General features: G+C 28.9%; 3 protein-coding genes and 4 long non-coding RNA genes across 16 annotated transcripts in view; 5 read left to right on the forward strand and 2 right to left on the reverse strand.

Annotated features, from left to right (window-relative positions):
* The window catches only part of LOC107452510 (uncharacterized), a 136,251-nt gene extending 118,562 nt beyond the window's left edge, over positions 1 to 17,689 (forward strand). For both annotated transcript variants that reach the window (XM_071187592.2, XM_071187593.2), the window contains 5 exons: positions 2,242 to 2,434; positions 6,881 to 6,974; positions 9,269 to 9,433; positions 12,485 to 12,731; positions 17,436 to 17,689. In XM_071187592.2, coding sequence (XP_071043693.2) covers positions 2,242 to 2,434; positions 6,881 to 6,974; positions 9,269 to 9,433; positions 12,485 to 12,731; positions 17,436 to 17,579 — 843 coding nt within the window. In that variant the 3' untranslated portion in view covers positions 17,580 to 17,689. The remainder of the gene's footprint in view (positions 1 to 2,241; positions 2,435 to 6,880; positions 6,975 to 9,268; positions 9,434 to 12,484; positions 12,732 to 17,435) is intronic.
* A 6,437-nt stretch (positions 17,690 to 24,126) lies between these two features.
* Positions 24,127 to 28,857, reverse strand: wfs1 (wolframin ER transmembrane glycoprotein wfs1). The gene has a single exon (XM_016068998.5). The coding sequence runs from the start codon at positions 28,783 to 28,785 to the stop codon at positions 26,263 to 26,265; it is 2,523 nt and encodes an 840-aa protein (XP_015924484.1). The 5' UTR covers positions 28,786 to 28,857; the 3' UTR covers positions 24,127 to 26,262.
* An 88-nt stretch (positions 28,858 to 28,945) lies between these two features.
* LOC147801150 (uncharacterized) lies at positions 28,946 to 35,202 on the forward strand. 6 transcript variants are annotated; one of them, XR_015430575.1, is made up of 4 exons: positions 28,946 to 29,100; positions 29,913 to 31,741; positions 34,422 to 34,447; positions 34,913 to 35,202. It is a non-coding gene; the product is annotated as an uncharacterized LOC147801150 (long non-coding RNA). The 6 variants fall into 6 exon arrangements; XR_015430572.1 differs by having other exon boundaries at positions 29,913 to 34,447; XR_015430571.1 differs by having other exon boundaries at positions 34,422 to 35,202.
* Positions 35,203 to 41,040: 5,838 nt separating this feature from the next.
* On the forward strand, positions 41,041 to 69,412 carry LOC147801151 (uncharacterized). 4 transcript variants are annotated; one of them, XR_015430326.1, is made up of 3 exons: positions 41,041 to 41,164; positions 43,071 to 43,212; positions 69,192 to 69,412. It is a non-coding gene; the product is annotated as an uncharacterized LOC147801151 (long non-coding RNA). The 4 variants fall into 4 exon arrangements; XR_015430323.1 differs by lacking the exon at positions 41,041 to 41,164 and adding an exon at positions 41,171 to 41,418; XR_015430324.1 differs by lacking the exon at positions 41,041 to 41,164 and adding an exon at positions 41,171 to 41,388.
* Positions 69,413 to 89,884: 20,472 nt separating this feature from the next.
* On the forward strand, positions 89,885 to 109,298 carry LOC122268450 (uncharacterized). Its single transcript, XM_087154758.1, has 7 exons — positions 89,885 to 91,951; positions 92,191 to 92,304; positions 92,698 to 92,811; positions 92,989 to 93,093; positions 93,447 to 93,563; positions 93,880 to 94,462; positions 105,854 to 109,298. The coding sequence occupies exons 2-7, from the start codon at positions 92,264 to 92,266 to the stop codon at positions 107,657 to 107,659; spliced, it is 2,766 nt and encodes a 921-aa protein (XP_087010884.1). The 5' UTR covers positions 89,885 to 91,951; positions 92,191 to 92,263; the 3' UTR covers positions 107,660 to 109,298.
* Positions 109,299 to 115,898: 6,600 nt separating this feature from the next.
* LOC147801152 (uncharacterized) lies at positions 115,899 to 118,863 on the reverse strand. Its single transcript, XR_015430327.1, has 2 exons — positions 118,446 to 118,863; positions 115,899 to 116,147 (listed from the first exon to the last, which is right to left on the reverse strand). It is a non-coding gene; the product is annotated as an uncharacterized LOC147801152 (long non-coding RNA).
* Positions 118,864 to 125,257: 6,394 nt separating this feature from the next.
* On the forward strand, positions 125,258 to 128,690 carry LOC147801153 (uncharacterized). The gene is made up of 2 exons (XR_015430395.1): positions 125,258 to 125,796; positions 128,269 to 128,690. It is a non-coding gene; the product is annotated as an uncharacterized LOC147801153 (long non-coding RNA).
* Positions 128,691 to 135,280: the final 6,590 nt, after the last annotated feature.

A 135,280-nucleotide genomic window follows, 5' to 3' on the forward strand; every position in this document is an offset into this window, starting at 1 on the left:
ACAGCCAGTGATGCTTGACTTTGGTGTTCTACTGGGAGCCGTGTCTTTATGATCAGTCCACTGCAGGACTTATTTAGTTTTAGAAAAATGAAAAATATAAATACCTAATAACTTTCTAACTGCCCCAAAACGACAGAATGTCATATATTTTCATTAAAAATTGTTCAACTGGTAAGTCATTAAATGTCACAAAACTACTATTTTAATAAAAAGAAATTAAAATATTATTCAGCAATTTTAAGATGAGAATATTAGTTTTTAATGAACTTTCATCATGTAGTAAAAATATGTATTTAACATTAAAATTGCAAAAGGCTTGTTTAAACAGAAAAAGAATAGAGTACATAACCAGAAACAGAATTATATTTGCAGGAGAGAGTCTAAAGTGTCCTGGAAATGCAGCATATTTAAAATAATTAAATGCTTAGTAAGTAAATAAAAAAATTTTAATGTTGTTGACATATGCTATTTATTGTTGTTGTTGACGTATGCCATTTAGGCAAAGAGGGTGGGATTGTTCTTGTTTTCCAGTGGCGCCATCTATGGCCGAGAATTAGACTTTCGCCGCACCTATATGTCACACCAGTTTAAAGGGCAGATCCATTCATTCATCCACAAATCGTAATTTTGACCTGAATCAGAGAACGATCAATCTCCAATTCAGTACCCCCAGAGCATACCTGCCAACTTTTACGCATTTGGCGTAAAATTTTATTTTCATATTTAAAGTGGTAGTAAATATATACTATTTTTTCTTTTATAAACTTATATTTTAAATGATTTTGATCACCACTATTCTTAAAAAAATTAAGTAAATATATATATAAAAATGTGTTACCATCAAGGTTGAAGACTAAGGCTTCTTCAAATACGACGTATTTTTCTGCTTAAAATTTAAATTTTAATTCCATTGTAATACCACTGGGGAAAATCATAATGAAAGAAATTAAAAGTTGGCAGGTATGCCAGAGGTATTGATTTGTTATGGGAACATGGAGGACTTTGAGACTCGACAGATTTAGCGTGCATTAGTCACCATTTACTACATGGGGAGTCTTCGGCCGCAGGGATCAAACCCACGACCTCTTGGACAGGGGCCCAGTGCCCTACCCACCAGGCTATCCCGACCAATTATTAACATTAATATATCAGTTTTATTTAAAAAATATTTATTATGTATTAACATTAATAAAAATAAATGTCTTTTAACTAAAACTGATTGATAAATTTTATAAACGACATTAAAAAATTATCTTTAAATTAACATGAAATTGCTCCTAAACAAAGAAAATCCTGAGATGAAATGGGTTACTTTTAAAAAATTTATTTACACAAATTACTTATATGACTTTGCTTGTAAGCAGACCTTCTGAGGAGAGAAATTTTCAATGGTTTTTGTTTCTTTAATTGGCTTTTGCTAAACTCTCTTTTTAAACTAGAGAGTTTTTTTTAATGTTTAATTGTTGTCAAGTTAAAACAAAATTATAATAATCCTTAAATAAAAAGAATAAATTATCCAATGATTTTCAAGTAAAAATTTTGTATATTTTAATAGCAGACATTTTTTGAACTTTTTCACTTGTGGAACATCATAACATGCAGGGTATTTTAATTTTATAATGACCTCTCTTTATATGTATTTTTGAAATCCTTGTTCAAAATGAAGTGAAAAATTGGTTCCTTGGAGGATGCATGTTAATAAGACACTAAGATGTTATCATAATCTGACAAATTCTTATTCATGAAAGATGAAAGTCGGATTAAAACATCAAAACCTGCTTGATTGTCATATAAATGGCATGAAAGATAAAGTTGGTTCAAACAATTCCCATTTATATTTTCTCAGTTTTCTTCAGCAAACAAACAGTTTTTAATTTCTTTAATCTCACCTTTCTAGTTACATAAATTCACTAATATTTTTTCTTGCTTAAACATTAATTTTTCAACCCTCTAAGTATCAATTCTTTTATCTCATTTCTGACAAGAATTTTCAAAATATATATTGAAGTCAATGATAATGAAACACTCTGCATAGGTTTTGGTAAATTTAAGTTGTTCTGTGAGGTATATATTTATCAAAACTTAAATGTCTTTTTTCTAAAAGAAAATGTCATGTTTTAAAAAATTCTATATGAAAGGTGGTAAAATTAAAGTAAATAAGAATAATTGAAAGGACAATAAATAGAAGCAATGATAATGACAATTCATTTGCTATACATTTAATTCATATTTTTCTTCCAGGTACAGCTTAGTATGCCTCGGAACTTAAATTTTCAAACCAAACTGAAAATTGCTCACATATTGCTGGATGATTTTCAAGTTGAAGGTCTTAATGTAACTCATCAAGCTATACTCTCGCTTCATGCCTACAATTCAAAATCTGGAATAGTTGTTGATATTGGTGACAGACTGGATGTGATTCCAATAATAGAAGGTCTGTATTTCAAACTATAATTAGATTTTGCAACGTCTCTCTTAATACACAAAATTAACCTTATTACAGACTGGCTGATGTGTGGCATTATAAATATGTGTATAGAGAACAACTGGTATCAAATTAAAATGCAAGTTGCATTTAGTTTAAAATTAAATATGTATCTTTTTGTGAATCAAACATAAAATTAATTTTTTTTTCTTTTTTGCATCATATGAATATTTTTTTTTTGTGCTTCAGGTAAATATTTATAATCTGTATTATTTCCCTATAAAATGTAATTTAACTATACACCACTTTCAAAGAATAGTTAGACTGGCATTCACTTGAAATTTTACTTTTTTAAAAATTTAACTCATAATGCAAGCAAATCTATAATTAAATGTGCCTGCAATGAAAGAACTATACTTCCTAAGAACTTTTGGTTGGAGATTTTTCTCCAATATTCAAAGTGGTAGCAAAATATAAATTTAGCATTTTATTTTCAGTTTAATAAATTTTGATTTTAAATGATTTTAACTACCATAATTTATAAATAATACAGAATATGCATAATACCCACTAACCAAATAAACACCTATCTAAAATCTGGTAAATTTTAAAAGTTATATATTTCTTCGCTATTCATTATTCACTGACTCATATTTCACTAACACTTTAAATTTTGTGAGAAACTAGAAGTTCTAAGTTGCCATGTATGAAGAACAGACTTAAATAAGTAAGTTTTTTAACATAATTTTTAATGTGAGTAAAAATTTCATCATTAGCTCTTAAGTTATTCATGAGTTCCATTTTTATCTTTTTTTCACACAATACTATAAGTAACGTTTTGATTAAAAAAATGTTAAATTCAGTTTCCATGACAAAACATCTTCATATTTCTTTTTAATGGTTCCTTGGTAAAATTATTTTGTTTCTTACTGTGCATTTTTTAATCATGATACAAAAAGAAATGAGTGAATAACTGATTGAACATAAACTTTAGAGACAGAGCAGAGACTTAAACTTTAGAGACTTAGCAGCTACAAACAAAATGAAAGGAAAAGGTAAGGAAATTAGAACATATTCGTGCTAAAAAAACATTTGCAAAATTAAAGGGAAGAAAAATGGGGAAACAAACAAAAGGGAGAATAGATCATTAGGGTTTCAGGGTAGTGTAATTAATATTTATGCTGAGAAGATATTGGTGACTGATTAAATGTAGAGCCAAACTGCACATGTAACTTGATGTAAGGAAATAATTGCTATGAAATAAATTTGATGAAAAAATAAAAGTTGAGATAAATTAAAAGGCAAAGATAATAACAAACAGTTGTAAAAGGAAAAAAGAAACTCATGATAATCATGAAATAAAATCCTCTTATTTTATAAAAAGAAAACAGTGATTAGAATCTTAAATGCTCAAAAGTTTTAGTTAATGAACTGTATTCTATTTATCCAGTTTAGAGGGCCTAAGATCATTGAGTTAGTTGTCAATACAAATAATGATTATCTCTACTATTGAAGTATTATTTTTGTATTACGTATAACATTTTTTATAGAAAATTTTAAATTTCCTTGTCTTAGTATTTAATTATTTAGAAATTAATTTATAAAATAGGCAAAAATGTTCTTATTCAGTAGAATTTCCTTTAAAGAAAAATTTTTAGGCTTTTTAAAAATATCATTCAGCTAATAGATTTATTGAATTCAATTAGGTACTGTAGTTAAAATTGTTTAAAGTATGAATGAATTTATTATCTTGGATCACATAACATATACATATATACAGTGGTGGCCAAAAGTGTGGACACTTTTTGAAAGTTTCATGTTTTTCAACTTTTTGTGCTTGTAGAATATAATAATTTTCACTTAAATACAAACGTTTATATATCAAATTGAAGGTAATTTAATGTAGAATTTAATAATAAATACAGTATTACAATATCTGTATTACAAAAAAGGTTATGCAACAAATAGTCAGATCTATCTTAGATTTGCATTTTTTTAAAGTGATACTTACACAATCTATACTTAGTAGGATAACCTTTATTTTTTAAGACAGCTTCACAGCGTCTTTTCATCGAGTGAACGAGTATTTGGATTTCATCTTTCGTAATCACATGGTGCGAAGAATCAATTATAGCTTCAATAAGTTGTCTTTTATTGGATAGACGTTTTTTTTCGTACAAGAATTTTCAAACGTCACCACAAATTTTCAATTGGATTGAGATCAGGGCTGTTTCCGGGTCATGGTAATATATCTATGCCTTTATTTTGAAAGCATGCTTTGCATACTTTTGCTCTGTGGCATGGAGCTGAATCCTGCTGAAAAATAAATAGTGCATTGTTGGAGAAGAGATCCCTGTTTGAAGGTATCAATTTTGGTTTCCGGGCAGTTTCGATGTATTTTTTGGCATTCAGGATGCCATCAATCACTTGAATTCGGCTCACACCATCTGCAGACATACATGCCCAAATCATGACATTTGTTGGATTTTTTGTAGTTGCTTCAATGCAATCAGGATGAAGCGCATCACCTACTCTACGTCTCACGTATTTTCTACCATCACTTCCAGAGAGCAATATTTTACTCTCATCACTCCAGATTACTTGCTTCCATTGATTTTCTGAACATTTAATGTGTTCTTTTGCCGACTTAACTCGTTTTTCGCTTTGCTTTTGACTTAAATATGGTTTTTTTCCCTGGAATTCTAGCTTGTAGTCCAAATCCTGATAACCTTCTTCTTATTGTTCTTGAACTTACCGCAATACCAGCTGCATTCATTTCACATCTAATGGCATCTGATGACATTTTTCTGTCTAGAAGGCATAGTCATTTAATTTTTCTATCGGTAGTAGCACTTGTAAATTTTTTTCGGCCTGATTTGGCAGCCTGAATGCCAAAAAATACATCGAAACTGTCCTGAAACCAAAATTGATACCTTCCATCAGGGATCTCTTCCCCAACAACGCCCCATTTATTTTTCAGCAGGATTCAGCTCCATGCCACACAGCAAAAGAATGCAAAGCATGCTTCAAAATAAAGTCATAGATATATTACCATGGCCAGGAAACAGCCCTGATCTCAATCCAATTGAAAATTTGTGTAGACGTTTGAAAATTCTAGTACGAAAAAAATGTCCATCCAATAAAAGACAACTAAGTGAAGCTATAATTGATTCTTGGCACCATGTGATTACGAAAGATGAACTCCAAACATTCGTTCACTCGATAAAAAGACGATGTGAAGCTGTCTTAAAAAATAAGGGTTATCCTACTAAGTATTGATTGTGTAAGTATCACTTTAAAAAAATGCAAATCTTAGATAGATCTTACTCTTAGTTGCATAACTTTTTCTGTAAAACAGATATTGTAATACTGTATTTATTATTAAATTCTACATTAAATTACCTTCAATTTGATATATAAACGTTTGCATTTAAGTGAAAATTAATATATTCTACAAGCACACGAGGTTGAAAAACATGAAACTTTCAAAAAGTGTCCACACTTTTGGCCACCACTGTATATATATATATATATATATATATATATATATATATATATATATATATATATATATATATATATATATATATATATATATATATATATATATATATACAGTCAGACCTCGATATAAGGTCATCCGCATATAAGGTCACTTTTCCAAAGTCCCGGCTCTCTGAATAAGAATTTTTTGTTACAGATTATCGGATATATGGTCAAGTTTTAAAAATCGTTATCGCTTATAAGGTCATTTTTATCTGAAGAGAAGGAAGCTCTTTTCTAACAAAAGCTTATTTAACTTCCTTACAAGGCAATTACCCCTCTCGAGTTCTAGGAAAATGTTGCAGCCAGCGAACAAGCTGCAATTTCTGAAATAGTTTCACAAGTTGTAGACAGTGAGGACAAGACAGTGATCCTGAGACTGTAGCTGTAACCCAAGTGGAAGCCTTCAATGCAATAAATGTCATATGAAATTTTTTTACAAACCATGAGGGAGCTAAGGAACATTTTGAGAAATTACAAAATCTAGAAAACATTGTTCAAAAATGGAACCAAAAACGAGACAGACCTGCATAAATGATTATTTTAAATAAGGTAAGATGTAATGTATGTATGTACACTTTGAGGAAATTTGTAAACAGCTTTATTTTAAATTGAAAATTTTTTTAAAGATCTAACTTTCGTTAGTTCTTTACTAATTCTGTTAAAATTTATTGACTTAAATATTTAATTTATGGCCGATAGTTTTCGTCTGTATTACCATTTTTAAAAATTCATAATGTGTACTATTTACGTGCTTGGTTACAAACTGCTAATGAATCGGTTAAAAGGTCACCACGCTTATAAGGTCACTTTTGCGACGTCCCTTAGGGTGACCTTATATCGAGGTCTGACTGTATATATATATATATATATACAAACTTGCATTAAATGATTTTTTTTGATAATTTATAGGCTATATTGTTGAAAGTGGAGTTACAAGACTTCCTTATGGAGGCCAAAGGATGTTACATCATCTAAAACATGCTTTAACTGAAATGAACATTAGGTATTTTAGTAAAATCAAGTTACCTAAAGTTAAACTTTCTTATTTGATTATTGAATAATTTTCAGCCCATATTTATAAAAACTATAAGAATAGGCTTATAAACACTATTGTAAAATTCCATTCTATTGTATGTGTTTTATATGTTATCTCCCTTTTATTATTTGTTTTGGAGAGTATATATTATTTGTTATTGAATACTGTTAATGTTATTGAGTTATTATACTGTTATTGTTATTGAGTAGTTACTGTTATTGAATTGTTATTGTTATTGAGAGTATTTACTATTTGTTTGGAGAGAATTTCCAGAATACTAACCTTATGTCCTTAAAAAGTCTCTTTTTAGTAAAATCCCTATTCTCATTGTCTCACTGAGAAAACAGTACAATAGAGTCTCTTTAATACGAGATCGATGGGATCGATCCTACCTCGAACTTTCGAAGTCATAAATTATCAAAAATATAAAGTTTAGTAAACATTTAAATATATCAAAACAAAGCAATTTTTAAATTTCATCATTTCATTGAAAAATATATTATGTTTAAAGAAAATTTACTTACATTACAGGATCAGGGTACATTTACAGCATCAGATTAATTGTACTTTAAAATAATTATCTAATGTTTTTTGTTTAAACACATTGCTACTTTTTTGAGGGGCAATATCGCACCATCATTGAAGTAGCATATCATTGGCTGGAGTTGCCTCCATGCATTGCATTGCAGATTCTAGAGAAGAGAAACTCTCACTGTGACTTATTCGCTGAATCAAATCTGCCAGGAAGTGAAAGGAAAAAATAGTAAAATATTCATCAAGATAGTTGCGTAGTTGCAATAATAGTGAGCACAGTACTCAATATAAAAATCTAACTATCTAATAAATAGTACTAAATATCTAAAAATAACACAAAATCAGGGCCTAATTTGATCTAATTTAGGAAAATGATTTATTTACTATGTTTATTAAATCTACTGCAAAACAATTAAAATCACACATACATAAATAGTTAAATTTTTAATAACCTTTTAAAAATTTTTATGTTCTATATATGTGAGAAATGTTATACAAGAAAGAATGTGTCACCTTTCTATTTATATGCATATAAAACATAAATTAACTTTGCATACAGAAAATAATATCTTTTAGAGAAAAACACGTTTCCTGTTTTCATTTCTAAAGAATGAATAAACAATAATAGAAATGTTAAATCTTTGATTGAAAAAAGAGCAAACTATAGCAAGTAATCTTGACTTAAGTAAATACAACGAATAATTAATAAGCTTATCACAAACAAAACAACACAGCAATTAGGTATTAAATACCATATATAATAAAATGTACAAACAATAAACTCATCTTGTATGATTGGAGGGGACAGATTTTTCTACATGGGTACTCGATTTTATTTAAAGAATTGTAAAGAAAGGGTATTAGAATATAATAAGGTAAAAAATTTTACCTTCTTAATTGCTAAGACATTTAAATTGTTCACCAATAATGAGCACATCTATAACAATCACATTATGCATGCATTGGTTTAAATCTTTTTCTGATATCTGATGAATATTAGAAAGATATAGATGTTTGATATTATTTTGTGTTATTGGAATGGGTATTCTGCTAATAGTTTTGAAATGTGTTCTGACATAAATGTTTCATATCATTTTGTGATATTAGAATGAAATTTTGCTAATATTTCTGAAATCTGTCCAGTAATTTTAACTAAGATTTTATTTATTTTATAATGTAATGATGAAAATAATTAAACATTAATATATGTTGTTGTTGTAGTTCATTTACGTCGCACTAGAGATGCACAATGGGCTATTGGCGACAGTCTGGGAAACATCCCTGAGGATGATCGGAAGACATGCCATCACAATTTTGATCCTCTGCAGAGGGGATGGCACCCCCGCTTCGGTAGCCCAACGACCTGCACGCGAAGTCGAGCACTTTACGGTAGCACAGTTTAACGAGGACCAATACCGCACACCCTCGGTCCCTACGCAGACTGATCCAAGTGGTCACTCACCCATACACTGACCGCAGCCAGTGATGCTTGACTTCGGCGATCTGCTGGGAACCGTGTCTTAACGATCAGTCCACTGCGGGTCAAACATTAATATATAAAACTATATTTTTGTAACTATCTAGAAGGAAATAAGTCACGCTTTATTTCTTGAATATTTTAAATATCTATCTGATATCATTAAGATATTTTACGAATGTTTTGTATTACTTGTGTTACCTAACTTTGTAAACATTGTAATTTTAATAAATTTTGACTTTTATTTCAGTTTGGTAAGTGATGCGGAAACATATTTAGCCCGTTACACACTAGAACATTTGTGTTATGTAGCAGAAGACTATACTGAAGAATTACAGAAGTATTATTCTCAAAAAGAGGATTTCTGTATGTCTGTTCCTACTGCACAGTTTTTCCAGGAACAATGTCCATTTCAGTAAGTTCCCAGTTTTTCATCACTTTAAATACATTTTAAGAATAGTTTCAATGCAATGGCTAGAACTAATAATCATCATTTTCTAGTTATTTCTCTTTTTATTTGCAATCCTAAAGCTTCAATATGTCACCTTGCAATAATTCAAGCCTTTAAATAAGCAGGCAAAACTTAGGCTTCGGACAGAGTATGATTTTTTTTACAACAGTTAACTCTGAATATAACGACCTTTGTCATTTAAATGAAAACGAAAATCGTTATATCGTGAGAGCACAAAAATATCATAAATAATCACTCATAACTAAAAAAATACCAGATGAATTTAAACAAAACAATGATGTACTTTAGTAAGAATTGGGAAACTGACAGAATAATAAAGCAACTTGCTTTATGTTAATACATATGTTAAATTACTATTTAAAATGATATGTTATAAGCAAAAAATTTCTTAAATTATTCTACTGATTCTGAGCAACCTTTTTTGATAAATTATGTGTCTAGATAATTGTACTGTCAAAACAAAATCTATTCCAGCACATGAAATATCAATACATCAAAATACTAAAACATAAACAACACAATGGAACTAATATTTCATAAAAAGAGTGAATGAAGTTTTCAAGCAAGAAACATATGATGGACAAATTCATAGTATCCCTTAAAAGGAGATTTACACTGATAGTGAATGCAACCTTTTAACCTAATGAATGCATAGGGGACTGTGTATGTCGATTTCCACTTGACGGCTTGACAATGCCCCATATACTTTTGATTATAAATGTTTTTTTTTTAATGGTGGGCACTTGGGGGTTGTCCTATTGGCCACAGAACTGCTACTCTCTTCTCGTTACCCAGTGGGCACTTGTGGCGAAGCCATGGCGGTGGAGCAACGTCGCCCACGTCACACAACCACAAACCCATTTATTGGGAGGGTCACATTCCCACAATCAGACACAAAGGAGAAAGGACATAGAACACAGAGAGAAAGAAACTCCCATGCCCTGAGCAGGATTTGAACCCGCGCCAGCGGCTCCGTAGTCAGCCACGTTAACCACTCGGCCACCAGGTCGGCTGATTATAAATGTAAATTAATGCATATTTCATTAACTTTTTTTCAATTAATTACAACCTCCTAGAATAAGAATATAAGGAGATGTGTCACTTTTCCCTCTTTTAAAGAGGATTCTAGATGTTTCACATTTAATATGTAGTAACATCAAAAGAAATAAAGAATAAAATAATTCCTTTGTTACTTTTGCTTAATCAAATGACTCATTGTCTACAAAAGTATTTTTTTAAAGGGTAATAATGTTTAATACTTATTATCAAAGTCGTTTTCATGGGAATAAAAAAATAAACTAAATTTCAATTACTACATTGGTATGAATAGTTCAGTGTGGATGTATGAATAGTTCAGTGTGGATGTAAAAAAAATTAAAGCAGTTCTTAAATATTAAGCTTTTATCTTGATTCTATGCTGATACATATTGTTAAAATGGCATTGCATCTATGGAATAGCAAAGGGAACTTCATATATCAGTCCTTTTAATAAAAGAGTCACTGTAATGGGGGTTATCCTAAGGAGTATAAGCGTACTTCGCTATGAGTGGCATATGAAGTCTTATTGATATCATATTGGCATTTAATAATCAAAATTGTTGTGTTCTACAGTGTCATACTTGAGACAATTAAAAATTTCCTTTTTCAAATTAAGAGAAGATCATCTTTGATGAAATATCCTCAAAACTTTCATAATCCCTTACAGAAAAATTGAAATTAAAAGTCAATAAAAACAAATAAAAAAAATTTCAGATATATCTTACTTTTTTAATCTGAATAGCAGGTACTGAATCAAACTATGACCACTAGAAATGGAAAAAAATGACAGCAACTCAGAAAGTATGGTTTAGTTTTTAAAGTATTTTGACAAAATAGGGTGTTTTTTCTCTTTTCCGACCTATTATATTTTTAAGGTTTCTTTCTAAAATGAAAAACAAATAAAATCTAAATACATAATAATGCTTTAAAATTTTTTCCCCTCATTTTGAAGCGTTAAATGATTAATTTAATATTTTAGAAGCTAGACATTGTTTACTACTTAATAAACTCTACAAACAAATTTGATCCACAAGTATGAAAAAGCTGTCCACATATCTCCTTCAATATGAAAAAAAAGGCAATCCTCTCAATATAACCCAATCATAGGAAATTAGACTGACTAAGTTTTACTTTGATATTGGAACAATAAATAAAGTTTGTTTCTGTATCACAAGAGTCTATGAAAATCAGCTGTGTGCATAAAAAATCAAAAGTTTATGCTTTAACTTTTTTAAAAATGAATAATATTATTAAACTGAAACTTTTATCAGATATCAACAGTTCAGTGATACAGTAAGTTACATATTTTTATTCTTGCCACGAATGAAAATTCACCAATTTAAGGCTTGCTTAAGTTATGGTAGTGAAATAAATGGGGGAATTTGCTTTTTTTCTGATTCAAAAGTAACACCTTGATTATTTGATTACAGCTTTGTTTGGGAGAAAAATATCTCTTACTATATGAGTTAACTTTGATAATGAGTAAAACAAAAGCACTGAAAAACTATGCTGCTCATTTTAAATTCAATTATGAAAGATAAAATAGTTTACAACTAGTGTTTTATTCCTTTTTTGAAATTGCCACAATTATTTTATTTTAAAAATTACATTTGAAATTTTGTAATAGTGCATAATATTTTTTACTTTTAATGGTTACATAGTTTAGGATATTGTTCACTGAGTAAATTATAAAATTACAGCAAAATATGTTCTCGAAGAAATATTTATTTTTTATTACGAGCATTTTTTTTTTCAATAACATCATCACCTTTATATAAAAAGAAAGACTTATTATTTAATACTGCTATATTTATCGTTATTTTTATAATTATATTTTGTATGTGACTGACTCTGTGATCATTAGTTATAAAATTAGTTCAAACTTTAACATCTTGCAATTAATTTTCTAATAAAAGAAGCAACAATAAAAATAATATGACAAGAATTTTTTTCCAGAGAAATGTTTCTTGATATAGGAAGATTTCATGTACCAGAAGGCTTGTTTACACCAGAAATTTGGGGTCTTGACAATTTTGGTCTGCATAAACTTGTATATCATGCCATCCATGAGTGTGGAGTTGACTTACGGAAAGAAATGACCAAGAATATATACATAAGTGGTGGACTTACTTTATTACCAGGGTTTGTGGAGCGATTAGAAAGAGAAATCGATAAAATAACACCAAAAACCATCACTCCAAAAGTAAGACATAATATAAAAATCTATTTTAACATTTTTAGCATATTACTTTGAAAATAAGGTTTAATTTACAGCTTTTGGGATTCAATACATAGAGGAGGTAGGAGACTTTTATGTAAACATGAAAAAATATTTGGTGTATTAATTAAAAGTATACAGTTAATTTTCATTATGATTCTGATTAATTACTTCTCACAATAATAATAAAATATAAATGCATGTTAAAATTAGAATTATTTTACAAGCTTCAAAATTTCCTTTCACTTCTACAAAAAAAATGAACATTTGAAACTTGTATGAAATTCAAAAGTAGAAACATTAAAACATTTCTGTGTTAAGTTTCGATGAATGGGATTATCTATATCATACAAAAGATCAGGAATAGTTTTGGAAGTATCACTGGGGTGAAAAACAGGGCTTTCAGAAATTTGTATGTGTTACATGCTATAAAACTTTGTATTGGTCTATTCAACTCTTTCAAAATTTTAAATTTCAGAAATATTTTTAATACATTATTTTACACACAATGAGCTCTTAAAAATGCAAAAACAGATTTTTTTTTAAAAAAAGTAAAAGTGTCCCCTCTTAATAATTCTGAGATAAGAATATATTTAAATTTAACATGTAAATAGTTTCATTCCTTGAAAGTATTATGATATTATGAGTAAAGTATTATGATAGAAAGTATTATAATGCAAGTAAGGGTCTATAGAGTGTTGGAAAGATAATCGCTTCATTTATAATTGAGAAAAGGTAGATATAGGTGTATAATTATCTCCGATACCAAGTGAAAATTTATAACAAGCCGAAAGTTATTATTTCTTTTTGGAGTTTATAATATATCTATAATGTACAAAAAACTCATTTATAATGAAGGGCCTCAATTTTTAACCATTCTCCTGACTATACTATTGGAACCATATTTTCCAGATTATGGCTACTACCCCATAAGTTGATTCATAGACTAAAAACCAAATACATTGACAAAGGTATGTTCATACTAAGAAAGTATATCTTCATATCTGATTAATGAAACTTAATTGATAGATCTCATTAGCATACTTGAGGTCCATCTTGTGACCATACAGATTTTTATTATATCAATATCTGATGGTTAGAGCAAAAGTTATTTAGGGCGATACCATTTTTTCCACTTGGCTTGTTGTAAATAAAATGTTAGAATTTGTCTCAATAACATTGGCTATGGCTAAAAAAATATTAATAACCATTTCAGAATTAAATTTTATTAAAACTCTTCTGATTAAACTATAGTTTCCATCTTTAGAGAGCGTTAGATTCATATGGGTTGTGAAATATTGTACCGCAAATAGCTCCTTTAATATGTATTTCTAGAACACTTATCAAAAATGAAAATAAGAAATAATACACATTGGGGGTGACAAAATAATATTTAAAAAGAGGACAAAACAGAAACTCTACTGAAATCTAACAGATCACAGTACAGGAAGGCAAACTTAATGACAGTTTTAATTGCAGGTGAAATCAAATAGGAGTTAAAAGATTATTATTAAAAATATGTTTCAGTTTTAATCTTCAATTAAATCTGTTTCTCTACAGTAATTTGTCAGATTTCGTTTGGGTTTTTGTTTCCCCCCCCCCCTCAAATATTAATTTGGGACCCACAATGTGCATCTTTTTCTATTTTCCTTTTCAATAAAGATTTTAAAAAATACATATAAAGGACGGTTTTTAGGGAACACTCAAATTTAAAGATAACAAGAGTGTGTTCATTTGATCATTAAAATTTAGTTAATAAAATAAACTAACCACCTACATCCACCAGCTATTCCACCTACACAAAATCATGGCTTTGCAGCTCCCCATTGTCCCCAGCTTTCACAAATTTAGCTTTTCATGCCTCTATTTATACTGCATAAACACTTTGGTGGAATTCTTTATCTTAAACTCTTTTGAAATGGTTTTATGCCATCTATGAATTGCTGTACAATTACAATTTTTAAAAATTTATTCTAATCAAAAATTGGGCCATGTGGTTATTCTTTATTGAGTCAGAATCTTCAATTCCCGTTAAATTTTGCACCTAAAGTGCCACTTTCATGGGTGCTACTGGCAGGCAGGAGGAACAGTAGGTATACCCCTAATTAGAAATCTCTGTAAGTCTCCCTCAACATTTCAGAGAAATAAAGAAATTTTTCATTAATCATCAGCAATTTAAGAGGGGTTTTCTTTTTTTTAAAAAAAATCAGGCGAATCAGGCAATGTTGGATACTTGACATTTTTGATTTTGTTGAAATTTTCTGGGAATGTTTTTATGTAAAAATATTATAGTCATGCTTCTTTACTTTTGCAAAAAAGTTTCAAAGGTCAAGATCCTCTAGAATTTTGTAAAAGACACATACCGTATATTCCAGCGTATAACGCGCACTTTTAATACAAAAAATAACATTGGAATTTACGGGTGTGCGGTATACGCCGAATCTAAAAAATTATATATTAAAAGAATTTAAATATCGAAAAATACTTTTATTTTAAAGAAATAACATACATTTACCTATATACTTTATCGATTTTCGTTATTACATAAATAGTTCATTATATTCGTCTTCCGTTACTTCTTCAGGCACGTCATCACAATCTGTTTCGTCTTCATCATCTGTGTTACCCTCATCCATAAATAAACAGTCATCTTCTGATCCGTCCAGATTATTTGAAATGCTGCATTTTTTGAATGATTTTCTAACCATCTCAGGCTTAATTTCATCCCATACTTTTAATGTCCATTCGCACACTGTTTCCAAACTTGCATGACGCATATGTCCTCCTTTCGTAAAGGTTTTCTCGCCCTCCAATATCCAAGTGCTCCACTGTTTTTTTTAAATTGGCTTTAAATGGTTTGTTTAAGCAGACGTCCAATGGCTGAACTAATGGTGTCAATCCGCCCGGAATAACTTCCATATCGATGTTACATTCTTTCAACAATTTTTTTGTATTATCTGTAAGGTGAGACCTAAACATGTCCCACACTAAAAGGCTTTCTGGTTTTCTATTGATACTAGACGAGATATTGCACATGTACAATCCTAATTTTCGTGCGCGATATACGAGAGTATATCTTAAAATTTAAAAAAAGTTATTAGAAATTACGGGTGCGCGTTATCCGCCGGAATATACGGTATATGCATACATGCAACAATACTTATAACCATGATAATGATTATAATAAATTAATAAACCATGATACTGACCTTTATTTTGTATTCTACTACTTCCCCACTAACTATCAAAACATAAATACTTTCAGTGGATCTTTGCATCAAAGGTCATTTCAAAATATGGCTATTTTCTTAGACTTGTTAATTACAGAGTTAACTCAGGGGATGTTAACTTCAGATATTATGTTTAGCCTAAATTACATTTTTAAAACAATCTACAGCTTTCCCATAACTATTTCTGTGTTCAATTACTCAGGCATGGGCCTTAAAGTTAGTGATTTGATCAATAAATGCTGAATCAGTAAACATAGATCTATGAATTGATTCTGTTTCTGCTAGACATAAGACTCCTTGTCTAGTTTTGGCAAAGGCTGTTAATGATCCTGAAAGTTTTAAAAAAATCTTACTACCTTAAGGTCAAGCTACCACACAACAAATATAAATTGATTATAGAAATATACATCTTTTTGTGGTTTACTGTTGGCACAAGTAGATTTTTTTGATAGGTGAAGTCTAAGAAAATAGCCTTATTTCAAAGATTACTGATTGACCTTGACCTTCCATGCAAAGTTTTTATGTCTCATTAGTAAGTATGGAAGTTGTAGAACATAAAATAATGGTCAGTGCTGTGGTTCATTCATTTCACAAAATAATATTGCTGTATGGAAATGTTTTTCCATACAGCAATATGTTTGGGTGGGTGATAGGTTTTTCTTAAAATTCCAGAGGATCTTCAACTTTGATCCCCAGAAACCTTAAACAAAATATTTTTTGCAAAAATTAACAAAAAAAAAACATATGTCATAGTTTAACATAAAGAAGATTTCAACTAAATGAAAAATGCCAAGTATCCAACCCTGCCAAACTCTTAAAATAACTGGCTCTTAAATTTATTAAATTGAAGAAAGAGATAAAAGTAATTAATCTTTTTGCAGATTTAAGAAGTTCTTTTTTTGTCATGTGAGAACTATAGTGACTGTGTATTTTGATTTCGTCCCCCTAACAAATTGGACGCTGGTGATGTGACGCTCATGGCCACCATTACACTACACATATTTTATTGTGTATATAAATGATTTAGCTTACGTTATATGTGTCCAACAATAAATGGTAATTGCTGCTAAGCAAATGGAAATCTGATTATTATTTCAAAAGTTATTGCTAATAAATTTACTTTATTCTCTTTTTGAACTAATTTAATAAAATATTTGTATGCTAATTAAATACATTCTCCTTGATATTGATTGTGTCAAAGCAATTCACTAGTTAAAAAAAAAAAAGAAAGGCTAAAACAATGATGACTCGATTCTTTGGAATCAAGTTTTAGAGTGATGAACGTAAGGCAATCTTCAACAGGCCTTGGCTGTCCCTCAGATGGGCTGTTTTGCCAAACATGAAAATGGTGCACAAATTAATGTTAAACCTTGCTTTTCATGCTTAATTTAATTTACTCAACATATGAGTTTGTGTGCTAATAGCCTTGTTTTTTTTTCTTGTTTTGTTTTGACAACAGGTTCATGCCTCACCATACAGATACCATATGTCATATATAGGTGCTTGCCAAATAGCATTAGAACAGAAATTTGAAAATCTTTGCCTCACAAAGAAGATATGGAAAAAAGAAGGAAATTCCTGCGTTAAAATGTGGCATACTTAATGTGAGAAAACTAACTGCACACATACCAGTATATTCAAAGTTATTGTGAGAATGAATTTATGAGCTTGTCTTTGATAAAAATAATAAACAAAATATTTTGATATGCCTTATATAGTTTTATCAATACAATTTTGAGTTTTCATCTGAGAACTAAAACTACTTAGAGTATATTTGGAAATCTTTTTCACACTAAAAAGAAAGAAAAAAACTTTTTTATCAATCTGATGTTGTTAAGTTTTCAGCCACAGATCGAATATGTAATTAAAGCGCTCCTTTTTTTTAAATGCATTGTAATAGTTTTATGAGCATAGAAAAGAAACACAGCCAAAACTAATTTTTTTTCATCTGTTTCACAATACAGAACAATGGAATCATCTAAATAATTAATTACAAACTAATAAATACATTAGCTTACTTATTAGGAAAGTAATTTGCATAAAGCTAATGAAGATGTGCATAGGGAAAATTTAATCTGATCTAAAAGACTAAATCAAAGAATAAAAGCATTTTTTTTAAAAATAAGTAAATATTTTTCTTGTGATTGAAGTTAACAAAACTCAATTGAATGTGACATTCAGTCAAAGGGTGAACTAAATTAAAGCTAAACAACAACAAAAAAGCAGAAATAATACCACAAGAAAACATACTATAGTTTCAGATCTGTAACAAAGAACTTCTATCCATATCCGAACAGAATGAAAGAGGAAAAGCCCAGAGATGTATAAAAAAGTGCAAAATAAGTTATGAAGGGTAAAAATGGGTTGATCAACATGAGTGGGAACGATCTTGAACAAGATAATCAAACAAGTAGATGAACAGATCAAAAACAGGTAGGATCAAGTACTCTAAAACATTAAAAAATGAAGAGGCAAAGCTCTTTCATCACTGCTTGAATATTAGGTCTTTTTTAAAGTTTATGTTTGAATTATGGTTAAATAACAATTATAAAATAAGAAAATAAATGTTAAAACACAAATAAAAACACCATAGTAGAAAATTTTAAATGCAAATAACAATAAAGTTGCCAGCAATTATGTAAATTAATCCTAAGCACTATAACATACTCTTATATGTATATAGTCGAGTATCATTAACATTAACTCAAAGGAGTGCAGAAGATTTGTTCCTGTTAAAAAAATGTAGTTCATCTTAAAAGTTAAAAAAAAAATTTCATAAAAATCGTTTATTACATAAACATTTTATATTTACTATGTGTAAAAATTAGTAATATGTATACATTAATAATTTATACGCATGGTAAATATATATATGTCAAAGTTATTTTTCTCTTATTAAATTATTTATAATTTTCTAAACCTCATAATAAATACAATTAATTACTTTAAAAGATTGTTAACTTATAACGAAACAAAAAATATATTACTGTATATAAAGTTCAAAAAGTGTTTTCCTTCTTTTTTACAAAAAGATGCTATCTACTTGACCACAGTCTTCATTAATTAAATTCAAAGAAAGAAGATTTTTAGTCTCTGAATCACAAGCGAATCCACAAATTTTATTTTGCACCATTAAACAAGATTTATTAAGAATGACACCACCATTGTGGGGGATTATAACCAATAAAAGTATGTTTTCTTTTTTCTTTCCTAATACACATATTTTGGTGCACAGATGATTATTGTAAGGTATTATCATTTGTTAATAATTTTGTCTTGTGCTACAAAATGAAATTTGTGGTAAACCTCATATCATTTAGACTATATTTAAAAAGTACAAAAACTATTAAAAAATTGCTAGAAACTTTTTAAATTTTAAAGATATTCAAATGGCACTTTTTCATTAGTTATCAAATACGATTCCCTACAAAATCATGAAACAAATTTTCCACACAAGTACAGAATAACAGAACTACATTAAAAGTTCTTATCTTTATCAATTTTTAGTGACTTTTTTTTAAATAATAATTTTGTAATTAAATTAAAAATTGCTCTGAAAATTTTGTTTAATTTCATCGAATATTTTTAAAGCTATAGATTTTAAAAAAACATGGCAAAAAGATTAGCTTTTATAAAAATGCCCATATCACTATAAATATTTAAGCTAGGTTAATGAAATTTCATGCAAATATTGCAGGTATCTCAAACCTCTGAAAGTTTTAAATTTTATTAATAAGCATGAAAAATCATATGACATAAATTCCTCTAAATTTACGAAGCATTTCTTGAGAATGTCAAAAACAGAAACTTTCTCTTTCATTATTGAAGGGTAGTGTATATACATATGTTCAAAAAATTTGATAACTCACTAAAGACGTTTGAAAAGAGTTTGTTTACTATTAATAATAATTGAAGTAAAATTTTTTTTTTTAAATTGCCAAGTGATTTGCTTATTTTAAACAAGAAGTAATGTTTATTTCACTTGCTTTAATGTTTACCGATCATGCTTACGCAAAAAATGTAACAGAGTTTGAAAATATCTGAGGCCTACTTTGTGGATATAATTGGGAATTTTCGAATTATTGCATTCAAATTTTTTAAGATATAATCACAAATACTATGTGATAAATGATAAACAATGACTACAGGTTGGCAAGCTTGAAAATGAATCAATACAGAGAGACTAAATAGTAAATAGATTTTTTAAATTGCGTCCTATTTTGATCAAAAACTTTAAAATCGAACCTTTTCACACGTAAAAGAAAGAAAAAATTAGAAAAATCCATTTAAATATCTAGAATATCTTAAATATCGTGAACTAGTGTATCAATAATAACTAAGCAAACTAACTTGGTTTTACGTGAATTGCAATTAAAACTATGATTTTCCCTGAAAAGTGACTTTAGAGTGGTAGAAAACTTTAAATATTATGCTATCAAGATGATTAAAATTATAAAAAATGTTAAATTAGTAGTTTTTCTTAAAAGTTGTCAAGAATAACAAGCACTGTCAAAACTGTGTTTTTTTGGGATTTTTTTTTTTTTTCTTCTTCTTTGTGAGCACTTTCAACATTTTTATACCCCTTAACATATTCTATTATCTTATTTAACAGAAGAAATTAAAGTTAAGAAAAATAGTTACTTAGAATGAACCTGAATTTAATAATTTTTATTATTTTTTGAAAAAATATTCATTACGATAGTGTTTAATTTGAAGTTGACTATGAAGTTATGAAACAAACTTTTATTTTATATATATTTCACGGTAAATAAAATTATATAAATAATTAATAAATTATATATTATAACAGTAAAGTTTTAAATAATTTATCAATTAACAGTAATCTCTTAGTGGGTTATTCTTTTGATAAGTAAAAAAAAAATTAACAAAAATGAAAAAATATCTGAATTCAACATAATTCTTTAAAAAATAACAAGTTGAAAAAACGTTTGTTGTACATTATTGTATCACAATACAACAAGGGTAATTACTGAAATTCCGAACAATTTTAGAACTGCTTAGTTCCTAATAAATTTGTTAAATAGTATGAAAAGAAAGAAGTTCCTTTTCCTAAACTTAAATAACTATCTATATTTTAATCAATTTTTTAAAAAATATATTTAATGTTATTCGAATAAATATTTAATTTCAAATTCTGAATGAATGGCCCAAATTGTATTAGTTGTTTAACTTACATAATTACTGATGAGGTGCACTTTTTCCAATGCCTTTTTTTTCACAGGCTTTTAATTTCAGCATTTAATTTTTTGTGCTTTTTTCTCCAATCTATCATTGTTTTGTTTCACCTTGTAGAATATATACTATAAATTTCAAAATCATTAGGAAATGAGTTCCTTTTATAATATCACCCAAAAGATTCCTTTAGGATGATATAATTAAAAATCTACTGGATTTAGAATTCTTTCCTTTTTTATAAAGCTAAATATAGGATTGAGGAATTGGTCGACACAATATGGAAAGGTTTATAAAATGCTGTCCTTATGATAAACATTTTGTTCAGTTGAAACATGTTTGAATCTTTTAACATGAAAAAATAATTTTCCTCGGACAAAGGGATTCTAAGCAGGAAGTGACGCAGACCTGCTAACTGAAGGTAGTAGCAAAAGAGAAAAGTTTATTGCTTTTCTGATTCTTGTTTCACCCCTATCATTTCTAAAAAAAGGCCAAAACCACACAATTCTCAAAGCCATCTATTTTATGAATCATGCTCTAAAAGTGACCAACTCTTATTCTTAAGATTAAACTTTTTCGAACTATATTACCATGTTTAGTACGTAAGTTTTATTATAATATGTAACAAAAAATTTTATGAAATGCAAAGCCTCGGGTAACGAAGTTTGCCTTATCAAGAATCTACTATATATATATATATATATATATATATATATACAGTGGTGGCCAAAAGTGTGGACACTTTTTGAAAGTTTCATGTTTTTCAACTTTTTGTGCTTGTAGAATATAATAATTTTCACTTAAATACAAACGTTTATATATCAAATTGAAGGTAATTTAATGTAGAATTTAATAATAAATACAGTATTACAATATCTGTATTACAAAAAAGGTTATGCAACAAATAGTCAGATCTTAGATTTGCATTTTTTTAAAGTGATACTTACACAATCTATACTTAGTAGGATAACCTTTATTTTTTAAGACAGCTTCACAGCGTCTTTTCATCGAGTGAACGAGTATTTGGATTTCATCTTTCGTAATCACATGGTGCGAAGAATCAATTATAGCTTCAATAAGTTGTCTTTTATTGGATAGACGTTTTTTTTTCGTACAAGAATTTTCAAACGTCGCCACAAATTTTCAATTGGATTGAGATCAGGGCTGTTTCCGGGCCATGGTAATATATCTATGCCTTTATTTTGAAAGCATGCTTTGCATACTTTTGCTCTGTGGCATGGAGCTGAATCCTGCTGAAAAATAAATAGTGCATTGTTGGAGAAGAGATCCCTGTTTGAAGGTATCAATTTTGGTTTCCGGGCAGTTTCGATGTATTTTTTGGCATTCAGGATGCCATCAATCACTTGAATTCGGCTCACACCATCTGCAGACATACATGCCCAAATCATGACATTTGTTGGATTTTTTGTAGTTGCTTCAATGCAATCAGGATGAAGCGCATCACCTACTCTACGTCTCACGTATTTTCTACCATCACTTCCAGAGAGCAATATTTTACTCTCATCACTCCAGATTACTTGCTTCCATTGATTTTCTGAACATTTAATGTGTTCTTTTGCCGACTTAACTCGTTTTTCGCTTTGCTTTTGACTTAAATATGGTTTTTTCCCTGGAATTCTAGCTTGTAGTCCAAATCCTGATAACCTTCTTCTTATTGTTCTTGAACTTACCGCAATACCAGCTGCATTCATTTCACATCTAATGGCATCTGATGACATTTTTCTGTCTAGAAGGCATAGTCATTTAATTTTTCTATCGGTAGTAGCACTTGTGAATTTTTTTCGGCCTGATTTGGCAGCCTGAATGCCAAAAAATACATCGAAACTGTCCTGAAACCAAAATTGATACCTTCCATCAGGGATCTCTTCCCCAACAACGCACCATTTATTTTTCAGCAGGATTCAGCTCCATGCCACACAGCAAAAGAATGCAAAGCATGCTTCAAAATAAAGTCATAGATATATTACCATGGCCAGGAAACAGCCCTGATCTCAATCCAATTGAAAATTTGTGTAGACGTTTGAAAATTCTAGTACGAAAAAAATGTCCATCCAATAAAAGACAACTAAGTGAAGCTATAATTGATTCTTGGCACCATGTGATTACGAAAGATGAACTCCAAACATTCGTTCACTCGATAAAAAGACGATGTGAAGCTGTCTTAAAAAATAAGGGTTATCCTACTAAGTATTGATTGTGTAAGTATCACTTTAAAAAAATGCAAATCTTAGATAGATCTTACTCTTAGTTGCATAACTTTTTCTGTAAAACAGATATTGTAATACTGTATTTATTATTAAATTCTACATTAAATTACCTTCAATTTGATATATAAACGTTTGCATTTAAGTGAAAATTAATATATTCTACAAGCACACGAGGTTGAAAAACATGAAACTTTCAAAAAGTGTCCACACTTTTGGCCACCACTGTATATATATATATATAAACACATATATTCATCGTTCTAGCAGCCTTATTAATCCCCAATTTTTTTGAAAATTTGTCTATCCTCCCATTTTGAGAGTTCAGGAGTCAATTATATAGATAAAAAATAATTTTATTTATAGAAGGTACATTTTCTCTCTGATCTTGTAATTCAATTTATATTTTATTAGCCTATTTAAAAACAGCTTCTTGAACCAATGAAATTAGCACTTAGTACATGAAAATCTGATCATTGGAACAAACATTATTCCAGGAGATATTTTTTTTCTTTTCATCAGAGCTCTCTAGGCTCAATATAAAATGTGTTTATGCATATATTTTTGCGTAACATTTAAATTTATTAAGTAAACATGAAAATAAAAATAAATACATGACCTGTAAAGTTTCAGATCTTAAAGATACACTATACTGTATAACTTTTTGAATCTAAGGCAAGCAGTTGAAATATACACCAAGAAGAGCTAGACAATAAAAGAAAACAATTAAAATTACACTTTATGAAAAATTTATTTGAGTAAAAATTCTTTGTATTAAAAATTAACAATGACTTACAATCTGAAATACAAAAGTGAAAATTTTTTCTTAACGGATATAATAAAATATTCTGTATTGCACATTAAGATAGAAATAACTATTTTTTAAAATAACAAAAGAATTATTTATAAAATTAAATAAAAATATCAACATGTAGATATTTAAACATTTTCTGAAAATAGAAGTATGTTTACTGAGTTTAAAATAATAATATAGAGAATAAGTTCAAAAGTCTGACCAATTACAATATATACAAGTATAAATAATAAAAACCAGTATTGCACATTAGGATAGAAATAATTATATTTTAAAATAAAAGAATTTTTTATAAAATTAAATAAAAATATCAACATGATAATATTTAAACATTTTCTGAAAATAGAAGTATGTTTACTGAGTTTAAAATAATAATATAGAGAATTCTCGAATTTTAAGTTCAAAAGTCTGACCAATACAATATACAAGCATAAATGATTAAAAAAAATTAATTTGTATATAAAAACCAGTATTGAAAATGACACAATATTTTAACATTTTCAAACAATTTTTGTAAATATTATATTATCTATACACAAAATCAATATACGTATATTTCAATAAATTATCAATGAGAGAAAAAGCTCAATATGAACAAAAGAATAAATATCTAAACATCAATCATGAAATTTTTCCAAGGTAGATTGTTAATGAATATCATTAAAACAATTTTATTAACTAAATTACACTACAAAAAAATAATTCAATGAACAAAAACTTGATTTTAACAAAATTAATTTGAAACCTAACAGCAAACACAATATTCTGTATTACAAAATAGAAAAAGATCATTAGAATACCTTTTTACTTTTTATAAAAATATTTCTTTTGAATAAAATGTTTTTATTTTAATTTCATTTCAAGGTGTGCTTGTCTTTTTCTATAATATTTAGACTTTCAGTAATTGAAATATAATTAAAATATATTAAAACTATATTTATCTAAATTACAATAAATCTAATCAATTAAAATGTAATTATCAAGGTCTTTGGGACTGTTGTTATAAGCCTGTTGTTATATTGATCATTACCTTAGTTCAAGGAAATTTAAAAATCAAATAACCGTTTATGATTATTTTTCGTTATTTTTTGAAGAAGAACACTAGCAGAGATAAAAAGTTTTTTTTTAAAAAAATTATGAATTTGATGCCATTTGATTTTCTCAACTCTGATCAATTTAATAGATTCAAAACACATTACTCTAAAACAAATAAGAAAAGATAAAAATGGATAATACATTTTTAACACTAAGTTTTTGAATGCCAAAGCAAATGTTTTTATTTTATTAACAGAATAACAAGATAAACATTTTACTGAATAAAAAATATACAAAAATCTGGGGCTGAAATTAAAAACAAAAAGTAATAAAATGAGTTGTTTTTTTTAAAATAACCTTTGTTATAATAAAAGCAAATTATTTTTTTTAATTAAATATTAACAAAAATAATTCACTTTGAAACAAATATATACGTATTTTTCACTTTAAACTAAGCAACAACTTTTAAAAAACAAACACTTTTTTTATAATAAAAATTATTCAAATGAAATAACAAAATGATATATTGTTAAATCTGTAAGTCCTTATGCAGTAAAATGATATATTTTTCTTCTATATTTAAACTTCTTTTATAATAACAAGTATTTCTGTATGCTTAGTTGTAATAAATGATAACAAGTATTCATGTGTGCTTGTAGTTTGCATCCACTGCTACGCATGATACATGGAATATTTTAGGTTTGAATAAGATTTAAATCAAAATCATTTTTAGTAGTTTTAAGACTAAGATATAATATTTTAATCACATCTAAAACTATTTCAAGATGAATAAAATGGAATAATACTATATTAAAAGCAAAAAAGATTAAATTTAAAAAGCAAGTATACTATTAGAAGTTATTAATGAACTTCAGTAAACTAATAGCATAAAATCATATAAAATGTTAAATACAAAATATGATTAAAAAACATCCACAGCAAACAACATAAAATAATATAATCACGCAAACCTAAATTAAAAACTGGTAAAAGTGATTTATAAATGTAAACAAAAAACTTTAATCTGTATTATATCTGATTAATGGGGCAAAGTAAAACCAAACAAGATTTTTCCATGAGAATTTTAAATGTGAAGGCACAGGTTGCATGGAAGAGATGTTGCAGTCTCGATTTGTATAACAACTTGTACAACGTGCTTTTTTTAATGTCAGAACTGGTTTAGTACCACCAACATTAAAATCTAATCTTCCAACCACTTCAAGAGCATCACCTTCTTTCAAAGTTTTTACAAAAGGTGTGCATGCATGATCAGTAATGAGGAAAACTTCAGGAGAAGTTCTTGATGATATTTCTACAGTGATTTGATACAAATAAGTATCCAAATTGTGCAAATGACACTGACTTACATTTAAAGATTTATACATTTTACAATGTTCGCCTTGTAATGATGTTTTTTCGCTTGAATTGCAGAGCACATAATTCTCTCCCAGGGCACAAACAAACCAGCTATGCAAAGGCTCTGGTAATATATTTGCAAATATTTGCAAGTTATTATGAACTTCAATCAAATCTATAGAAGTAACAGTTCCTTCTAAAGTTACATCTCTTCCTTTTAAAGGCAAGCAAGATATCTGAACTTCAGCTGTATTAGTTCTATACCAAGCATTATGATGACAATAGGATTGATATTTTTCCCATGGTATAGCTGTATCAATAGTGCCCACATTTGGAGTCTGAGGCCTTAAAGCCTGAAAAGAGGAGGCCAAAATAACAGAACAAACAATAAAGGACCATATTTTACTCTCATGTGAAATTTTGAGCTTTTTGATGATTATAAAGCTTAAGAAATACATAAATACAAATATCAAGCCAAAAATAAATAATTCAACTTTAAAATAATCTTGAGTTCTAAAAATAATTAGAAAACAGTATAAAATCAAAGTAAATAAAAAGCCAGTGTAATTTGACAAAAGTAAGATAGCAAGCCAAGAAAAAACACTAAAAATCTGTTGAGAAGACATAGTGTTTGAAAGATGGATACATGCCAAATTCATCCACGTAAGAGACATTAAATGAGGCAGTAAGACTGACCTACTTTCCTTTCCCATTTTAAAATATAAGTATGGTAAAACAAAAGGTAAGGCTAAGCAAGAAATAAAACTAATATGTAAATAGAGATTATTTGCTATTGTATAATCAAATTGAAAATTAAGATAGGAGCCAATGTTGTTGAATGAACTTTGGATGATGTTAGCTTTATATAAACAAGTCAGAACATTTAAAATTAAAGATATATTAACATAATATCTTTTTTGATCTATAGTACGGTCCATTAGAACCATAAGAAAAAAACATAAAAACCCAATGTCTGTGAATGTAGCAGAAATTGGATTACTAGGTAAGAAAGCAATGTAAAAAAATGAAGCAAAAAAGAAAGTAAGCAAAGGATAGGTAGTTTTCAAAGAATATTTTTCCCTAATTTCTTGAGACTTGATGTTTGGCTCAAAATACTTTATCAGATGTAGCCATCTTTTTAAATTATTTCCACCGAAATTAATATTTATAACAAAGCAAGTACAAGACAACATAATCACCAGACACAAAGATGATTTCAACCAAATGTGAATCTCCTGACACACAATATTACCTGGCACCAGAAAAACAGAGAAAAATGACAGTATAATCATCAAAATAATCAAAGCTGATAATCGTAAAGAAGAAAGATTGAAAATTAAATTTTCCAGAGATTTCATAATCAAATCCCAAACAATATGAAGATATTTTGTGGACAGCCAACTTTTATACTCTGAATAATTTATCACTTGTTTCAGAGACACCAGAGGAACATTACCCTCTAAACAGGTCTGGACAGAACTCACAACTTCACTGAAAGAAACACACTTTTGATCCTGAGAACTTTCCTCAATTTTCGTTTGGCATAATGTTTCAGAAATCATTTGAGATGAATTGTCTTTAGATTCATCGCATAAGTTTTCGGGGTTTTTTCTTTGAAAGATTAGTTCAATTTTATCACCGAAAATGTCTGATGGAATCAATTCCTCGGTATCGCTCATTATAGCACGGTATATAGAAAATGCGATTTTTCGAGCAAATTTTTCTTCTTTGCTAAACCTAAGGCACTTTTCAATTTCAGAACAGTTCACAGCATTTATACCAACGCCAGTTTTAAAGCACTCTTCTAAGAGTAAGAAAGCTTCTTCTTGCCCAGTTTTGACAGCTTGGAGCAGCCAATAAATTGCTGATTGAGCATTGAAGTCTCGTTCCGCAGGACAGTTAGATACTACAGTCAATAAATACTTAGCCAACGTAATTTGAGATTCTTTACAACCGTCCTTTGCTAAAGTGTGCCTTAGTCGAATTGTACTATCCGCACCGGAGATACAAGGATTCTCTCGATGCAAGAGTAAAGATCTGTAAATAGATTCAGCTTCGTGTAGTTCTGCCATCACGTTGGTCCTCTTTTTTTTTTTACTCATGCTTCGATACGAAGCTTGGAACAAAGTGTAAATATAACTTTCAGAAAAATTCATAAAAAAGACCAAGGGGGAAAACATCTGCATCCTAAAAATATCAACGAAACACTTTCAAATTACCTTCTGCTAAAATTCTTTACTGTTGCCAACTGTGCATAGAAATTGGGTACATGATGTGTCGTCATAGGAGTTTCATAGATATAAGGAACCCGAAAGAGGAAGTGAAGGTCCTATCTTCCCGGTGGCAACGAAAAATGGGTTACTTTTTTCAATCATCGTGGCGACTTTTTCTATCTGTTAAATCGCCACATCGCCAGTGTTCGTGTGCATATTTGTTGTGATGGCTTGTTAATTTCACGTGTAGAAATTTTGCTGCATGGGATAGCTAACTAATCTGTTGTGGTAAGTAAAAATTATTAATATATTAATTTTATGTAATCATTTTATTTATTATTAGCTAATTAAAAGTGAAAACATTGCATAAATGTTTATATATTACGTTCTATAATGCGTGAACATCATTCTCGTGTTATTTTTCAATGAGAATGAATTTTATAATGCATTTGTAACTCTACTCTACTAGAAAATTATTTTTATATGCTTAGCATTAATTGATTGAGTGGTTATTGTTTAAAAAATTCGTTAAATAATTTTTGCTGAGGAAAATTTCTGATAACCTAAATGTTTTCATATTGGAATATTTATTCTAACGAAGGTTTTAGTAAAATCAGCGTTAATATAGCGAATAATAATTTTAAGAAATTATATAGTTTGTTATTTATGTATAATAATAAATGAACTTATATGGAGATAAATGCTTGTGTTTTGTGCTGTTTGTCATTAGAATACAAACAGCACATACTAAATTTTATTATACGATACTAAATTTTATATTATGAATAGTTTATAATAAGGAATATTTAAATACGAAGGTTGTATTTAGCTATATTAAGAAAAGGTGGTGATTAAAGTAACGAGTATTTTAGATCTACAATTCATCTTTATATATTTCTAAATTTCCTAGCAACTATCATAGGAATTGTATGCCTTGCATTCAAAATTGATAGATGAGATTAATGTATTTAAAATAAATTAGTTAACTCTAAAAAAGAGTAGCAACATATTGGGATTTTTTGTCACTGTGACAAATTTATCTCTTTTGATGTTGTAATTTTTTAATACTAGTATTGTTAATGTTACTTTTTTTTCTCTAGTGGTTCATGATTTGATTCATATATAGGAATGACTGGAAGCACGTCTGTGTACCACATACAGTTGGCTGATCGTGGAGAAGATAAACTTGGTGAAACAATAGCTAGAGAACTGCCTATTTGGATAGTTTATTAAACTTTCTATAGGGTGACCCGGGGTAATTCACGATCACTCTGTTTCTGGGGTAAATAATGATCACCTAAGTTTTATTTTTAAAAAAAATTATTTTTTTTTTAAAAAAATTATTTTTTTTAAGTTTAAGACACGGACAAGAATGCTTGTACACTTTACTAAAGTATAACTACATTTACTTAATAATAATTTTTTGTTTAATCTAACAAAATAAGTATCTTTTAAACTGCTTTCTGTATTTTCCATTTCAAAGATTAGTTTCAAAATGTGCACATTTCTGCAAAGATCCCCCTCCTTCTCTTAATAATAAATATTTTGAGTCACTTTCTTTTTCTTTGATATAAAAGTAGTGTAAGCTTTTGTTTAATTGTTTCACATCTACTGTAAACATTATAATTGATTATAGGAAACTATATCAAATGTTGCCCCCTACAGATGGGGTAATTATTGATCACTGGGGTAATTCCTGATCATTGTCATTTCTTCTTATAAATAGTATATGAAATAGCTTATAAATACCTAATTGTCTTTTCTTAAATAACAGTTCATATTTATTAAGTGGAACAACTATAAAATATATTTTAACTGTCATCACAAAATTTGTTTTTAACTGTATACAAGACTGTATTCTGATTTGCACCATTTCTGGTTTGTTTTACCTTGCTTCTATCTTAATTTTATGTGTGTACATCGTTAGAATAATTTTTAAGTTTATAAATTAGCCTAGTATAACTGTTAGAATAATTTTTAAGTTAATGAATTAGCCTAGTATAAATATGGTGAGAAATTATAAGCCCCTAAAAAGGATACTAAGCTTCTAGAAAACAAAATTAGTGAATTTCTTTTAATGATTGAAAATGAAAATTTCAGTGTGAGAGCTGCTGCCAGAGCTGTTGACATACCCTACTTAACTTTACACTTTCCCTTAATGAAGTTAAAAAATCCAGCAAAAGTAACACCTGTGGGAACTCTCTTATATTTCAGAAGAACATGAGAATGAGTTGGCTGATTGCCTAAAATGTATGGCACGATGCAAAGATTTTTGAAAATTTAAAGTGTTAATCGTTCTTCTTGCTTTTAAATAAATCATTTTATTAGCTGCTTAAACTTGTCTTTTTGGTTTATTTGTTTGATCTTGATGTCTTATTTGTTAATTACCATTATATAATTATTTTTAAACAGCCCCTTTACAATAATACTGGTGATCAGTAATTACCCCAGAAGTGATCAGGAATTACCCCAGAAATGATCAAGACCAGGGGTAATTCCTGATCACTAAAAATTTGAAATCTTTTAAATTCTAATTAGATTTTCAAACAAAAGAAGGTGGCATTGGACTCATCTCATATAGCCTCAAACTTCCAGTAAATATTAAAATTCTATTTTGAATAGTTTTTTCATAAAATAGATGTTTGCGTTTTTGATCAGGAATTACCCCAGGTCACCCTATAGATATTTTTAAAATGGTTTTCTTTTTATTGTTTTTTCCAAGTTCAGCATAACAACTAAAGCTCACTTGCAAACTTACCTAGATGTTAATTACTTTCTAGGGTATGTCATTCATTAACATTTTCAAGTACTTAAAAGTTTAAGAATGCTGACATTACTATATTATGTACCTCTTACTGCAATTAATATTGCATTGATGACATCAATAAAAGTTAAGTGACACTGACATTTTTACAGACTCCCGAAACTGGTAAGTTCCCATTTTGGGGTTAAACATTGCAGTTTTATCAAAATATTTTTAATTTAATTTTGATCTTTAAAGATATTAAAGTTTTCCGTTATGCATATATGATCAACTTAACTTCTAGAAATTTTATAATATTTATATTGCCAATTATTTATAATTTGCCCTTTATATGGATATGTTTATAAACATTTGGAGTTTTCATTATTCTCCCTTTGTTAGTTGTGTGCATATAATCATATGAAATGTAATCCGAAGTTCTGATTTTCGCAATTATTAAAAATTTAATTTGCAGTTTGGGAGTAATGTTATGGTTATTGTTTCTAATAAAAATTTAAGTATTGTTTTTAAAATTGTGCATGATTAAATGATCAAGTTATTGATGATAATTTAAGTTCTTTAACTCTTGTAATGCACATTCATGCATTGTTTCTCTGGTTCATTTTAATTAAAGCTGGAAATACAATTCTGTTAAAATTGGTTAAATAGTAACTTACAATTCTATTATAAATTATAGTAAAATGTAGTTCATTAGTCAAATAAAGTTATTGTGGAGTAAAAGTACAGTTTGTTAAAAGTGAGATTAATTTTGTGTATGAAATGTATCAACAAATATGTATTTTGTGTATCAAACAAATGCATGATCTTATTTCACAGCGTACATATAAACTCCTCTCATCTAGCATTTTTATATGGTATCATTTTTGTGTAATGAGCCTTAGTAATGGGATAAAAGTTATAAATATTGTGTTTTATGAATGTTTTTAATTGTGTAAAAGCTAGTTATTGGGACATCCAGGGGCATAACTTTTTTTCTTCTAAAATGTTCAGAGTTTTCTTTTTAAATAAATTAATAAAATCTTTTAAATATCTTTGATTGATTAAATGCCTATTAATATTGAAAATTATGAGTAAACATAACACATAATATTTCGAGTATGTTGTCAATTTTAACTGGAGAATATTGCAATTTTTCTATTTTGATAACTAGAAAAATCTCTAAAATTCCCTTTGTGTGAAATATTTACAGGGTGGCCACCCACCTGGAAAACCTTGAAAACCTGGAATTATCAGGGAATTTTTTTATACTGGAAAAAACCTGGAAATATCAGGGAAATTTGGATAAAAACCTGGAAAAATCAGGGAATTTTAAAGAAAAGCTGGAAATTTTTCTTTGATAATTTTTTTAATTTCACTAATTTAAATTATTTGCTAATTTTCTTAATTTAAATTATTTCATCCATTATACCCACTTTTTTTTACGGAAATGTATCGCCAAACAGTTGAAATGTCATCAACTTAGCAATACTTTGCTTGCATCAAAATTTGCTCCATTACAGCTGTTAAACTAGAATGCCACATAAAATTCTCCTACTGTTGCTAAACGAATGCAGAAACCTTTGACCGCTATGGGACTGTGCAATTTAGGAAAGATTCTGGTGTAGGTGGAAAAAGATTTAGGATATTAGCTTCTATTTTTAAATACTGTCTTTGGGCTGAATCCATTTATGGCTCAAGTTTGTTCCGATGCTTTGGTGGTTATTTTTATTCTCGATTTTGACAAAATGTTTTTGTATTTTTAACTTTATAAAATTCTCCAAAAATTAGTTGGTTAAATTTTATGATAATAGATTTTATATCACACTCTTTTTCTACTCCCATTCAAAGAAATCTGTGAATTATTTTTTCTGAGCAAACCAACGAATCACACATTTTTTTACAATCGCTAACAGCAATGTTTGTCGACAAATTGTTACAATTGTTGCATTAATGGCAATTTTTTCTATTTCATTTTAACCTCTTATAACATATTTTAATTTTTAAAAAAGGCTCCTTTGTTGGTCAATATATGATTTTTGATTCAAAATTTTGTACCAAAACATTAAAAAATAAATAAAAAATCTTGAAAATTGTCAAAATAAATTATTTTTTTCAAGTATGATATGTTAAAAAAATAACATTTTGAATAAAATATTTTATAATATAGACACTTTTCTTGTACACATCCTATACTTTATAAGAAAAAAGAAACAAAAACCTGGAAATTTTAAGATTTTTATCTGGAAAACCTGGAAAAATCAGGGAAATTTGAAATCTGATTCGAGTGGCCACCCTGTATTTAGTACATTCTGCTACAATTATCATAAAATTTATATTATTTCATAAAATCTACTGGATTTTTTCATATCTATGATGTCAGCTATGATTTCGCAATTTTTCAGAGGAGAGTTTCGTCAATTTGAAATATAGTTATTAAGGTTTATACTTATGTGTATGAAACGTTTTTTTTCTTCGTATGCTGGAAATTTATTTAAAGAGGAAAATCTATGCAATGAAATTCTATAAACCACATTAACTGTTACAGGTGTAAACAATAAATATTTCAGTTAAAATTTCTGCAATAAAGCAAGAATAATGAGCATTTTTCATAATTTGTCTAATTATTTAGGCAATTTAGTTCAGAACTATATTTAGGTAAATGTATTTCCTTAAATATCTTTCTATTTTTAAGTCTACTCTACTTGGTTAAGCAAACTAAAGTTGATAAATTTATTGTGTTATGTTAGTTGTAATGTTCTCAAAAGTTTTTAAAAAAAACTTCTGTTTATGCTTAAGCACATATTTATGTGTCTAAATATTTGAATCTTAAAATTATATTAAGCATTTTATATCTTGTCTTTCTCAGACTAATATTACTGTCATGCTTAGTAGGTAAGTTTAAAGATAAGTCCAATGTTCTGTATGACACAAAATTCTATAAAATGCAAAGACACATGTTTTAAGTTTTTTTTTTTTTTTTAAGATATTGTTTTAATAAACTTTGATAATCCTATAAGTAATATTTTAGAGTGTTGAACGCCTAATTAAAATTATTCATAGGCTTTAAATGAATGGCAAATATTATTTTGAATTTTTGTTTTATTTTCACTTGCACATTATTTGTGAAAAAAAAATTCTTTTTTTTTTTTTCTTTTGAAAACCCAGACAAAATTTAATAATTTTCTCTTCTAAACTAGTTTCTTTAAGCACGTAAAATATAACGTTAAAAATTAATAAAATAGATTTTCATATAGAATTATTGGGTGAATTATGTTAAACTTCCATTTTTAAATTAGATGTTTATTGTAAATGACAGTTTCTTGGATTGGGTAGATTTACATAATAAGTTTTTTCTAGCCTGACAAGAGCTTACTGGTACTATTTGAATGTAATGTTTGGAGAAGCTACCACTAAGTAATAATTTTTAAAGCCGTCCTATCAAGGAAAGAATCCTCATGTGCAAAATTCTTATTAATATTTGTTATTTGTATCTAAAACTATTTTTTGTATGCTTATTAATACATTTATTTGAGATTATGCATTTAGGTGAAGTGTATTTAAGTTGTGATGTCTGTCTGCTGAAATTTCAGAAAAATGAAAAACTGTGCAACTATTTTATTAAATAAAGTTTTAAATTGTTCATGTAACCAGTAGTAATTTTGACTTCTTTCATTTATTATAGCTTCGTACTTAAAAAAAAATTTATTGAAGTAAAAATTCATACCCAATGCAGCTACGAGAAGTTGATTACAGTATCTTTGTACAATAAATAAATAAAATATTTATATATAATTTTAAAATATTTATATATAAAATATAATATATTTTATATATATATATATATATATATATATATATATATATATATATATATATATTTCTTGTAAATAATGCTTAAAATATTTAATTGAAAAAATCTGCTGAGATATGTTTTGAGTTATCACTTTTGAAATATGAAAACAGTGTGTAAATGTCAATTTGCGATATCTACCAACTTAAAATTCTACACTTTTAAATTTTATTAATTTTTATTGCAATTTTTCAGATAAATTTTCTATCCTATTTCCTTTATCAATATTAGTGCATTTAAGCGTTTGATCTTCAGGTAATGAAGTAATTTGGGAAATTCTATACAAAATGCAATCAGATCCATTAAAATGGAACAATTGCTCAGTAATAACTCTACTTGGGACAATTTCTCTGCTTCTGAGCAAAAATTTAACACCTAGAACACTTTTCAGAAGAATACAAAATACTTATAAAAAAAAAAGCATAATACACTCTGAAAATAAAGGTTTTACTTTTTTCTTATGGCACATTTCAATAAAATTATTTTTTCTCTTGTGAAATAATGGATGTGGAATTTTTTAAAATAGCCTTGAAATATTTGAAGTATTTTGTATGCAATTTTTCTTTAATTTATTAAAAGTAATTAATTATGATGTTCTAAAATAAATTCAGGAAACATTTACAAGTTCAGACCATATATATATATACAGCTGATTTTTATAACCATTTTGAGTGTAAAAGGGGTTCTCTAAATCTTGTTTTTAATTTATAATTTTAGAATTGTTTTCAAAAATAAAGCCAGAATTAACATTAGCGGTCGCAGATTACTTTTCAAACAAGGAAGAAAATAAGCTTTTTGAAATCTGGTGAATCATCATTGAGGAAAGCAGGATTAAATTTAAACCTGATATTCAAACATTTGCCTTTCACATCCTCCCGGTTTTCTTAAGCAATTTACCAGATTTTATTGTTTTAAAATTTCGTATTAATGATTTTTCAGATTTTCATAACGTTTCTGCGTTAGTTTTGTTGAACTTTATTTAGCAACGCATGTATGAGTTTTCATTTAATTTTGCGCATCCTAAAAAAGAATATTAAAAACTGTGGTATCGGAGCTTCTTATATATGAGCTTATCAAAATATATGATAGCATATATATAAAAACTTTAGCTCAAATAATTAAGTAAGATTACAAAGAGTTTTAAAATTTTGTTAAATATTCTTCCCCAAACCATTGAATCAAATAAATTTTCTAAAAATGTTACTATTCCGTTCTCACCTTTTACCTGATGCGTGTAGAAGATTCGCATCATAATATATATTTGTAATTATTAGGTTTAAGATATCGATAAAAACTAAGAAAATACTTAATTATGGATCGCATTTTTCTATTATCCTTTGTATTTTGAAGCATTTTGCAATCTGATCCTTTCTACATACGCTGCTTCTCCAAATTATTTGACGGTCTAATAAAGTATTTTAGAATACATTCGATGCAAATGTGTCAAAAAATTTCACGCGACGTATAAAATTAACCAGTAAATAAATATAAAAAAGATATTTTGTTTCATATTAACTTTATTTCAACAATGGTTAAAAAATATAATAAACGCAGCGGGAACAATTTTTCGAAGAGACATTTTTTTTTTTTTTTAGAAACTAGTTAATTTTAGATAAATAATCTCTTTGTCGAGAACAATCAAAATGTAAAAAAGCTAAATACAGTTTTTTTTCATTCATAACTTATTTCCAAACAGTTTTGAGAAAAATAAAGACATTTCATCTCATACATTTATTATTTAACCGTGTAATTTTTAGATATGGAATGTCCTTAAAAGCTAAAAGAGTAAAATTGCATAATCTGCCACTTAATATTGTTATGCATTTGACGCAATCCGGTCTTATAAAGTCGAAACGAAATTTTTTTAAAGTTATTTGATAATGAAATAAAATAGTTTTCAACACCAGCCTTTGCTGAAATTTTAAAAAAAAATCGTACGCCATATTTCACACTAATTAGTAGTAAAAGAAGGATACATCGTCTGATATGGAAATTATTAGTTAAAAATTCTAAGAACATTTATCATAGGCTATCAAGTTTTATCAAGAAATTAATCCTTGAAACAAATCAGAATGTAAATTTTGAATTCGATAATGCTGTAAGTTATTTAAAATTATAAAAGAAAAAAAATCAATATTGAACTTTTGATTTCAACAAAGGTGTCTTTAAAAATTATTTCTCTGTATTAATGGAAAATAAAGGTAATTAAAAGAAAATTTATCTTTCGTAAATAGCAACTAACTCCAATTGTAAACTAAATAAATGCAACATTTAAATACAACAATTAACAATGATGCATAAATTTTGTAGCATTATTAAATTTAAACTTTTATTTTGCTAAATTACATATGAATTATATAATTTTTAATTCATAAAAATATTATTTTATGGATTTAAAGAAATCAAAAGTTTAGAAAAATTTTGGGATTGTGGCACGTGTTTCCTTAGGTCCCTTCCCTAGGAATTAATGATCCTAACAAATCAGAAAATAAATTTCGAATTCCAAATCATCCTGCCAGTTTCGCAGATAATTTGAATACTATGAGACAAAATTTATTTATATTACCGTGAATTAAAGAAATTGGTGGTTGTTAACTTCCAACGGTGAATGTTGACAATAACATAATCGCTTTGGTGAATGTCCGAATTATATACTTGCTCTGGTTAAGTGCAACTACCCGATATACATTTGCCCGGTATGCCCTATATCAATGTATTTTAAAGGTTCAGTGCCACTGCCCGGTATGTCCTACATCGATGTTTTTTTAAGGTCAAGTGCCACTGCCCAATATGCATTAAATCGGTTCTCCGAACACTGTTGTTTCACCCAATCTATCCCAAGATATTAAAATAGCGAATAAATTAAATAATATCAACGAATAAAGTAATATCAAATCGGATATAACAAATATTTCGGACATTCACCAAATCCACTATGTGATTGTTGGCATTCACCGGTGAAAATCGACATTCTCTTGATTTCAGTCATTTACGGTAACAATTATGCTGTAAAATATTTGTCAGAAAAAAAACGTAGTTATGAAAAGTATATATATATATATATTAAGTATATAAGTTAAGAATTACCAATAATACTTAGATTTTGTTTTGTTTCGCTAAAAAATTGTATTTGAATTAGTATGCATTTTTTTAAAAAAATCTTTAAATGATACTTTCAAGAATTGATAACACTTACATGAATGTGATAATCGTTAAATTAAAAACCATCTAAACTTTTTAAATTGTTAATAAAAAATTATATTTTAGGGTGAAAAAAATTACTTTGAAAAATTACATGCTTACTACGCATATGCTTAAACGAAAAATAAGAAGAAAGAAAAAAAACAAAAACAAGATCATTATTAAACTCTGTTAATTTAATTTCTGTCACGTATAGCATGTATGTAATCAAAATCATAAAAGACCAGTTAGTATGCCATAGACTAAATGGGGAACTAAGGATATTATTTGGATTACTAGATTTATTAGTTTGACTAATTGAATTATTACTATTTTTCTAATTAATTATGAATCCACTTATGCTGTGATTATCCTCAACAGTGACTCCTAAGATTTTGATAAAATTCTGACTGAGACATTTATTTGCGACACCAAAACATGAAGTTTTTAATCAAATTGCGACTTCATGTGCCACAAGCATTTTTAAAATATGTGAACAGAGTGTTCCGTTTCCTCGTTCTTAATATAAATTGTTTAAATATTTATTAAGAATTTAATCTAAATAGTACGCAATTAATTACGTACTATTTAGATTAAATTCTTAATAAAATAACCTATAATTATAGGTTATTTTATTAAGAATAATTATAGGTTAACCTATAATTATAGGCGACCGATAATTATAGCAAAGAATATAGAAAAGTTCTATAATATTCTTTGATTATAGGTCGCAGGCTAATATGCGAGGAAGTAACAAAAAGATAGTTGGAAACTATCGAGTCCCTAAAGAAGAAAAGATGAAAAAATGGCAAAACCAATTTGATTGCCTAATGATTCTTAGATATAGTTCTAACGATCTCCTTTCAATTTTTTTCTGTTTCACATGAAAATCAAATATGTGTCGTTATTTACCCCAACTGGGATTCGCTGGTTTTCGCAGATAATGTTTTGTTCTCGCTTAAATTTTAATTTGCATGAAATTTATTTGCATCCTCTGTCCATAGTTTCTTTTAAGTATAATTTTGACTATAATTCATTTTCCTTCTTCAGAAGAAGTTAAAAAGCTGAAGCGTCAAAACAACGAATTTTCGAAGGACCATTCTTTTTCAGAAAAGGCTAACATTACACACAAGATAATTTTTAAAGCTATAGATTAAGAATTAGAAAAATGTTTTTCCCACCCCCATTTGTTTAAATTATAAATATCTAAATCCAAAAACCAACTGATCATGTATATGTGACCAATATGTTTTGTTATTTTCACAGAATTGTAAATGCATGTGAATAATGCTTCTTCGAAGAATGTTTAGGGCATTTTCAGCGTGGGCGGAAAAGAAAATCTTGGATGTCAAGCTTTGTGCTCTCGAAATGGTGTTCAAGCACAGTAAAAACAACATAAACTACAATTCAATTCGTAATCAGTCCCGCAGTGGACTGATCGTTAAGACACGGTTCCCAGCAGATCACCGAAGTCAAGCATCACCGGCTACGGTCAGTGTGCGGGTGGGTGACCACTTGGATCAGTCTGCGTAGGGACTGAGGGTGTGCGGTATTGGTCCTCGTCACACTGTGCTGCCGTAAAGTGCTCGACTTCGCGCGCAGGTCGTCGAGCTACCGAAGCGGGGGTGCCATCCCCTCCGCAGAGGATCAAAATTGTGATGGCATGTCTTCGGATCATCCTCCGGGATGCTTCCCAGACCGTCGCCAATAGCCCATTGTGCAGCTCTAGTGCAACGTAAATTAACAACAACAACAATTCGGAATCAAATACTTTTGAAGGTAAGTGTAAAGCGAAATGTCAACATAACATCAAAGAATTTTTTCATACAAATTAAACTATTTTACAAAAATTATTTTTGTTTTAAGTTTTATGAAAGAAAGAAAAAACATTATTTAAATTATAAAAGTTTCATTTTCTTCAATAGTCTTTTCTATTTCGGAAAGATTTGCTGGTCCGAATATATTAGCAATTGTTTCCACACTTTATGACATAGTCAGTAAATTCTTCTTTTAAAATGTAAAAAATTTTTAAACGACTTATTTTTCAAGGGAAAAAAAAAATATTCATCCCTCCCAAAATTAAATTTTCTTTTTTGTGCACTCCTTTCTATTTTCATTTCATTGCTATAGAGATTTACTAATTCCATCACTAGATGGCGGCTCTGCATTAGAGCTCTGCATTTAGAATTGTAAAATTAAATTATCAAATTAATTATTAATAAGCAATTAACTAAGTTAATACATATTTCTAAATCGAGTTAAAAGCTTTATTAACTTTGAAAGTAAAAATACAATTTATTGTCCATTTTTTGTATTTTATTATATTGTTATATTCTAAATCAGAACTAGTACAACTAAACACTCAACAAAAAAAAAAAAGGGTAGTAAATTTTTTTTAAGCGCCAATAATAAGATAAACCACAAAAATAAGGTAACCCTAAAAACTAGTTTTTCGTTGCCATCGGGAAGATAGGACCTTCACTTCCTCTTACGGGTTCCTTATATCTACGGCACTAATGTTTGGAGGTGTTAAGCCTTCTGACATGCTTATGTTTATATTTTTTCCACACCTGCAAATTGTACGTTCGATGAAAAATATTTTTTTCTAAACTAATTAAAAATTTAAGAGCTAAGCAAGCTAACAAATAGATCATATTTGCATATTTTTTAAATATTAATTTGTCATGGTAGATTGAATTGTTTTTTTTTTTTTTCGAAATTTTAAATTGAAGATTTAGTATATCTACTAGATTGATTTAATATGTCTACTGAAGATTTTATAAGATCTCTAATGTTACTGATAGTAAGAAGTTTTTTTTCCGCAACCGTACAAGTTTGTAGTTATATATATATATATATATGTTTAATTATTATTTAATATTATGTTTAATGTAGTATTTAATTAATATATAATGTTTAAATTTCAAAGCAAAAGAATTGAATCATGAAAATTTTATGTATCTACATCTTACTTACCGAACCGAATAGCTCATTAATCAATTAATGGATAATTTCGGAAGGGTTTTTGATATGTATATATATATTTGCCAGAATTACGCCAATTTCCTATTGTTTTTAGTCCAAGTTTGTTAACTATTAAATTATATCACATTATTCAATTCTGATCTTCCCAAAGACCTTGTTTAGGTACTTTTATTATTTGTTTACTTTAATTGGTTCTGTGCACTATAACAATTTGTCTGCTCCTCTCGGACTAAAAAAATGTCTGAAAGACTTGAAATATGACGAAAATTACCTTTATTTATTTTTTGACAGAAATTTACCCGTTATATTTGAGTTATGCATTTAAATAATAACTTTTTGACATGCTCAATATACGCCGATAGTATCGTAAATTGATGTATTTTTCTGTTTTATTTCCTTCAGTTATTGATGTTGATTTTCACGTGGATTTTAAATATCCTGATAAACAACCTGTTAAATTGGAATCTTGTATTTGGGTACTTACTTTTTAAGTCAATAATTCTGTTGGAATTTTATCAGTTATTGCTACTGATTTCTCCATAGTTTTTCTGATATTTTTATACAACAGCCTAATCCAAAAACGAAACACTCATTTGAGGCGACCGATTCGGTGATGATTAGTTACAAAAGAAGAAGGAAATAATTTCTGTTTTCCCCCACCTCCCAGCAAAATGCACAAATGTTACATGTAATGTTATTTTAAAAAATTACACGTTCAATTTAAAGAAAGTAATATATAGTTATTTTTATTTTATAAACACGGCGCTTTTGTTATTTTAAATTAGTAACATACATGTTTATTATTATGAAAAGTATCTTGCAGAAAGATATTAGTGCTAGAGAGTTTTGTCGCAGATAGCTCTGCCTCAAGGATTCAGAGTATAACAGCTTTGATTATACCTATCATTTCAATTAATGTTGTTATAATGCTTTTTTAAATTTATTGTTGTGTTTTTGTCGGAGATAATAGTAACTTCGGTAAGTCATAACAACTTCTTGGAATTATTGATGGAAAGTCAGGGATTTGAAAATCTAAAATGTCGCAGATACCCTGTACATATCAAAATGAAAAGCAATCCATAGCTGAATATGTCCCAACTTTGCAACATATTTTAACTTATGTGATTCTTAAGTCAAATATGACTGTGATAAGTGTTTTGATGGTATAGGTATTTCTCCGCACACCATTTATGCATAGAATTCGTGATAATTGGATTCGTAAACATACAATCTGATACTGCAATGTTTAATATGTTTATGCGAAGGCCATTGCTTTGGAAGCTTCTCATATACAAAGTAAAGAACTAATGCAAGAACTCTTTTAGAGAATAAAGTGACTGAAATAATTTATTATAAAAATGAAAAATTTAGATAATTACTTCCTTCAGCAATCCCATGTCCATTTTACTTGTATGGTCTTAATTAATGATAAAATATGAGATGCATTTTGTAATGGTTATTAAAACATTATATATGTATATATTTTTTTTCTTCTTTCAGATATTTTGAAACCATCTGTAAAGGCTATCTATGCTCTTTTAGTTCAGCACCATCTTGGAATTGGGGATGACGTATTGTAAATTAGAATGAAAAGTAAAACACTGTTTTGAAAGCCTCTCAGCTGTTACAAACGCCATCTTGGGTAATTTTATAGACATTGAATTTTAAAATTTGTAATAAGACTTTACTTTTTCATGAGTTTATCTTGCACTAAAATGGATCAGTTATTCCTTAGATTAATTACCCTGGTCCTTCCTGTTTTATTTTGTTTAGTTTGTATTCTAAACTCTAATACTTTTACATTTTACAGCATTGTATGTTTCAAAGGTTAGCCACTCTTAAAGTTTTGTAATGTTTTCATGGCGTCTTTTCTCAACTGCTAGCTATCAGGGTTTGTTGATTTAAATCAGCTTGATTCAAATCATGATTTAAATCAAATGATTTTTTTTTAAATCATTGATTTTGAAAGTTAAAAGCAGTGTTTTAAATTATTGATACTTTTATTGTTTTCTTTTCTTAATTTTAAAATTTATTTTAAATAAATTGCTGCATTAATTAATTTTAGTTATTGAAATTACTTTCTTTCTTGGTGTATGTTAAATTCCAACACATTTGAAATTTCATTTTTAAAAATCTTTTTGATTCTTGAGATTGATTGGATAGCATTAAATGTGTACAGATTAAAGTACACATTTAATGCTGTCTTAATATAGACTTGCATAGCTGTAGAAAGCAATTAATAAACATGAATTTTTAAAAAAAAATGCAAATAATGTTAATTAAAATTCTACCTTTTGATTGAAAAAGCATGAAATTAAAATCTACATTATATTTTATTGGTGGAAAATGTATATTTCTAAAGCTTGAGGTTATATTAGAAGGGAAAAAAAGGGGGCTGGTGAATTCAGATGTTGTTTTTTCCTGATATAGTGTCATTCTTCCCTTTTAAGGCCCTTTCTACACTGAAAGACAAGTCAAATTGAAGGAGCTATGGGTGGGAGAATGGGAGGAATAGGCGTGGACATAGGGGGTGGAGATATACTGAGCGACCATGGAAGTCCGGGTTACATTTTTTGGCGAAACTCAATATTTAAAGGGTGCGCCAAAAATAGATCACACAACTACACTTATTACTTTTTCACTATTTTTGGTGTATAAAACGGAGGTAGTGTGATTCCTTGTTACTCCTCTTATTTATTTAATTATTTTTACACCATTCATATTTCGTCATCATTCCAAATATTGGTAATATCAAATAAAATTTAAAATAATGTATGACACTGTCTTTTATTCTTTCATATTAGGAATGCCTTAAAACATTTACTCTTGTCTAGAAAAAGATTTATATAATAAATATGGAGTTTCAATAGATCTAAAAAAATACAACTGAAAAATTAAATTATAAACTTTCAAAAATTTAATTTTAATGTATGAAAAATTTTTTATTTGAAAAAAAAAGTAAGTAACTTTTAAATAACACAGTAGTCATTTAAGGATTAAAAGAAAATACAACATAATGTGAAATTAATATTTTTACAATGTCTAAACAAAATAATAATTCATAAAATCCAAGTTTAAGTAAAATATAAAAGATAAATAGCGTAATTTCTTAAATGTGTGCTCCGTATATTTTATAAAACAATGTGTAATAACAATACTATAGACTAGTTTTTTACATGTTATCAGTTATAAACCGTTATACTAGATTTCTTTTTTGTTAAAGCTATCTTTATCATTTGAAATAGTGCTGCAATTCTAAGACAAGAATTTTGTTTTAAAATTTTTTAAACAGAACTAACGTATAGTTACCATTAAATTACAATTGACAAAAATCAAAGAACAAGCATTTTATCAGTGACCTCTACAATTTTTAACAATCACAGGTGGTACTTTAGTAAATGAATAAAAGGTAGCATATACTTTCAAATGTAAACATTAATAAGTTTACGAGCAAAACAAAAAGCAAGTAAAAGAAAAAAATCTATATATCTAACTGGTTCGAGAGGTCCTGGCTAACAAAATTATATACTTACTCTAGCTTTTGAATTGGATTCTTCAAAAATACTTGTAACAACGAGTTAGAGGATGGTGTTTTAACATGAGAGTTATCTTAATTTTATTATCTGCTGGGTCTTAAAAAATAGTAGTAAAAAATACATTTTAATATATCATTTCAAAATTAAGTACAATTAATTTCCTTTAACTTTAAATTAATAATTTTATAAACTTTTCTGCATTCAGGTATAGATACTTAAATTTTGTAGATGAAAATAGATGAAAAAAAGCAAACAAAACTGTTAAGCGAGTCTCGCTTTTTATAACACATTGCTTCGTTTCATTAGGAAAAATCCGAACATTTATTTACTAAAACGAGTACACTATTGCGGTAGTCAATCTTAAAACCGAAAATTAAAAATTTTCTTTCATTTTAATTTTTTACATTTTATTTTTATTACAAAAATTTTAACGCATCCCATAATTAGCGACACAGAAGAAGTACGAACCACTGAGCCTACATAGTTTTCAAATAAAACAGAAATCTTTGTACAAATTAAAGAATTTTTGATGAGTTGGGTTAAAAAATGTTTGATTTAAGTACTTCACAAAGCAAAAGAATAAGTAAAGCAAAGCAGTTTATACAAAGTAAAATATATCATAAAAACTAGATGAGAAACATTCAAGTAATTTTCTCTAACGAAATCATGCTTTATTAATACCCAAGTACAGATCTCGGCAGTTTTCAATTTATCTCTTTTTATTACATATAATATTGTCATTTTGATAATAATGTATTTTAAACAAACTCTACGTATTCCATGCATACTTTTCCAAATAAAAATGTTTAGCGGGTAGTAAAAGGGTATCCTCTTTTCTTTATTATTTTATTCTCAGACTATTTACAAAGACGGGAAGTAACACTCCCTCCTCCTTCTAGTTGAGGGGAGAGTAAAACTGGTTCTTGAGCCCCAACCCCTAAGAATTGTCTCCAAACAAATGCCAAGAAGGCTTTTGGAAACCAGCCTCAATCAGAACCATGAGCTTGTAGGGAATAAAAATAATTAGTTTAGTGATTATCCATAGTAATTTTTTTTAAATTTTTTAATGCTTTCATAATTTATAATATTATTTTTATAAAATTAGTTAATTTTATTATTAATATTTTATTATTTTCAGTTTATTCTACATTATAATTTGTTTAAATTATTATTTTTATTTTCGCCTCAATGCTTTAGCATGAAAAGCATACTTACTAAAATTAATTTTTAATATTTTTTTCTTCAAATTTTGTAAAAAAATTTAAAAATTAAAATCTAACTTAATTTGCTTTTTAATCCAAATGTATGACATACATAAAGAAATTCCATGATTAATGCAATTACTCTCACCTAATAAACATTAAAACTAGTAGACATTTACAATAAAACAAGCTAATCTGCTCTTGATGTTTAATTACAATCCATTTAATTACAAAAATGTATAAGATGTAGAAAAGGGATGAAAGAGTTGAAAACAAACGAAGATATTTATCTCAACTACATGTTTATAATGCCATAGTGTTTTAACTAATAAAATCCAATAAATGCGTTATAGAGTATTTGAAATCAAAATCTCGGATAATATCTAAGTGAAGTTCTTAAATCAAGTCATTGTCCCTTTTCATCTTTAGTTATATTATTTAATCAAGATGACAGATTGGGTCACTGAAGTATTCCTAATTCGATAACATCCTAACGAAATTAAATACTTAATATCCCCTCAAAAAATAGTATACTATCCCCTCAATATATATTGAGGGGATATTAAGTATTTAATTTCGCTAGGATGTTAAAAATAACAGGCAATTGCGAGGATTGGAGAATGAATCGAGTATGAAACAAAGCCTTCTAGTAATTCATATTATCACAATAAGAGGGTTGCTATTTATATTTCTGGTCTAATAATGAAGAAACAAATATGTAGAATCGAAATTGGTTTTATTGTTTTTCAAAATATTCTCCATGATGATCAATACACTGTTGCATGCGTTTGAACCAATTTTCAAAGCACTTTTTCCAGTCCGATTGAGGTAACTCCAAAACATGCGTTTTGAATGCATCAACCGCTTCTTCGGGGGTCGAAAATCGTTGTCCACGTAATTTATTTTCGATGTGTGGGAATAAGAAGTCATTGGATGCCAAATCAGGGCTGTACGGTGGATGACCCATCAGTTCGATCTTTCGCTCCGTCAGAAATGCCTTTGTTTGAGTCGATGTGTGAGAGCTCGCATTGTAATGATGAAGAATGATTCGCCTGTTCTTCTGCTTTTTTCGAATTTCTCCGATGACTTCTGTCAAACAAATGGTCGTGTACCATTCAGAATTGACCGTCCTGCGTTGCTCTAACGCCACTGTTGCCTCATGACCGTTAATGCCGAAGAAACAGGCAATAATTTGTTTCGATGTGCTTCTTCCTCGAACAACTTCTGTTGGTTTTGCCTCGTCTTGGAAGACCCATACAGTTGATTGCTGTTTTGTTTCCGGCTCATATGCATAGATCCATGATTCGTCACCTTGGTAGATGTTATACACAGCCTTTGATGTACCTTGAACGTATTATACACAGCCTTTGATGTACCTTGAACGTATTATACACAGCCTTTGATGTACCTTGAACGTATTATACACAGCCTTTGATGTACCTTGAACGTATTATACACAGCCTTTGATGTACCTTGAACGTATTTTTCCAAAATTTGCTTGCACCACCAATCGACACGAGCCTTTTTTTGAGCGTTTGTCAGATTATGCGGGATCCAACGCGAACAATTTTTTTTTTACGCTCAAATTTTCATGCACTATTTTATTGATGCTAGTCACACTAATGTCCAAAGACACTATCTCACGGTATGTCACATGACGATCTTGCTTTATCAGTTCACGCACAGCATCGATCTTTTCTGGCACAACAAGGGATTTTGGACGACCTGCACGGGATTCGTCCTGGATCGAACATCGACCACGATTAAATTCGTTATACCAATTTTTTACAGTGCTGTAGGATGGCGCTTTATCGCTGAATAAAGAATTAAGTTCATCGAAGCACACTTGTCTTGACAATCCACGTCGAAAGTTATGAAAAATAATGGCACGAAAATGTTCACGATTCAATTCCATTTTTTGAAAGAGAAGAACTTTTCAATTTACTGTCAACAACACAAATGAAGCTATAATGGTAAATCGTCTGCTGAATTTATGTTTAAAAATATCAAACTTTCGATTAAAATCGTCTGCGGTCGCCTAGCAGCACTTACTGTTGCCAAGGCCAGAAATATAAATAGCAACCCTCGTATATAATGTATTGCTCGATATGTGTTAATACATAATATATTGCTCGGTATGTGTTAATATATAATATATTGCTCGGTATGTGTTAATATATAATATATTGCTCGATATGTGATAATATCCTATATATAGACTATCAGCAGCGTTTATTTCCGATGACAACAGCCAACAATACATTTAAAATTTAGTGCAAAAGAAATTAAACTATAAAAACTGGGGTAATAGTGAAAAAAGTGAATTAGAACAATATCACGAGTAATTGAGTAGTTCCGGAGTGCGAGTATATGGAGAGCGACTGCAAACAGAAGGATGTACTCCCAATTTTCTAAAAATACATTGTAGAATCTGTGAAGAAGCTAACTATTTTCAATGATAGTTTAATTTATTCTGCTTCAAAGAGTGAAAAACATGAATTATATTATGTTTAACTTTTCACTCTTAAAAATAAATCACTTAAAGCTATTATATCGAATTTAGTTTTTAAAGTTTTTGAATAATATAATTAAAACAGGGGATCTGGGTAAATACCTTAACCATGATAATCCTAAATGGTAATAAAAATTACTATATATATATATGTATATATATATTGTGTGCACAACGGATGCTGTGAGTACTTTATTCTTTAGACATAACTCAGAAACGCATTTTCTTAAAAACAAATGCATAAGTAATTGAATCAGAAAAATTCTCAGAATGATTAAAGGGGCTAGGATAGCCTGGTTGGTAGGGCATTGAGCTCATGTCCAAAAGGTCGTGTGTTCGACCCCAACCGGCCGAAGATTCCCTGTGTTTACATGGTGACTGATGCAAGTTAAATCTGTCGATTCGTAAAGTCCTTCAGGAGTTTCCTTGTCTTTTGGATTGGTTCAAATTACAAGGCTATGGAGTTAAACATTAGTAGTCGTAAATTTAAAATTGGGTCAATTGTTCAACGATGGTTATAAAATATAATTATAAAAGATCAGTGGTAGCTCAGGATAAAAAGCTCGCCTCCCAAATGAGGAGAACCAATTTCGAATCTCAGCGATGGCTGGTAGATATGAATTTTGCACCTGGCGACACCCCAACCGCAGTACTGTTTTAAAATATATCCAGTGGTGGACGGACCCTGGGTTAGAGTCCCCTTGCAGTTGAGCTAACCGTATGTGCCGAATTAATTTGCACAAGGCTCTTTGCGCACATTCCAATGTAAAGGGAGCGAAGTAAGCAGCTACCGGCTGCCTCCCCTAAGTTTGTTGTAATACAGTAGTTGTAGTCGTGATTGTCATGTGAAAGGATTGCCTGCGGTCTTCCGCAGCTTGTGTGAACTTACCTCTGTTATGTAAATAAATGTTATTATTATTATAGTTCATCGTAGTTCAATTCGTCGTAATCGTGCACAATTTGGTGCACATGGCCGGGAAATGGCCTAAGAAACCACCGATTTATCATATTAGTTTTCGTCGTCGTTTTCGTTCGTCGTTTCGCTGCATGATTGGGGTAAGTTCGTTGCGTTTTCTTTTGGAATAGTTAGAAATGTTAAATTTCTTCATTGAATAATTTAGTCGTATATTTGAAGGTATTCGTTGAATAAGGTAATTTTGAATTATGGTGTAGTTTGAGAATTTTGAAATGCAATTCGTATAGTTAGTATGTGTTTAAATTTTCGTTAAAAATAGGAATTTGTTATATTATTGGAGATATTTGAATTATTGTATATCTTGCTTTCGATTTGTTTTAGATAAATAATTTTGTTGGATATTTTGAATGAATAGTGTTTGAATAAGGTTATTTCGAAATAAGGCATGGTTAGAGTATTTGGAGTATAATTCGTATTGGTTTTGATTTTCGATTTCATTTCAGAAAAGAAATTTGTTAGAATGTAATATTATAGAAGTGTTATTTAAATGGTTGTTGGTTACACTTTCGATTTAGGATTATGAATGTCAGTGTTTATTATTTGTAATTTTGTTTTGAATGCGTTTTATTGCATTTATTGTTGTTCTAAGAGTGAATTGAGGTTGTGTCTGTTATTTGAGTATTTGTTTTGTAATTGAAATAATAAGTTTAAAATGGATGCGGCAAAAAAGGCTTTGTTAGAAAGAACAATTAAAGCTAGGGCTGTTTCAAGATCGTTAGTAACGAAGCAAATTAAAAAACTTGAAGCAGAAATAGATAATAGTTCCGATAAAATAATTGTTAACGAAACATTTTTACAATTAGTTGCTAAATTTGAAGAGATGTGTAAACTTGATAAGGAAGTTCAGGATTTAATTGATATTGATAAGTTAGAAGAAGAAATTGAGAGTCGCGAAGATTATCGTGATAAATTTGTGTTGTGGAAATCTCGCGCTGAGCATTATTTAGCTGCAAACCCAAATACGGCTCCTCAAAATCTGGCGGAAACTCAACCATTAACTACTACTACAATTCCTCAAACTAGCCCGGTTTTAATAAACCAACCCCGTTTGCCCAAGCTTACTTTGGAATCATTTTCGGGAAAGAATATTAGTAGTTTTCCTAGTTTTTGGGCTAGATTTAAATCTGCAGTGCATGAGAATTCGAGTTTAAATGATATAGATAAATTTTCATATTTAAAATCGGTTGTTACAGATGATGCGGAATTAGCAATACAAGGTTTAACATTAACTTCAGAAAATTATGTAAAAGCGGTTGAAATTTTGGAAAAAAGATTCGGACGCAAAGAACTTATAATTGATTATCACATGAATTGTTTATTAAATCTGACCCCTGTCCGGAACTCGTTTGATGTTATTTCATTGCGTAAATTGTATGATCAGTTGGAAGTCAACATTCGAGGATTAGAATCCCTTGGAATCTCACCCGATTCTTATAGTTGTCTTTTGTTTCCGATAATTATGAAGGTTATCCCTTCTAGTTTAGCTTTAGAGTATAATCGAAAATTTGAAAAAGGGGATTCTAAGATTACTAATTTAACTCAATATCTCAGACAGGAAATAGAAAGTAGAGAAAGAACTACTGCATTGTTAAAGAATCGAAATGAGTCACAAATAAAAAGTTCGCCTTCATTTTCTAATAAATATTTCGATACGGCGCCACGCAGATACGCGAATATGAAACCTAAGTATCATTCGGAATTTCATCCCCCCTCTAATCATAACAGGCAGGCTGGGAGAGTATCGGCGACTGAATTAATGACATCTGCGGTTTTTAATTGTTTATTTTGTTCGGAAAAGAACCACTCTTCTGATTGTTGCGAGAATTTAAATGTTCAACAAAAAAGAGACAAATTAATTAAGGAAAGGAGATGTTTTTTATGCTGTAATATTTCTTGCAATGTAAAAATGTGTAAGAAAAATAATTGTTCGTTTTGTCAAGGGCGTCATGCACGTGCGATTTGTTTTAAATTAGAGAATTCTAAAAAACAAAATTTATGTTTAGATTCGAAAGAAAAGGGAGTTGATGTTAAAACTACCTGTTCAAATTCTGTGGTAAATAATAATAAAGGTGGGGTTTTGCTGCAATGCGTGAAGGCAGAGATTATTGGTAGCTCTTCGTCAGATAAAATATTTTGTTTATTTGATAATGGAAGTGAAAAAACATTTATTAAGAAAAACTTGTCTCGCAGATTGGGATTAAGGGTGTTAGGCTCAGAAAGGTTAAAAATATATTCATTCGGATCTAAAGTGCCTAAAAAACAAACTTGTCGTAAGGTAGAAATTAGGTTGAGGAATTTATTGAATGGAAATGAGGCGATGATTGAGGCAGTGGAAATCGAAGAAATTTCTAGAGCTAATATTACCCTTCCAAATCCGGATACATGGAAGGAAATGGAGTCAATGGGAATTAGATTGACATTTAGTAATGATGAATTGTTTGAAAATTGTGAAATTTCATTGTTAATTGGTCAGGATTTTTATTGGTCTTTAACAAAACAAATTAAAAGATTGGATTCCTCACTGGTTGCTATTGATACCAGTCTTGGTTGGTCTCTTCAGGGTAAATGTGATGAGCAGAGTGTTTGTACGTCTGTAAATTTGGTTATTAATGAAAATGAATTAATTTCGGCTGAATTAAGGAAATTTTGGGAGTTAGAAAATTTAGGAATATTTGACAAGGATTCGGTGAATTTAGGTAACAGAGATGAAGAGGTGCTTTGTGAGTTTGATAATTCAGTTAGTTTTGTAGATGGTAGATACCGTGTAAGCTTGCCTTGGAGACCAGGAATGAGAGAAGTGTTGAAAAATAATGAAAATATTGCTCGTAAGCGTTTTGAAAGGTTATGTTGTAGGTTTGGGATGGATCCAGAGTTGCATTGTGAATATAGGGATGTAATCGATGGTTACATTAAGGAAGGTATAGTTGAGCATACTTCATGTGATTCTTTGAGGGATAGTACGGGATTTTTTCTGCCCCATCATGCAGTGATACGCAATGACAAATCTACCAGTAGACTGCGTATTGTATTCGATGGATCTAGCCATGAAGATGGGTATGCCTCGTTAAATCAAAGCTTATTTACTGGTCCAAACTTACATCCTGATATTCTGGAACTTCTTCTACGTTTTCGGAAAAATCCTATAGCGTTTACAGCAGATGTAAAATCTGCATTTCTTCAAATTGAACTTGATATTCCTGATAGAAACTTTACTCGCTTTTACTGGGCAGATAGCTTGAATGGTAATCCCTACATTTTGAATTTTACCAGAGTTCTATTTGGCCTTAGACCTAGTCCATACCTTCTTGCAGCGACTTTGAAACACCATTTTAGAAAATACAAGGAACAGTTTCCAGAGACATTTGAGTTATTAAATAGCTCGATTTACGTCGATGATCTAATTTTGGGACAAAATAATATTGAAGACGCTTTAAGTACTTCCAAGGAGTGCTTGCAAATATTTAGTGATGCGGGTATGTTGTTACACAAATGGACCACTAATTCGAAAAATCTTGCTTTGTTATGGAAACAGGAAAGTATTGAAACACAGCACTCTAAAAACACGCTGGCTGATTCCAAACCTTCAATTAAAGTTTTAGGACTATCGTGGGATGCCGAAAATGACCTAATATATTTTGATTCGAAGGACCTTTTAAAATTTCTGTCTCGTAAAATAGAATCAAAAAGATCAATTTTGCGTGTAGTCGGACGAATCTTCGATCCTCTCGGTATACTAGGTCCATTCGTCATTAGATTGAAATGCCTTCTGCAGGAACTTTGGTCTGCAGGACTTGATTGGGACTCGGATCTTCCCCCTGAGCTACACCGCAAGTGGCAGAAGTGGAGTAGTGAGGCGGAGGGTTTGACTTATATTAAGATACCACGTTATTATTTGGGTGAACCGAATAAAAAATTAATGAATTTGGAAATGCATTGCTTTTCCGATGCAAGCAAAATAGCTTATGGAACAGTTCTTTATTTGCGCTTTGTTACTTCAGGTAATAGCATAGAAACTAGTTTTATTTGTTCGAAAAGTCGTGTAGCACCATTGAAATCGCTAACACTGCCACGATTAGAGTTGACAGCAGCCCTATTATCAGCCAGGTTAGCCAAACAAGTATCGTCTTGTCTTAAATTTGAAAGCAATGTATATTTTTGGACTGACTCACTTATTTCGTATTATTGGATACGTGGTGATTCTTCAACCTTTAAACCATATGTCAAAAATCGCGTTGAAGAAATTCAGACACTTTCTAATCCAAATCAATGGGGACATTGTCCAGGAAGAGACAACCCCGCTGACATTATTTCACGTGGTACATCCGCTACCAAACTATTGCATAGTGAATTGTGGTGGAATGGGCCAGCATGGCTCAAACAACCACCAGATCAATGGCCCAACCTCCAACCCAATTTTGATTTGGACTTAAGTTCAAAAGAACTGGAACATCGCTCCAATGTCCATGTGGCTGTTACCAAGCAGAGAGAACCATTTGTCGACATAAATCGATTCAGCAGTTTAAAAAGACTCTTAAGGGTAACTGCTTGGGTGTTACGATTTGTGAACAATGCTCGAAATATTAATAAATCTACAAACTCGTGTCTCACGGCGGATGAGATACAAAATGCAGAACAATTTTGGATAAAAAGTATTCAAAACGAATTTTATCCAAAGGAGATATCGACTTTAAAAGAAAATAAGCAACTTCGAAATAATTCTGAAATAAAAACTTTAGTGCCATACTTAGATGAGGACAATATATTGCGAATTACCAGTCGATTAAATGAAGCAGATTTGTACTTGGGTGAAAAGCATCCAATAATTCTTCCTCGGCGTAGTAAATTTGCCGAGTTGCTTGTGATTAGGGAACATGAACGTATTGCTCATTGTGGTGTATCGGCAACTTTGACTCAAATTCGAAAAAATTATTGGATACCTAAATGTCGTCAGCTAGCAAAATCAATCATTCGGCTTTGTCTCATTTGTAAAAAATATAATGCCAAACCAGCTGACCAATTAAGTGGACAGCTGCCTCAGGACAGAATTTCTCAATCTCCCCCTTTCCAAATTGTGGGAATCGACTTTACAGGAGCAATACTTGTAAAGGACAGACAAGACTTTCATAAGTCTTACGTCGCACTGTTTACGTGTGCAGTCACGCGTGCTGTTCACTTAGAACTTGTATCAGATATGTCAACTAAGTGTTTTCTCCTTGCGTTCCGGAGATTCCTCTCCCGTAGAGGAAACTGCAAGATTATATATTCGGATAATGCGCGTACGTTTAAGGCTGCTCAGAAGGAGTTAGCGTATTTCACCAATATTTTGAAGGACAGTGAATTTCGACACTTCATCGCAGACAAGGGTATCCACTGGAAATTCATTGTTGAACGTGCCCCTTGGTGGGGTGGATTCTATGAACGACTAGTTAAAACCATAAAAGAACCCTTGAGAAAAATACTAGGCAAGGCTCTACTAACATTCGAAGAACTTTCGACCGTACTCACAGAGATCGAATTAATTGTTAATAATCGACCTCTTACGTATGTCGAGAATAGTCCAGGAGAGCCTGAACCTCTCACTCCGGCTCATTTCCTCGAATTAGGATATGGACAATCAAAATATCCCCTCCATTTCATAGAACTATTAGATCCTACTACTGCAAGAGATTCCTACAGCAAAAGAAAAACTTACCAATCTCTCCTTGTTAAACAATTATGGAAACGATGGAAAGAACAATATTTACTTCAATTAAAAACTAATAACCAATTTAAAACTTCATCTATTCATAAAAATTTAAAGGTTAATGATATTGTTCTTATTGAAGGAAATGTTAAATCAAAATTGTTGTGGGAATTGGGGATCATTCAGGAAATATTTTTAGGTAGAGACAATTATGTCAGATCTTGCTTAGTTAAAACTTCTAAAGGCAGTTTTAAAAAACCTATACAGCTTCTTTATCCTTTAGAAATTGATTGATAAATTTTACTAATTTTGTTTCTATTTTGCAGATAAGAGTAACTTAAATAATTCACTTCTTTTTTAACCAGTTTGAAAGCTTTAAGTATGTATACACGTTTAAAATTATTTTGCTCTTTGTAATTTAGTAGAATTTTTCTTATATATTCAATTTGCATCGTTAATGTATGTTTATTGTACCTATAATAATTTTTTGTAATTGTTTGTGAATAGTCTCATTATGATAACAGTTTTAGTCATATCTTTGTTTTGATAAGTATTGTCGTAAATGCTTAAATGGTATTAATTAGGTGAACATTCTGTTCACCGGTGGGGTGTGTGCCGAATTAATTTGCACAAGGCTCTTTGCGCACATTCCAATGTAAAAGGAGCGAAGTAAGCAGCTACCGGCTGCCTCCCCTAAGTTTGTTGTAATACAGTAGTTGTAGTCGTGATTGTCATGTGAAAGGATTGCCTGCGGTCTTCCGCAGCTTGTGTGAACTTACCTCTGTTATGTAAATAAATGTTATTATTATTATAGTTCATCGTAGTTCAATTCGTCGTAATCGTGCACAATGTAAGAAGTTTTCGTAGTTTTTCTCTCTATGTACAGCAAGCGTAAGTTAGTACCATCAAAACACCTTTCACGGAGACTAGTTTCTCCCAATGCTTGATCCAAGAGTCTTCTGGGTTGGGTTCAAAATTACAAGACTATTAAATTGAACAATGATATTTGCAGACTGAGAACTAGGTCGGCTTTTCAACGCCGGTTATGAAATTAAATAAAATAATTATAAAGAGAGCTACGGAGGCCCAGGGGATAAGACATACGCTTTCCAATTTGGAGACCCAGGTTCGAGCCCAGAGGTGACTGGTTGATACGAAGTTAGAATTCCATCAGGGTTAGAATTCCATTTTCAGTTGAGCGAAATGTGGGAGATTTTTGTGGTTTTCTTCGCCATGTAATGTGAATGCCGGTTATTAGTTTAATGAAGCTACGAAGGTTAGTTTGTTTCAATGCTGGATCCAGGAGTTCCATTGAGTTCTGGTTTATTGTTTTAGATTAATCAGCTTCGAAATGATAAGAGACTTTAAAAGTTATAACTAATTAAAATAAGGCTAACATTGATTTTATAAAAAATTTGCTGTATAATTTCTGATTAAAATACGTATTTACAAACTAATTTAATCTATCATGATTAACTTAATATTAGTCGATTCTTCACTACTTGTGAAAGTATTGAATGTCTGTTATATAAATTGAGAACAAATCGTTGAGCGTAGTAAATGGCATATAAATATTTTCGGCATGCTCATTTAAAATTTCTTCAAATTTAAAATCTTTATTGTAAGAAATGTACTCACAATATTTAAAAATATGAATTTGTTCTCAAAATATTTGGCAATCCTTGGTAGTTTAAAGTTATTGTATGAAAAAAGGATTGACTAGAAATTAAATGGTTATTAGAAAACGAAGCAGGGGTATTAGTTTATCGACATTTCAGTTGCTGATAGATATTGTTCCATTTTTTATGGAAGATTCCGATAAAACAAATACATTGAAATGTTTTTGTGATAAGGAGAGCTATATATATATATATATATATATATATATATATATATATATATATATATATATATATATATATATATATATATATATATATATATACACAGTAGAGTCCCGATTATCCGAGTTAATGGGGACCGCAACAAGCTCGGATAACTGAAAAACTCGGTTAAAGCGAAGAGTATAAAAACGGAAAGAAAAAGAGAAGGTATAAATGTAATATATTTAAGAAATACAAAATGTATACGAGTATACCACATACAATTCATATTATAATTAAAAAGCTTACTTAAAAACTTTTAAAAAGCATACTTTACGAGAATTAAATAGTTTTTACTTAAAAAAAGTCCTTAATCGTTTTTCGTTCTACGTAACTTTGGCGCTTTTCTGTAATAATGTTTCGCCGTTTTTAGGGATAACAAGAAGGCTGGTGTCGCCTCTTTTTGTTGTTCTATATATTCAATAGTACATTCGATAGCTTTTAGTTCATCTGTATGAGAGATTTTTATATGCTGATTTTAATAATCACTGTCTTCATCATCTTCGCTAGATTCATTATCATTATTGACGATATTAACGATAATTTCATCAGACCAAGTTGTTGGATTTTGTTTTTCTGAGTGTTTGGAAGATAAAATTCAGATTTATTTTTCAGCGGTTTTTTTAAAAATAAACTAGAATAAAAAAAAATCCTTGAAATATTTGATAGCTCGGTTAAAGCGGAAACTCGGATAATCGGGACTCTACTGTATATATATATACCTACCTATCTATATACATACATACATATATTATGTATGTATGTATAATAATCGGTCAAAATAATCGAAACAATCCACTACTAATGATTTTTTCATATTTTTCAAGGAATACTTAGAAAATTATTTTAGAACTTTTGAAGTGTTAAAGTCATGCGTTTTCTCATATATATTAATAAAGTTTAAAGCTTTTAGAGATTTGAGGGACCGGTAAAAAATTAGGAACCAAGAATAATGTTTTTGAATACCTTATTCGAAAACAATAAGCGAAAAGCTTGTGAATCATGTCAATAACGTTGATTATCATATAAAATAACAATCGTATACATACTAATATAATTAAACTTCTGTTATAAAACAATCTGATTTTTTTAATATTTTGAAAAGTTATTTTATTATGCATCAGAAAGTCTTATTTTAGTTTTATTATACATAAAAGCTAAGCAAGCGAGGCATCTTAGTTCATAGTAGTCCACCATCTCATTTTAGTTGAAAGATCGTCTTCTCCCCTATATTTGTCCCTGCTAGTACAACTAGACATTTGAATAGCCAGAAAAAAACCGGTTTTATGCATATACCCCATAGTAACAGGAAGAGATGGATACAGTTTCTTGTTTTTCTTATATTCATTATTTAACTTATTTCCTTTTTCTTTTTTTTTCTTTTCAGTTTTCGTTTCTTATACTGTTTACGCTGTTTCGAAAATATAAAGTAAACGCGCGAGGGAGGCGAGATGCGAATACATGGGGAGGGGACATAAAGATTGTATACAGCTGGAAATTGTATTAGTATAAATTATTTATTTCCGAAATCTTATCAATAATGATTTACTATATTTTATTATTTTCTTTAAAAAAACTGGCAACTGTCAGGGAAAAAATTAAGATCGTAAGGAATAAAATAAGATTTCACTATTTGTGATTACAAAATATTCATCAACATTAATTTTTTTCGGATAAAAAAACTGTCCCGTATCTTTATTATAACTGTCCGAAAATATATTGATATTTATGGATTAAAAATAAGAAATGATTTTCTTACCGGTTTCCAATATTTCCATTTTTTTTCCTCCCTTCTTTTACTTCTTTTTTTTTTTTAGTAATTGTCGTTGAACAGCCAACCCAATTTCCAGTTTATGACTACCAACTCCGTAGCCTTGTATTTTTGAAAGCAATGCAGAAGACAAAGTAACTCTTCAATCAAGTATTGGGAGAAAATTTGCCTTCGTGGAGAACGTTTTGAAAGAACTAACACGTCTTTGCGTTAGATGGACATGAAAACCACGAAAACCTACCACGGATAGTCCTAACGGATCCATGATCCGTCTGATTTTTTATTAGCATTGCGCTCGGTGTGAGCCGTGGGCGGATTTCGTATGACCAACCAGGGGTCTGTCCAGACATTTTGTGAAAGGTCCGTTTTTGTAAAATTGTGAAGAAAATTACTCGTAATTTGTGAATATAAAATAAACGTTAAGTCACATTCTTTCAACCAGGGTCCGCTTTTGTGAATTTGTGCAAATAGGGTCCGTTATTGCAAAAAAACTTTGTCAAGGAGTTTTTAAATTGTAAAGACATACAAGATTATGCTCAACACTGTAAAATTATAATTAAAAAAGTTAAGTTTTAAAAAATAAACAGCAGTTGCAGCTCCTAAATTAGCGATGCAACATACAAATATTTCGTATTTAGCCTATACTGCTGAATGCAGAATATTCATGACAAAATTTAGTTCGTTTACATCTGTCTTTCTTCCCCCCCCCCCTTCCTGGGAAGGGTTTATTCGATTAACAAAACAATAATGAAGATAAACAAATTTGTCAAGGGGTCCGATTAAAGGATAATTATTTTGTGAAGGGTCTGTTTTTAAGTTAAAATATTTTGTGAATGGTCCGTTTTTATGAAAAGATATTTTGTGAAGGGTCCGTTAACGGACCTAAATTTCTTCTAAACAGACCCCTGCCAACTATCACTTGGATTTGAAATCGAATCACCTCATTTGGAGGAGAGCACTCTATCCCCTAAACAACCACGGCTCTTCCATTTTGATATGTATGTTACCGGCAAAGTTTGCAAGTCAACATTCTGTGGAATGTCAAGGCGTTGTTATACCTGAACTAGCCAGTGCCTTAAAGGACTCTTATTTCTCACATTTTCTAAGCATTCAATGTAATGAAAAACCTGCAAAGTATAAAATATGTCTATGATTCGTTTCGAATGTAATAAAATGTAATTCAAACGTCTTTGAAGCTTACCATAACAGAGCAAGTAGATTAATTTTAATTTCTTCATTTGTATATGAAAATTTTGTTTCCCTTCATATGGCATGGATTCTTCAAGGCATACATTTTGTTTTATCCAACTTTCATTTTCTCTACGCATCTTGAATACATTTATTTAATGGCCCTCTCATTATTTTTTACGAATAACATTTAAATTATTGAATAATGCGCGTGATTTACAGAATAGCCTTATCAGGATCTTTTTTCTTACTTTGCCTAAATATCATTTGTCATTCTATAGAATGCGTAGCTATTACATTATAGTGTCTAGGGAAAGTATGTAATAATTCTCATATTTCGTGCTTGGCAAAAAAAAAAAAAAAAAAAAAAAAAAAACTGGCATTCTATGCAATGCCATGGAATGCTGTATTATTTATTATTTATAAGAAAATGTATTATTTATTGAAGGAGTAAATCATGTGCTATTTTCTGAATATAAATTCATGTATCTAGTTTCAAAAGTATAATTTAGAATTATTAAATAATGTAATTTCTCATTCCATCGAAATTAGATTATTCCATTAAATAATCAGCACAATTTCCCATTAGAAAATTTATATTTTTTCTGAATTTTTTTGTGAGTATGCTATAAAAATTGCGAATAATTAAAAAATTAATAACAGTACATATTTTTACTTTTCAGAAGAAAATAATGTTTACTATTTGTTGAAATAAAAAAAAATTGTATTTTGCTAATAACCTGAAAGTTGTAAAAATCGCAGAATCAATTTATTCCAAATAAAGCTTCATATAACTTTCCCCCTGAATTCCTGTTTTTAATGTATGGGTAAATGCATATTTTGTAAACTCCATTTAAATAAAATTTATTGAGAGTAAATCAGAAAATTTCACTGTTATTGTTTTTAAATTTGTGAAATTTTTTTTACCGATAACTCAAAAATAATTTATTAAAAACTTTTGCAAATTTTCCGATTTGTAGATTTCTATATTTTAATGAAAGAAATATAGAATCATTCATTCTGGGGAAGGGGGTTGATTATGAGACGGACGCGCTGCCTAGTTCGCTATCGAGGCTCAGTGAGGGGTTACTAACTGCTGACTAAATAATAATAATAAAGTATAGTGTCTTTCTATTTGTATAATACCAGATTTCAATGCATACCCATAGTATTAATTCTTATCTTTTATTCCGGAACTTTAAGAATCGAAGGAAAGATCAAAGACGTAAAGCGTTTTCCAAAATAAAATTCGCAAAACATTAAGAACAAGTAAAGAAAATTACTTATTCTACCAGTAAGGAGAGGCTAAAATTTGGCTACTTTTTTCGAATGAACCGCCATTCCTTAAGCCAATCAGTGACCAGCCGACTAAGGGGGTTGCTTTTTTTTCACTTCGCATAATTAGGTAAATCAACGCCTTTATTGTAAGTGGCAGCACAATAACTCAGTTAGCTTAGATTTAAAGTTCAAATTTCGTGATGTCTTTGTACCATTTTTCTCGGTCAAATTTAAAAATAATTCTGTTCTTTTTTTTTTAAATGAAAGATAAGAATTTAACCTTAATTTTCCCTTCTTAAAAACTAGATGAAAGAAAAACTACTATGGATAAAAACTGTTGGAAGTTGGAATGAGTTTTTCGAATTTAAAAAATAGTAAAAAAAATTTTTAATTTAATTCCAGACAGGATAATAAAGATATTTTTATTTTCTTTCGTTTCCAAAATACAGAACGTTATTATCTTGAAAATTGACGATTTTATGCAGTACTTGAACTGTCCATAGAATAACATGGGGATTGCTTTTCTCCCGATCGAGCGAGCGAACGGCCTTAAAGTCTATTTGAAGCAGTAGAGTTATTAACTGGTATTTTTTTCCTCATAATATGTTTATAGTATCTTTGACATTATTAGATTTTCTATAAAGAAATTTTGTGAAAAAAAATTCCAATGAGTACATATTTTTTTTAAAAATTTTTTTAGCTTAACTTATCTATTTTGATATAAGATTAAAAATGAATATTTTAATATAAAAATGATTAAATATTTATTTATTGATGAATCTATCATATTAAAGTTGAAACTTTGTTTTAATAGTTAAAGAACAGGGATCTGTGTCCAAGCCAAATTTATTACCACTTAGCGGTACCTTTACAAAATACTTCACTATATCTGAATCAGCACTGTGGTAAGCACATGTTAGATGTGGAATTCGTATTGACCCAGCCGGGTTCCAATCCCTGCCGATACTGGGATTGGAACCCGGATCACCTCATCGAAAGGTGACCAAATAATTTTTAAAAATTATTCAAAGAAAAACTTTTTTCCATCTATTATATTATAAAATATAATATTTTCCATATGTTATAAACTTACTCGTAAAGGGTCGTAAGGTTCTTACAACTGTAAACTTACTCATATTCCATATGTTATAAACTTACTGAAAACATAAAAGCTGCTCTGATTCTATACAAAAGAATTGTCAACCTAGGGATTAGCATAAACGCTGCAAGTAGTACTTGCGTTATGCTTATGTCCACTTTAGTTCATGTAATGTTTTCGATATAACTATTTGTCTTTTAATTTAAAAATATTAAAATTAACCCCAGTTCATGACATGCAGGGGTCGCATTCCCCCTAAAATTCATGAAATTCCTAAAACTATGTGCAAACCCTAAAATTCCTAAAAGTCTGATAAAATTTTGTTGGTGTTCCTAAAAAATTAGAGTTATAGGCTAAATATAAATAAATAAGCAATGATCTAAAATATAAGAATTTAACTACATTAATTAAAACTGTTTTAATTTTGCCACATGGGAATTCTGATCCTGAGAGAGGTTTTTCGATAAATAAAGCAATGCTTAATGTGAGTCACCATGAGAATACTATTATGTCTCTTAGACTAATCAAAGATACCATTTGAAATTATGGAGGAGTGTTGAAGATCACCACAACACTATTGAGGGCAGTAAAAGAATCTCACAAATCATATCAAGAATATATTAGAAAAATCATCATGATTAATTTGTTTTTCTCTAACTTCTAATATCAATTGCTGATTTGAAATCTAGTAATATCACACAATAGTTTTTCTTCATAAAGTAAGGTAAAGAGTAATAATAATATAGTTTTGATTAAGAACAAGGGCGGCGCCAGTAGGGGGTCAGGGGGGGCTGGAGCACCCCCGTCGGGCATGGCCAGCCCCCCCATCGGGAAAAATTTAAAGTCTCGTCGGGAAAGTAGTCTGGTCACATTTTTTTTTCTAAAAAATGTCAAAAATTCATTTACAAATGCCTAATAAAAATTTTTGTAGTTGACTTTTTATTTATTTATTTTTAAGAATTAGTAACAAAATTTAGTAAAATATATTGTAAATTCTATGTAATTGTAGTTTCACTGCACTATTCCTAACTTTGCTCATACATTGTTAAACTAGAGTCCGGATGCGATTAGACATGGTTGAAATTGAAGACTTTTCGAAGACCCATAGAAATCTTTTCCCCTCAAACACATCTTGATTTTCTTGGAAACTTATCTTTCAAACTGCTATTCTTTTTTCTCGACAACTGAGGAGGGGATAGATAATCACCCCTCTTTACTGGGAGAATAACTGACAAAAGCCTGAGGGACAGAGAGAGAGAGGCAGCTCCTCTTTACAAATTCTTTTTTATGTAACATGTTTATTAATGGTTTATGGGATCACATAATTGCTTTGTGAAATTTTCAAGCAAAATGAAAGTAAAAGAATAAAATAAAAAAAATTCAGTTTTAATTTTTTTAATACTTTTAAATGAGGAAAATCATTTACTTATTCAGATTCAAGGTTTATATTTTAATCAACGCATTAAATAAGCAGTCGGAAAAAAAAGAAAAACAAACAGTAACAAAATATTTGTAATTTATTTTAATTTTTTTGGCTGATTTAATTTATTATTTTTTTTAAAATCATTTTCTTAGTAGTAAAAAGATTGTTGATTGATTCAGAGAAACAATTAAACTGTCCGTATTCAATATCTTAAAATATATATTAATCAACATAATAGATTCTCACTGACTTATTTTATGTACAGTGTATGAAATGGAAAAAGGGAACACCTTGATTAACTTTTGATTTAATCGTATATTCACATATAAAGAGTCAATACCATATTTTTACGAAAAAGAGCACTAAAGCGCATTTTGTTCAGGATAAACATGCAAGTTTGTCAAAAGTTTAGTTTTAGGTTTTTAATTTTCAAAATGCGGAAACAGCCGCAATCTGGAAGATGATACTGTCCAAAGTTATGGCAAAAAGAGAGATGGAAAGTTTGGGTCCTTTAATTTTAACTTCATACTTCGATTATAGCGCATTATCTCGAGAACTTCTTGAGTGTATTGAAAAATGTATACATTAAATTATAAAAAAGAAAAAAAAAATTATGCACAAATTTTTAAGCAAAAATAATTTTAAATAATTATTTGTTATTTTTTTACTAGTTTATTAAATAATAATAAAATATATTGAATTGCATGTTCTACATATTTTTACATCCTTTTAATTTCAAAACACAAACTTTCAGAGCAATCGATCGATTAGTTTCTGAGTTCAAATTTTAAAAATGTCGGTTGTTTAAATTTCATTTATCTTTAATTATTCAATCAATTTTATTCAAATTTTGTATTTTACAATTTAAAATTACCTTCCACAAAATAATATAAAAATTTGTATGTCTTGCTATTTTATTTTATTCTATCCGTCGTTGAACAGCTGACCTAATTTTCGGGTTTACGACTACTAAAGTTTAACTCCGTAGCCTTGTAATTTTGAACCAGAGCCATTTTTAAGGATGGGCCCTGGCCCCGAGTTCTGATGGGGCCCCCGAAAAGTCTAAAATCTCATTGCATTAATTTTTTTTTTTTAAATTCTAACTCATTTATTATTTATAACTCAAGAGGACCACCAGATCCCACTTTTTTCTTCTTTTTTTAAAGTTTTATTCAGAGATTTATTCAGATTATTTTTTCTTTTTTACTTAGTTGGATGCTTTTCAAAATCTAATCGAAGTGCTTACAAACATAAAATAATTGTTATTCTTCACTTTTCTAACCAAAAGAGCAATAAAACGCTTTTTCTACTGATGAAAATATCCCCACTTTCGTAGCTACCACCCACAGAGTTGTTAAATATAGCCTCCTCACTTTACACTGTGAGAATATGTTTTTAGCTTCTTGATATTGCCTAGGGGCTCTTTTCTCCTAACTTCGGAAATATCAGATATCCACAGAAACACCCTTTTGTTTGATTTCTGGTCATAAATTTCTAAGAAGAAAACATTTCTAGGGCTGTAGATAGGGGGAGGGTCTTGTTAGAATCTGTCTTGAGATTTCCATACTGTCCTTAAATTGGGACTCGTTCAATTCGAATTTTTCTCTCTTACAAAATTTAGAAGATATTTTTTCTAATTTATTATAAAAGCTTTTCTTTCCTTTAATCATCCTAAATGTTTCAACTAGCATAATTGTTTACTTTATTTAGTTATTGTAGTTGATTTAATTCTGTTATTTTTCAAATCAATCGTAAGAGAATGAAATAGGAATTTCTATATCAACTTTTTGTAGGATATTAAGAAGACATAAATCTTTCACATGGAGGTAAGCAAATGTTTCTATTAAATCAATTTTGGTAAATCAATCAAAACGTGTAAGATTTGAGCAGTTTTTTTTATTGAGATTTTTACATTGAGATTTTTTTGTTTTGTTTATTTATTTAAATGGCGGGCCACTATTCAATTCCCTCTTTGACTGGCCTGTTTGCCAAAACTCTTGATTTGGTCTGTTCCGGATAAAATTGATATAACAAATGTATTTTAATTTTACTTACTGCTAATAGACAGAAACAACATATGATTTTGTTTAATAGAGCATTGAAATCAAATGATCATCAGCTAAAAAAATGTTACAACATGAGAAAAAAATTGTCTAAAACTCCTGTATGATCAAATTTTCCATGTTTCCCCTAAATATGAAATATGTTTAATTTGTAATATTATAGTTCGTACACGAAATTAATTAATTTAGTTAGCTTACGATTTTATTGTTTATTGATCATTCTATTTTTAACTCCTCTTTGTTGTTATTATGCGTTTAAAGTTAATAAGGCTTCTCAATTTTTTCATTAATAAGGCTTTTAAATTTCCTAATCAAAGTCGAAGCAATTTCTTAAAGTTATAAATCGAAACTATATATAAAAATTTGACAGCTTTGTTTTTATTTTAACCGTGTGCATTTAATTTAATGAAATAAAAATAAATAAAGAAGTGGAAAAAATGTAAATAAATGACTGAATAAAAAAAAAAAAAACTTTGTTGTCATATCATCTTTTGAATAATTTGAGTATTAATAAGTTATATAAAAATACGCAAATTTTTAGTTTAAAAGGTAAAAAATAAATTTGATTTGTTTAAAAGATAATTATACTCCATCATGAGACTATTTAATATCTGTTCCTAAGGATTAGAATTCTTTTCATTTTACTTTATTGTAAAAATGATATATACTTAATATTTTCATGTGATATGCTGCAGTTTTAAATACCTAAGAGATGATTGAAATTGTCAATTCAAAAATCAATTAGTATTTAAACAATTAATACGTAAAAAAATAATTGTCGCAAGCAAATTAATATTAAGTAAGAACGAAACAAAAATGATATCAATATATGCTGAATCACTAGTGAGACAGGTGGGATGAACGACATCGAAACCAATTTGATTGAATAGTAAAACTAGAAGGTGTTTCTAAAATCCGGAAATCAATCAAGCTTCAATTTTTTTTCTTCTTTTTTTTGTCACGAAATTTATCAGGGGCTATTCGTTAGATTTCAATATGTGTTATGTTTTTTCATAGATTAAATATTAAACATTAACAAATATTTGTCTTTTAAAACCTTTCACTCTATAATAATTATTAATTCTATATTAATTCTATAATAATCTTATAATAATTATTCTATAATTGTAATTCTAAAACTAATTGCTAATTGATATAAAGCGTTAGTGTGTATATATTAAATGTCTTCCATCGGCGGAACCCCGACATTACGATTAAAGTTTATTAAGGTAATTACGAATATTATAACCTAAAAACAGACTATTTTTAAAATATTTAATTCGAGGAATGTAGATTTTTCCTCGTTTTACCATTTTCAATCTTAAATAAGGTTTTATATCCGACAGTTAAGTTTGCAGTTCTTGAGTTATATCTAATCTAGTTTTGAATAATTTTTGGTGTATATACATAAGCTGAAAATGAATAAGATAAGCCGAATTATGGTTGGTTTACTTCTAAATGAACTGATCAATTTGGAAAGCATTTTTCAAGAATGTTAAGTATCCAAATGACTTAATTTATTGAATTTAAAAATATCCGCAAGGCAGGTTTGTATATTTGGGGCTGATGATTATGAAATCTAACACAAAACTGTGAGATCGGGGCCTCTATTCCAGCTGATGGCAGTTTTTAATTATTATTTCTTAATACTGAAAAATGTTTTTCGTATTTTTTTTAAGTATGCATGTTAATAACTAGTAATTTAACAATTATTTAAAGAACTGGAAGGCTCCGCTACCTGTTCATTTTGCTCACTAACTCTCGTGGTTGCTTCTGCATTCATTGCAGGTTTAGAGGAAAAACGGTTTATATCCCTTTTTTTCTACAAAAATTACGATTGAATTACCATTTACATTTTGAAGGTGATTAAATTTAAGTAAATCAATAAAATTGGTGCCAATCAATAAAATTGGGAAATAGGTACCTGCCGCAGAGTTATTACTCAATAAAGTTGGACTCAAGGGATAGAGCATTCTCCTCCGAATGAGGTGCACCGAGTTCGAATCCCAGTGATGGCTGAGTGATGAATTCCACACCCGGCTTTTACCGACCACAGTGCTGACGTGAAATATCCTCAGTGGTAAGCGGATCATTTCTTAGAGTTCCCTTGGTATCAGACTAACCGTAGGAGGATTTCGTGGTTTTCCTCCATGTAACTCAAATGCGGGCTATCAAAACGTCCTCCACGAATGCAAAAATTTCTTCCACTACTTGATCCTGGAGTTCTCTTGTCTGCTGGATTAGGTTCAAAATTGCAAGGCTACGGAATTAAACATTAGTAGTAGTAAGCTCGAATTTTTGGAATTTTTTCTAGTTGTGCATAAATTTTTTATTGTTTGAGTTGCATTGTTTGAGTAGAATATTTAATTGAGAGCACTGTAGAATCTTATGATGGATGTGCATATATTGTTTATTTATTCAGATATCACTTTTATATTTTTTCTTTGTTAATATTTGAATCATGATAAATTTTTTAACAGAACAAATATGTCTATGTCATATTAATTATTTTTCGTATATTAAAAATTATTGCTTATTTTCAAAATTATCTTAGCCCCCCTGTCGGGGCATTGCTGACCCCCTGTCGGGCTAAGTCTAGCGCCACTCTTGATTAAGAAGGTAAGAATTAAATAAAAATCCAAGTTGGTGTTAATTTATTTTTTCTCTTGATTTATTATCACTTTTACCTGTTCCTGAATTATGCACTTAATTTCTGATAGGTAATATGTAAAGTTGAAATTTAATTTTTACACTTTAGAGATTTCATTCTTGACTTAATAAATTTCAGAGCTTTATTTTATGGCTTGCAATTATTTATGATATGTGAGGATGAATTGTAATAATCTTCTGTTATGTAATAAACTACCGTGTGATCTGTCTTTATCCTAGCAAAATCATATATTACCCCTAAAATTTACCTAAAATTTTTTGAAAAAGTTCCTAAAATTACCCTAAAATTTTAAAAAACTTTGCTGCTACCCCTGTGTCATGTCTTATTTTTTTTCAGCTGCTACCTTCTGACTGTTTGAAGAAACTAGCTGACTAGAAAAAGCTGAAAAATTTGGTGAAGTTCTTGCCACTGCCAACGACCGGGAAGGCAGGAAAACTAAGTTTGTCTCAACTGACAGTTTTGTTTTAGAAACAATTGATTGTATTAAAGAATATAATATATTATAGAAATTAGTATATTGTTCTTTACTGATTAATAAAAGCTATATTTCATTTGCACATTTGACTACTATAGAGAATAGATAATAAGATAACCGAATAGATATTTTGGCAACACTTTAATGGACAAAGGCTATAAGTAAATTAAATCGCAACTTATTCTGCCATGCTTACCCTTTTTTAAATCAGAAATCTGAGGAAGTGACTCCTGTTATTTTATTATGACAATATCAGTGTAAATATTGCTTTTTTTTTTTTTTTTTTCTTTTTAATCAGTTTTCTTAAAATCAAACCTGATGCTTTGAAGATAAGGAATTTTGTTTTCCATACATACTATTTAAGTAAAATACAGATAATATAGTACTAAAACGTCACAGAAAAAAAGTTTATCGTTTTAAATTAAACATATTGTAATTTTAATCTACATAGTAAAATATAGATGCTGTGAAAATTATTGCACAAATCACTTAAAATATTAAAATTATTTCTCAGTATAAATGGCTGCTTGTACCCTGAAAAAGAGAAGAAATATCTTAACAAAACTATTTACTTTCTAGCTTATTTTCTAGAATATTAGTAAAATATACCTGCCTACCCAAACTTATTAAATATTAATAACTAAGCTGCAGACTTTAAAATTTAAGTTTTGGTAATGTCAAATAATTTAATTTTAAACAAGCTAGAATGGTTTTGTTATCCGCTTTTTCCAGGCTACAAACAGGCATGAATATTTTCAAAAGCTAATTTTTACTTTCTCAAATAACGTTATTTTGGCGATTGTCGGCATTCCACAGCATTCGTTTTTTGAATATCGTGTTGACGATGTCGGTTGACATAGTACAACGTTTGTAAATGCAGAGAGATGTCGATCGACGTTCCCCAACGTTTTTACAATATTGTTTTGCAATATTGAATATACGTTATAAAAGTGGTCCATTTTTATATTGTACAATATTTCGCTACGATATTGTACAATGTTCAAAGCTAAGTTTTTACGATATCGTTTTTGTGAATTGTGCTACTTGGGAAAGCAATGGATATCATTCATAAACGTTTTATTTCTGATATTAGTATGTTTTTGTTTTCAAGACTAAGAATTCACCTGAATTTTGAAAAGTAAATATAATTTACTGACTGTTTATCAGAAAATAATACGTAATAAATTAAATTCATAATAACGCTTTATAATAAAGGATCCACGTGTTTTTTTTGTAGGCTGAAATGAAACGATTTTCCTTTGTCTTTTAAATGTATTTTAAACAAGAACATTTTTGTAGATTTATTTAAATGCTGCTCGGCCGCCGCAAAACCTATTTATCTATGAAAAAAAATTTAGTTTCATAAAAATGTATTAGTTTATAAAGTAATGGTTCTTCTATTCGCGATCGCAACACTCGAATACGCCATCTGGGGGTGGGGAGAGACCGGTTTCATGCCTTTAGCACTTCTCCCTTCCCTCTCCTCCTCTTTTCAGTTGTATAGGAATGTACTACGATATTTTCCCTTTTCTTAACATTTTTCCTTTTTATTTAATCAAAATATTTTTTAAAATTTCCATGATACTTTTCTTTAGAACTATGTTTAATGCAGTTTTCAGTTTCATATAGTGTTTCAAGTTGAAAGATTTTAATCTATATGAAAATCAAGAGAGAAACTAACGTACTTCTTTCCTCTATGACTTTCCACACGCTAATGGGGAAAGCATGTGAAGTGTTGCCATAGGAAAAGAATTCTGCTCTACGCCACCTGCAGCCCATTTCGATCGCCAATCGTCCTCGGTCATCGATTGGCAACCCTCATCCTTTCCCTTATGAAAAAATCGAGGTATATTTGAAAGGTATAAAGGAGGTTGTTATTTAAATACGTCGTTAAGGCCGTTCGCTTGCTCGATCGGGAGAAAAGCAACCCTCATGTTATTCTATGGACAGTTCAGTACTGCATAAAATCGTCAATTTTCAAGATAATAACGTTCTGTTTTTTGGAAACGAAAGAAAATAAAAATATCTATATTATCCGGTCTGGAATTAAATTAAAAAAATTTTTTACTATTTTTTAAATTCAAAAAACTTATTCCAACTTCCAACAGTTTTTATCCATAGTAGTTTTTCTCTCATCGAGTTTTTAAGAAGGGAAAATTAAGGTTAAATTCTTATCTTTCATTTAAAAAAAAAAAGAACAGAATTATTTTTAAATTTGACCGAGAAAAATGGTACAAAGACATCACGAAATTTGAACTTTAAATCTAAGCTAACTGAGTTATTGTGCTGCCACCTACAATGAAGGCGTTGATTTACCTAATTATGCGAAGTGAAAAAAAAGCAACCCCCTTAGTCGGCTGGTCATTGATTGGTTTAAGGAATGGCGGTTCATTCGAAAAAAAGTAGCCAAATTTTAGCCTCTCCTTACTGGTAGAATAAGTAATTTTCTTTACTTGTAGAAATTTCTTAATGTTTTGCGAATTTTATTTTGGAAAACGCTTTACGTCTTCGATCTTTCCTTCGGTTCTTAAAGTTCAGGAGTGAAAGATAAGAATTAATATTATGGGCATGCATTGAAATCTGGTATTATACATATAGAAAGACACTATACTTTATTATTATTATTTAGTCAGCAGTTAGTAACCCCTCACCGAGCCTCGATAGCGAACTAGGCAGCGCGTCAGTCTCATAATCAACCCCCCCCCTCCCTGAACAAATGATTTCATTAAAATATAGAAATCTACAAATCGGAAATTTTCAAAAGTTTTTAATAAAATATTTTTGAGTTATCGGTAAAAAAATTTAAAAACATTAACTGTGAAATCTTCTGTTTCACTCTCAATAAATTCTATTTAAATAGAGTTTACAAAACATACATTTGCCCATACATTAAAAACAGGAATTCAGAGGAAAAGTTATATGAATAAATTGATTCTGCGATTTTTACAACTTCCAGGCTATTAGTAAAATGCAATTTTTTTATTTCAACAGATAGTAAATATTATTTTCTTCGGAAAAGTAAAAATATGTACTGTTATCAATTTTTTTTATTACTCGTAATTTTTAGAGCAAAACAGCAAACATGCAAAAGAATTCAGAAAAAATATGCATTTTCTAATGGGAAATTGTGCTGATTATTTAATGAAATAATCCAATTTCGATGGAATGAGAAATTACATGATTTAATAATTTTAAATTAAACTTTTGAAGCTAGATACATGAATTTATCTTCAGAAAATAACACATGATTTACCCCTTCAATAAATAATACATTTTCTTATTTTTGATCAATAAATAAAACATAGTTACGAAAAATATTTTGTCTAATCAATAGAAGAAAATATTTAAAACATTTGATATGATCTATTCTCTGAAATGAAGCTAAAGCTTTCTAGCTTTTGTCTGATTAAAATAATTCTTTATTTCTTAAAATTAGACAAATATCCTACTTTACATAATAAGCGTATTTTTATATAACAAATTCTTGAATTTCTTTAGTGGGGAAAATGTTACTTTACATATAGGTTATGTAATAAAAAAAATCAGCGAATGAAAGATAATAAATTGAAAGATAATACTCATTTCGTTCTATTGAAATATCATTTGTTTCAAGATTAAATTTATACATTTACTTTTAATCCAGACATTACACTTCAATGAAAGCTAATTTCCAGTTCATTTCCCACTTTATAATTTCCAATTTTATTTCACAGGTGCTTACAACTGCTGAAATAAGTTCCGGAATATTTAATATTGAAAAATTAAAATAGCAGCAAAATCCGAGCCTATTAATGTTTGCGCATCAAAAAAAAAAAAAAAAAAAAAAAAAACAGAGAAACAAAATTCTAAATATTTAGAACTTGCTATTTGGTTAATTTAATTTTAAGTTTATGAAAAGTATTGAAATCATACGTATATAATTTACCAAATTACAGCCCTGCAAAAAAAGAACAGTTTCGAAGAACTCAAAATGTTTCAAATGCAATTTTAGAATTTTTAACGAAATGAAAGTAATTGTTTTTGAAATGTGCAGGGTGAAATAATATTACCTTTCAAACTTTGTTGCACAATTTACGTAGAGACAAATCACGTTGCCTGTTTTATTAAATAAAGTTTTAAAATGCTTCGTAAAATTTTTTAATAAAACTCAGTTATGAATCTTTAATTCAGGGCTGTATCAACGCCTCCTATAACTGAAAGTCTCCACACGGTTTTTAATAGGTAGTCTGATCAGACCACTGTGAAGGATATCCACTTTCCGAACGAGTCATTTAATACATAATCTAGTTAAAATAAGAAAGTGGTAGCAAATATATGACTAAAAATTTGTTTCATTTATGAATATTATTGGTTTGCCTTACTCACTTGTCAACCTCTACAGATTCAATTCTCAAATATAGATGATAAATTTCTCTCAATTACTTTTATTATTATTAACTTTTATTACTTTTATTATTATTAGCGAAAAGGTTTTGGGTTCATGAGCACAACTGGCTCACTTTTTGAATAGTCTGCGCGGACTACTTATAAAAGGCCGTGTGGAGACTTTCTAATGTAGGAGGTGATGGCTGTATGCATGCATCATTTGTTACCGGGGCAAAGTATGAGACATCGGCATTCAGTGGCGTAGCGAGGGGTGGGCAAGGGGGGCATCATGCCCCGGGCGCTACTCACAAAGGGGCGCCAAATGGTTCGCAAAACAAAAAATTGCTGGATAATTTTTTTTATTATGATTTATTTCTGGAAAATATATTTTAAATTAGTGCCAGTGTGATATAATAAATGTTAATTCATAAATATTATTCATAATATTTAATTCATAAATATTATTCATAATATTTAATTCATAAATATTATTCATAATATTTAATTCATAATGTCACTTTAATAGTCTAAATCAAACTGTAATAATATATTCATAATACAAAATGGCTCGTCTTTTCTACTGGCAGACCTGTGTCTGTCTAACTCGACCTGCGTCTGTCAGCACTTCCTTCTATGCTGTGTGGTTACATAAATTATCTCATAATATGTTAAAATAAATATTTGCAGTGTACAAAATACAAACATTCTTTCTTTCAGAAATCTATTTATTTTTATTTGTATAAAAACAATGTAGCTTACGCTTGTTATTTTAAAACGGTAACCATAACACTCTAATGTACTTATATGTACAGTCACGGGAAAAAAAGTGTCCGGAAAATAACAACTAAAGGATCGTCTATTTTTTAATATAGATACTTCTCAGACACACAACAAATACAACGTTTTGTCATTTCTAAGAAAGGGCACAAACAACGCCATATTTGTTGTGTGCCTGAGAATTATCTGTTTTTTAAAAAAAAAAAGATTATTTGTTACTTTCCGGATACTTTTTTCCGTGACTGTACATATCCGTGACATTTGAGACAGGTTGTGGAAGTCAGCGAAAAATTAGTGAAATACCCGAAATAGTAACTTTTAAGTTATTTTGGGGGTGTATTTTTCAGTTTTGCTTCCTTGTCATCGCGCTCTGCTTAGAAAAAATGAAATGTTATTAAATATTAAATGTTATATATAAGTTTAATGTCAGCATAAATTATATTGTATATTTCACTATGTTACTACCTTTCAAGTTCAAGGCATTCTTGGTAAGTAATAAATCAAATATGATTACTTACTACATCTACTCGACGATTCTATTATTAAGTGAATAGAGTATGAAAAAATTTGCTAACAGAAAAATTTGTTGTTCTCATATTTGCCACCACAGATTCAAAATGAATTCATTCATCTTCTGGCATCTACAATTCGAAATCAACTAACAAACGATATCAAAATAAATAAATATTATGGACTTTTGTTTGATTCAACTTCTGATATCTCTCACCGAGAACAAATGTCCCAAGTCGCTAGGTATGTAGATACTGGTTTTATCAATAAAAAAGTTTCCATCAAAGAATCTTTTTTGAGTTTTATTGAAATACATGCTAAAGATGCAGCCTCGATCGAAAATACAATTTTAAAGAAATTAAATTACGATGAAATTTCATTAACAAACTGCAGATCACAATGTTACGATAATGCTGCCGTGATGGCAGGTCACACATCTGAAACGCGATGGAGCGCCAGAATACAAGCGGTTAGCCTTATCATCTCTGGGCTAGAGAAAATAAAAGAACTATTAGAAAGATTAGCAGAGCACACTACCACTACAAGTGACAACAGAAGTGAAGCTACAATTCTGTTGCAAAATATACTAACCTTTAGTTTTATAACTGTAGTTCATTTCTGGTATGAAATCTTAAGAAGGATTGATCGTGTGCAGCTCAGATTACAAGATGCTAGAATGAATTTTAGAGAAGTGTTCTATGATCTTGAATCATTAGCGACTGAACTAGCCGAAATTTGAGACAAGCTCCGTAAAGAAGCAATAGAAAAAGCGGAGTCTCTTTGTGAAAAATGGGATATGGATACAACAATACGTGTCTGGAGAATTGGCAAGAAATGTATACACGATTAAGTGACCTTAATTTCAACTTTGGATTTCTACTAGATGATGAAAATTTATTAAACAAGGATATTTTGATAACGACCTTGAAAAAAAAATTGTGAAAATTTGGGTGAATTTTATAAAACAGATTTCAATGTAATAGAACTTTTTATCAAAATATGTGACAGCAAAATGTTACTCCGCAGTAGAAAAGAAATTGAACCTAAAACCCCATAAGAATTTCTTACTTTTATAATCAATCTCGAATGGAGAAGATGTTTTTCCAAATCTGAGAGCGGCACTTCAAATACTCCTGACTATCACAGCATCAATTGCTAGCTGCGAACGTTCATTCAGCAAATTAAAATTAATTTTGACAGATCGCCTAAATGACCTAGCATTTTTAAGTGTGGAAAGAGAAAAATTTTAAATGATCAATTTTGATGATATTATTGATACATTTGCTTCATCAAAAGCACTGAAAATGTAGACATAGTAATTAGTTTTATTAATGTATTATAATCATATGATTATTAAATATATGTATCTCCTTAGAGATAATAAATATTTACTTTTTTATTGTTTTACAACTGCGTGTTTTTAAAATATTTCTTTATAAATATGTAAAATAAATGATAGGTATCTTTTGAACTAATTCTAGATGATTATATGCATTTCAAAATCTAGTCTTGTTCTCTCAACTACATTATTTGTCTCAAATTTAAAGCCTAGATAGAGTCTATGTCTTTATTTATTTTACTTTATTTATTTATTAATTTGCGAGTATATTTTACATATAATATTATATGGTTTTCGAATGGGGGGGGGCGCTAAAAGGGTATTGTGCCCCGGGCGCGAGTTAAGCTCGCTACGCCACTGTCGGCATTCCATAACATTGCATGGAATGCCAGGCTTTTTTTTTTACAAAGCACGAAATATGAGAATTGTTATATACTTTCCCTAGACACTATATGTAATAGCTGGGCATTCTATAGAATGACAAATGATATTGAGGCAAAGTAAAAACGAAAGGTCCTGGTAAGGCTATTCTGTAAATTACGCCCATTCCTCGACAATTTAAATGTTATTTTGAAAAAATATTGAGAAGGCCATTAAATAAATGTATTCAAAATGCGTAGGGGAAATGAAAGTTGAATAAAACAAAATTTATGCCTTGAAGAATCCATGCCATATGAAGGGAAACAAAATTTTCATATACAAATGAAGAAATTAAAATTAAACTACTTGCTCTGATATGGTAAGCTTCAATGACGTTTGAATTACATTTCATTACTTTCGAAACGAATCAGAGACATATTTTACACTTTGAAGGTTTTTCATTATATAGAATGCTTAGAAAATGTGTGAAATATGAGTCCTTTCAGACACTGCCTGCAAGTTTAAGGCGTTTCAACTCACTGGCTAGTTAAAGTATAACAACCCCTAGACATTCTATAGAATGTTGGCTTTGAAACTTTGACGGTAACATAATTATCAAAATGGAAGAGCCGTGGTGGCTCAGGGGATAGAGTACTCACCTCCAAATGAGGTGATACGATTTCGAATCCAAGTGATAGTTGGTCATATGAAATCCGCCCACGGCTCACACCGAGCGCAATGTTGACAAAAAATATCCTCAGTGTTAGACGGATCATGGATCCGTCAGACTAATCTTGGTAGGTTTTCGTGGTTTTCACGTCCACCTGAAGAAAAGGCGTATCCTTTCTTTCAAAACGTTCTCCACGAAGGCAATTTTCTCCCAATACTTGATCGAAGAGTTACTTTGTCTTCTGTATTGTGTTCAAAAATACTAGGCTACGGAGTTGGTATTCATAAACTCGAAATTGGGCCGGCTGTTCAACGACAATTATTGAAAAAGGAAGGGAGAAAGTTAAAAACAAAATGGAAATATTGGAAACCGGTAAGAAAATCATTTCATATCTTAATCCATAAATATCAATATATTTTGGAACAGTTATAATAAAGATATGGGACAGTTTTATTATCCGAAAAAAAAAATCTTGATGAATATTTTATAATTACAAATAGTGAGATCTTATTTTATTCCTTACGATCTTAATTTTTTTCCTCGCAGTTGCCAGTTTTTTTTTAAAAAAATAATTAATAAAATAAATCATTATTGATAAGCATTTCGGAAATAAATAATTTATACAAATACAATTTTCAGCTGCATACAATCTTTATTTTTTCCCCCAAGCATTTTCACCTCGCATTTGTGTCACGTTAACTTTATACTTTCAAAACAGCGTAAACAGTAGGAAACAAAAATAGAAAAAAAAAAGAAAAGAAAAGAAGCTCTCTATCATATAATGCATAAGAAAAACAAGAAACTTCATCCATCTCTTCCTGTTACTATGGGGTCTATGAATAAAACCGGTTCCTTCTGGCCATTCAAATGTGTAGTTGTACTAGCCGGGACTATAGGGAAGAAGACTATCTTTATTTTTTTTTAGTACGCTATGGACTGAAGATGCCTCACGTGCTTATCTTATATGTATAATAAAACTAAAATAAGACTTTCTGATCCATAATTAAAGAATGCTAAACAACTTTTCATAATATTAAAAAAATCGGATTGCTTTATAATACAAGTTTAATTACATTAGTATGTATACGATTGTTTTTTCATATGATAATCAACGTAATTGATCGGAGTCACAAGCTTTTCGCTTATTGTTTCGGAATAAGATATTCAAAAACATTCCTTTAACTTAATTAATATATATGAGAAAGCGCATGACTTTAACACTTCTAAAATAATTTTCTAAGTATTCTTTGAGAAATATGAAAAAATTCGTTAGTATTTCATTTTTTCGATTATTTTGACCTATACAACCACTATATATATATATATATATATATATATATATATATATATATATATATATATATATATATATATCAGAAACTAAAATGTCTATAAACTAATACCTTTTAATTTCTAGTAAATCATTTTTTCATACAAAACTTTAAACTACTAAGGATTGCCAAGTATTTTGATTCCACGCCTATTCCTAATTTCCCATAGATTCTGTTCATAGTCTGATTACATATTCATATTTTTTAAAATTGTGAGTACATTTCTTACTATAAGGGTTTTAAATTGGAAAAACTTGCCTATCATTTCGAAGCTGATTATTCTATAACAATAACCAGGATTCAATATAACTCCTGCATCCAGCATTTGGACAAACTAGCCTTCGTAGCTTCATTGAGCTAATATTCCGTATCCACGTTTCATTGCGAGGAAAACCTCCCTCGGTTCGCACAACGGAAAGGGAATTCTTACCCTGAGTTGTCGACCACTGACTATATCTTACGTCAGTTCTGTGGTTGGTGCGAACTGGGAGTAGAATTCGTATCAACCAGTCACCTCTGTGATCGACTACTATGGGTTACAACTACTAGTGCTCATCCTCTTAGCCTTATAATTTTCAATCAATCCAAAAAAAAGGAAGAAAAAAAAGCACAGAAACTCCTGGATCAGTATCCCCAAAGGTATGATTGCTTACGGGAACATGGAGGACTTTATTGCCTGACAAATTTAACGTGCATCAGTCACCATTTACTACATGGGTAGTCTTCAGCCAGCGGGGGTCGAACACACAACCTTCTGAACATGGACTCAGTGCCCTACCGACCAGGCTATTCCGGCCCCCTTTATTAGATAGGAATTTTTCTGATTCAATTGTTTACGTATTTGTTTTTTAAGAAAATACGTTTCTGAGTTATGTTTAAAGAATATAATACTCACGATATCCCTTGTACACATACTATGGATATAATATTTTTTTTAATTTTTTTTTTTAGAATCATCATGGTGTGAGGTATTTACCCAGATACCATGTTTTAATTATATTATTTGAAAACTTTTTAAACTGAATTTGATAAAATAATTTCAGGCGATTTATTTTTAATAATGAAAAGTTAAACATAATAATTCATATTTTTCATTTATGTTAAATTAAAAAAGGGCTTTGAAAATAGCTAGTTTCTTCTGAAATTTCATACCGTATTTTTTGTAAATTGGGAATTCATCAAAACTATATTCATTCAAAATGATATCGTCAAAATATGACTATGCAGTTATTTCAGGTTTTAAACGAGTCACTTCGGAAAAAAAAGCATCAAACTAACTATAAAATTCAATAACTCTTAAATTCATTCGAGTTATGAAAGGGCTACTATTATTTTCAGAAGTGAATGATTCACATGATATATTTACAGCGACTTGCTTTTCCTGTACATAAAAAAATTAAAAAACTGTGAGTTTAGTTTACGAAAATACTAATAAACGTGAACTACATAATTATATAAATTTTATATATTCAAAAAAGAAAAATTATTTATTCAAAATACATATTATATATTCAAAATTTTATATATTTTAACTATTCAATTTCATATATTCTTCGACATAAAGGACAAAAATTCTCCTTTGCAAATTCACATAATAATAAAAAATCGACGTCCATATATAATAGGGCCCAGTCTTACTCGGGCCGACCCTGATGATTATCAATTTCAGATGGTGGCGAAAATTTCTTTTATTATTATTATTTTCGAGTTATACTTTTTCCTAACTCAAGTTCTCGAAGAAATTACGAGAAATCGTTTGATAGTCAGATTTTGCATGGTCTGCACTTTAATTAAAATTCATATTTTCTAATTAATGACCTGGGATTTGTTTTCAATAGATCACGATACTTTTGATAAGCATTTTTTGAGAAATTTGGATTTTCAGGGTTCTACTGTATTTCTTACTCTACAATTGAAAAATGTTTATTTTATTTATTTTATATAGGAGTTACTGAGTCCGATGAATGTTGCGTCATTCAGTAAAAGTTTTTATTAATTTACTACTCATTCTTACTATTTATTCATTTGATTTATGTATTTTCTAATTAAAAAAAATGAAATTAAAACTGAAAGTCTTCATCAATTATTTGTCTTATTGATTCCGCTTGTATTTTTTTATAGTATTATATCAGAAAAATTAAACTTCCTGTATTCTAATTCCCACGGACTAAAATGCTGTCACACTTTCACGTAACATTAATATTTATTAAATTGGTATTTGTAGTACTACTGAAAAATTAAAGAGGGCTATTATGCGCATAAATTCTCACGGTACGTCTGCCGCCATGTGGCAAGAGCACCTGTGTTAGGTATCACTTTACACGTGCATGCTTTGAGATTTCTCTGCTTGGGAGTTCCCCGCTAATTCTTTCCCACCCGAAAAAGAGAGCGTCTTGAGTCTCACAAATTGACAGAATTTGTCACGGTCTATCTGACACTAAGAACACCGAGAGAGTAACAAAACAACTCATAGATTATTTCCTTTAAAAATTTTAATAAATATACCCTGATTTAAAATAATTTCAATGAAATTTTATTTTGATAAAAACTGAACATACTTAATGAATATACTTCGAATTTTCTTCATATTAAAGTTTTTATCAAAATAAAATTTCATTAAAAATTTTTAAATTATATATATATATATATATATATATATAATATTCACACAAAAGTACGATGTACGGTATTTTTCTGAACACATGCAATCTGTAACCATTGATGTTTTTCTTTTCCTTAGGATTTTAATTCATTAATTAAAATCGCTCATTGCGTAATATTTTCTTTTTTTAAAAAAACGTTCCTAACTTATAAAAAAAAAGTTCCTTACTTATAAAATATTGAAATTTTTCCTTTCCATCAACAGTTCCAAAATCGATAGTGATTGGAATAGCTTTGACTTCTTATTAGAAAATTTCTGACCGAAGACACATTTTTCGTTCTGCTAATAAATCAAATCTGTAATTATTGATACAGACTGTATTTGTTAGGTACTGATTTTCTCAGTTTTGAGTCTAAGAAACTTTGGTGTGAAAGCATTAAAAGAGTTATCATTCATTCCTTATGACATTTATGTCCGTCTGAACTTCAGGATGGGAGAAAAAATTACTACTACGATTCTTTCTAACGTTACGGTTTTCAATATATAAAAAATCACGAAAATAATCTATTTCATTATGCAAGTCAGGGTATGCAGCCACCTTCATGTCGAATTTCTCGGCCGTACGCGTAAAAGCGTCAACTATTCTCTGAACTACGGAAAATATCTGGTATGTACAGTGGCGTGCCAACTTTTTTTTGACTGGGGGGGGGCGAGCCAATGCAAAGTCATAAGCTTTGCTTGATTTAATATTTTAAAGTTAGTTGTATTATTTTAATATTGTAATTTGTCTAATTGTAATTATCTAAACTATTTCCGTTGTTTATGACAACGATGATTTACTATTACATCCACACCAACTTAGTTAACAAAAAATGATTTATCAATCCGAAACTAATTAAAAAGAAAAAAAGTGCATTAAAATGTAAAAAATTTAATTAATGAATTTTGTAATTTTACTCCTTTAAACTTGTTAATGCTGAGCAATACATTTTGTCGATACATTTTAATCATAATGACATAGAATGGTTTTTCGCTCCTCAAAAACATATTGAATTAAAAATAACTTGTTATTTAAATTTTGATTCTAGCATAGATTTGAATTTAATCATGAATATAAATTTTCAGTTTACAAAAAAATGGAAAATTAACTTTATCATAATTTTAATGATAAGCACATGGTATAAAAACATTAAAATAAATGAAGGAGTAAAAGAGATTGATTTCTAAAATTAAATCTTATTTTAAAATGACTTTGAATTTTAACAAGTCTTCTGATTTTTCTGGTTAATTCCAAGGTAAAGCTTAAAATGTATACAAAGAAAAAAAAATAAAATTTTAAACATATAATTATGCAGTAATTTAATGAAGTAGAATTAACTTTATCATATTAAGTTTTCATGATAAAGGACTAGGGATGAAAAAATTAAAACAAATGAAGGAATTAATTTCCAGCTCGCCATATTTAAATATGTTTCTTATTTACAGAAGTAAAATCTAAACACATTATAAAATTATAACCGAAAATTTTATTGTATATTAGAGGCTACGTGCTTTTTTAACTTAACAATGCAATATTATTTTTGAATTATAGCTATTCGAAACAAAATTGTAGAGCGAAAAAGACTAATGGAAATTTAAAAGAATCTTTCGAAAAACCAACTGATATTGGGAAAGTATGTTATATACTTTTAAAATATTTAAAAATTTTCAAGTATAAATTGAATGAAATATATTTAAGGAATTTAAAATGTTCTAACAAAATATAGAGAAAACAATTAACAAAAATATCATTAACATAAGCGTAAAAGCAAAAATTCGATAAAAATGAAATCTAAAAAAATTATTACAACTAAACAAAGACTAAATCTGAAAAATTTGCTGTATTAAAAATTTGTTGTATTATAACATAGTTTTTATTAAGACTTATTATTTTATTAATGAGAATAAAGAGTTACTGGTCACAAAAATTCCCATTTAGCTTAAAAATGTTTGAAAAATAACAAGGACAGAGGAATAGAAATTATTATAGAGAAAATAAAAATCCGAAAAAAAATTATTTTTAAAAATAACTGACAAATAATCAAAGTAAACTACGAAGTTTGAAAATTAAAATGTTCGGAAAAAGCATTTCAATAATACATGACTAAATATAGAAAGTAAATAATGTCAGAAAAAAATCGTAATTACTGAGCCAGGTATACCTGCAAAAAATGCATTAAACTATGTCTGACGCACAAAAAAAAGGAATAAATTAAAAGATTACTGATCATCACTGAACAACCTTAGAATCGTCGGCCCTGTGTATAACAAAAATATTCAAATCGCAAACATAAAAAGGCTCTAACTGCTCTGACTAAATTGTCGAACTGTTTTTTTTTCTTCCAGATTACAGCTATCCCATTATTTTAAGGGTCAAGAATCTGCATACGTTGATTGAAAAAGTTTATTCAAAGCAAGTACGTTTTCGTGGGGGAAATTTCCTGACTCTTAAAATCGTCTACCCTTACACTAATTATTTCGCATATTTAAAGTCAGGTTCCCGAACTATCCGAATTGAGTCCTATGAAAATGCGATTGTTTGATCTAAGAGTGCTCGCTTTGTTTATTTATTTATTTACGCTCAATACATTGTTCGATTTTGCTACAAAATAGAAAACTTTAGCCTCTTGCTAGCTCACGTACATAAATAATTATTACCTGCACTGCACAGAATCAAAAATTAAAAGTGCGTGAGCATGCGAGATATTACAAGAAAGTGCTAAACCTCACCACTCAAGTAACGAAATAACTTTTAATTTTGAACAAAATAATAATTTGTGTTTGCACGGTTTTGCCGTTTCTGTACATGTTCCGTAAATTTTCCCATTTAACTGACCAATAAGAATATGAAAAGACAATAGCTTTCTTTTATCTTTGTTTTTATCGCTTTTCTAGTAAAAATAATGTGATGCAAAAAAAACTAAATATAATTTACTACTAAATGGATATTCAACTATTTTAATAATTCTTTATAAAATTGAGTAATGTTTTAAACTTTTTTTTTAAGATTTGGGTGTCAATGTCGACGATGAATATGTGTTTGCTTCTTCTAAATGCTACAATTAATAATTTTCATTGAGATTCCTCAAAATTGTCAGGAAATCGCATGAACAATTGGAACTTAAGCGAAGATTTTCGTTTTAAGAGATCCTGAAAATTGATTAGTAGAAGAGAAATTGACATTGAATGTATTAAATTAACTATAAAATCGGTGATGGCTCCCGATTTCTACTTTGCCCAGGGACTTCTTTTTTCTTTTTCAGACGAAATCTTAAAATGAATCATCCCATTTTTTTCTTTGGTGCATACTTCTATATTCATTTTTGCATAATTTTAGCTATCTGAAATTATTTTATAAGAAATAACTTTTTTTTTGTACATAAATTTCAAAATTCTAAAAAAATTTCTGAAGTTAATTTTTAATTCGGATTATTATTATTATCCGGTATACAGAAAGACAGGTATGATGGAATTAACAGGTCAGACACTGAAAATTGTATTTCGAAGGTTTTATAAAATCAAAAAATGGATTTAATATAAAATGTAAACTTTGAAGAAAGTATAGTTCTGTCTATATATAATATGGTTACCATATGACGTATTAGATTAAATGATACTGTAAAATTAAAAAAAGAATAATAACAGTTGGAGCTAATTTAATTAACTAAGTTATTACTTTATTATTATTTTTAAACTTAATTTTTCAGACAATTTTAGTAAATATCTGTATTGTTGTATAAATTAAGTTTATAAAACTGGCGCATATATCACTTATGGGCAATGGAAGCTCATAACTTAAAATTAAATAAATAAAGTAATCATAAAAAGTCTTAAATAAAGTATCCCTAGTCAACAAGCTAATTATAATGCAAGTCATGAAGTGTCAATTTCATAAAACTTCTTGAATCTGTTTAATATATAGTTATAAAAAATGAAATTACTTATTGATTTCAAATTAAAAATTTTCAACACTTTTTATAGAAATTGGATGGAATTTTACGGTTTTATGTATCACATATGCTCTCCTTTTAAAAAGCCACTATAAAAAAAATATTCAGCAGTTATATATAATTAACATCGAGCTAAAAATAAAGTTACGTTACTCCAGTGTGTACAGGGACCTAAAAATAAGGCTATATTTTAAAGAAGATTCTTTTTTGAATAATTTGCCTATTGAAACTTCTGATCAGAAAGGCATGTAAATATATATATTCGCGACGTCATATATGAGTAAACAATCATGACAGGGAACTATTTATTTATTTGAAATTCCAAAGCAAATATAATACCAAAGAAAAAGGTTATACAGCTTTTTTCCTAAATAAAAAATTCTTTTTAATGGCTTGTCTTGACAATGAATTTTATTTGCTTCGGATTTTTAAAGAGAAAAATAAAATAAACAAAAATATAACACAATAACATATATATAACACATAATACATACATATATAACATATAATATAACACAAAATGCGGAAAAATAAATGAAATTTAAGTAGTTTTATGTGTAGTATTTTTCTCATATTGTTCCAGTTTAATTTATCTGGATTTAAGACGTAATTGTCATGTTTAAAACGGAAAATAAAAATATTCAATTGATAAAGAGAAATATTCACATTTTTAAGAAATGATGAATTACAATAGTATTGATCGCATTAATTTTTTAATCTCAATCAACAGCATTTATAATTTCAGCATTAAAATTTTTGAAAATTAATACTTTAAATTCAGAAGAAATATTCATGAAAAAAGCTTTCACAAAGTTAATTAACACAATTTTAGCATCCTATGAAATTATGATTAAAAAAAAAAAGACTACTAAAATTACGCGGATAATTTTTTCCCCTCCAATGTTACGGAATGTGTTTTACCCTCCAATATTGCCCCATTCTTAAAAATAAGTTTTTTGTTTAATTAAAGTTTTTGTTACTGAGAATAATAAAATATTATGAAAATTTTTAATGAACTTTTTATAAAGAATAATTTTTTAACATTTTTATTGTTTAAAATAAAAATGGTAGTTAATTTGTTTGTATTAAAATAAAAATTATCATTATTTAAACGAATTATCCTTATTTATACAAATTATTGTTGGTGTATAATGTTTTTTTTTTAATTGGTTTATTTCACATGAGAGAGAGAGTAAATGTATAACAGATTTGGTGTTAGAGTTCTGCTCTACATAATCATATGATATACATAATATAATAATAGTTATCATATAAGATAAAAATAATATAGTAAATTTAAAAAATTAGGAAAAGGGAAAAGAAAAACACCTTTCAGAGCTGATATGATGCATTCTCAATTGTGTTATTTTCCTGTTTTTAGAATCAATAGTTTTTCGGTCATTTTTATTTATTTATTTTTAGTATATTAATCTGCAATGAATATCACTTTTATGCCAAAAGAGCAGAAGAAAATTAATTTCAATAAAATAAAGACATTGATGATCTTAAGGAACCGATATTAAAATGTACCTCCTAAAAGTTGAAAGAATAATCGAAAATACGAAAAGAAATTTTTTATTTCAAGGTACTTTATTTATTATTTTTTTATTGACTAGGATTTTCTTAAAAAATTAAAGTTTGAATTTCATTTTCGAATAAAAACAAAGTTTTTAAAAGTAAAAAGAATTCAAAATATTATTTAACAATTAAAAAAAATTAAATTCGTAACATAAACTAATCCATACACCAACAACAAACGGTAAAATCATGAACTAATGTACTATTTAAATGTATTTGATATACGAACAACTATCTAAAACAATTCAAATAGTACATAAATGCATAATTATTAAAGCATTAAATAATTTAATGAAATGAAAACATTTGCTTACCTCCTTCGATATCTATTTTACGTTTCCTTGTTATTTAATTTATCAAATTGATGTAAAAAAAATAACGACAACAACAACAACAACAAAAAAAACAACCAAATAATTTAAAACAATTAAACAAAATAAAAAAATATGCTTTCTTTTGAAATTGATAACTTAAATTATGTAATTAAAAGAGCTAAAAAATTTTTTTAACAGAGAGCGTTTATTTACGTTAGTCTAAGAAATGTCTCATCACAAAAAGACCAGACCAGAGAAAATGTCAACAAGTCCTCCCCAGTTTAGATCCCTTAAAAGCTTAAAACACCTGTTTTCTCAGAAAATCTAGATAATTGCTTGTTTGAGACGATTTACGAAGAGATATCCAAATAATTTCTGTGAATATCTGACATTTTAAAAAGAGGACAAAGGAGCAAAAGGCCATAAAAATGAAAATTTACGAAGCGAAATACTTTTACCCACAGTGTGTAACATGAGGTGGCTGTTTTTGAGGAGTCAAATAACTGTCTTTGTGGGGGGTTTGGCCACCAGAATTATATGCCAAAGTGGGTGGAAAGGAAATTGTTGAAAGTCAGGGGTGGCTTTGAAACCAATTTTTATCAGTGAAGGTTGCATTTTATTACTCTTTCCGCCAGGGAAGGGCAAAAGAGATGAAGTTGGGATGAGATTTTCTTTTAATTATATAGAAAGTTATACGTGAAAAAAAAGTCTTTGTCTTCAGAAAGTTTTTTTTTCTTTTCTGAAATTACCAATTTAACTTAATTTTATTTTCACGAATGTTTAAATTTCAATAAGGGCAAAGCAAATTATTCGCCTTTCAATTAAATTTCAGAGGAAAATAAAAGTTTTAATTTCAAAAATAGCTTTAAAGTAGAAAAAAAAACAGTACTTTTTTTCAAAAGTTACCAATTTAACTTGACTTCATTCTCACGAATTTCCGAATTTCAGAAGTAGCTAAGAACACTATTCGCCCCCTCAATTAAATTTCAGAGGAAAAAAATGTTTAAAAAAAAAACTTTAAAGTTGAAATTTTTTTTCTTTCTAAAATTACCAATTTAACTTTATTTTCACGAAAGGCTAAATTTCAGAAGAGGCGAAGCACATTTTTCGCTCCCTTAATTTAAATTCCCAGTAAAATAAAGTTTTTGATTTCGAAAATAACTTTAAATTAGAAAAAAAAATAGGGCTTTTTTTCTAAAGTTATCAATTTAACTTGACATTATCTTCACGAATGGCTAAATTTCAGAAGGGGTGAAGCACATTATTCGCCCCCTCAATTTCAATTCACCGTAAAATAAAGTTTTTAATTTCGAAAATAGCTTTAAAGTAGAAAAAGAAATGGATCTTTTTTTCTAAAGTTACCAATTGAACTTGACTTCATTCTCACGAATATTTAAATTTTATAAAGGGCTAAGTACACTATTCGCCTCTTCAATTAAATTTAAGACAAAAAAAAATGTTTCTTTTTTTTTTTAAAAAAAAAAAGTTTTTTTTTTTCTTCCAAATTACCAACTTAATTTTATTTTCACGAATGGCTTAATTTTAGAAGGGGCGAAGCACACTATTCGCGCCCTCAATTGAATTTCAAAAGAAAATAGTGTTTTTTTTTTCTTACATTTTTTAATAAAAACTTCAAAGTTGAGAAAAAGTTCTTTTTCGTCTTCTAAAATTACGAATTGAACTTAACTATGTTTTCAAGAATGGCTAAATTTCAGAAGGGGCGAAGCACGTTATTCGCCCCCTCAATTTAAATTCACAGTAAAATAAGTAATTTTTTATTTCGAAAATAACCTTAAAATTGAAAAAGAAATGGTTATTTTTTTCTAAAGTTATCAATTTAACTTGACATTATTATCACGAATGGCAAAATTCCAAGAGGGGCGAAGTACATTACTCACCCTTCATTTAAATTTCAGAATTAAATAAAGTTTTTTTCTTAGAAAATCGCTTCAAAGTTGAAAAAAGTTTTTTTCTTCCTTTAAGTTTACTAATTTAAATTGACTTTATTTTTGTGAATGTCTAAATTTCAGAAGGGGCGAAACGCAATATAGGCCCTTTTATTAAATTTCAGAAGACAATAAGGTTTTCTTTTTGAAAAATAGCTTCAAAATTGAAAAAAAAAATTGTTTTTTCCTAAAATTACCAATTTTACCTAAATTTATTTCTTGCCTTCATATTTATTATAACCTCTTACTTTAATTTCAGAGGAAAATTAGGTTTTTTACTTGGAAAATAGCTACAAAGTTCAACTAAAAAGTTACTTTTTTCTAAAATTTTACTTTTTGACTATTTTTTACTCGGAATTTTACTTGATTTTATTTTCTCGAATGTTTAAATTTCAGGAGGGGCGAAATATATTGTTTGCCCCCTCACTAAAATTTCAGAGGGGGCGATTGCCCCCTCTGCCCCCCCGGCTGGCACGCCACTGGGTATGTACAATTATTTTCTGCAGTGTTTTGTTACAGGAAAATTTTTTCTACTTGCTTCAAAAAATGTGGCAACTATGTGGATAGTGAATAAGTCTAAGAGAAAACTTCCTCGTAAGGATAAAAACTTAGGTGGTCAAGGATTTCAGTATTGTAATTGTAGAAGCAAATACAACTCGAGTCATTGCAAATGTAAGAAGTAGAAAGCACTTAGCAATTCCAAATGTAACAGTAGCTTTTATTGCCATAAATTAGTAATTTGTTTATCGTTAATAGTAATTTGTAAAGTAGTTATGTACTTTTAATATTTTTTATTTATTATTATTATTTATTTTTTTTGAAAAGTAATGTGATTACAAATTGAAGTATACCCTACACTGATGTTTTTTTTCATTAGATTAAGTGCGACTGCCTGGGGTACATTAGCCCAGTATATCCTACACTGATGTTCTTTAAAAGTACTGAAATCATGTGGTTGTGACGTGTTGATAAAAGTCCAGCAGTCGCGCAAACTGAACTAATTTTCATAAAGATTGGTGACTTTTCTCACATTTACCATTTTGAGCTGAAAACTATGCAAACAAACTGGTTCTTATATATAAACTCCGGATTAATCATACTTCGAGAAAACATGGAAAAAATATTATAAAGATAAATAAAAAGTGATTAAAAATTTAAAAAAATGAATATATCTCCATGTTTTCTCTATATTTTAAACTTATTTCATGAGTTTTACATACCTCGGATTATGCGCAGAAAATAAAACTTATTTCAGTTTTCTTAATTTTCACTGTTGTATCAAGAAAATTTAAATAGAATAAATAAAAATCAAAAACAATTTTGTAGTCAATCAGAAGTAATATTATTAATTAAATTAATTATTTTTGTTAATAATAAAGCACTTGAACCGCACGTTGTCCAATGAAAAAGGGCTTGAGAAAATCAGTGTTTATATTTCTCACGCTATTGCGTTGAAAATTGGAATTAGTAACACTTCCGGGTATGCTTGAGAGACAGAGAACCCCCTTGTGACGCGACACAGTGGGGGTGGTGTGACTATGTCTTTTATTCTAACCTCCTTGACCAAGGGCTATTATCCCAACTGTATAAAAACAGAGGACCACTTGCTAGTGACAAATCATTTGTAAAGATGGGTAGAAGAGGAATATCGAAACTGGCAATGAAAAAAAGGATGATAGCACTTGCAGCAGTGAGGTAAGATTTATTTTATCATATGATATTTTTTAATTTGGAATATTGAGAATCTAATATTAAAAATGTAATAAATTTAAATGCACTAGACAATTAACATCTTGATTTTACTTATGTTTGATCCAAAAGTTATTTGTCTTGAAAATACTAACATTCATGCAAATGATATTTATATGTGAAATGTTAATTTTCATTTCGATTATCTTTATCTGTTTATTTTCATCATTATTAAGTACTAATCTAAAACGATAATTTATTTTAATATTTCCCAGTTGTTAGAAAGTGTTTGATAACTTTAATAGTTTAAAAATTTTTTTAAATTTATTTCCTCATATTTGTATACAAATATGTATCGAGATATTTATATTAAAATATTATTTTCATTGTGATATATATCCATTGATGTATTTTAGCGCACCTAGTAACGGTTTCAATCCAAATAAATTTTGCAATGTATAAACACATTCTGCATAATTTGTTTTATCAAAATGTCATGGTTTAATATTTTTTACAATGTTCCTTTTATTAATCAAGTGTTTCAATTTTTAAACTTATTAGTTCTAATTTTTATACTAATTATTTTTTTTTCAAGAAATCAAATAACTGTAGAGAGTTTTGCTTTATACATTTTTATATCTATAGTAACCAAGTAAAATTTATTAAGTAGTTAGTTGATAACCTCAAAAAATAAATTGCTTATTTCAAATTAATTGTTTCTAAATCAGGCAGGAAAAAAAACACTTGGTAAGTTTAATGATGGTGGTTTAAACTTTGATGGTCCTATCGGATAGGAAGTCTATGAATTTTTCTAGGTCTGGGGATTTTTCTGGGTAACTGAACTGGGTATTCATAATTTTAGAATTAACTATTCCTGTAATTCCATATAAATTAATTTACCCTCCTAATAGATGATTATTAAAGAAGAAAAAAATACCAATATTTTCATGTAGTAAATTTTTACATAATTTTAAAGAAACAATTATTTTTATAATAAAAACAAGTAACATACGTAAAATTATTTATTTTTCCTTTTAGAAAAAAAAAAAGGCGCTTCTTACCTTTGTGCAAGAATCCACCAACGTATCTCCAGTTATTAGTTCTGATTGTATTGATGTATCCGGAAATCATCTTGTGAATTTATCGCATGGGTAAGCTTAAAAACATTTATGCTATAGAATAATTAAGAAATTTTTTACTTCTATATCTTTTGAAAACTGTAGAAAATTACCCATTTTTCAGAAAGTTTAAATGCAATGTTTAATGCATTAAATAAATCATAATTCAATCTTAAAAATTCAATCTTAAATTATTTTAGTCTTTAAAATATTTTGCAACAAAAAATATAATGTGGATAACCGAAAGGAAAATAAAGTTTCTTCCTTTTCAGGAATAATATTCAAGAATTGTCTCCTAGGCCGCAAGAAACTATCGTTTTACCTATCTCCGCTAATGCTGCAAGCATGTACGTCACAGGGAATGAAACTCTATATCCATTCCATGGGTAAGTTTAAAAAATAAGGTTTATAGTATAGTTTAAGAAATGTTTACAAGTATATATAGTATCTGTAAACTCCATCTATGTATTATTGAATACAATAACATGCTCAAATTAGTAATATCATATGCTCATTTTTGAGCTGAATGCTTGGCTCAAAAAATTATTAATCGAGAATTCATTTTGAGTAATTTATTGTTTAAACAAGTGTGGGTATAGTCTCATAAATGAGTTTATGTTGTTTTGAGCAAGTTTTCAAATTAGACTAAATTTTTTCAGAGCTGTTTCCGCACATTTTTGCTCAATTTTGAGAAACCTTTTTTTAACGGTGTAAATAAAGAATATGAAATTTTTCTATTCCTCTAAATGCTTAGATACATAATTTTTTATTTATTTCAGAAATAACAATAAAGAATTGACAGCTAGCCCGCAAGAAACCGTCCATTTACCTGCTTCCTCTAATCCTGAAAGCACGGACGTAGCAGGAAATGAGCCTCTATATGCATTTAATCGGTAAGTTTCATAAAAAAAGATTATAATATACATTAATAAAAAAAGTTTAGGAATCTAGTGTATCAGCCGCCATAAGTTTTTTTTATTTTTTTATTGCTGTAAATGTTGAAAAACTACAATGAATATGAAATTTTTCTACTTTTTTAGAATTTTAACAATTAGCTTTTTTTTCTTCAGAATTTTTGTTCAAGAATTGCCTACTACCTCGCAAGGTGAATCTACCTCGACGAATTCTCCGTATATGGAAGTCGTAGGAAACGAGACTCTAGATTTATTTCATGGGTAAGGGAGAGAAAAAGTTTTTGTTTATGAAACTGTTTTATTAAAAAATTTCAGTAATTGAATGTTTTACATACATGCAGATACAGATCTTTTCATTAATTTGATTTCGGCTTTTAAATTTTTTTAATAATTTTTTTTCTTCTTCTCTTTTCATAAATCTTTACACCATTTTTTTTTCTTTTTTTTCAATTTTTCTCTACATTTTTGATATGATATGATGATAAATGTAGGGAATATATATATAACACATCAACTTGCTTATAGTATACTTATATCTTAAATGTTACTGTCATCTGTAATATTTAAAAAATGAAGTTCGCTTACATAAAGTAAAAATAATCTTGCATTTTCAGGAATTTTTTTTTCGAAGAAATGGAATTACGTTCCCAAGAAGCATCTAGTGCATCAGCTGCCACTAATTCTGAAAGCATTAACATCTCAGGAAATTATGCTCTTGATTTACTTCGTGGGTATGTTTAAAACTTTACAAAATATAAAATGTTCTACTTTTTAGCCAAATATTTAAATATAAGATAAAGCTAAGAGAGTTTGCATAATCAAACAAAGTAATTTAAAAATACTTAAATATTTCTTATTATGCCAAATTAAGAAATAATAGTAATGATGGTTAATTTTTCCCCCATTAATATGTTGATGTTAAGCTTTAATTTAAACAACAATTATAATAAAACCAAGTAAGGTCTTTGGAAATTAATTTCTCAATGTTTTGAAGAACCAGAAATTAAAAAAATGTTTAATTGTGGAATATATATATATTTCTTTCAGGAAAAATAATAGAGAATTGCTATCTTTTTCCCAAAAAAATCCCGATAAACCTGTTGCTTCTGCTGGCATAAATGTGATGGGGAGAAGGCTTGTTGATTTTTCCTTTTTTATCCAAAACCTAAAAAGATTTGAGGATCATGGCCCATTTGACTGCAAAATAAAAGATGCTATAATAGTATCTGAAATGAAGAATGGTCTTAATTCTTCATTTAGATTCAAATGCCGTTTGTGCAATTTCGAGGATGTTGTGCACACAAATGAAGAATCCGTTTCAATAAATACTGCGGCAGTTCTTGGAATCACTGCAATAGGATGCGGATTTTCTAACATGGAAGAACTATTCTCAAATTTTAATGTACCCTGCATGTCAAGTCGAAGATTTGCAAAAGAGCAAGAGCATCTTACGAAAGCTTGGGAAGAAACTGCAACATCGGAAATGGCAAAGGCAGCTGAAGAAGAGAAACGACTTGCAAGGCAACGTGAAGATGTGGATTCAGATGGAATACCTCTTCTCACCGTCATTGTTGATGGGACTTGGGGAAAAAGATCCTATCGCACAAACTACTCATCTTTATCAGGAGCAGTAAGTTTATTACACATTACGTTTTTCTGAAAATAGTTCGTTATATCCATTTTTTAATGCAAATAACTTAAGCAATTTAAACATTATGATTTTAACGTTTTATACAATTTCTGTAGATGCAAAAGATTGTATACATTAGTTCAGATAGCAAAATGAAGTTCAGGCATTCTTTTACATTATTTAGAAAAATATTTATACAGAGAATAAGAAAACTTTGAATTCTTTAGGATAGTATCTTGAATAACAATAACATATTAAAAGTTTCAATCGACAGAGGGCAAGGATATATGAGATGTAGTTTTATTATTTATAGTTTCTTTGTTTTAAATTAATGGTTTAAGCAAATACATTTTAAGTGTCAAATAACTACATAAAATTTAAGGCCTAAAAGATATTTATTGTAGAATTAATATTTTAGAGGGTAAAAGCAATATAAAATAGGTAAGGTGCAATATTATGTTCTTTCACAGCATGCTTTACAGTATTTGTGCAGCTGTAATCGGCACCAAATTTATTAATAGAATATTTTTCACCTATCTAAGAATATATTTGGTACGTATTATAACTTAACCAATTACAATGCTGCCAGTAGTTCCCATTACCGAAATTTAGCATGTTTGGTATCAATTTTATGGCATCTTTTTACGATTCCCCGAAATGAATAGGCACATTTTTTTACCCTTTTTAGTTCATAGCTCATTTTTTATTTCAATTAGAACTTATCATCAAATTTAACTTTTTATCATTGACGTCAATGGTAAGATTGGTGTTTTATTAAGTTTTTTTTAAAGTGAATTAGTACCACTTCTCCCTAAATTTTGTTTTCCATTTAAATTTCGTTTTTTTTTTTAAATTTCAATTAGCGTTGATTTTAAATTATTTAGTTTTTTTGCAACACGTTTGAAAATCCTAAATATAAATAGAATTAACGCATCGTTTCATATAACCTTAAAAACATTAATATGGTAAAGTAGTTCGCTTATCCTATCACGATCTCGTTGATCATTCAGATATTAGCTAGCATAATGAGTAAAAAATAATTAAGTAGCACAGAATGCGTAATAAACAAATTCTTTGTATTATACTTAAGAGCTTGCAAACATTAATGAAATTATCTTTCAGATATTTGAAAATGCTGAATCATGTATTGTCAACTTTAAAACAATGGTTTCTACCAGAGTTGGCCGTTGATTACTGTAATCGATTACAACTGTAATTGATTACAGATAATTACAGCTATGTAATCAATTACTTGTAATCACGATTACAAGTAATCAATTACTTGTAATCGTGATTACAACTTTCAAAAAATTTTGATTACAGCTGTAATCATGATTACAATTTTGATTACAGTAATCAATTACTTGTAATCATGATTACAAGTAATTGCGATTACAAGTAATCACAACAAAAACGATTACAAGTAATTATGATTACAAGTAATCAAAATATATGATTACATGTAATTGTGATTACTTGTAATCAAACTATACGATTACAAGTTATTACGATTGTATACTATAGTCAAATTTTTTATGTAAGTATTCATGTGTTTACATATTTTTATGTACATAGAATGTACGCACGCATGAACGTACAATTTGCGATTCCTATACATACAATGTATGCACAAACGTTGTTTGTACGTACAATATTCATAATTATATTGTAATATACTTAATGCAATGCGCATATGCTTAGTACATATAATTATGCATTTATGATACATGTACGCATGTATGTTAGTTTGTACAAAAAGGCAATGTTTTGTATCTTTGTATACATAGACAATGTATGTATGAACGTATATGAAAATAATGTTTATGCGTTTGCATGCTTTTATGTACTTAAGTGCATATATTGTATAAATTTACGATAATAGCACGTATATACAATGTACGTTTGTATATAAAATTGTACGTATTTGCGTACAATATGTAAAAATGTTATTTAAAGGTACAATATATGCACATAGTTGCGTAAATAAAATGCGTACATGTATACATGCATATTTATATGTACATCGATATATGTGCACGCAAAGTATGTACTTATGTACAATTTACGTATGTACTTGTATAACTACATACTTTGTTAATACTTATGCGCATGTAATGCATAGATGTACAAAAAAATAGTTATATGCACAATGTATGCATGTGCATACAACGTATACATGTACATAATTACAAGTAATGTACAAATACGTGCGTACATTTAAATATATGTAATTACAATATACACATACATTGTGCATACATTAAAAAAATTTATATGAGTTAAGTTATTAAAATTTGTTTTAAAATTATTCTAAGGTATATGAAACTCGACCTCATATTTTTTAGAAAGCAAACGATAATTTTATTTGGAATTTCTAAATATTAATTCCACACATAAAATTTACCGTTTCTCTTACCATTTAAAAAATTTCTATGAATCATGCATTATGTTATAAAAAAAATAAATGTGTATTGTCAAACATTTCATGAAAATACCTGAAAATAATTTTTTATTCAGAGAATTTCAAAATGATATAGAACAATTAAAGCTGAAAACTAAATTTAAATATCGTTTGATTTTGTCATTTAACTTGCTTGAGTCATTAAAAGTTAACTTACATGCATTTTATTTATTGCATTGTACACATATTTAGACATAAATGTAATGTACATATGTATACGTGTAATGTATGTACGCATGTACAATGTATGTACATACATTCATGTATTGTACGTGCATATATAGTACATATGGATATGCATACATGGAACATACGTGTATTGTACATGTGTGGATACATTCATTGTACATATATACATTGCACCATATGCATAGATAGGGATAGCATGCATGTACACATGTAAAATTTGTACGAAAGAATTATGCCCAATATATTTATGCACATACGTACTGCATATGTACACACATATGTACATTATATGAACATAAATGGACATTTCATCATATGTACATTATATGAATATACATCTGTACGCTATATGTATATACATCTGTAAGCTATATGTATATACATCTGTACAATATATGCATCTCAAATGTGTGTATGTACGTACGTTATGCATGTCGAATGCATGTATGAATATATGTGAAATATAAATACGCCCAATGTACGTACAATAGTTCACAAATGTATTATACTTATTTGGATACTTACATTGAGCATGAACATATTATGTACATGTACATAAATACACTGGACATGCATATCATGTACATGTATACATACATATATTGTACATCCTACAGATATACCTATATTGTACATGCATACATATATTGTACTGTTCATAAATAAATTGCACATACATGCATGGGACATACATTGTACAGACAATGTATGTATGTTCGTACAAACACAAGTACTTGTATATACATGCGTACATGAACATAGATATACATTTTACATACACAAATATTTGCATAAAATGCATATATTCATTGTGTATAAATGTACATGCCTACATTGTTTGCACATACATACGTAATTATTATCTATATACATACGTACATATATTTTATACCTATAATATAAGTGTATGTACATGTGTGTGATACTAAAATGTCTGAACATATGCACTAGATAAAATCATATGTACATACATTTCAGTTACATTCATTTGTACGTATACAAATACGTACAAAATGCAGTACATGTTAATACGTGCAAAATGTATCATTATAAAATACATTCTACTATCTACTGTAAAATATAATCATTTATAAGAATACAATAGTCTTGTAATCGTGTAATTAGATTACATGTAATCATAATTACATGTAATCAAATTACATGTAATCAAATTACATGTAATCAAATTACATGTAATCAAATTACATGTAATCATATATTTTGATTACTTGTAATCATAATTACTTGTAATCGTTTTTGTTGTGATTACTTGTAATCGCAATTACTTGGAATCATGATTACAAGTAATTGATTACTGTAATCAAAATTGTAATCATGATTACAGCTGTAATCAAAATTTTTTGAAAATTGTAATCATGATTACAAGTAATTGATTACTGTAATCGACTATGTAATCATGATTACAGCTGTAATCAAACTTTGTAATCACGATTACAAGTAATTGATTACTGTAATCAATATTGTAATCATGATTACAGCTGTAATCAAAATTTTTGAAAATTGTAATCATGATTACAAGTAATTGATTACTGTAATCAAAAAATGTAATCGATTACATTTTTGGCCAACTCTGGTTTCTACTAAACCAATGAAAAAATACAACTTCTTAAATGTCTTTGAATTTAAAAATCTAATCGGAAATCGAAAATTGGGCTTCGTAAAAAGTTTGCAATCGTACTCATTCAAGTTCTTGTTGAATTTCGCATTCTTAGAACCTACCGTTTTTGCAGTCCGGTATACAGACACACACACGGAAATTCTTCATTTTATTATATGTAATAGGTAATTTGTAAAAGTCATTGATTTTGAGACTTTAGTATCGTGATGCTGATTAATTGGCTTAAATAACAGTTACATCGCAAATTAAGTTCAGAAAGAGAAAAAAAAACTGTTTTTATTACCATCTCCTTGTCATGTACAATCTATAAAACAGAAGCGTTTTTTTTTTTTTATGTATAGGACACCATTTATTGTATCACATAACTTCTGTGTAAATTTCAAGGTTTATGAATTTATCTCATATAAATTCAGTAGTCAATGAACATCCTACATTGTTTTTAAAATGAAACATTTCTTTTTCATATGTTTCATAATTTAAAAATGTATTAATTAGAGAAAATATGACTTTGTTAACAATTTAATATATATATATATATATATATATATATATATATATATATATATATATATATATATATATATATATATATATATATATATATATATATATATATATATATATATACATATATATATATATATATATATATATATATATATATATATATATATATATATATATATATATGTAAAATGATGCAGTCGGACCGAGCAGGGAAACAGACACAGGATTTTAATTAAATCAGAGTAAGTTTTATTTGATCATTCTTAGTTGAGTGGGAGCGAAAAAAGTGATGTTTACTCTATCAGCAAACAGTCTTTCTGGTAGGGAAAATCTTGCAAAAAATCCTAAAATGTCTCTATTTAGGGAAAAGAGGGAAAACTCAGAAATTACAATTGGTTAATGAACTTGCTCGAGTGATTCCCACGGCTTAAAAGGGAAAAAAGATCTTTATTTAAATGTATGCATACTTTGGCTAAAAATAGATTTAGAAACAGGATGTGGCTTTTAAAAGTGTGAGAAAGTATTTCAAATAGAATAATTAATTAGTAATAAAGTAGGAGTTGTTTTATAGCAAAGAAACTAACATAAAAAGATTAATAAAAGGCTTTTTATGTTACATCCCCCCTCGCCGAAAAATTTTGACTAATATCTAAAATTTTTTTAAATTATCCCTTTGCAAAACTTTCCCTATGATGACACAATTAAAATAAAAAAAATCAAATTGCACTTTTAACAAGATTTCAAAGTAATATGAATTATAAAAAATACATATAGGTACACAATATAAAAAAATTTCATGAAAGTCTCGAGAAAAAAAATTGATGTAGCGCTACCATCAAAATGAAGTGTTAGATCTTCATTTTCAATACTTTTTGTGATTTAAGTTTTTTCAGTCCTTTTTGAAAATCACTGTAAATAAAGTTATTACTCATGCTAACACAATTAAAATAAACTTTCACTATAAGAAAATTTATAAAAACTTTCTTTAAAATGTAAATATTCAAAAACATGAAAATACAAGTGATATGAAATATACAAATACAAATTGACACTTTTTCCAAAAAAATTTTTCTTCAGGATTTGTACATCTTGAAAATAAAATGTATAAAAAAATTTTGACACAATGGTCTTTAATCTGAAATTTAGGATTTCAGTGTTGTTAGGGGAAAATTTTTGCTGGATTAGGGGCTGTATTCCCCAAATGGAGGAAAACAGTCCCTAGTGTCAACAATGATGTGCTGGAAGATCCTAGTTTCAATAGATGCTTAAGTTTAAATTTTTTTGGTTTTCACCACAGAGAAAAACTACCATCGCCCCATATCCTACTAGATTTGGGTAAACATTGAACTTGAAGAAAATTTGAAATGTCGGATCTTCCAGAAAAAAGGGGACAGCATGTTCCATTGAACTATGCGTATTGTCGTCATATTCGGTGTTTTTTAATTTTATTTTCATGAAACAAAAAAAAATTGACACTGGTAAATTTGATGGTTATTTTACACTTTGAGGTTCAACTTTTATTGTCTCTATATACTATTTATTCTTAGCAAAAATATCTGAAAAATTTGTTAAAATTCCTGAAGCTGGAAATTTTTTTCATCATCTTGAATTTGCATAATTCCGTCAACATGATTTTGACAATGCGGCCCCACATTATCACAATCAGTCTCAAGAACACTTGAAAATTCAAGATTATTTTCAGTTTTGCTATTTAAATCTTTATTTTTTATCCCATTTTTCTTATTTTTCCTTAAATTCACTTTGTTTACATTTTTATCTTTGTTTATTCTCACGTCCAAAATTTTATTTTCCATAACAAATTCTTCCTTTTGTTTATTTTTATTTGATTTAACATTTTTTCTTTTATTTTTACTTTCCTTATTTTTATTCTTAACTTTATTTTCTTTATTGGTATTTTTGTTGCAATCATTAACCTGGATTTCAGGAGAAATGTGTAAAGACAAGTTGCTTTTATAATCCGAAAAAGTGATCAGTTTTCTCTGATTTTGCATTACAACTTGTTTATCACAATCAATCACAAATTTAAACCCATTACATTCCTTTAAACCCAATATGGCATAAGGTAGATCAGTATTTAAAATATAAAATTCCACTGACCTAGCTATATTTCCAATTTTTAAATTTAAAGTACAAGTGTGGTTAAGTTGCAAAATACCTTTTGTTTGTTTTACATTAACACAGTTCTTTCTTTCTTTTTGGACATTAAGTTTTTCAAAAAGTTTAGTTGGGATGATATTTAAAGTACTACCTGTATCAATATTTAACAGGATAGTTTTATTTGTCAAAATCGGGTATTTGTCACTTTCATAGTTTTCATTTTTATTTTGTATGTATCCGGATACAATTAATTGTCAATTTTTTGGTTGGTCACTTTCTTGTTTATGCTGAGTTTGATTCTCAGTCATAAAAGAATTAGGTTTGTTTACACAATTTTGGCCCCAATGATAAGCATTGGTTATATCAAGCTTATCACAGTATTTACATGGCTTAGGAGGCAACTCCTGGGAAGCCTGGGCGAAATGACTAGTTTGTTGTTTATTTCTTTGAAACTTTTCATTTTGAATTCTAGGTCTAAATTGGGATTGTTGGTTATAACTTTGACTAGGCCGAGAAAAAATTTGATTTTGTCGAGAATTATAATTTGGATTACTTGAGTTGTTAAAGAATGGCCGCCTTGGTACCCAGCCTTGATATTGTGGTCTATACCCATTAAATTTAGACTCTGGTAATTTTTCAGTTTGGGGTAAGACCGTAGGTACATCATGAATTATTTTCGAAACAATAGTGAGCCATTCAATCGGGGTTTTAGGTTCCTTTAATACCAAGAGTGCTTTAATTTGGGGAGGCAAACCTATAGATAGACCCTCAATTATATGATCATTACTTAAATTTATTTTTCGACCTAACTCTACCTTTTCGGTAAAATATGAATTTAGGTCTTTAGCTTGGCCAGAAAATTTTAAATTTTGAAAATCGTTAAAGCCAAAGGGAGGTGAAAAATAATGCTCTCTAAAAATTTCAATTATTTCTTGATATGAATTACAATTAAGACAGTTATTAATATACAATTTTAAAGCTGAACCTTTAATGAATTTTTGAAAATTTCTAACTTTCCATTCGTCATTACATTTAGCATCTAGAGTTTGTTTTTCGAAGTGTTTGAGCCAGGATGTGAATTGAACACCAATGTCCGGCTCAAAGACTAGTATGTCTGGTTTATCCTGTACACTTTGATCCATACTTAATTTTTGTAAATTATCACTCAATTCTTTTTCAGAATTATCTGTATTGCTTTTGGCATTTTCATCCATTTTAAATTTGTAATTTTTGCCACTCCGTAAGGGCATTCAAATAACCAAAATAAATTTTAACAATTAAATATAGCATTTAGAAGTAAATTAAATGTCATAGTTGCTTATTTATCGTTACCTTACGATAAACACTAAAGCAAAATTTAAAAAAAAATATTCAATTGATCATATATTACAACACATAATATAATCAAAACGAAACTAAATATCCTTTAACATTTTTATGCTAATAATATTAAATCAATTTAATAATATAATATTCCTCGAAGAATAAGTAAATTTCAATAATTATAAGTTTTTGAAAATGCATAAATAAACAATCAAAATAAGAACAATGAATAAAAATTAATAATCATGAAAAATTCATAATCATAAAAATTAATAATCATCACAATGAAATATCAAGAATGAGAAAAAAAATATCCGAATATAACCAAAATCTATTATTATTTTCGCTGTTCAAACACCACATATTTTGATAATCAAAAAATATTTGTAAATTATTATAAGCACGGATCGAAGTAAAAGCACGGATCGAAGTAAATTTTCATTATATGAATACCATTGAAGAATTTTCCATCGAGGATTATCACTAAACACTGGGAATCACTGCGCGAATCACTGTATTATCACTAAACTGTACACGCGAACAGAATCGTAGCCATTAAGATGAACTTCTGGAAATGTAGAATCGCTGTCACTTTGAAATAAGCAGGAACTCACAAATATGGAACAGATGGTCTTTAGAGGCATGGAATTCTTGAAAAGGGTAAACGAAACATTTTTTTTTTTTTTTCTTTCTTAATGTTTTCTCCATAGTCGCACCATTCCAAGAGTAAACACGAGAAGAGTTAGTAGAAAAGGGGAATAAACCATCTTCTTCGTTAAGATGAGTCACTGACTAACGCCGAAATTGATAAATTTGCAGACTATGCTTTCAAGATTCATCCAAATCCAATTAATTTCGCAGCATTGGCAATGAACTGCTAAGCATTCTCTGTGAAGTCTTCGATTCGTTCGTTAAAAGGCTCAAATCTTCCATCATAGTAGAAGTGTGTTCTTTTAGTTAATTTTTTATTTTTATGTTTTGAAGAAGCATTTAATATTATCCTGCGCCCGCTTCATCAGTTCTTAAAATCCTGCTCGGCTTGTAAAATGATGCAGTCGGACCGAGCAGGGAAACAGACACAGGATTTTAATTAAATCAGAGTAAGTTTTATTTGATCATTCTTAGTTGAGTGGGAGCGAAAAAAGTGATGTTTACTCTATCAGCAAACAGTCTTTCTGGTAGGGAAAATCTTGCAAAAAATCCTAAAATGTCTCTATTTAGGGAAAAGAGGGAAAACTCAGAAATTACAATTGGTTAATGAACTTGCTCGAGTGATTGATTCCCACGGCTTAAAAGGGAAAAAAGATCTTTATTTAAATGTATGCATACTTTGGCTAAAAATAGATTTAGAAACAGGATGTGGCTTTTAAAAGTGTGAGAAAGTATTTCAAATAGAATAATTAATTAGTACTAAAGTAGGAGTTGTTTTATAGCAAAGAAACTAACATAAAAAGATTAATAAAAGGCTTTTTATGTTACATATATATATATATATATATATATATATATATATATATATATATATATATATATATATATATATATATATATATATATATATATATATATATATATATATATATATATATATATATATATATATATATATATATATATATATATATATATATATGGGTGATTCTTACGAAATATGACAATTCACTGTCCCCTGCTCCAAGATCAAATACTATAATACTAAAAGAACTTTTTTTAAAAAAAAATTAATGAATAGCATTGCTGTTAACATTTTAAAATGACTTTGCACTAGCATTGACTGTTTTGTATACTTAAAAAATTTAATTGAATATCAAAATGTCATTTTCCTGGCTTATCCCAAACAATATTTCCAATAATAACTAGCTTCAAAACTTCCCATACATTTTTCAAAATCTGATTTTTTTTATTTTATCCTATGTAAGCATTTCTAGAATATACGCAGAGGGTATTGTTTACTAAAATTTCGTTTAAAAAAAAATTCTGTCAATTTGTTTGTTCCATGAAAATCTGTCATTTTCCTGGCTAATTTTATTTAGTGATTTATAACCAAAACAGATAGCACCAGGAATCAATATCTTATGTTAATAGATTGATTAGATACCCACCTATCTGAACATGTCTTGTTGCATGAATAAAGAACCAATTTTCTGGCTCAAAATCTATTTCAAAATTTTTTCAAGGTGTAGGTTTTAATGCTGTCATTTTCCTGGCTTCTTGAAATTTAATAACAAAAGCTACATAGATTTATCTGAGTTATTTTACGAAATCCTGTTGTTTTCTGTAGAATATAAACGTCTTAGGCCAAAATATTAAATTAAAGTAAAGTTACATGCTATAAAATGGCGAATTTGTCATTATCCTGGCTGTTATTTTCCTGGCTTATGAATGCCAGGACATTGAAGTGTTACCAGAAATTCCTGCTAATACTGTAAAGAGGGAAAGCAAATATAAACCTAATACCAAGTTTATGTATGATTGTAATATGCTTGGATGTAATCAAAGTTATTTATTTATTTAATGATTGATTATTATACACAATTTTATTCTGTACATATCAGCAACAAAAATTTTTTTGTTTATTTCTGCAGTGGATAAAAAGAATTAATTTAAGCAATTTATGGTCCATCTAACATAAAGGCTTAAATTGAGTTACTTACTATTAACTTAAAATGACTGCTTTTTAAACTTCTAAGGTAATACATCATTTTCCTGGCATTCAAGATTTGGTGAATTTCTGTTTTATTTTTTTTCTCGAGAAAATGTCAATAAACTACACTGCTGTCTATAAGATATTAATAAGTGTAGTGTTGAATTTGAAGAAATTTTGTGGTCCGAATTGTCATGTTTCGTGAGAATCACCCATCCATATATATATATATATATATATACTGTCTAATATATATACAATCCAGTCTAACAAAATTTTGATTTTGAAAATATAATATGAATGTTTCTACATAGATTTAAGGTGTTTGCTGAGAAAAGTGAATAGTTTTGACACACGATCTGAATAATAATAAGTTTCCTAATATATTGATAGTACTTATTTGCTAACAATTTATTAGGAGCATTTAGCCAAATCAAATGTTTGTTGAAGCCTAAATGCAATTCATAACAAAGTGTTATTCGCATCTTAATTTGGCTTCTTTTTTTCCAGGCTGCTATAATTGGCTATCACACTGAAAAAGTGCTCTATTTGGGCTTGAGGAACAAGTATTGCTCCATGTGCGCTCGTGGAAAAGAAAACAAGCAACACGCGTGTTCCAAAAATTGGAGTGGCCCATCTTCTGCTATGGAAAGCGATATTATAGTTGACGGCTTCCTCAATAGCATGGATATGTATGGAGTCAAGTACTCAAAAATGATTGGTGACGGAGACAGCAACGTCCATAAAAAAATTCTAGATTCTCTTCCATACGGTAATTTTATGGTCGAGAAAATCGAATGCAAAAACCATCTGATTCGAAATGTTTGCAGTAAACTTACTGAACTATCGAAGAGCACGAAAAATGGTTTCAAAATCAAATTTAGGAAACTTTTAGGCGCAAACTTATTTAGAATGCGACAAGCGATATGGTCTGCGTCAAATCACCATAGGAAATCAGAAATTTCTGAAATTCGGAAGATGAAAGAACTGAGGACCGATCTTATCAACATTCCCTACCATATTTTTGGAAAGCATGACAAATGCAGTGAATACTTTTGCAAACCAAAGAAGGTGATAACAAGTGGATTAGAAGTGGGGGAAAACATTCAAAACATCGTTGAAGAAATGAAGCAGGATGGGATTTTTTTTCGCATCATCGAAATATTCGATAATTTATCTTCCCATGCTAAGAGTCTGCTATACAACGCCACCAGCAACTTAGCAGAGTCACTGAATTCTGTAATCGCGAAAAATACCGGTGGGAAAAGAATTAATTATAGTTTGAGAAATTCTTATTCCATGCGGTGTAACGCAGCAGTTTCCTCCTTCAATTCAATCAGAAAATATGAAGCCCTGTATAGAACGTCCTTTAAATGCAGTCCTAATAAATTTTGTAAGAAATTGGACTGTAAGGCGGAAAAGAGGAGATGTTCCAGGAAAATAAGACAGGGAGAAATTAGGGCCAAAAAACGCAAGTTAGATCTAAATAAAGATAAAGACACCAGCTATGACCCCTTTGCTTCCAAACCTGATATAATCCAAGAAGAGTTTGAGGCCAAAAAATCCAGAATTATAGACTCCCTACAATTGAGTGATAGGGAAAGAGAAGACCTACAGAAAAATACCATCAAACAGGCAGATTCACCATTATGGATAGCGGCTAGGAAGAAAATACTAACTGCTTCTCATTTTGGTGAAGTGTGTCGCAGGAAAAATACCACATCCTGTGGTTCACTAGTTAAAAAAATCCTTTACGCAGATTTTTATAGTGAAGCCTGTGATTATGGGAAAAAAATGGAGAACGAGGTAAAGAAAGACATAGAAGGAAAATTAAATTTAAAGATACAAAACTGCGGATTATTTATAGATGATACTAATTCCTATTTAGGAGCGCCTCCCGACGGCTTAATCGATAACGACGGAATAGTGGAGATTAAATGCCCATTTTCATGTAGAGATATGTCACCAGAAGATTTCATCAAGAACAGAAAAACAACTTTTTGGAACCTAAACAAGGATAAATCCATTGGCGATATAAATATTAAGCATTTATATTTCTATCAGGTTCAGGGACAACTGCATATAACTAATAGATCCTACTGTTTATTTGTTTTGTGGTCAAGAAAAGGATTTAAAACTCATAAGATTTTCAAAAATGACGAATTCTGGAAGAATTGCATGTTTGAGAAATTAAAGCAATTTTATTTTAATTGTTTACTTCCAGAAATCGTGGATCCACGATACACGCGTGGCATGCCAATAAGAAATCCTCAATACATTTTAGATGCGCAAAAAGAGAAAAAAAATTCAAATTAACTTTAAATTCAAAAATTAAATCTATATATCAAGAAATTTTAAATTTTTTTACAAAATATATTTTGAATCCTTTTCTTGACCATAAAAACAAAAAGAAACTTTAAATTTTTATATAAATATATTCTAGTTTTTCTTCAAAATTTATGTTTTTCAATAGTTATTATGCAAAAAGTTGTTTTCCGATTCTTCATGAAATTGCCTGGTGACATGTTTTTACACGATATCTGATATCAAATTTTCAATTACTCTTAATAAGAATTACTCTCAATCTTCTTTACTGTTAAAATTCTGTTAAAACTTATAGTTAACTTGATGTATTTCATTTAAATTTAATTTATATACCTCAAAAAGTAGCTTCGAAAGTTAAAAAACCTGAAATAGAAATTAATGCTCCTAAATTTAATTTTAGAAATTTAACTGAAAATCTCTGTCATTATTTAGTATTTGACATCTATCATACTCTTTATATATTCCAATTACATGTTTTTTAAGTCTAAATTTTTTCTCCCAATTCAATGGTACTTTCTAAATCATCGCCTTTTACGTCTGAAATGTTTCTTATTTTACATTAAATTTTTTTTTAAGTATCTGTTATTAATCTATGGAGTTTCGCTTCCGAAAGCTTCTTTCGCGCTGACGGTTCACGTGATTCGCTTTTAATTTAACAACTCATCGTACTCAAGTGTCAACATTACAAATAGATAGTGATTTTAATCTGTGATGGTTTTTCCTGCAAGTCTTTGATTTATCAGTAATTTATTATTACGATATTTTAAATCGTGGAAATTTAAATAATGTTTTTTCTTTCAAATGCAATAAACTCGCATCGTTTGTAACAATTTTTTCCCTTTATTTTCATCTCCAGAATAAAAGGATTTATACCTGAATGTAGAAAAATTTATAAAATTATTAATTTAAAATTAAGGGAAATTAAAATTGTACTGAATTTTGAAATAATATATTAAAGTATATTTTTCGCTACTATTTTTTAAGACCTGGCAGATAATACAATTTAGATAACTCTCGTGCCAAAACATCAATCCATATCAAAAGTCAGAGAAAGTTTTGTTAGTTATGGCCTCTCGAACCAATTGTATATAATGTATATTTCCTTTTCTTTAATTTTATTTTTTTTATAATTTATTTATTTTTTTTTTGCTACTCAACTATTGATGTTTACATTTGAAAGCATGTGCGACCTTTTATTTATTTAATAAAGTACCAGCTGTGATTGTTAAAAATTGCAGAAAGTCTTTCATAAAATGATTGTTATTTGATTTTTGCCACTTGTAATTGCAGCACTAATTTAGCTTTCATGTTTTAACTGATTTATGCTGTTATAATAGCTGTTTTACTACAGCGGTTAAAAACTAATAACATGCAAAAAAAGTAATATTGTTATAATTTATTATTTTTTGAAGTATACACACATTTCAGAAATTACGCTATTTCTCTTTTATGCTTTATTTAAATTTGGATTTTATGATTTATTATTTTGTTTAGACGTTTTGTTTTGTTGAAAATATTAATTTCACATCATGTTGTTTCTTCATTTAATCTTTAAAGAATGAATACAGCGTATATTTTAATGTTGCTTAAATCTTTTTCTTTTAAATAAAATTTTTTGTACATATTAAAACGCATTGAATTTTTGAAAGTTTATCCTTTAACTTTACATTTGTTATTTTCTTGGATTATAAAACTTATTGCTAAGAATGTTTTTTTTTTTTTATCAAATTTATGATAACTACATAAAAAGTTTTCATAATTGGAGTTAAAGAATGAAGTTTATGAAAATCTGACAGATGAAATGGCCTGGTCATATCAATAGATGACCTTGTAAAAAATATCTTTTTATAAGCTAGGAGAAAAAAAGAAAAAGCGACTGACACGTAGATAATGTGGAAAAGTGTCTGAAAAATGTGAGTCAATGTAAAGGAGCAAAAAGAAAAATGATAATTATCTCGTGCATTTAATTAAAATCTCAACAACTCAAAGATCCGAACTTACTGTCCGTCTGCACTACACTAATTATGCTTTCTACTTTATCAAAACACGAACAATATATTAAATAAGAAAAAAATTAATTATTTGGAAAAAAAATCTATTTGAAACTCCAAGATAATGTAGGGAAAGACATTAAGATTTATTCGTCGTGAATCATGGAAACTACAGTTTTCACATTTTTCAATAACATCAGAAATATAAAATAACCCTTTAAATATACCTTTAGGATCACCATTAAATGCAAGTTAATTGTCCCCCGTTAAGTAAAACCCTTGCGCACTTTAATTCTAATGTAAAATATGGTCTGAAATATTCGGAGATGTAATGACTATATACACGCTATATTACATAGTTACGTGAGTGAAAGAAAATTCAAAATGATATCGAGGCTGTAATATTTATTTACTGTTGGGGATTCGCAGAAAGAAGATTGAAGGCCCCAAAACAATTTATACAAAATTATTATTTTATAAATATTAATAGTCTGGTTAATAAGTCTTTTTCTGGAGTAGAGTAAATGTTTTAAAGGATTCCTAATATGAAGGAATAAAAAACAGTGTCATATATTATTTTAAATTTTATTTGATATTACCAGTATTTGGAATGATGACGAAATATGAATGGTGTAAAAATAATTAAATAAATAAGAGGAGTAACAAGGAATCACACTACCTCAGACCAATACACCAAAAAGTAATAAATATAGTTGCGTGATCTATTTTTGGCGCACCCTTTAAATATTGAGTTTTGCCAAAAAATGTAACCCGGACTTCCATGGTCGCTCAGTATATCTCCTCCCCCTATGTCCACTAATGTCCACGCCTATTCCTCCCTTTCTCCCACCCATAGCTCCTTCAATTTGACTTGTCCGTCAGCGTAGAAAGGGCCTTAAGGTTGAAAAGGGTGCAAATGAATACCTCAAAATCAACCTAAAATATACCTTAAATATACCTCCAGAGGTATATATGTTTCAACCTGAAGTGTTTAATTTTACATCTGTGGAGAGGTAGATATTTACTACTTTGAAGTGTTTTATTTTCAACCTTAGGTTATTACTTATCAGTAGACAGCGGATAATATGCAATTGCATACGTGCATATGCAATTGCATATTTTAGCACTTTTTGCCATTTGTGCATATAAATGCATAAAAAGGTATATTTGCTCTTATAACTGCATATTTTCAGCATTTTATGGCTTTTCCCTCCTAAAACCATATCACTATTCTTTTTATGTTAGCATAAGGAACGCTTTAAATTTTGTTTTGTCATTCTTTATCACCTGAAAGGGTCAGCTGGATTGATGTTGCTGGGGGTGATTCCAATCACGTGAAAAAAGATGTAGAAATGAGGTGTCTGTCAGGAAGGGGGTACAAAGGGCCCACCCAAACAGACGTTCGTCATAGAAACCTCAGAAAGGGATGGTCAGATATTCTATGAAGGGATGTCTTTCCCTGGAATAAATAATTGTCAATCTGTGTGGGAAAAATAAGGCTTCTGTGGTAGGTAGAAAATGACCTCCCTTTCCTGTGATTGATTAGTTAAAAGGTGGAGTGAATACATTTTCGGAGAGAGCTGCTATTCTAACATATTTCGATAGTCCATCCGATAGATAGACAGTTTCGACATCCATCAGTTGAATACGTAGTTAGTGAAGCTTCGAACGTGATTTTTGACTGCTGAATTTTATAATATGCCAAAAATTAAGTCGACTAAATGAAATTTAATGAAGACATGGATTTCGGACTATGGGAAGGACTTTACGACCGATGGGGAAATAGTATTTTGTGTGATTTGTCAAAAACACATTTCCTGTGAAAAAAAGTACCAAATCGATCAACATATAAAGACTAATGCTCAATCCGTGAAGAAAAAGCAGAATACAAAAAGATTTGTTCAAAGTTTATTAACTATTCCTGTTCAAGCAGCTAAAAAGGAAAGTGATTTTTCTAGTGATTTATGCAAAGCCTTAGTAAGCAGCATTATTCCTTTAAAAAAGTTAAATAATCCAAACTTAAGACAGTTTTTAAAAAAATATTGTACCAATTAGATCATTCCCGATTAATCGACTTTAAGAAAGAACTACCTTCAACCGATATATAACGAAGAACTGGATGATATTCGACGAGATATTGGAGATGGCCCTATATGGATTGAAGTCGATGAGACGACAGATAAGTGCGGTCGCTATATTGCTCATTTTATTGGTGGAAAAATGGATAATATTCCTACTCGACCACATCTTCTAGCAAGCAAAGCCCTTGAAAAAGTCAATCATTCAACCATAGCATGGTTGTCAATGATTCTATCAGATTATTATGGCCTGATAGAGATGGTTCTGAAGATGTTTTGATTTTTGTCAGTGATGCCGCTCCGTATATGGTCAAATCTGCAGCAGCACTGGAAATTTTTGTACAAGCACAGAATAGCACTGGAATTGTACAAGTTTTGTCCAATAACATCGGTTGACGTGGAGAGGTCATTTTCTACTTTCAAAATGATCTCAAATGACCGACGACATCAATTCACCCTTGAAAATTTGGAAAAACACTTAGTTGTGTATTGCAACAAAAATTATTCAGTTGAATAAAATCTTTCCCGAAAATGCGATGATTTTTCTTCTCTCATTTATCATACTTCAGTTTTAGGCTTTTTCTTCAGAAATGTGTAGATTCAAGTAAGAAATATTTTGATTTTCTTCCTTTTAGCAAAAAAATGTTTTAGCTGTGTTTGTTGGAAAACTTGTTGGTAGAAGTATTTAAATAAGTTGAACTTTTAATTTCTATTTTAAATGCATATTTCTAGTTTTGAGAGCATATATTCAAGTTTTTTAGTGCATATTTGCATGCATATTTTGTCCGTTTTTTAGTGCATATAATCCGCTGTCTACTTATCAGCCTGAAGTATATTTTTTTACACTTGTGGAAGTATTTTTTCAACAACCTAAGGTGTGTCATTTTACACTTCAGGTTGTTATAAATCAACCTCAGGTGTATTTTGTTCTACCTCAGGAAATTATTTTTCAACCTCAGGTATATAATTCTATGCTTGTAGAGGTATATATTTATCAACCTGTGGTGCGTCGTTTAACACTTCTGGTTGTTATAAATCAACCTCAGGTGTATTTTTTTCTACTTTAGGTGATTATTTTTCAACCTCAGGTATATAATTTTATGCTTGTAGAGGTATATATTTATCAATCAATGGTGCGTCGTTTTACACTTCTGGTTGTTATAAATCAACCTCGGGTGTATTTTGTTCTACCTCAGGTAATTATTTTTCAACCTCAGGTATATAATTTTATGTTTGTAGAGGTATATATTTATCAACCTGTGGGGCGTCGTTTTACACTTCTGGTTGTTATAAATCAACCTGAAGTGTATTTTCAACACTTGGAAAGGTTATTTTTTTATTAACGTTATGTGTTCCATGTTCTACCTTAAGCTATTATTTCGTAACCTGAAGTATATATTTTTGTATTTTCAGAAGTATTAATTTATCAACCAAAGATGCGACATTTTACACTTCAGGCTTATGTAGCTCAAACTATAGCTGTTTTTTCAGTACTTACGAATGTAAGGTGTTCACCTAGCTGATTAATTTTAACCTCACTATATAAAAAATATAATATATATACAGGGCCGGATTTAAGCTTGGTGTGGCCCTAAGCTACTGAAAATGATGGGGCCCTTATAAGTTCAATTCCATTTCTATACACCTAAAGTAAACTGTCATTATTTTTTTATTGTTGAGTATTAACATTTTATTATTAAAAAATTTGATAGTATTACTTTATTGCTAAATATATTAATTGTGATGAGACTATTATGTAGAACCTTTCTTTTATTGCACAAATTTTTTTAACGAGGGGAAAAAGTTACAAAAAAAAAACACATTTTAAGCACAGAGTAAAAATTTGGCGTGCTGGGCCGCTATATATTTAACAGAGTTTTTTTTTTTTTTAGATTCATTTTGAATATATTTTATTTGCAATTTTCAATGATTTTTTTGCGAATTGTTTTCTCAATTGTTTTTTCTTTACGTTACAAAATCTGTGAGACTTAGAAACATGAAATTTTGAATGCGCGTAGAAAATATGCAAAGAGTTAGAAAGAAAACAAGAAAATACAATTTGATTATTAGTTTTATTTTTTTTAATTACCGCCGTTAAACAACCAACTCAATTTTGAATTTACGGCTACCAATGTTTAACTCCGTAGCCTTGTAATTTTGAACCCAATCCAGAAGACAAGGGAACTGCTAGATTAGTACCCAGAGGTATTTATTTGTTATGAGATCTTGGAGGACTTTGTGACCCCGACAGATTTAACATGCACCAGTCACCATTTTATACATGGGTATTCTTCTGTCGGCTGGATTCAAACTCTCACGAACACGAGTCCAACGCCCTATCAACCAGGCTATCCCGGCCAAATTTATTAGTTTATTTTATAATCGTCGTTGAACAGTCGACCCAATTTCGAGTTTACGACTACTAATATTCAACTCCGTAGCCTTGTCATTTTGAACCTAATCCATTAGTCCCTGGAGCAGGTGAGGGTCATTATATTAATACTGTTTGTAAAAATGAAAGGAACATTTCGCAAGCTGATATTATTTAATTGATGTTTACGTTGAAAATAATTCTTCATTATTTTTGCTTTCTTTTTAATTATTTTAAGTACATTTGTTAAATTTTTGAGCAAGAAAAAAAATTGTCATTATTTATGTAAATTTTTGGTTTATATTTTTAAAGATTTATTAAAGGGTCTATTAAATATCAGAGAGAATAAATGTCATATTGGTTTAAAGTATCAGCTCTGCTCTTGATGGTGTATAGTGGCTAGGATGTGAAAGAGCAACAGTCCCGGGCATCCAGCCAAAACGAGCATTCAACATATCAATGGAACACACTAAAGCTCAATCAATATGCATCAATTTATATCAATTAGCAATTAGTTTCAGATAATTACAATTGCAGAATTATTATCTTATTATAGAATGAAATGTTTTAAAAGACAAATATCTGTTAATGTTTAACATTTAATCAACGAAAAAACTGAACCAATATTGAAATCTAAGAAATTTATTATTTTTAATTACTGATAAAGTTTGTGACAGAAAAAAAAATTAAAGCCTGATAGATTTCAGAATTTTAGAAACACCTTCTAGTTATACTATTCAATCAAATAGGTTTCGATGTCTTTCATCCCGGTCTCATTAGTGATTCAGCATATTTCGATATCATTTTTGTTTCATTCTTACTTAATATTCATTTGTTTGCGACAGTTAATTTGTATACCTCTTTTACTACATTTTCGAGGAGTTTAAAAATATAATATTGAGGATTTTAACTGAAATGCAATTTGCTTTTTTTGTATGCCTCCTTTATTACGTCATCATCACACCCATACGCAACTGTCTACTCTAAATAATGCTATATAGAATGGGATAGCAAAACAAACGTGTGTAGTTATTTAAATTCTTATTCAAAAGTATTAGTTAATATTTTTTTTTTGAACTGACAATTTCTGTCCTTTTTTTAGATATTTTAAAGTGCTATTTAAAACTGCTGCATATCACATGAAAGCATTAAATATATCATTTGTATAATTTTAAAGTAAAATAAAAGGGAATTTTGATCCTTAGAAACAGATATTAAATAGTCTGATGATCGAATGATGGGGCAAAAAAAAAACTTTTATACCTTTTAAACTAAAAACTCGTTTATTTATAAATAATTTATTAATACTCAAATTGCTTGAAAGATGATGTATTCCCTACTAATGACAACGAAGTTCTTTGTTTTATTCAATCATTTATTTATATTTATTATGTCCGACAATGTAAAAAAGAAAAAAAATGCATTTTGGGCTTCTGAGGGCCCCAGCTCCGAATAAAACTTTAAAAAAAGAGGGGGGAAAGTAGGATCTGGGGGCCCTTGTCATCTCGGGGCCCCAAGCTACAGCTTATTTAGCTTATACGTAAATCCGGCCCTGTATATATATATAAAGATATTATCTATATTATATGAAGAATAATGTATGTCATTACATTTTTTCACCAGTAGAGATCTTCATTTATCAATCTGAAGTTTTTAATATTAAACCTTCGGCAGTAATTGCTTCTTTTGTTAAGTTATAAAAGAAGGTTTTAAATGCATAATTCTTCGGTAATTTTTTAGCGCGTGTGTTGATTTATGCTGGAGAATGATAGTCCATTCAAACGATGATATTAAACATATAACAGATTTAATGAATATAAGTAACTACAGTGTAGTTAAACATAATTGTAATACAGCTTCAGAAATGACGCGAAGGAAATAGCGATAGTCTCTAGCGTCAGAGCTGATCGTTGAGATCCGCCATTATCAGGTGCTCGAGCAGGAATGAAGAGTGGCGTCCCCCCTGGTAGAGGTGAGGAAAAGGAATGACGTCAAACTCCTTGGTATCGCCATCTGTTGATGGTGGTTGATACTAGTCGCTACAATTTTAATAGATTGAATTAAATCATCTTAAAATAACACTTATCCAAATTCTACAATTAGTAAAAACTACTTATGGGAACTCATATTTTTAGAAAATAGTTGTCCAATGTGCTTGAATTTCTTAAGCTATAAAACTACAAATTTAAATAATCAGAAAGCTGAAATTCAAATACTTTTATTTAAAACTAAAATTTAATTCTTTTACAAATCAACAAAATTATTTTAAATACTGTTTCTGTCTACCTGTTGAAACTTGTAATTATTGGAACCTAAGAGAAAAAGAAAATGAATTAGTAAGTAAGTCATATTTGCAATAATAGTGGCAGGTTTTAAACTATTAAAATATTAGAAATTATTTTTTTTATGATTTAAATTAACTGGATGAAGTTAATTTTCTTTTTCAAATAAATAGTAGTACTCTTCTGCCATTTCTATTCAATCTTCATAGCTAAAAAGCATGACAGGTACCACAGCCACAAAATAAAGTACACTGAAGTCAGTACTACCATTAACAACATTTACAGAAATTCAAAGATATAATTCCAATCTTAATATGCAATTTTAACACTTTGTATTTTTCTATACATTTGGTATCATTATGGTACTTGTAAGTTTGATAATTATATTTTCTTTCTTTCTTTTCTTACATATCTTTAAACTCAATAAACCTATTCTATATATTTTTAAACTTTTTGTCAGACTTTATGAAACTAATAGCTTTTTTATAAATTTTAGACGCTGATTCTGAAAAGGACTTCCGTTATTGTCAATCACATAAGAGTTTCTTAAAAAATAGTTATTTTAATATTTTTTAATAAATGTAATCAAGAATCAACAATCGTCTAATAAATTAAATTTTAAAGTTATGTACCAATTTTTATTCTTTTTTTACACTCAATCGAATAGAACAAATTACAAGTTGATAAGGAGCATTTATTTTAAAGTTGTGAGAAATTTTATGTGAGGAAAATGTCTAATAGAGAATGATTTGAAATAATACTTTTAAAATAAGTTGAGTACAATATCTCCTATATAATTTATAGTACCAAGCAGCATAAAACTAATAGCTAGTTGTTACAAACATTTGTTTAAATATAAAAACACATCCCATAAGAAGAAATTAAAAAAATTGCATATTACTTTTAACAATAAATGTCTTTATTTGCAATTGATTTTATTCAATTCAGCATTAAAATTGCATAAGAAACTATACTGGCTTATTTCTAAAACATTTAAGATTTTCGAAAGTCGCTAATTTTTGAAGTAGTGAACTATAAACAGCTGCATAAAAATGCTCATAACCTTGAAACAAATTGTCATATAAACTTGAAATCGGGTTAAATTTAATTCTATTCAATATTTTAATAAGTAATAACAATCTGCTTAGTAAATAATTAACGTGGGTAAATTGAGAAAAAATAACACGTAGTGAAAATAGCAGTGTGATCAAACATATAAAAGTGAGCTAGTACAGTTACTAGTTTTCAATTATCAAATATCTAACAAACTATTGTTATCAACAATTGAATAAATGCTGTAGTTTATTAGGAGAGATTACTTTTTCTTTATGGTATGAATTCACCGCTGCTGCACATGTGCTATTTACAGCCTAGGTCATCTCAGCAATATCAGGGAACAGTGGATAAGCTCTGTATATATATATATATATATATATATATATATATATATATATATATATATAGAGAGAGAGAGAGAGAGAGAGAGAGAAAAAAATTGCACGTTAATCAGATTTAAAAAAAAAATCAGATTTAAAATGCAGTGTTATTATACATATTTTGACTCATAAACAACAATATAAACTTTGCAACAGATATCCGAGCAAACGATAAGCATAGAACTGTAGTAGAATTTCAAAGCAAAATTTCTATTTTAAAGATATTTCAATTTTCAATGATTTATTTATAAGAGAAATTATGAACATTTTACTCAACTAATCAGCTTGCACTTGCATACTGCAACGTTGAAACATATACATTTAAGCAAAATAAAGGAATAGTTATATTTGAATAAATTACAAACAATAAAATATACTGTGCATAACCTGCTGTAACGATTCACAAGTAACGTTACCCTAAACAGCGATATTTCGATTGTTCTCTCTTATTGCTAAGCCAACACTAATAGCTTCTAAGAATATCCTCCAACCTCCAACTTAAACTATTTAAGATCAGGAGGCATCTTTAAAACAAAAATAATAAAATATAAGTTTGAAAATCGAAGCATATTTGATTAAAAGTGATAATACCAAATTAATAAATGTCAAGCACACTTACCGAATTTCGAATACACTTTCGATTGTCAACACACACGCCATTTGCCGGCTCGCACGGAAGTCTGGGAATCGAGCTAGTTAATATGAAGTGTATTTTAAACAACCTTAAAACAAGCTTAGGTATAAATAAAATGACTTCATACACCTCAATAAATACCTCACTCTCGTTAGTTGAAATAAGGTTGATTTTTTTATACCTCATAAATACCCAAGGCCGGATTAACCATTAGGCTGTTGCTTGGCTGACCGCCTTTTTAATAAATAGAGGCATTTGATTGGTCGATTACATCATCGTTTTCATCGGTATCGCTTAATCGTTTTGTCAGGTTTGCTAGAATGGCGCTTTTAGCATTTTTGTTTGGCGCAATTTTAATAACGCGCATGCTCAGTTTGATAATTTATTCAAACCAATCAAAGTACTTCGTAGACAATGAATATAGAGGCTTGTATCCCCTCCTTTGCTCCTGTATACTCAAATAAAGACATAAAGATGGAAAGATCAATCACTGTACCAAACAGATGTCAGGGTGAACTTTGACACTGGTCTCTATTTTTTTTTAAGATTTTCATAAATTGTTATGATAAATAATAACATTCTGTCTCGGTGCCAGAAAAATCTGAACACATTTTTTTTAAAGATTTATAATTTGTAAATTTTAAATGAAAAAATTTATGTATTTTAAAAAATTGATTTTTATATTGTTCTGAAATTCAAATACTTGAAATAAATATTAAAAAAACAATTTAAGTGCTTATTAAAAATATATAAAAAATATAAAAGTAACTAAAAAATAAATAAAATAATTAAAATAAAATAGAACAGTTTTATAAGCAATCTAAGCTGCCCAAAGCATTTAATTTCATGAAGAACAATAAATTGGAAAATGTTAATAATTGCTGAGATAGAGTCTCATAATTGCCTGTTAGCGTTCAGTTAGTTAGTTATTAAAACTTTTTCATGGTTTTCATTTGTGCGTAATCTAAATTCTAATTATTTTCATTCAAAAAGCCTTTCAAAATATAATTTCATTCCTGTATTTAAATTACAAGTAACTTTGATATCTGGGTGGCCTACAAAAATTCAAAAAGTACAAAAAAAATTTAGAGCATTTCACAGCATTTACTATTTATCAAAGATGATAAAAAAAAAATTATTGATTATTAAAAAATAATTTTATTGCGATAATCAACATTAAGCTGGAAACCTATTACTATTAAGCAATTTAAAAGACTTTTTCGTGGTTTTCCTTCGCATGTAACACAAATTTGATTACTTTAATTTAATCTTCATTAAAATAAATTATTCTTATAACTTTCATGAATATGATTGTATTCTGATACTTAAATTGTTAATTACTTTGATCACTGAATTGAATTAAGCATAATAAGGGTGTTTCATTACATTCACAAAATAAAAAAGCTCACACTTTGATTTCTGGGTTGAGTTAATAAGAAGAGCTTTTCGTTCTGTTCAGAAAGATGGTACCCTATCTATTAAGGATAATAATAATGAAAAAATGTTTATCTATAATTTTACTCCGATACTTAAATTGCAAATTATTTTATTTTATATACCAATAACAGCAGTCTGAAAAACATTTTTGTCTGTTTTTCATAGCGTGTAACGCGAAATTTGATAATTTTAATTTCAATTTAATCTTGATTATAATTAATTATTTTTACAACTTAATTATTTTAACTTAATTTATAATTAATTAATTAAAATAATTAATTAACTTAATTATTTTAACTTAACTTTAATTTATTTATAACTTAATTATTTTTATAAACATAATTATTTTTATAACGTAGATATGGTTTTATTCCGATACTAAAATAGCGAGTTACTTTGATTTTCGGTTAAAAACTACAAAAATTTGAATAACATCTCGTTATAGTCACAAAGAAGTCTCTCAAAGATGCTGAAAAATGATTCATTATAAAAAAAAATTCATTGCGATTACTGAACTTCTAAATGGAATCAAGCCATCTGAAAGATATTTTCGTGGTTTCCCTTCACGTATAATGCAAAATATGATTGTTTTCTCAAATTTTTATTCAAGCAAGGAAGAAAAATATTTATACCATTATTAACCACTCCAAAAACCAGAGTAAATGCTTTATTATAAAACTGATACGTCCAGAATTTGGAATTATGATGAACTTGCCTGTATATTTTGATTCAATAAACTGATTTATTTTCTGCTTCCCTTCTTACCATTATTATTATTTTTTTTTAAGTGAAAAATGATTCTTCTACATTACTGTTAGAAAATTTGACGGTTCATCAGGTTGTCTTTTGTCAACATCTGAATAAAATTCGAGCAAATAGTATTATATTTGTTTATTACTATTTTTTTTAAGAAAATAAGATCAAGGCAGAAGAGATTAGATAAACAATATATAATTGATTTTAACAAATTAAATTTAGATGTTAAAAAAAAAACTTATAAGGATAGAAATTTTTTTCTGAAATTAGATATTTACGTAGATAAACTATTTCAGCTTAAAAATTGGGTTTTTCTTCTAAAATAAATTCATATAAATTAACACATTTAGTTATATTTTTTAATCAAACCATTTTATGTAAAATAATATGTTTCTTAAAAATCTAGCAAATCTTTTTCGTGCATAACATGACCCTGTTTAATCATAACGAACAACTGAAAATGTGTTTCGCTTATTATAATTATGTAAAGTCAAGCGTTAAGGCTAAATTAAATACTATATAAAAATATTTAAATAATTTTCGCTTTTTTTTTTAATTGTTATGTCTTTCTGTCTTGTGCATATTCCACAATGTGGTTAAGCACTGATTAATTCATTGTTTGCTTTTTTCAGTCCATACGAAGAACAGGTATTCTGCTCACATGCTATAAATAAAAAGTGAATTTTGCAATCGTTCTTGAGGCACATTTCAGGATTTAAAGAAAAAAAAAAAAAAAAAAAACGAGTAACTCCTTAAATTTTCAGCGCAGTACAAAGAACAATAAAAAATACTTACTCTAAATATTCCTCTACCGGTAATTTAAGAGTTTACGGTCTTCAGTAACACGGCTGAAAAGGAGACATGAAAACCTTTTTGTAAAGTTATATCACAAAAATTTTACTACATTTTTAATTAATACTAGAAAGACTGAAACTTAGTATTACCTATATTGCACTCTGAAAAAGTATTAGTATGCATTCTGAAGGAGTAACTAATGCGTAAAAAAATTAATTTATTTAATTTTCACCCATACTGCCCTTTTACCTATATACCTATATTGCCCAAAAGCAGTCAAAATGATTGCATTCTGAAAGAATGGCTAATGTGTAAAAAAATTAATTTATGTAATTTTTATAATTTTTTATATTATCTACAGTTATATAACAAGCTAATAATAAATATTAAGGGAATAAAAATTACTTCACTTGGGAAAAAAATTTATGCATTATTATTCGTACAATTTTTGAAAATGAAAAAACGGTCAAAATGACTTCTTTGGCAATCTAGTGTTAAGTAAGATTTGTATATGCATCTTACACGGCATGAATATTACCTTTTTATACGCAATGAATCTGAAATAAAGTTAATTAAGTTTTAGTGCTACTTAAAGGGAGAAAGAAAAAAATTTTGAATTAAGAAATTTTCTACTTTACTATTAAGTTATAGTATAATGTTTAAATTTAGGATACATTTATCCTATTAAATATTAATAGCGGATTGTAAATTTGAGATGTTATAAACTGGTTAAAATCACAGAGCTTAAATTAACTTTGTATATACACAGCGTGCTGTCCTCAAGTTTGATTTATTAGATTTTGCTATTTTTACTAGCACTATTATGCGATCTACAGTTGTTAGTGTTTATGCAAAGTGGATGAATGACGGTGATACCAGCAGTAGACGGCATGGTGTTGGACTTTCACACGCTATCAAAGAAAGAGGTCGTCGGGGATTGTTTCGCTTGGTGAAGCAAAACCGGAGCCAGACAGTGGCTCAGCTGACAGCCCAATACAATGCAGGGTCAAGTAGAATAGTATCAGAGCACACTGTTCAGCGGACACTGTTGGATATGGGGCTACGCAGCAAACGTCCCACTCGTGTGCCTTTGCTAACCAAGCGTCATCGCCAACTACGCCTGCGCTGGGCCCGGAAACATCGCGACTGGTCCATGAATCAGTGGCAGAAAGTTGCCTGGTCAGATGAATCACGGTTTATCATTCATCCCACCGATGGCAGTGTCAGGATACGCTGTCTTCCAGGTGAACAGTTGCTCTCGCAATGTACTGTAGGTCATACACAGGCAGGTGGTGGCGGTATCATGCTTTGGGGGACGTTCTCTTGGGCGTCACTGGGACCCGTGGTTGTGGCAGAGCAGACCATGAATGCTACAGGGTATCTGAACATCATTGCGGACCAGTTGCACCCTTACATGGCCTCTGTTTTTCCAGCTAGAAATGGAATTTTCCTACAGGTCAACGTTCCGTGTCACAAGGCTCAAATTGTGTTGAACTGGTTCCAGGAACATGACGCTGAATTCCAGTTAATGTCCTGGCCACTTATCTCACCGGATCTCAATCCGATAGAACACATTTGGGATGTCATGAAACGGCAGCTCAGAGTTCAAAGACCACTGAGTCGCAATATCTCGGATTTGTGTGACCGTTGCTTAAACATCTGGTACAATCTGTCTCCGGCCATCTACCAAGGACTTGTGGCATCCATGCCAAGACGGGTTGCAACTGTGTTACGGGCTAAAGGTGAGCCAACTCGTTATTAAGAGGTGGTCATAATGTTTTGGCTCTTGAGTGTATTATTACAACGTTAATTATTATACCGGTTGTTCATTCATTAGTTCGATAACGAATCCGTAAAAACTTGTTGCAACATTTCCCATATTTCAATAGCATTTCGGAGTCGACTTTTACGAATTTGATATCTGGTCCTAAACTTTTTGTTACAATAAATTTCGGTTGTAATGTAAAATTTAATTTTAAATGAACAATTTTTTTTAAATTAGAATATTACACCTATAAGGAAATTCAAACATTGATAATATAATTTGAATTTTTATTCCTTATTATTTATATTTTTCGTAGGATGTGAAAATATTCTAAGTCTAATATTCTAAGATATTCTAACTAATATTTACAAATAAATTCATTCTAATGAAACTCTACATAAAAGGCATTGTATGCTATTTTGTAATATTATTAAAATTTTTACCGTCCCGCAGTGGACTGATCGTTAAGACACGGTTCCCAGCAGATCACCGAAGTCAAGCATCACTGGCTACGGTCAGTGTGCGGGTGGGTGACCACTTGGATCAGTCTGCGTAGGGACCGAGGGTGTGCGGTATTGGTCCTCGTTAAACTGTGCTACCGTAAAGTGCTCGACTTCGCGCGCAGGTCGTCGGGCTACTGGGTGCCATCCCTTCCGCAGAGGATCAAAATTGTGATGGCATGTCTTCGGATCGTCCTCCGGGATGTTTCCCAGACCGTCGCCAATAGCCCATTGTGCAGCTCTAGTGCGACGTAAAGTAACAACAACAACAATAAAATTTTTACCTGTATTTTGAATCTTAAAATCATCAAGAGAGGTGGCATTTTTTTTTTTTTTTTTAAACCTTAAGACACATTGGGGAGTAAAATGAAACAAAACATTATAAAATACTATTATATGGCTCTGTTATATTCTGATAACTGAGCTATCGTAAGAGTGGGAAAACAGAATCATTTTATTAGATCTCCATGATTTCATACAGAGATCAGGGTTAATCAGGGATATTTTAAATCAGAGTTGTTCAATAACTATCAAAGCCCAAACTTGGAAAAAAAAACAAGTAGGTTATTTTCTTGCATTTTATTATAACAAATAGACTATATATTAAGATTATACTAATAGAATAATATTTATATTTCTGCTACTTCAATATTCTGCATTTGAAAATTTTAATTAGCTTTTTTTAAAAATAATTATTATTAGAAAAAGGAGATAATGTACTTAGGTGTTTTCGCAAAAATTCGAGATATTAATTCACGAAATAATTGAAACTACTACTGTTATAACAAGATTAGAATTGCAATTCACTGAAATAGGAAAATAATACATTTATAAAAGTGCATTTTAACTACTATTTTGCTAACCTATGAGTCTAATTACACACTTTCAAATGATACTTTTAAAATATAGAACCCTTTAACTGGTGAAATACTTGTTCAGATGCATCCTTTGTTGTTGAAATATTAGAGCTTATTCTGGAAGCTCCCTTTCACTGTAAAAAACATAGGACACAACTCAGAAAAGTAAAACTCAGAAAATACTCAACTCAGAAAATAGTTTTTCCAAGTAAAAAAAAAAAAAAATGTCCCGCAGTGGACTGATCGTTAAGACACGGTTCCCAGCAGATCACCGAAGTCAAGCATCACTGGCTGCGGTCAGTGTGCGGGTGTGTGACCACTTGGATCTGTCTGCGTAGGGACCGAGGGTGTGCGGTAGTGGTCCTCGTTAAAATGTTCTATCGTAAAGTGCTCGACTTCACGTGCAGGTCGTCGGGCTACCGAAGCAGGGGTGCCATACCCTCTGCAGAGGATCAAAATTGTGATCGTATGTCGTATGTCGTCTTCGGATGATCCTCAGGGATGTTTCCCAGACCGTCGCCAATAGCCCATTGTGCAGCTCTAGTGCGACGTAAATTAACAACAACCAAGTAAAAAACTTTATTTGAATTAAAATAAATAATTTAATTCTTCGTTAAAACATTTAGCAGTTTTTTTTTATAATTCTATTTTAAAACAGAATAGGTAAATCCTACAAAGGTAATTGGACCTTTTTACTCTCATTTAAAATAGTATTGTTACTTGTGACTAATGACATAGATAATGAAATGTTTAAATAATTATTATTAATGGCTTGGTTAGGAATAAAATTTATGGTATTTATTTATGCAGCAAGACTAAACTACAAAAATTAAAAGAAATGAAGACAAAATCAGACGAAATTGGAAAAACCCATTCCTTGAAAAAACCTGAATCGGTTCTTTCAGGGATTCGATATTATTATTTTTTTTTTTGAAGTTTTTTAAAGTAATAAATGCATTTATCCAATACTGCATTATTTATAAGTATATTGTGTTATGCCTAAAAGTTTCATAAGAATTTCCATGTTCTTTAATATTAAAATTTTCATTATGTCAAGAGAAAAATAAAACAAGATATCTTTAATTTATAAGTAATTGAACTATATACCTACCCTGGAAAAAGGACATTATATAATTCTGAAGAACAGCATTTTTATGTATAGAACTGAGGAGCAAACAGCCAGCATAACTCACTCCTATACATATGCTTCCAATACATTTATATTTGTAAGTAGACTTGTTAACATAATGTATAGAAAAAAGGAAAATTTCTTACTTTTTATTAAAATATTAATGGTAGAAAACGTTTTTATGAAATACTTTTTAAATAGTCTAATAAAACAACTTTAATTAATTGCCCAAAATATTTTACCACTGAAAAAATTAAGTTAAAAATTCCCAACCCTGGTTTTTTGCTCCATAATTAGCTGAATTTCATGGCCCTGATAAATTTTTTTAATAAATATTTTAGAACTTTTGTTCAATCATTATGGAAAGAGATAATTTTACATATATATATATATATATAATAATTTGTGGTACATTGTTAGTATGCATTTGCATTTCATATTAAAATATTGATACTGATAATATTGATATTGAGCTAATTGATAATGTTCATGAAAAATCATAGTAATTGTTAAATTTTCTACACTTTAATTACAGCCTAGCATAAATTTTTATAAATAGTAAAGCAAACAGATTCTTCTAATTAGAAGAAAACGATCACAGTACAGCTTACAAAAAAGTCACTTAAGTTCTAAAATTCCACTCATGAAAAGATTCCTGAAAATTGTAATAATCTGTAAAAAAAAAATGAATTAAAAGCATTATATCTATAAAGATAACCCTGAATCAATTTTCTTAACTCAATCAAATTAATATAGAGTCAATATAAAATATACTACTATATAATATATAAACTCTGTAAATAACCCATGCATTATTAAATATATCTTTAAAACTAATTTAAATGTATACTAAATCAATATTTCCACTTCCTTCATAATGTTGATTTGGAGTACCCAGAATTTTTGAAGAATCAAAACTGGAATTTCAACAAGCACTGACCTGGCAATTCTGATAATTCTCAGGTCAGAGTAGTTAAAAATTCAGTGGATGAAAGAGCCTTTTTTTCTACATTTAAGGATGTATCACATTAACTGATGATCATAACAACCTGGAACAAAACTATTAGCATTGCAACTGCATATACAAAACATGAAACACAACTTGTGCTTTTTTAATTATTAAAATTATGAGCTCTTAATATTAATTTAAAAGTATTATTTATAGTAGTAATGTAATCATAGCATCATCAAACAATTAATGAAGTATGTAAACAGAAAACTTTAACACATGTAATCTAAATTTTAAAAACTAGCAATATAATAAAATGTAAAACAATTTTTTATACCATTTGAAGATATTTATACAAAGAAAATTGATAACTTATTAATGGTAACTTTAAATTTAGGGTGTAATATATTAATTTAACCTTCAAAAGAGAAAAAAAAAACTGATTTCTTCCCAACCGTGTATTATTAAAGTATAACTTATTAGTCATTCATATTTCCTTTCAAATAATATTCAATATACACAAGTAACTAATTCAAATATGCATATTTTCATACTATTATAAGTAACTATATCCAATATAATAATTAGAAGCACAAAAAATTGCTTTACCCCACATAGATATAATGCAATGAAAAAGATACCTAATTAATTATAATGTAAGAGATTAAAATATCTACAAATATAAAATATGTTGGAGGTGCATACCAATTTTAGATTTATGCAGAGAGGCAGCAACAATAAATGACTAGCAAGTGAAATTGTCACACTAACAATTATTTAGGCAAGAAATGTGACACTTATACTTACTCAGCATCAACACAAATCTTTGATAGCATATATTCCAGTAGGTATTTCTATTCCGACAAATTATGGTCATAACAAGCAATTTCATCACTCCCATTTAAGACAAAGACATGCTGAAGGAGCTTTTAAAGGATACACCTGATTAGTTGATGAAAAGAAAGTCTCAACTTGCAACAAATCTAGATATGCAAAACACGAAGACGCACAAATTACAATTTGTGATACAATTGCTACTTACTTGTGCTTCTTCTCAACTATTCAAATTCTATACTAGTCTCTCCATATTATTCTGAACTATAATATTAGTTTTAAAAATGTCATTTACAGAAATGTTTAATAAGCAGAATCTTACAAATAATAAAAAACGTAAACACAAAATCTAAAACTTTAATGTATGTAAAATTTAATAAAGGCAATAAGACATAGTAAAAGTACATTGAAATTCTTCATATTTCTTGCAATTAATTGTTTTACTCACTACGAATGAAACAAAAAATAATTTGGACTTTTAACCACAAAAAATGCTTAAAAAATAACAAACAAAATCCGACAATAATGAAACAAAATTTGATGAGATACCATATTAATAATTATGTAAGATATTAAAATACATATAAATTATATATACATATATTTTTAATATAAATTTCTTTATATAAAACTATAAATATTAATAATAGATAAGATTAATATTAAATATAGTACAACGTAATATATTAACTCCGTAAACAAACCAAGATTAAATATATCTTTAAAACAAATTAAAATGTATACTTATTCAATATCATAACTTCCTTCTTAATGTTGATTTGACAGAAAACTGGACACGACGGATCAAAACTGGAATTTCAACAAGCACTGACCTGGAAATCGTAATAATTCTCAGGCCAGCATGGTTGAAAATTCAGTCGATGAAGGAGCCTTCTCTCTACATTTAAGGATGCATCACAATAACTGATGATCATAACAACCTGGAAGAAAACTAAAAGCATTGCAACTGGATAAACAAAACATGAAGCACAAATTGTGATACAACAGAACTTGTTCTTTTCAATTATTGATTCATGAATTCTTAATATTATTCAAAATTTTAATATTAATTTAAAAATATCATTTATAGTAGTAATGTTATTCTTGCATCATCAAACAAATAATGAAGTATGTAAGCATAAAAACTTTAGCACATGTAATCCAAATTTCAAAAACTAGCAATATAATAAAATCTACATTTTAAATTACCAAGTCCATGATTAATTCCAAGAATTTTTCAAAACTTTACAAAACACAACACTCTGACAAAAACACAACAGCAAATTTAAAAAAGCATTATAATAACATTAATTGAAATGATTGGTATAGCCAAAACTGTTGTAATCTGCATCCTCAGTTGATTTTTAATTTAAAAAACAGAATAAATAAAGAGTTGAAGCAATAAAATAGCTGAAAAATACAAAAGCAATTAATTTCTTTTTTGCAAAATTATATTCTAAAAATACTTTTCTTGCTCATTGATAAGGAAAGAAATACTTCTGATTTTTTATTTCTCATTTTAGAATAAAAAAATTGCCAATGACTGGCTTGCTTGGCTTCAACTTGCTAAATCAAGGAAAGTTGATAACTTCTTATTGGTAACTTAAGTTTAGGGTGTAACATACTATTAATTTAACCTTTTATTCAAAAGAGAAAAAAAAAAGGGGCTTCTTTTCAACTTTGTATAGTTAAAGTATAACTTATTAGTCATTCATATTTCCTTTCAAATAATAAATAATATTCAAGAAAATTCAATTCACTCACTAATTCCAATATACTTCCATTCCATTATAACCAATATAATAAATAGGAGCACAAAAAATTGCTTGAATAAAAAAAAAAACTCTACCAACTCCACATAAATATAATTTAATGAGAAAGATACCTAATTAATTATAATGCAAGAGATTAAAATATGTACAAATAAAAAATATGTAGGAGGTACATACCTATCAACAACTTTATTGAGTTGATCTGACTAAAGATCTATGAGGATAAGCAACAGCACAACATACTAATTATAGAGTTAAGCAGTTAGGTAGCAACAACAAATGACTAGTTAGTGAAATAGTTACACTAAGGAGTATTTTGCCAAGCAATGTGACACTTATACTTACCCAGCATCAGCACAAATCTTTAATAACAGATATTCTTGTAGGTATTTCTTTTCCTACAAATTATGGTCATAACGTGCAATTTCATCGCTTCAACGTAAGACATAAAGATACACTGGGGCTGATGAACGAGATTTTAAAGGATAGGAATTTACCTATCTTATTAGTTCATGAAAAGATTTTCTTAACAATTGCTTACATTATTGAGCTATAAAACGTATTCGCCATTTTCACCACGCTAAAAAAAAATCGGGCATCCAAGCTCTTGGCGATAGAATTAGTTTGGCCTTGAGTTTGGCAATCACCCATTTCAGCTGATCGCCAAAGTCTAGGGTTATAAAATAGGCGGGCATTCAAGACAGTGCGTAACCATTAAGCACACTAAGCACGTGCTTAGGGCACCAGGGGATAGGGGGGCACCCCAAAGCCTGACTAAATGTTAGGAGTATATAATTTTATTTTTTTTGAAACATTACTTAAAAAATGTATTATTTTGAGCTTCCATTTTAAGAGTAGATAACAAGCTTTTCTAAGTACGAAATTTTACATAATAAAAGAAAAAAAAAACAAAAGATGTTATGTATCAAAAATTTTTGGTCTTATAATTTAATTAGGTAGCGAATTTCCATGCGATAAAAGATCTATTTATTTATCCATTACAATGATTCCATAACATACTGCTACGATTCAAGTTTACATAATATTTTTCGCAGTTGTAGCAAAGTTAATACTTCGTCAATTTGATTTTTTTACGTAAAAAAAAAATTTATTTACAACATTTTGATGCAATGATTTGATGATGTAAAATATGTGATTTTTGATGTGAAAAAAAAAACTGTATTATGCATGTTTGCAGTTTCTGTTTTTATGTGCTGCACATTTTTCAAAAATATTTGCTTACACTATATTTTTAATTATATTCTCATTGCATATTAAAAAGAAGTCATCAAATTACGTAAAGGTTGTGTTACAAAAATTTATTTCAAAATTTTACGTCAAATAATTTTTTTATTCACTAAATTAAGAAAAAGGAGCTATGTTCAAGTATCACTTTTCGAAATTTCTTTGTGGAGGAGAGGTTAAATTTGCGAAAATATGACCACACACTTCGCATTACTTATAATTTTTTTTATCTATATATAGCGAATGTTGAAATTAGATTTTAAAACTTAAAATATATACTATGTAATATTAATGCAAGCAGCTAGTCTTTTAATAAGGAAAGAATTACAGGTTCCTTAGAGTCTTGTATAAATACAAATGTTATAAAAGTTAAGCACAAAAGATGTGTAAATTCACAATGTGAATCGGATGTTCGTTGACGGTGAAAAATACGTTAAAAAGAGTATCCATTAAAACTAATTTAATATTAAAATCAAATATAAGGAATAAGTAGAAATAAAATCAAATTTTCGATCATTGAATTGGGTTTAGTGCAAGTAAACTATATTTTGTCCATCTTATAACGAAATTTGCAAAAATTACAATTAAGAAATAAGAAAAGTTCTGAAAATTTCAAATCAAAAATAAATAGCAAATTTAAGAAAGATCTAAAGATATTTTTATTAATTGAATTTAAAAATATGTTTAATAACTAATAAAGAAAATCCTTAATGATTAAAGTTAGAGCCAATCAAAATTATTATTGAGAATATATATATATATATATATATATATATATATATATATATATATATATATATATATATATATATATATATATATATATATATATATATATATATATATATATATATATATATATATATATATATATATATATATATATATATATATATATATATATATATATATATATATATATGTAATTTCATCAACTTTTATTAAGATGATAATTTGAACATGTAAATATTTTGAAAATAATATTATTTCTGTCACTAAAAATAAATTTAATCGTTGCTTTTAATTTTTACTTGCAGCTCGTGTGTACATCAGATTGAAATAAATAAATAACTAATTAAGGTATTTCCATTTAACTTTTTCTTAAAATAAAAATTGGTCATTCTGCATAAACGAGTGGGAAAAATATTACAAAACAAATGAAATAAAATAAAAATATGACCACCGAAGCCGACGTCTTCAGGGGGTACCGGCCCCGGTAGCCATTAAAAACAAAACCATTTCTATTTGAGGGAGAAGCAAAAGCTTAAAATATCTCCCTCAGTACCCCGATGGTTTTGTATAGAGGTCCAGGAAAAACAAGATACATTCAAAAGAATAAACAAATTACGAAAAGAAAATCAATAAAAATCATCAGAAAATTAAAAACTTACAGTCACAGGTCAAGAATAAACTTCAAAAGCAAGTGGAGGAAAAGAAAACACTAAAAACTGAAAAACAACGCCCCCTATAATAATGCGCAGTAGAAGTTTAAAAATGAAATGAAAAAGGTCAGGAGAAGGAGATACGTAGATAAATTAATAGAATGCTTAACTGGGGCTGCTCAGTTAAGACTAGAATTGCGCCCTGTTAAAAGAAAAAATATATAAAAACTTAAAAACCGATTAATTTTCATGATAAGAATTTTGAAAATGCTAAGTTACCACAGATTATTCATGGTCTTTCTGATTTCTTTCCTTTAGAACAAATTAGGGTTACTGCTGCTTTTAAATATTCTTCTACACTTAGGAAAAAGGTGTGTAATTATAATTTTTTAAGTCGAAATCTTAATTGTATTTCTAAATCTGATTGTTATTGTAATGAGGAGGGTTTTTCAAAATTTATTGATAATGATTATGGACATGTTATTACCGGAAATTTGGAAATTGTGGGTGATCAGGATCTAATTAGCATTTTAAGTAAGGGTTCAAAATTTAGAACCAGAGTTAAGATGAAAAAAGAAGATTTTATTTTATCCATTAAAAAAGATCTAGATTTTTTTATTGCAAAAATTTCCAGAAAATATCATTGGCCTGTTGAAGGTTTTTCTGAGTGGAAAGCTAAAATTATTGAAAGGGTTAAATTTAATTTATTTAATACCAGTTTTAGTTCATTTCCTAAAGGTACTTTTATTGATTATGATTTATCTAGAAAAATTAAAAATCTTAAGGATAAATTCATTGTTACTGTTGTAGATAAAGCTTCAAATAATTTCTGTATTATGTGTAAATATTTTTTAAAAAAATTGATTATTGGGGAATATAATGCAAATAATACCTATTTAAAGTTAAAAGAAGATTAAAAAGTTATTGAAAAAAGAATTATTGCATTTAGTAAAAAATTAAAATTAAATAGGATTACATTTCCATATTTATTTCCAATAGTTAAATTTCATAAAAATCCGATTAAATTTAGGTTTATAGCATGTGGTACTAATAGTTATAATTCTGATATTAGTAAAAGGTTTTTTTGTTTTTTAAAAATTATTTTGCTTAAAATTAAAAAAGAGAAAAATATTATTATTGAAAGTAATGTTGAAGTTCTGGATTTTATTAAAAGTAATGATATTTCCAGCATTAACACTTTTGATTTTGAAAATTTGTATACCAGCATAAGCATACCACATGAAAAAATTATTGAGATTTGTGAAGGTATTTATGACAAGTATTTATTTGATGAAAAAATTGATAGGTTTAACTGGTTAGATTTATGCAAGTTTAATCTTTTTGAGAATGTTCTTTTTGATGGTTTAGATTTTTATAAACAAATTATTGGAATTCCACAAGGTAATTCCTTTTCTGGGGCTTTTGCCAACATTTTTTTGCACTTTTTCGAGGCTAGATTTCTTGAACATAGGGTACTTGATGCTTTCCGATACATTGATGATTTGATTTTGTTTAATTGTGACGATTATAATTTTGTTTATACTATTTATCCTGGTGATTTGGTCCTGAAAAAAACTAATGAAAATTGCTTTAATATTGAATATTTAGATTTTAAAATTGATATTGTTAACAATTTTATTAAAATTGGTGTGTTTGATAAAAGAAAAGCCTTTAATTTTAATGTTATTTTTTTCTGCAACTTTAAAACTAATTTGTGTAGTAAAATATTCAAAAATCTTGTTTTTTCGCAATTAGTTTGGATCAAGAAAATTTGTAATAATGTTGAAAGTTTTCGGGAAGCTGTGGATAATTTTTTAAATAATTTGAGTAAAAATGATTTTCCTTTTAATTTTTGTAATGTTAATTTTTTAATTAAAAAAATGATTGATGGTTTTTAAGTTTTTATATATTTTTTCTTTTAACAGGGCGCAATTCTAGTCTTAACTGAGCAGCCCCAGTTAAGCATTCTATTAATTTATCTACGTATCTCCTTCTCCTGACCTTTTTCATTTCATTTTTAAACTTCTACTGCGCATTATTATAGGGGGCGTTGTTTTTCAGTTTTTAGTGTTTTCTTTTCCTCCACTTGCTTTTGAAGTTTATTCTTGACCTGTGACTGTAAGTTTTTAATTTTCTGATGATTTTTATTGATTTTCTTTTCGTAATTTGTTTATTCTTTTGAATGTATCTTGTTTTTCCTGGACCTCTATACAAAACCATCGGGGTACTGAGGGAGATATTTTAAGCTTTTGCTTCTCCCTCAAATAGAAATGGTTTTGTTTTTAATGGCTACCGGGGCCGGTACCCCCTGAAGACGTCGGCTTCGGTGGTCATATTTTTATTTTATTTCATTTGTTTTGTAATGATACTTTTTTCTGAAATTTCTGCTGCTTCTTAGCGCGTTTTTTTCAAAGAAGTTTTATCCTTTTGATCTTAATTATTTGTGTTTTCTTTCAGTAATGGGAAAAATATTGTTGTTCCTGTTATTTTATTATAAGCACCAGACTGCTGGGAAACGTTGATCAATTTAACCTGATCTTGCTTTCTGCATGTAACGAACAATCCCGTCGTAAAACAACAAAAGCTGTTTATTGCTAGCATTCGATTTCATGAATTCAAAGGCTCTTGAAAAGGACCACCGTGATTGTCCCCAACATATGCGTTATAATACAAAGCTAAATTTTCTGAGAAGAACCACTTTAAGGACAAGACAAGTGTAACCAATTGATTTACTACAGACAGAGAACATCGTTTCATCTCAGATATCTTTAAGCATCCTTTAGTCGACTCGTTCCCCCTTCCCTTTTTTTTTTAGAGGAAAGGGCCATATCTCAGAAAATTCAAATTGTCTTCCCTTCAAAGGGGTAGAGCTACAAATAAATGATGACTTAAGATTGAAGAAAGTGGGAAGTCTAGGAAAAGAAAAGTTTCTTGATTGACATAATTTTCAACCAATAACTTTATTTAAGCTACAATCAGTAACTAATTTCTCGTATTTACACACCCCCGTATATACACACAAATTAAACATTTTGGTAAACACTTGGCACCTTAGTTTACAGGATTTTGTTTCAACTTGGTTCGTGTTTAGATTATTTTACTTTTTCGCATTGTTTAATTTTTATTTAACTTTATCGATTATTTTACTATTTGATTTTTATGACTATTTTAAGAGAAAAGTTTCGGGCAACGATCATATAAAGACAAACATGACTCTTGCAGAAATTTTAGAGTTGACATAAGTAACCATTTATTCTATTTAAATTGGTTCCCCTTCCTTGTTCCCAATGTTTATTGAAAAGGAAAATGTTTTTATAAACAATACTTGAGGAATCTTCCATTTCATTGGGCAAATAATTTTAATTATTAAATTTTGAACAGGTTTTTAAAGGCAGATTA

This window comes from Parasteatoda tepidariorum, chromosome 11 (genome assembly GCF_982258835.1).
Source record: "Parasteatoda tepidariorum strain Cologne lab strain chromosome 11, Ptep-v5.0, whole genome shotgun sequence".
NCBI lineage: Eukaryota > Metazoa > Arthropoda > Arachnida > Araneae > Theridiidae > Parasteatoda > Parasteatoda tepidariorum.

What these genes read in the sequence shown, in the direction of transcription:
- wfs1 (XM_016068998.5), bottom strand. Translation starts at nt 28,785, where the DNA reads ATGCAGATGTTTTCCCCCTTGGTCTTTTTTATGAATTTTTCTGAAAGT.
- LOC122268450 (XM_087154758.1), top strand. Translation starts at nt 92,264, where the DNA reads ATGTACGTCACAGGGAATGAAACTCTATATCCATTCCATGG. An exon ending in CCTCTATATGCATTTAATCG is followed by an intron (nt 92,812 to 92,988) that starts GTAAGTTTCATA and finishes TTTTTTCTTCAG; the next exon opens with AATTTTTGTTCAAGAATTGC. An exon ending in ACTCTAGATTTATTTCATGG is followed by an intron (nt 93,094 to 93,446) that starts GTAAGGGAGAGA and finishes TTGCATTTTCAG; the next exon opens with GAATTTTTTTTTCGAAGAAA.